Source organism: Triturus cristatus, chromosome 3_1, assembly GCF_964204655.1.
Source record: "Triturus cristatus chromosome 3_1, aTriCri1.1, whole genome shotgun sequence".
In the NCBI taxonomy this organism is placed as follows: Eukaryota; Metazoa; Chordata; class Amphibia; order Caudata; family Salamandridae; genus Triturus; species Triturus cristatus.
This window is the reverse complement of record NC_140583.1, coordinates 465,081,155-465,225,333: the sequence shown is the minus strand read 5'-3', so window position 1 is coordinate 465,225,333 and position 144,179 is coordinate 465,081,155. Positions and strand designations below refer to the sequence as shown.

The 144,179-nt window shown below is 43.7% G+C and overlaps 1 protein-coding gene across 1 annotated transcript; it reads left to right on the top strand.

The window, feature by feature from the left end:
* Positions 1-38,056: 38,056 nt before the first annotated feature.
* On the top strand, positions 38,057-111,362 carry LOC146860416 (phospholipase A2 inhibitor and Ly6/PLAUR domain-containing protein-like). Its single transcript, XM_085646343.1, has 5 exons — positions 38,057-38,132; positions 86,086-86,202; positions 86,722-86,877; positions 108,394-108,543; positions 111,232-111,362. Exons 1-5 carry the CDS (start codon positions 38,081-38,083, stop codon positions 111,360-111,362), a joined length of 606 nt encoding a protein of 201 aa, XP_085502469.1. The 5' UTR covers positions 38,057-38,080.
* The last annotated feature ends 32,817 nt before the right edge of the window (positions 111,363-144,179 follow it).

Here is a 144,179-nt window from a genome sequence, read left to right as displayed (position 1 = left end):
ACTCAACCTTGCTAACTACTGAACGGGAATAATAAAGGTGGCAATTCAAGGTAGCCAAAGAATTGTTACATTAAACCTGATTTTAATCCCAAAATGAAAGAATTATAACTTTTGAGTAAGCGGCACCTTTAGAAAGTTGCCCCTTTGTTGCCCAAGTTTTCCAGTGGCCAGTCACAGTTGCTGGCCACAAGACAGCCTTCTGTGCTCCTGGCAAGAACAGTACCTGTGGTGCCCTGCTAGTTGAAAAGTCATCCCCATGCCCCAGACAGAAGAGGTGAACTCAAAGAGTCAATTGGCTGATTTCCTGATAAAGTCTTAGGACCACAAAATCTGAAGTAGCAACCTTGGAAAAGTCATAGTCACTATAGTCACTATATGCGGATACTTGCTTACTGCCAAAAACACAACCTGAGAGACCAAACCCTGACACTCAAAAACTGCACCCATTTCGTCTGGAGGCAGGAGAGTTATCAAATTGCTGTTTGGCTGCCCGAGATGGACACCAGACACAGTTAAACGGGAAGGTGATTTCACTGGGACCGGAGATCAGTAGATAAGTGGCAACTGGTTTTTGGTAGGACTTCGAGGGACATTGATGCCTGTAGCCAACGTCACCCCACCATGTCCATGGACCAATAGGTGGCCCCAAAAAGATCCTAATTGACCAGATCCACAGTATATTTGACAACTTCAGCATCCTGTATCCCTTGCATCAGTTCACTCCATTGAAGTTTATGACAGTTTGTTCCTAGAGCCTGGAACTGGACTGGAGACTTCTTTTTCTGCAAGGTATCTGTCCTGCTGAGCCTTACTGTCCCTCTTGACTCACCCCCTGTCAGAGGTGGTCATACAAAGCGGGCTAGAGTTGCAGAACACAACTTTATTGTAGCTTTTGTCAATGCTTGTTTACATTTTGAATGAAAAGCAGTGATTTTCAATGTACTTAAAAATTAATATCTCTGGGACCCTCTGATGGGTTTTGTTCATTTTGAAATCTAAAATTGTATACATTTAAGACATTGCATGCAAGGTCGAATATCGGCACAATATATAAGAAACATAAATTATTTGCAGCAGATATACTAACAAGACAGAGATGGTCATCCTACATTTCAGAAAGCGATCTTACATCATGAGGGGCAAGGTGGGCCAGGTTTTTTACGCAGAGATGGAACGTTCTACAAGTGTGACACACCGGGCTTATCCTAGTGAGCTACAATATCACCTCACCCTGTCCCAATCTTCCTGCACAGCATTCTGTAAAACTTTAATATGGAGACTTCCTTGGAGTCCATTCAGGGAGCCTGGGATGAAGAGCGCAGGTCCAGCCTTCCTTCTTGAACAGAAGGGCAGGCCTCCAGCAGCAGAACAGTCTTCTGGAAGTAGGGCAGACCATCGTCTGTGATATCCACAGCTCCAGGAGTGTAATGAAGAGAGGTTCTGAGGGTCCATTTTGTACACCTAGAAGCAGCTGTGGGTTTCCCGAACAAACCTGTCTGAAATGTTCTGCCTCCCTGCCCTAGTCCATGAATGTCTGAAGTCACAAAAAGCCTAGTGTGAAACTCTTGCTGTGTGTTCTTGGAGTGAGGCAGTGCAATTTGGGCTGAGCTTAAAGCTTTCACTAATGAGTCTGGATAAGAAGCTTTTAGCATATCTGAACTTTGCATTCCCTTGTTAGAGTGAAATGAAGTTCCCTTAGTGTACGGCAAGGGACACAAAAAATGCGGAAATTGCATCGCCTGCGCCAACACCATAGAAGGCACAGAATTTGTCCATGACGGTATTAAATGGAAATACAGTGAATTCACTAACTGTAAGACAAAAAACGCAATTTATGCAATAATTTGTCCGTGTGGAAAAATTTATATAGGGAAAACCAACCAACAGGTTAATACAAGAATAACTCAACATCGGTCCAGAATAAAGAAAAAAGTAATGACCGCACCTATGGTCGAACACTTTGTAGACAAATGCCATAATGAAACACAATTCAAATGGACAGTTTTGGCGAGTTTCAAACTCTCAAGAACACTAACAGACATTGAAAACATACTGTTGCGCAAAGAAGCATATTTAATTCTGAAATTTAATAGCGCAACAGTTGGCTTGAACAATATGACAGACTTGGCTAAAATCTAACTACTACAACTCCCATAATGCACTGGCATAATGCATCAAAGCCAGGGAGGTCAGATCGAGTACTGCAAACCATAATACCCATGATTCTAAGCATAAAGCCATCTTTGAGATGTCTCTAAGTGGAAATGTCACTGCCTCACTGAAATGAAGGCGAAAGAGCAGTTATAAATCCAAGTATTTATTCAAATAGAAGAACAGGCGAGCGCCAGGCTACACAGTCTCCTCTCCAGGACATCAGCCAGCATCTGACGTTCTGGATTGGAAACTGTCCAGAACCCACAGGGATTCCATGCCACGCTCCCCGCACACAAACATTAAAAGGAAACAACACCACCTTAAAGGCATACACTACACATCCCCCTCTCTTGGAAAACAACAACAAAAAATGTAAAATCACACCACTATAAGGAACATACACAACAATTAAAAACAAAATAATACTAAACATGGGAAAGGTACTTTTTAAGGAAAACAGGGAAATACCACTATAAGCAAAACAAACATCAAATTGAATATATTACACAACACATTACTTGACATATTCCTTCAGCCATGCAGGTAAAACTCTCTTCCTTTTCCCACTGTCTCCACGTGAGTTCCCACCCTCTTTCACACTTCCCATATTAATACTGGAACTACTAGGACCCACTTCCCCCTAATTCACAATGGGAAAAATTTCCGGAAGAATGGAACTCTCCCCACAGGAATCCGCACTGACTTGGGGCTCCATCAAAGTCCCATCTTGTTCTGCTACCCCTTTATCCATACACTCTTTACTACCCAAATCAGCTTGAACTTCACTGCAATCAAAATAATCCTTCACCCAATCAAAATCAGGTGTATGCTCCAAATTAGGTGTATTCTCAGAATGCACCTGATCAAAATCAAATGCGACATTTTTCATGTTCCACACCCTTCCGTCTTCAAGTTTAACAGCATTGCGGAGAACCTCCACCACTTGCTGTGCTGCTTCAAACCTACTCTCGCCTTTAGGAACTTTAACGGGTCTTTTCATTTTTACCCAGTCACCTACTCTTACAGTTACGTCCTTTGAACCATGTTGTGCATCATAGTATTCCTTACTCTTACTATGTGCTAGTTCTAGATTATTTTTTACTTCCTCTGGCGACCACTGTTCAATCCTGCCTCTCATTAACCAGTTTGGGCAAAACTTAGATCTGGGCCTTCTACCTCTCATCATGATAAAAGGTGATAATCCTGTTGTGGAATGCTTAGTCACTGAATACGCACAAACCGCTTTTTGGAGTTCTAATTTCCAGTCCAAATGGATGCCACATTTCTGGAAATATTCTTTTGCGGTATTTGAAGTAAATTGTACCCCATTGTCACTTAAAACACACACAGGCAGACCTTCCAAAACAAATACTTTATCCAAAAATTTCAAAACCGTTTGTGTGTCTACCTTGTTTACAATTCTGACCACAGGCCATTTAGTGAATAAATCAACCACCACGATGCCATACTCCCTCAAGTCACCTACAGGTCCTAAAATGTCAATTGCAATCACTTCCCAAGGAAGACTGGGAATTAACCCTTCACTCATAGGCGGTCTCAAAGTCTTTAGAGATTTATCTGCAGAGGAACAAATCGGGCATACTCTAACAAACTTCTCCACCTCCATGTCAACTCCCGGCCACCAGAACACACCTTTAACCACAATTTTTGTCCGGACTACTCCAAAATGTCCTTCATGACACAACTCTAAAACTCTCTTCCGCAGACTTCTTGGAGGAATAATTCTATCACCTCTAAGTAATAAACCTTTATCCAAGGACAGTTCTGTTCTCACATCCCAATAATTTTTTTCCTCCGAAGTAATATTTAGTTTCTTTGGCAACCCTTTGCAAATGTAATTAGAAACCGTTACTAAAACATCATCTTTGGACTGTTCCTCGAGCCATTCCGTTTTAGTGATGACTGGGGTGCCTGAGTCTTGGATAAGAGCAATGCTAAAATTGCCCCACGGGTCATCCTCACATTTCTCTAAAGGAGCAGGCAGTCTAGAGAGGCAATCTGCAACTACGTTGTCCTTCCCAGGTACATAAGTGATTCTATAAATGTACTCCTTCATCCTCATGGAAATCCTTGCCAGCCTAGCCGAAGCTCCTACACTGCCCTCACTAGTCAAAATCTTAACCAAAGGTCGTTGGTCAGTACGGATGATAATAGGTTTGCCCCACACAAAAGCTCTAAAATGTTCTAATGCCCAAGCACAGGCTAATGCTTCCCTTTCGATAATAGGATACCTGGTTTCAGCAGGAGATAAAGCTCTTGAAGCAAACAAAATAATACTTTCATGACCATCATTACCCTTCTGTGACAAAACTGCACCCAGTCCCTTGTCGCTTGCGTCCGTTGTCAAAAAACATTCTAAGTTTGGATCGAAACTACTCAAAGCATTCACATTATCCAAATATGTTTTGATCATTGAGAACTCTTTCTCACAGTCCTTTGTCCATTCAAATTTCACATTTTTCTTTAAAAGTGAACGTATGTTGTACAACACGCTAGCAAAATTAGGTATGAATTTTGAACAATATTCACTCATTCCCAGAAATGATCTGACCTCCTCCTTAGTGCAAGGAGCTGGTGATCTCATGATTGCATTGATAAGTGAGGGTTTTGGTTTTACCCCCTCGCCACTAATGATATGTCCTAAATAAGATACTTCCCTCTCGCCAAATTTACATTTGCTGAGCTCTACACTTAACCCAGCATTCTGCAAAATCCCCAAAATCTTATTAAGCAAATCATCATGTTCTCCTTTGCTTGCAGCAGCTACCAGAATGTCATCTTACAAAAAACTTACACCTTTTACGTCCCCCAAGAGTTTGTGCATCAGTTGCTGGAAAACCGCCGCGGCTGAGGCGAGCCCAAAAGGCATACGTTTAAACTGATAACACCCGAAGGGTGTAATAAAAGCAGTGAGCCTCCGAGATTCTGGTGCTAATATAATTTGATGGTAGGCCGCTGATAAATCAATAGTTGAGAACCAACTAGCGCCTCTGAGTGAGGAAACCATTTCATTTATCTTTGGCAGTGGGAATTTATCTATTACAATGTTGTTATTCAAGTGGCGTAAGTGAATGCACAGACGGATTTTTCCGTTGCCTTTCCTCGCGACGACAACCGGAGAAATCCATTCTGAGCTTTCTACCTCCTCAATTATATCTTTAGCTAACAATTCTTGTAGCTCTTTATTTACTTCATCCCTTATCAGAATAGGGACTGGTCTCACCTTATGAACTCTGGGTACATTTGCTTCCTTAAGCACTATTTTATGCTCAAACCCTTTGAGAGCTCCTAATCTCTTCCCCAAAACACCCGGGAATTTTTTAGCCAATGACTCCCCCATTTTGTAGGTTTCATCCATTATCAAAACCTTCTCCTCACTATTGGGGTCCAAAATGATGTGTAAGTTCTTTTGGTCGAACCAACCCAAAACAGATGGTCCATGTTCTGCCACATATAATTTGCCTCTTGCCGATCTTCCTTTGAACCAGAACGTGAGCCATCTAAACCCTAGCATGTTCATTTTTTCCCCCGTAAAACTTACTGGGTTCACATCAGTAGAGTATAATTCTTGCCCCATTTTATCTATGAACTTTTCTTTCCAGATTGACTGATTTACAATAGTATAAGGTGAACCAGAATCTGCATACACGTTAATCTTGATACCCCCCAAGGACACTTCACATATAGGTTTTCCTTTGACTGATTCATCGGAGTCATTTATGACATAGTTCCCCTGTAAGCTTTTGACACAACTGTCATCAATGTCCCTTGTGGTTTCATCGTCCTCATCACCATCACACACATATTTCACAGTCCCTCTCCTACGGCACATTTTGCTAAAATGACCCATCAACCCACAAATGCCACATTTCTTCTTTAACGCTGGGCAATATTTGCTGACAGCTAAATGTTCCTTGCTGTCACACCGGTAACATCTCCTCTCTTCATGTCTCCATTCTTTCTGCGCAGGCTTCTGAACCTGGATAGGCAAACGCAGTCCTGGATTCTTGTTTGCATTCTGTACTTTAAAAACGCCGCCCGGATCTTTTCCTGATTCTTTAACTACAGTGACACATCTTCCAGACATCCCTGATTTCCTTACTATGGCCAACACATCATCTAAGGGTGCATCCCCATTAACCCATAATCTGTCTTGTAATGAAGAATTGTTGTTATGCATGACTAGTTGGTCCCTAATGAGGTCGTCGTGCAAATTACCAAATTTTCAATCTATTGCTAGTCTTTTTAGGTCATCTAACCATTCATCCACAGGTTCCTCTTTATTCTGCTTCCTTTGGAAGAATATATGCCTTACTACACCGATGCACACCTTTGGAGCGAAATACCTATCAAGGTCTTTAAGCGCCGCTGCAAACACATTCCCTTCGCTATCAGCGGTTTTCTGCATTCACAAATAGGTTTTTAAACCCACAGGACCTAAGGAGTGAAGTAGTAGTCTTTTTTTTTGTTCTGGTTTCATCTTACCCTCCTCATCAATGGCCTCAATATAATTCACAAAGTACTCTTTCCATTCCATCCATTTAATAATGGGTTGTGGTCCGCTTACCCAAAATGCATGTGGGGAGCTTATAGAGAAATTTGTTGAGCCATAGCGTGTACTTCTGTTTGGGATGCTTGGTCTCCCTGATCCATACGCAGTATACCGGTATACCCCAAATAAAACTTTTGTAAACTTGTATTGAATGACTCTTTTATCCTCCAATACTGATTTTCCAAAATCCAAAGGTCGCTCCCCTGATTCCTTTCCTTTTTAGAATAAAATAACTCCCCCGACTCTCTCACCTGTTCTTCCTTTCCATACGTTGTCTCTTTACATCCTCCATATTTTGCATTTAATTTACACTATTTACTGCCTATATATTTATTAGCTTGTTGCTTTATAATTGTTATTTTCTTATTGAAATAAATATATGTCCCAAGGTGCCAAGGACTTCCTCCACTTCCTCCTCTTCTTCGCAGCTGCCCCAAGATGGCCGCTACGTTCGCCGAGGTCGCGTTGCGTGACCCTACGCGCTAGTTCTTTGAAGCTCTTCGCGCATGCCCTGCCCACACTCGTCTGACAATGACGGCGAGCCGAGTCCGTGCGAGCAGAATGTGCGCTGGCGTAGAACGTCAGTGGCAGTCGAAAAATGCACACGATGGCCCCCAACTGCTTGCACAAATAGTAAGTAGCGCTCCTTACATAATTTTGGCAGCACTCCACTCCAGCGTTGGCAGGATCACAGCAAGGTTGAAAGAGGGAGCAAAAAAACCGTCCAAATTAACGATCTGTCCCTCGACGGAAGTTCCCTTCGTTCTTTACTTATTTTCCTTTTTTTTTTTTTTTTTTAAACGAAAAGGTGTCAAGGTCTTCGTGGGTTAACCACATCGTCGCCAATTGAAAAGGAGGCGAAAGAGCAGTAATAAATCCAAGTATTTATTCAAATAGAAGAACAGGCAAGCGCCAGGCTACACAGTCTCCTCTCCAGGACAACAGCCAGCATCTGATGTTCTGGATTGGAAACTGTCCAGAACCCACAGGGATTCCATGCCACGCTCCCCACACACAAACATTAAAAGGAAACAACACCACCTTAAAGGCACTTTGAGAAACTAGATTAGAGCGAACAGATGAAAATGTAGGTAAGGCGCCGTTTACCGAGCCCCATTTTCTAATATATACAAGTTGACAAGCAAGAGTCATGCTTGATTGCACACTATACTCTGTTTTTCAGAGAGACAAGGACGAGTGTTTCATTTAAAGGTACGTGTATACTTGTAATGAAACCACGAACATCGTGAGTAAATGTGTTTAGCAAAATGAACGCCTAAGTTAATTGAGCGTCATGCTTGCTTTTCAGGATAATTAAAGTTGCCGTACACTAAGAGAACTTCATTTCACTCTAACAAGGGAATGCAAAGTTCAGGTATGCTAAAAGCTTTTTACCAAGACTCATTAGTGAAAGCTTTAAGCTCCCATTAAACTAATGGCATGTCACTTTTCATATAGATTCGAGGAAAGAAATTCATTGCCAAGCACCAGCTGAAGAAAAAATGTAGGCTGTTAAAAGCCGTTCAGTGCATTTTTGTGTTAGATCATCCTGCATATGTATAAAATGAAAATAACATCCTAAAATTAGGTCTCTTCTTTTACACAGATAGAGAAACTCGACCTGCCAGGAAAACACACTGCATTCCAGGTATAAACACTAGTGTATAGCTAAAAAGAGAAAGGTAATTTTTAAAAAGAAGGGAGCTAAAAATATCTGTTTTTTAAAAATATTTTTTTACACATCCTAATTTCAGAAAAACAACAGTGCTGCCAAACAAAACCAAGAGCCCTGATGAGAGTCCATTTATTCGTTAAGAGAGACTCGAAACGCGGTGGCTTTATCATGATATAGGATAAGAACACGGAAGAATTATAAATTTGGATTTTGTCTATATAGAGGAAAAGTCCCATGTATCACGACATTAGTGTTTTCCCCGTGTTTCCTCATTCTTCCTTAATTGAAATGTTTAAGCATGTAACATCTTTTGAATGTCTACAAAATAATATGTAGATTAGAAATAATATTTGGGTTGTGATGCTAAAGGCCACACAAGGTTATTAAGATAATAGGATGAATTGTTTTTGATTTTTTCACTCATGTTTGTTCATATTGTGTATCACATACTTATTATTTTTGTTTTTTGTTTTGTGAACCACATGCACATTAGTATTGTCTGCATATAGACTTCAATGTCTCTTCTGTTTTGAATATACTATAAAGACTTAAAAAAGATTGAAAGAAAAGGTATAAATAAAGTACCAGATCAAATGAAAATAAATAGTTTGGTCTAGCGGTAATTTAAGACACTAAAAACTACACAGGTCCTGGCCCTTGTCACACACTTTCTAAAAGTGGCATTTCTAGAATAGCAATGTTAAATGCAACTTTACCAGTACAGATAACTTATCACTACCATTCCAAAGGTATAAAATAAGACACAGCTTCTCCTTTCTAATGAGGAATTTTGGCTTAAAAGTGTTTCTCAATGTTAACTTATGAGAAGAATAGGCCTAACAGTAGTGAAAAAGTAATTTAATTGTTCTTCACTACCAGAACATGCAAAACTTAAAAGTATATGTACTACCTTTTACTTACCACCACCCGGTCCTATGGGCTACCTAGGGCCTACCTTAGAGGTGAGTTATGCACAATAAAATGGGCATTTAAGACTTGGCAAAATATTTTTAAATGTAAATTTGAAGTGGCAGTAAAACTGCAACGAAAGGCCCTGAAGTGGCAGACCTGAGACAGCTTTGAACTGCTAATTTTTGTGGGGGAACAATAATTGTTTTAGGCCAACTAGTAGCATTTAAATTACCGGTCCTGTGTATATGGTATACCTCTTTACAAGGGACTTACATGTAAATTAAAGATGAAAAACAAGTGAAAACCACATGTTTAGAGGGGATAGCACATGCACTTTAGCACTGGTTAACAGTGGTAAAGCACTCCTAGTCCTAAAGTCAACAAAAACAAGGGCATAAAAAGAGGAGGAGATAGGCAAAAAGTTTGGGGTGACCATTCAGAGAGGGCCATTTACCAACACACAGGACCTCAACCACCGAGTTGGCATGCTTCATCAGCAATACCCAATGGGCCTCTCAGGTGGGCTCTTTGCCTGAGATCTTTTACTGGGTCAGAAATGAAGCAGAAAGCACCAAAATTACAGGCATGTTCCATTGAGGGATACTCCTAATTTTCTTAGTGAATGCACTTAGGTGTATGAACTTAAGGAATATTATTTCTAGCTAGGACAATAAAATAAATAATACTAATTTTTTGGTGTCCTTAGTTCATTTTAACTAACTTTCCCTTTTGCTCTCCAATTACCACAGCAAAAACTGAAAATATAGCCTACGGCATGTGTATGTCATTTCCCCCATTCTAAATCCGTTTTGTAAAAATGGTTTACTTTAAATTCTCCCAGAATTCGCCACTATAGTGTGTTCATTTTTGCCTTTCGGCGTTCACAGATGTAATTTGGGCTTGACTGCTGTGTGATGGACCTACAGCGATGTAAAATGTAATCCTAAACATAGTTTGCTGTGCAGTAGTGCAGAGCATATATCTATTAATGTTCTGAGGGTTTGCATATAAATAGTGCTCATGCCATGTATTAATATATTGTTGAATACTAATGACGGATAATGATGCTTGGGAATAGCCAGGACCTGACTGGTCATAGCGGGCATCAGGAGTTTTCCCAGAAAGTTGGAAGGGTAGGGGCTGATTATGCAGTGGTTGTGAACGTTTTTGTTATTGGGGGGCCTGTTTTGCAGCGATGCACTTAAATAGGCCCCCAGTAACAAAAGCAGCAGTGGTAGAAGTGGGGAAGGGAGGAGACTGTGCGTCCGTAAAAATTGCTAGGATTGGTTTGGGTTTACAGTCCGGCCCTCTGTCCTAGCAAATCTTTTAATTGGTAATCATCCCTGCTTTTTTAGGTCTCGCCTGAGACAGCGCTCTAGCGCTACTCTCGCGAGAGCTTTTGTAAAAGGGGGATCTGGAAGTGCTTTCAGGCCTCCAAATGCAGTGCATGTGCGCCGGGCGCGCGCACCATTTGGCAGCCTGCACACGATTTGCTTTCACTTTCGCGGCCGCAGGGCCGCTTTGATGTTTAGTCGCGATCACTTTCACTTTTGCGGCCGCACGACCGCTTGTTAGTTAGGCACTCCCTGGTAGAGGATGCGTTTTCTTGCTGCCTCCCTCCTATATGTCTCTCCTGTAGCCCTTGTAATGCTCTGTTGCCCATGTGCTACTGCCTCACTCTCTGTTACGCTCACTTGTACCCCCTCCCCCCCTGCTTTCTCACCAGTGTGCTTCTCACCCGCCCACACCATATTGCTCTTGCTGATTGCTATTTGTTTCCGCCTCCATTCGCTCTGTTTCTTCTGCCCCAGCCGTGCCCTCCTCAGTCACCCGTTGCGTCTCCTCTGCAACCCGGTCTCTGTTTTGCTTATGTCTGCCCCCTCGATCCCTCCCTGAACTTTACTAAACATTACCGATGTAGCACATCTTACTATCATTAGGAACACAAGGTGCTTCAATAAATATTCGTCAAGGACCTTCTATCTCTCAATTAGGAAATCCTACTTTAGCAAATTAAACTACGCATCTCTCATTTCTACTTAAACTTCACTGTCTTCCAGTAGAAAAAAAAATCATAATTACCTTTGGATCCACTGCCCTCTTCAAAGTCTGTTGTCAAGCCCTCCATCAAATAGGATGCAATGAGGGATGAAAGGCTTTGGATCAAAAGCCCCGGGTTTTACTTGAGTGCAGTCTTCCCTCTTCTAATTCCGAATGCATCAGTTTTGAACTAATAATCTCTCTTAATTCATAAAGCGATATTGATCACCCGCTAGGATGGGCCTGCTTTTTCCACCTCCCTTATAAGTGTGCTGCTCTGCTTTCTCTGCAGGGAGTCTAGAGCATTGATAATCTTGTAACCTTTTCAGGTGAGTACGTTTGTTAATGAGCTACTCCAAGTGATGTACAGTGATTTCACCTTTGGATGAAACGCAATGTGAAAAATTATTTTCTTACTATTAAATCAGTCTCAGTAGCCTCTGCTGGTTTGTCGAAGTTACCTGGCAATGCTCATTACATAAAACCTTTGAAAACCTCAAGGTGCTTGACCTTGTACATATAGCTGTAATGTAATAAGGCTGCTCTTTCTTGCACTAGTCTGGATGGCTTAGTGGACATGTACTTTCTTGGTGAGAAAAATAATCTTCTACTTTTAAGAGGAGGATGGTTGTTTGAGTGGTCTGAGTTGCCGTCACAGTGCGAGTACGGAATGTTATCAGCCCGGTACTGCCTCCCCATTGAGCTGCCATGTCTTGAAATGATGATACTCTTTCAATTTATGTTCACTGCTTGTGTTTTTTGTTAAGAATCATCATGTGTAGCCTTTTGATATTTGTGAGACTATGCAAACAGATCCAGAGAGAAAATGACTCTTTAAAGGATTCCCCTTCCTCTACAATGCTCACCTGGCATGACGTCATGCCGTAACTTCTCCACTAGTGAGAAGTGAGCACATCGATGTGCCTGCTGTCACAGCAGACCGATAACAAGCATTGGCATAGCCAATAGGTCTCGCTTTTGGGACCTTATAAGTGTTTAACTATGCAACAGTTGCATAACTAAATACTTATAAGGTCCCAAAAGCGAGACCTATTGGCTATGCCAATGCTTGTTCTTCTTTAAGTGAAAATGGTGAGTCCAAGTTAATTTCCTATTAATATGTATGCCTGGGTACTCAGAGCGATTGACTTTCTCGACTGAATTTCCATGATCGCTGCTTGCAGTATTTTCCAAAGCACATTAGTTTTGGACTGATTTATTGTGGGCACTGAAGATCTTTTGATGTGAATGAACTCATTAGTAAGTCATCTCGTTTAATTAAGTGAGAGATTGCCTGCTATCAGAGCTTCAGAGGGTGACCATTGGTTGCATTTGGGTTGCACATATAAATCTGAGGTGCCTCATTTAATGCGCCTATGGCGTATAGCAGCGCCGCAAGGAATCTTGCTGTGCTGTCCTATGTCAAAGAAAAGGGCAGGAAGGCACCGTATCTATGAGATACAGCACATTCCTGTGCTTTCTCACTGCGCTGGCGCACATTGTAATGCCATGCGCCAACTCAGACACCCTTGCTCCATGGTACAAGGGTGCCTGCGTTATGGGGCTGATTGATTTTGTGCAGGAAGGGACACCTCCCTGCACAAAATCAATCAATTAAGGCTATTTCCTCTCTCTATGTGTGCTTCAGGATGCAGCACATAGAGAAAAAGGAAAAATGGAGGATAAATGAAAACACTTGGGTGGTGTTAAATTGTGTCACATTCCCAGGTTTACGTTTTCTTGTAAATTTGGGAATGGTTTAGATTCCATGGGTGTTGCGTGGGAACACCCACAGGAACGCCCATGGAATGCCCCTTTTACGATATGTTATGCATGAAAGAGGCACATATTTACTATGTCATGAAGAACCACATAAAGTGGCTTTACGTGGCCTGGTAAATATGCCATGGACCATTGCACAACCGGAATATTTAAGTGACATTCCGGCGGTGCTAAAGTGCCTCAAGGGGCCTCAAAAATGAAAAGTGTTGCATTGCTGGGCAAAAACAGCGATGCAACACTTTACATTGCAACATCCTTGCAACACCATGGATGTGCCAGATTTAAACTATGGAGCGCATTGTAAAGAGACAGTGTGGTTCAAGCCACATTGTAAAGGCTATTTCCCAAACCTCAGAGGTGCTATCAAGGTTGTGTAATATATACACATATATATTATATGCATTGATTTGCTGCTAAATTTAGTGCCACTCGACCATAAAGTCTGGCAGAATCCAGCATGTTCAGCTACTTTTTTAAAATAAAATTAGTTCTGATTTATCAGAAATGGCAAAGTTACAGGGGAGGGTATAAAAATTGTCCCAAATCTGCATGAAAATTGGGAAACATTTAGCATGTTTAGATTTATGTTGATATGTCAGGTTTTATGCTAATCAATCAATGAAAGGAGCTTTCAAGAGAGGGGGTCAAACAAGAAATCTCTTAAAGGCTAATAACTGATGCATTTTCACATATCTGCATGAAACTTGTCAGACCCATATCAGCTTCAGCATACTCTTGATATATTGAGGTTCATGCATCCATTAAGGGAGGCCAGACTGAAACTGGGTGGGACAGAAAATTGGACATTTGCTAATAACGTTGGCTCTGGTTAATGAATCAGCATGATATTTGACATTCTCTTAGCAACCCTGGGCAAGAAGCCCCGGTTTTAGTCATATCCGAAAATGGCTCCAAAATTAAAGCAGAGCTACAGTTATTAGCAAATGAATACTCAATTCCCACTCTTGACGCATTACAGGTCAACATACTAAGGGAAAGCTAAACAAGTTATGAGTCTGCAAACTTTCATGCAGGTCCATGATACGTCACAAGAGATATTAAAAAAAAGATGTTTTAAAGACAGTATTGAGGAACTCGGCTCTTAGAGATCCCACATGCTAAAATGTGCAGCTAACTCTACTTCTTTCATGTCTCTTCAACTGCAATGACTGTTCTGAGAGCATGGTCAGTGTGCGTTCATGCCTTGGTCCTTTGATGTCGATCACTATTCATGCTGTGGCTACCTTCACCTCAACTCAAAAAATTAAAAAGAATGTTCCAAATCACTGCTAATCACATGGCATGGGAGCACTTATTTAGTAGAGTAGGTTTTTGGCTTTCCTACCATAGTTAATCCACGGATCGCACTCTCACCCTTCAAAGACTTCTGTCTGCCGGGACGTGCCTGGATTTGAAATTCATCTTTCCTCTATTCTGTTCCTACGCCTGAGCAGCCTTTCTTTCATCGAAGGCCAGATCTGCCTTCTTTTATCCCATGGCTAAAGGAGCCGATTCTAATAAAATTGAAATCCTCCATCCATGTGTTTTTTCTCCATGTCCATCCTCTTGGCTACCATGGGTACTGTCAGCTCACAGGGTTACAGACACTTAACAAGTGCATTGCTTCCAGCTCTAGGGGGCAATGGACAAATGGAGTGATGCAGGTGTCTCACCTTTATGACCTTCTTGATCCACAGAGGTGACCTTGCTTGCTTCTGAGGATGGGAGATGCCTCTACAGTCCAGTGTCCCATGGCTTTCTATTAGGCTCTAGAGCTTTCTCTCAGTGTACTACTATAGAACTGCAATTAACAGCCATGGTAAGGACGTAAAATTGCTTGCAATTTTGGTAAGGAACATATTTGCATTGACTTCTGTGAAGGTTTTATAGCTAATGAAGAAACACAACCAAGGCCACACTTCTGAACAATGTAGGGAATCAGATTGCTGAACAATAGAGGCAAGAGGCCACTGCCTAGCTATCCACTCTCCTTTGGTCACCTTACATCAACATTTACTGTCCTCTGATATTGTGATGGTGCACTGGGTGCTCCACTCTTCATTTCCAAGTGATCACGTGTGCCTTGGCAGGAGTCTAGATGCACATTGAATTAATGGTGTGTATTACATTATCTAGCTCTAATGTGGAGGGAATGCATTACATCACCTGATCCTGGTTGCATGAAGCTCTTTTAAGAATCACAAGAGTGCTTTTTAAAAAAATCTGTTTATTTTGTTGTTCAAAACGGAGAACAACCTTAAGAAAACATAACATCTCATTATTTTTCTGGTGCATAATACAGTCATGGGTAGCATTAAGGTCATATTTAGCAGGCAGTATTTCGGTATGGTTGTCAGTATGGTTTAGTACAACAACATAGGTCAATGTTATTACAGCAGAATGTGTCCCTCTCAGGGCCTTTTCCCCCATCCATCCCCTATCTTCAGATACTTAATACTTTGCAGTTTCTTGATTCCAGCTGTTCCCTCCCCCAGTGGCCTGCACCTCCGCATTCCCCCTCTCCATCCATCCTGTGTGAATGGGTTTCCCTCATTGGCCTCAGACGGTGTTGTCCCATGTAGTTGGGTGTTCTATTAAGTATGTCCGCAAAGGGTATGACATGATGCGTGGCCGGGAGGCAGGTGAAATTAGCTCAGCGTATTTGAGTATTTGCTCTTGGCAGAATATTTGATTGCACAGCCGCTCCTTAAACTTAGAGACCCGTCATCTCCCCCATTTGCAGGCTATTCTGAGTTTGGCTAATAGTAAGCCCAGCAAAATAAGAATGCTTTTTAATCGCACCCAGAAGGGCTGATGTGATGAATTTCCTTGCATGAGAAGAGGCTATTCCGACTTTGTAAATACTGTTCTATAAGGACCATACCTACTGCCATTTGTTTAGGAATAGTTACTTTAAAAGTATACATTGTTTGTGCACTCTGGCACATTATTTTTAACTTGTAAAACCGAACAGATATCCCTGAGGAGAAAGAAACAGAAGACCTTCTCTAAGGGTTAGCGTACTGGGTGAAGTTAGACAATTGCTGTCAGTGATGACTGTGAATGAGAAAATCATGCACTGATGCTACTTTGTGTAGAGTGTTTCATTGTCCATCAAATCTGGTCAGGAATGAACAAGTTCACGCTACATGCGGTTGCATCAGTAATGTGCCCCACTCCGTGAATAGGGGCTTGTTCAGAAATGGTCTCCACCAAGAGTGCGGATGAGAATTTTCATTGTGCTGATTCCTCCCCGAGTGTGGAGAATCCCCCACGACTGTGGGAGCACCCCAGGAGTGCTGGGACCATCTGTCAATCAGGTCAAATGAGTGCTCAAAGCTAAAGTCTGCCCTTGAAAATATGCAGATCCCTCACTTCTTTTGGGACCTCATGGGCGCACCAAGCATGCTCTCTTGACTGACAAAGGACTACTGTCAGTTTTGTGATTTGGCATGTTGAGAAGTAGTAGAGAGTCACTGGAGTGCAGACCTACCAGCCCAGTCAATATAAAGTTCCACTTTTTACCCAGTTGTTTACATTTAGTGTGGTGATGTGCTCAGCCGGCATGGTACATGCACATTGTGAGTGAATCAGACAGAATATTTGAGGCCAATGAGATCAATTTTGGATTCTTGTGGCCTGACTCTACGCAAGAGTTGAGGACTGTGCACAGCATATGTGTTCTCTGATATTCGTGAAGCTGGGAAGAGGAGACATGGCAATTGCATTGAGGGGAGTGAACACAGAGAACCTTTAGATATGCAATTAGGATTTGTGTTAGCAGGGAGCTGTTGATTAGTCTTCCAGAACTCTTCCATTTTTCCATTTGACGGATGGCTGGCGTGAGGATGAAACTGTAGAATCTGGACCTGTAGATGGTGCACCATCAGAGACGATTCAGACAGAGCCACCTTCAAGTCAGCCCTCAACAAATACCACCAGCAACTCAAAGACGTGAAACAGGATGCACTTGCAGACCGCATCGAGGCTAACGCCAACCACACCAAGGAACTCTTCAGCATCATCAGAGAGTTCTGCCCAGCTGCCACTGAGAACATGATCCCTCCCTCACAAGAACTCTGTGATGCTCCAGCTAATCACCTCCACAAAATATATATCTACCATCTACAGGGACTTCAACCAGTAACCATCCAACCTCCATAGCCTCCCCACTTCCCCGGAAGCCTCCCCAGGCTGACTTCCCACCGCATGGGAACAGCTCACCATACCAGACATCAATGCCATAATGAACTCCATACACTCAGGAGCATCCACAGATCCGTGCCCTCTCCACCTCTTCAACCTAGGAAGCTACAAGATCAGTCACCAACTCACCAGCATCATCAATGCATATATCGCCACAGCCACCTTTCCAAACACATGGCACACAGAGGTCAGATGTCTGCTCAAGAAACTCTCTGCAGACCCTAGCGATCTCCAGAACTACCACCCCATCTCGCTTCTCCCTTTTCTTGCCAAACTCCTGGAGAAGGCGATCAACTGTTGGCTCACAGAATACCTGGAGAGAAACAACCTGCTAGACCCCTCCCAATGAGATTCCTGAGCCAATCACTGCACCGAGACCACCCCCACAGATGACATCCACACACTACTCGACTGAGGAGAATCAACCACCCTGACTTTTCTTGACCGGTCCACATCCTTCAACATTGTATCCCACCACACCCTCATCAAAAGACTGCACCAGATCAGAATCAGATGCGATGAACATAATTTCTCATGGGAGGCACGCAGATAATCTGTCTCTCCCTCTTCACCTCCCAACTGAAGAGTTTCATCTGCTGCGTCCCCAAAGGTTCATCCCTTAGCTCCACCCCTTTCAAAATCTACATGACGCAGCTATTTAACATTAACATTGTCAGAACCCATTACATCAATATCATATACTTCACAGAAGACACCCAGCTCATCCTCTTGCTCTCAGAAGACCCCATTACAACAAAGTTGAAATTCCACAACTACATGAATAACGTTGCAGACTCGATGAAGGACAGCTGTCTAAAACTCATCATGGACAAGATCAAAGTGCTGGTCTTCGGCAAGCATAAGTCTCACATTCCCAGCAAGAAGACTAAGTGTCCAGGCTCTCATCCTATCCCGTCTTGATGACAGAAATGTGCTTTACTTTGGCTCCCCTCAATTGTGACCAATAGGCTTCAGATTATACAAGACTTGGCCATTCAGATACTGATGAAATTTCCAAGGAAGCAGTCAACAGTAAGGGCGCTGCATAACCTCCGTTGGCTTCCTGTGAAGCAGCAAATTCAATTCAGGCCCTTACGTATTTTAAATAAATGCCTCCAGTACAGAGGTCCCACTTTGTTAAGATCATTGACCTCTCCCATATTCCTGGAAGACTACTCAGATCCTCCTCTTCTCACCTATTATATGTTCCTAAAGTAAGAAGTTATTGTTGGGGAGCATTCTTTTTTCTATTTAGCCCCTAAACTATGGAAAACTCTTTGTCTTGATCTACGCATTGTACCTTCTGAACTCCTTTTTTCAAGGTCTTGAAAACCTAACTTTGTTCAAGTTACCTCTTCCGGTAAGTTGGTATCCTGTTCTTTTCAAGCACTGGGATGCCTTTGTGTAGCCAAATGCAATATAAAACCCCTAAATTGAATTACATTTACCCACGGAATGACACCTGGTGGCCCACTGATCTCGGACCCTCCCCCACACCCAAAGACCACAGCTGAAACCTCATCATCATCCTGGACAGCAAACCTACTATGATACAATAGATCAATACAGTCTCCTCAGCCTGTTTCTACACTCTCCGCATGCTCCGAAGAATCTTCATATGGCTCTCCACGACCACCAGAAAAACAGTCATGCAAGCCTTCATCATCAGCTGTCTCGACTGACGCAACACAATGTATGCAGGAACCACCATTGAGCTCATGAGAAGGCTCCAGATGATACAGAATTCAGTGGACAGCATGATCTCCACCAGCCCAAATGAACACACATCAGCCAGCAACTAAGGAACCTCCACTGGCTTTCACCTCATAAAAGATGTTAATTTAAACTACTGACACATGCCTAAAAACCCCTCCATGACAAAAGACAAGCATACATGAACCATTGCCTGAACTTCCCCCAACCCTCCAGAAACATCTGCTCTGCCTCCCTCTCCCTGGCACAGACACTATGCATCTGCCGGAACCACAGCAAGGACGCTCCTTCACACCTCACTACCAAGACCTGGAACGCCCTCCTCCTCTGCCTCTGAACAACACCATTGATTATGGACTTCAGGAACAAACCTCAGGACCTTGCTCTTTGACCAAGCCCAGGTGCCCAGCTCCTGGATACCCTGATGTGTGATAAACCATGCTCTACAAATAGTGATTGATTGAATGATTGACTTACAAAGGTAAACTTACAGTTTGATGTAAGTTTGATTTTTTTAGAATTCACAAACTACATTTTTAATTTCAGAAATAGTATTGTTACGACTCATGAAATGCTGCAGTTGGGGCAAAGATCTCGGCACATAAAAGGATAGACAGTCCTATATTTTTATGTTCTGAGTCTCTGCCACGAGTGTGGAGTCTTCGCAGTTGTAAAATTACTATTAGTAAAATTGAACTCAGAGTATGTGCTTATGAAAAATAATAGTAAACTTATTTCAAAAGTGTAATTTTACCTTTGTGAACCTGGTCCACGGTTGTGAGAGTTGAAGAAAATCTTTAGGTAGGCATGTCCTTTTGTTTTTCCCTGACTACACAATAAAAGGCCCAGCTTAAGCTATGGACAGGTTGATGTGCCTACAAGGGATTTATTTATTCCGTTAATTTGGACTGATTCTTGCTTTTTACTTAGATCAAGCTCTTGTCCATTGCTTGCAAATTAATTTCTTTTTGAATGGTTTTATTAAAGCACAAGGGTATTAAGGTGCTGAGAGGGGAATGGGGGCTGCTGATCTGTCTGGGCACTGGGGTCAGTCAAAAGCAAAGAGCTAGGTTTTGAGATCCTCCCTGAATTGAATCAGAGACGTGGCTTGCCTGAGGGGAAAAGGCAGAGTGTTCTAGGTCTTAGCAGCGAGGTAGGAAAAGGATCTTCCTCTGGTCCTGATCTTGTGGATCTGTAGGATAGTGGCCAGGGCCAGTTGGGTGTAGGGAAGCTTTCTGATGAGTTTATGGAAGGATAGATAGTGGTTCAGATATCCTGTTCGTGAGTCATGGAGGGCTTTGTTGGCATGTGTGGGGAGCTTGAAAGTGACCTTTTTTTACTGGGAGCCAGTGGATTTCTCACAGCTGTTTGGTGATGTGGCTGCAGCGGGGGATGTTGAGGAACAGCCTGGCTGCGGCATTTCGAATGTTCTGTAGTTTTCTTAGACTTTTCTGGGTGATGCCAGAGTAGAGTGCATTGTCGTAGTTGATCTTACTGCTGATGAGTGTGTGGGTGACTGTCTTTCTGGAATTCATTCAGAATCAACCAAGGCTTAGTTTACTTACAGCCTAGCTCAATTATAGTGCGATCAGACAGGAGTTGCCACCTTTCCTATCTCATACATGCCAATAGACCAAATTAGGAGACTCCTGGTTTTTGAAGCCAACAATGTCTTTCTCTTGGCTCTCTCCCAACGGAAATTGCCTCTGCTTCAGTACAAGTCAATGGGGAAAATGCATTCTCCTGAATATTTATTTTAATATCTCTCACTTTCCTATTCTAAAATGTTGGCATGTATGCCATCTGTTCACATATTAAGATTCTGCAAAGGCCCAGACCTGATTATTGGGTAGACCTTATATGAAATAATCTCTTTGTGTACTTTAATTTTCATTCAGGGCAGACTAGGACAGCCTGAGAATACATTTTAAGCTATATTCTTCTCATATTTACTGTTTAAAGTAATAAAGGGAACAATTGTGGCTTAAGGTGATTTTTTATCATTTTTGAACCAACATGGACCTTACAATACTGATCATGCTGGTATAAAACCTGCCAGGTGGCCTCCCTAAATCAGACACAGTTCTGAAACATGTCAGTACCAGTTTACATCCACTACAGGCAGATGCATGGACAGATAAGGCACCACTCAGATACAATTCGGACTAATACCAAGACCAGGTCAGGCAAGTCCAAGCTCTGTCCAGGCCCAATCAAGCCACAGTCCAATCAGATGCAGGGACAATCAAGGCACCTCTTAGATACAGTTCAGATATATCTCAGGAGCAGGTCAGGTAAGTCCAAGCTCTGTCCAAGCACATTGAAGACACAGCCCAGGCAGATGCTAGGACAGTCAAGGCACCACTCAGATACAGTTCAGATGCATCCCAGGACCAGGTCAGGCAAATCCAAGCTCTGTATAGGCCCAGTGAAGACGCCGGCCAGGCAGATACTGGGACAGGCAAGGCACCACTCAGATACAGTTCTGATATATCATTTGATTTGATTCAAATGCAACTTAGAAAGTGTGAAACTCATGCCTGAGGGCATCTAGGCACTATCAAATAAGGGTGTAGGTGTAGAACTGTTAGAAAGAAAGCTCTCTTACAGGTCATCCACTGCCTCTTAGCCTTGTGAAAAAAGCCAGGTCTTTAAAGATTTTCTAAAGACGAGTAAGGAAGAGGCAATTTTTAGTGTCAGTGGTAGACTGTTCCAGAGTACCGCAGTGGCACTAAAAAAGCTCTTTCCACATCAGGTCGTCTTCCTAAAACGGGAGACAGTCAGGTTCTTGGCAGAGCCTGAACAAAGAGTCCTCCCTGGGATATACCATGTGAGCTTGTCTTTGAAGCGACCTGGGCCAGGTCCATTCAGTAATTTGTAGGCCACACAAAGGGCCTCAAATTACACCATTTTCTGACTGGTAGCCAGTGAAGTTTACTGATGGCTTGTTGTGCCGATTCATATGTTGGTATTTTGAAATGAAACATGCAACTACGTTCTGCAGAGTCTGTGGCCTCTTCATGGGACCTACTGCGAGATTGAGATAGAGACTGTTACAGTAATCAATCCTCGAGTGTACCAAGGTTATGTTCACAGTTTTTAGGAGATCAGGAGGTAGGAATATTTAATTCTTTCTTACCATTCTCAGGGAGCAGAATGAAAAGGAAGTGAACACTGTTCACCTGCTCTTTAAGCTTCATCTCATTATCTATGAGGAAGCTGAGATTCTTCACTTTATTGTTGGGACCCTGGTATAACCCAGGGCAGGTCAGGCAAGTCCAAGTTATGTTCAGACTCAATGAAGACACAGTTGTGGGTGGTTCAGATACAGGCCAGGAACATTTAAGACACAGTTCCTTGGGAGAGTTTCGATAAGGACCAGGCACATACTAACCATAGCACAAATGCTGTGAGTTGACTGCCATAGCCTGTTTTGAGGGTAATGCACATTATCCTGGAGTCATCTGCTAAGCCTTGATTACAAGTCGGGTGAAGCAGAACCACAATTTGGAATTCCACTCTCCCTGAATCCCCTCCAGGCAGATACTGGGACATTCAACCTACCACTCAGATATATTTTATATATATCCCAGGAGCAGGTCAGACAAGTCCAAGTTATGTTCAGACACAATGAAGACACAGTTCTGGGTGGTTCAGATACAGGCCAGGAACATTTAAGACACAGTTCCTTGGGAGAGTTTCGATAAGGACCAGGCACATACTAACCATAGCACAAATGCTGTGAGTTGACTGCCATAGCCTGTTTTGAGGGTAATGCACATTATTCTGGAGTCATCTGCTAAGCCTTGATTACAAGTCGGGTGAAGCAGAACCACAATTTGGAATTCCACTCTCCCTGAATCCCCCTGGCCCTTTGATACTGCACAAGGCTGCCCAGGTGAAAGAACCTCTGAACACATTTTACTGGCTAGAAACTCCAGCTTGTAATATTGGTAAAATGTCCTGAGGCTTCAACAGCAACAGGAGGCAGGACTGATGTAGCCTTGCCCTTGGAACCCTGCTTCACATAACTTTTTTACTGGCATAGAATTCCCTCCTCTCCTTACCCTCTTCTCTTCACTTCTGCCACTCACAAAAATCCCCTGCACACATTTACGACATGTTCAAAGCCATAGTCAACTTGACAACACTCAAAACATGTAGCGTCACGTGGACAACGTGCATATACATGACCGAACTAGAGAAATAAATTAAAATATAAATTATTTAAGTTTTTTAAGAGTCACATGAATTCTTGCCAGGAATTTTGGATTCAATCTATTTGTGATGTACAAGCCTCTATATTATCCACTCTTAAAATGAGTGATGTTGGGTTACATAATTGTGCCTTTAAAATAGAGTGCCCAACTTGGATGAATGAAATCCCTTTTATTCAAACCATGGTTAGTAGATGGAAAACTGCGAGGAATTCTTCACTTTCTGCATCCGCCTGCCCAGGATTGAAAAAGAGTCAGGAATGCTGGCAAAAGGCTGAGATTTCTTCATTCTGGAAAAAGATCAATTCAAGCAACTAGGGTCTCTTGTACCCCCCGCTCCCAGTGCCCAACACTGTCAGAGGCCAGTCATAGTGACTGTTTTTAACCTGAGAATCAGTACATTGCGTTTATTACTTCATGAGAGCCATCGTTACAGTTCTTTTCAAAGAACTTTCACAGCGGGGGCTTGTGTGCAGCACGAGCCAGCTAGAGCGTTAAGAGTCCCCTGCAAGCATGTATGGCACAAAGATTTATGTACTCCTGAATTTGCTTTGAAGAGCATTGCCAGGTGTCTGGGCCATGACTTCACCATAATGCACAAATATTACACAAAAAAGTCATCACATCCAAGGAATACAACAATATCACCAACTCCAATGTTCATTTTTGTAAAAAGCAGATGATTAATACTAAATTGACCTGTTTTTCTGTCCTTAAATAATGTAGGAGAGTAGGATCTGCTTCACATGGGTACCCCACTTTTTGCTAGTGTTTCACTGTTTTTCGACCTTAGTCTGGCTGTGGCCCTGCTAATCAGGACCACAGCCTAGCTGCATCCTCTCTAAAATGGTTTCCATGTACATTAGGTACATTTCTAATTGGATTCTGGAGTGCCTTATAAGCCCCTAGTATATGGTATACTATGTACCTAGGGCAAAGGTACCTCGGAGGCCTACCAGGGGCTGCAGCATATATTATGCCACCCCTGGGAAGCACTCCAAAATGGCACCACAGGTCTGCTACTGCAGCCTGGGTAAGGGCGTGCTTGCACCTCTTACAGTGGTATAGGCTACCTATATCCACACCTATATACAGACACATATAAACCTATAAGCCACTACTATGGCAGGCCTTGACAATCCTGAGGGCAGAGAGCTTGGTTTTATGTGAGAGGGTACCCAAGCATGAGCTGAGCCCCTCTGCAGCTTTCGGAAATACTTCCTTATGGCTGTTCTGTGATACAGCCATACCATATACTCTTAAGGTCATTATAACCTCGTGGTAAATGCTAACTTTGGGATGGCTGTATCAAAACATGTCATGTTTGGTGTCAAACGCTTTGGAATACTACCACCCCCTGCCAGTTCTGGTGGCGGGGGTAGCATTCCACCCTTCTAGAGGGAAAGACATGTTCGCACTGGCTAAACCCGGTAGGACTTTCCTGAGCCCTGACATCACAAAATGGATGCCTCTGCCACAGACACGGGTCTGGCCTCCTGCTGCTGACCGAAACTCCGGCAGGGGAAGCCTGGACAATAGTTTTCCTGTCGAAGGGAGGTGTGACCACCTCCCCAGACAGGCAGATGTGTATTGGGGCTGGGCGGGAGCACTCTCTGGTGCTTTGAAGTCCTGCACTGGGGGCACGTTTGCTGTCCCTGTGCATAGCCCAGTTCAAACCGGTTGCAGGGGCTACCTGCCCCTGCTCTGGAGTGAAACTGGACAAAGGAAATGGGTGTAACCACCCCTCTTTCCAGGCCCACCCATAGATGAGGCCTTAGAGTTAGTCCATCCCCTAAACTTACTATAAGTATAGGAATCCAGTCCCTAGGACTTTAGATTACCCTGGACAAAACTCTGCTACATATATTCTGGACCTTTGATGTTCTATCCTGACTAGAAGACTGAAGAAATCTCCCTTGGGGTCAAGGAGTGACTCCCCTGCTTGGCAGGCACCAAAGAAGCAACTGACCGGTCTGCATCGCTGAAGCTCCCGCTGGACGCCGAAGTCTTTACATCCCAGAGGTACATTTCCAGACTTCCCCGAGGCTACCCTGAGTCCACAGCAAAGCTGAGGCCCATGGCTGTCGTGGGTGAAGTGGAACCGTGACCCCTGGACACCGTGAATTTTTGCAGCAACACTATCTTCCTGGTCCTCCTTGAAATTGTGCTTTGGGCTCCGAGTAGCCCCAGCCTTGAGCACCTCCTGCACCGAAGATTGTTGGCCTCCACTCCACGACTGACTTCTGGGCCAGTTTAAAGTGCGACTGCTCAAGGCTCCTTCGCGATCACTAGCCCATTGGCTAGCAGGTCCCCATGAAGGCAACTCCTTTTCTGCTTGGGCTTTTCAGGTTGCTCCAGATAGGCCCTGACTTATCTTTGCTGGGTGAGTCCCTCAGACCTTGCTGGTCTGAACCGCAGTCCTTTCTCTGAATTCCAGTGACTTGCCGTTGCCAAAGCTTGTTGGGTCCATTCTGGTCGCCGACACCACAGCACTCGACAGACTTTGTGGGACAGCTCAAATCCGGCTTGTGGACTTCGTTGACACCTCCTGGACCTCGTGGTTGAAGAGTCAAGACACCCATCAACTCACCTGAAGCACCCGACATCTGTGGGCATTGGTCCATCCTGCCCTTGGTCACTGGCTAGTGACCCAGACTCTATCCCCTCTGCTTTCAGGTTCCTTCCATCCCAGATCCAGGCTTGGATCTCTTCGGACACTTCTCCTCTTCACGGCAGCAGCAGTTCTTTGCAGGCTCCCATTGAAACCGATGACGCGACCCGACACCAAAAGACACCTATGCACCCGGCTTCCCTGGGTGAGGTAACTCGAGTACTCCGGTGCTGTCGTGGGTGCTAACCCTAGAACTTCTTAAGTCCAATAGGGTTTGGTCCTGACTCGATTAGAAGTGTCCCTAATCTTTAAATTTCCAACTGCAACATTGCCCATAGAAGATAACGGGAACCCACGGTTGTGTTTACACACTGCATACAGTCCCCGTGGGTCCCCTGTGTCACTACCTTGGGTGGTTCCTTGGGGTCCCTTCTATTCTACAGGCTATAGGCCTAGTGGTTCTTATACCACTTTTTTAGTATATGGTTTGGTACGCCCCTAGGGCCCAAACGTGTATTTGTGCTATTACTGATAATTACTGTTTTGTAAACTAAGTACGTCGAACTCCAGTCTCATAAAGAGACTAGAGGGGTGTGTTTTATCTTAAATACATATATTTTGAATATATTCCTGGTGTGGTTGTCTTTCCATTTGATCATTCAAGAGATTATAGACTGGTAAAACAAGCTGCTTTACATTCCTTCAAGACTTAGCCTGAAGGCTGCTCTCCATAGCTACCACTAGGATAGATTTCAATAAAGGTTGTCTTTGACCATTCACCATAAGGGGTTGTTTGGACTGATACAGGGTGCCCACTATAACTAGTGGACAGCATATATCAGGCCACCTTCTCACAAATAAGATTGGATTGTCAGCATGTATTGTGTATCCAAGGGACAACTGAATAGAAACTCTATGATGAGGATCCTGCATCTATTGCAATTATAGCTTCCTATGTAAAGTCTATTTAGGGTCTTCTAAAATACAACTTAAAACACCTGCTTCTGCAGTAACAGTGCAAGGTCAAGCTCTGGTCAATGGAAGATTGATATGGTAATAAAGTGAGGATGAGCAGATAAGGCATCAAACACAGTCTGCTAAAGAGAATGATGAATGCTGCTACTTGTTTTTCATCTATAAATGGTTAAAGTTTAGAGATGCAATTAGACAAAATATGTTACCAGTCAAAAGGACCAGCAATTCAAGGTATTCCATCTTATCCACACAAACTCAGTGACATTCACTTTGGTCAACACATATTGCTATTTACTATTCAAATTAAAAAGAAATTGAAGGGGGAAAACCTTGAATTAACCTCAAACACTGGTAAATTCTTGGGCTGCATCCAAGTCCATTGTTATTTTCACAACATGACACCTCAGTTTGGACCCAGACCTTTGTAATAACTCTTGGTCAAGATATCATAGGAGCAGTCCAGCCCAACCTTCTAGGCAAGTTTCTCCCTAAACCGGAACACGAGGAACTTAAAACCAGTTATGCCCTGACTGAGGCTCATCAGTGAGGTAGACATTGCTTCTAGTGGCACAGTGGGCACAGTGACCACATTTGGGTAGACCCTGGGCACATTTAGGATGTTACATCCAACTCAGACATGGTGATGGGAGTAATGCTTGCAATGGGTTTAACAACTGGCAATCTTTTGGGGTAGTATTCCAATCCATCGATCCTTAGCCCACAATGCCATCTCAGAATAGAGCCAGCCATACCAAATCAGTATTGATTCAAGTGATCAGACACTCAGACAGAGAAGATGTATGAATCCTGGGGGCTTGCACAAACTACGAACAGGCTCTAGGGCTTTCTTCCGCAGTTTTTTAAAATTAATGAATTATGGTCACATCCTTTTAGTTGGGTCATCTTGTAGTGCATACATTCCCTCCTTAAAAGGTTACAACTGAGGGCATGTGCATCATGGACCATCTGTGGGTGTCAAGATTACCTATAAATGTCCCTTTGCCATTTGACTCCCTCGGCAGTACCACATAGTATTTAGTGTTTGCCCCGAGGACTCTCTAAGAGCACTTAAAGTACCAGTACAAGAAAGCAAACAAAAGAAAAACAACTAAAAGCAACTACCTCTATTGACTGATCCATTATGCATGAAATAGGAATATTATGGGTTAGTCACGGTTGAAGCAGAAAGGGATTCTTATTATGTGAAGTGAGCAAAATATCAGAGGTGGACGGAATTTTTGATTTCACTGGGGGAATTGGAGGAATTTAGTAATCCCACGTTACTCAAGTAACACTAAATTACTAATACATTTTGTTACTCCACCAGCAGAATCAATCAGCTCTGTAGCTGGTATTTAAATAGGGATGGTGGAGGGAGCCATCTCTCTCTGATTAAAAAGCACTGTACATTAAACTTTATTCTGCAGTGATTTAAGCATAGAAGGATTCCCCCCCCCCTCTTTCATCCCTGTTTGAACCAGTTCAATGCAGTACATAAATGTTGGTGATCCCAACCCCTGACAAATACCATTTCGTCTGTCACTAGAGTATTTCATAAAATTCTACCTTTAGAATGTATTCACGCTCTTGAAGAGTGTACCCCCTCTCTCTTGGGTCTAGTGGATGAAGACACCAGCACATTGAAAAGCTGCATTCAAAATGCCTGTTACAAACTAGCTCCAAACTCCTCATGCACCCCCTTCAGAAATAAGCTGTCTAACCCCTTGTTTAATTAAATCTCAGGATCCTGAAAAAACTTTGTAAACTCTAGAGAGGCAATGGCAAAAAAACTACATGACTGATGCCAAAGTCATCTATCTGTAAAGCAGCTCTAAAAAAATACTATGTGGAGGTTAGGACAACATACAGCATACTTTGAGGAGAGGATAGATGAGGTAGTTAATAACTCCAAGGAAATCGTCAGTCATCAAAAAGTTATTGACCCCTGAGGCCTGCACTAGATTGCACCAACCCAATGCAGAATAGTGCTACCAGTTAGTCTCCTATTTTCAAGATAAGATCACAACTATTGAAGCCAGCCTGGCATCAGGAATGTAGTCAGTAGGAGACAGTTTGCTCCAGCTCAGTCTCGCCCACATTGGCCTCACTTTTACATTTTTGGAGGAATCATTGTCTGCCCCCCAACCTATTAGTGATAGGTGCAGCCGCCATTAATACACTGGCCACTAGGGTGATTAATGCATCATTGTTGTCCTCAGCAACAGTTCCTGTATCATGGAGGCAGGCCAAAATGTTGCCCCTGTTAGAAACACCCATAGAGGACCCCACAGAGCAGTTTAGCTATAGGCCAATTACCCTAGTCCCAGCTTTGTCCAAGGTACTGGAAAAAGCTGTTAATCAACAGCTGTCTCAGAATCTTCTAATTAACGTACTGAGACAGCATTGATTGAGGTCACTGAATATATTAGAGCTACCTTGGATGCCGGGGGAAGGCCGTCCTGATAATGTTAGATCTGTCAGCAGTCTTCTGTGTGGTCCCTCATTCTATGCCCCTAGCACACCTCTAATCCATTGGAATAGGTGGATTGGCTTTAGATTGGCTAGCTTCTTTTATGGAGGACAGAGGACAGGAAGTGTGGCTTTCCCATAGTCTTCTGAAGCATTTGAGTTAACAATGGGCCTGCCACAGCGGTCAGCTCTGAGCCCCATGATATTTGATATGTACCTTTCCCTTTTAACACATTTAACAGACACCCAGCAGTTGTTTACATGTGGGAAAGGGGGGAGATTGCTGGAGAGTTCATAAAAACCTGCCTTTCTTCTGTCATTCACTGGGTGACCTCACATTAATTAAAATGTAATGTAGATAAGACCGAAATATTATTCTTCGGCCTCAAAACTCAGCTTTGCAGACTTTGTGGTCCAAAGATTGCCCCATCCTAGGTCCCCAGTGGGGAAGAGCCAAGAACTTGGGCATTAAATATGGCAATGCTTTCTCTTTTGAGCCAAAGATTAAGTCAGTGATCGAAACATGCTTTGAGCTTCTGCTGACATTAACAAAATATGTACACATTCTCTACTTGTCTGCAGGAAAGGTGGTCATCCAGGCACTCATAACATCACAGCTGGACTACGGCAATGCCCTATATCTAGGACTCCTGGACTATCTGCTTAACAAACTGTAAGTGGCCTAAAAGACAGCAGCCCACATTTTACTTAGCCTGCTCCTGAGAACACACCTGTCTCCACACTTGCATGCCCTCCACTGGCTTGTGATAAAATAAATAATTCTCTTCAAACTGTTAGTCCTAGTCCTTAGAGCGCTCTGACATTCTGGTGCAGTTTGTCTTGGGGATAGAATCAGTTTCTAAGCCCCCTCCAGAAACTTGTGGTCAGCCCATTGCCTCCTGGCAAACATCCATAAGGTCCAACGTGTGAGAGCAGGTGGGAGGACTTTCTCCTATCTTGGACCAGTGGTTTGGAGTGAACTGCCATTGGGGCCACTCTTCAGCGGCTAACACCCTGTTAAAAAATGATTAAGACGTGGCTCTTTCTACAAAAACAGATGATCTCACTGCATATCACTGGTTAGAAACGGGGTCTCTAGTTGGCAGAGGTTTACACCCTGTCCAAGTAGGTACCACCACCCGAATCAGGGTAAGTCACATACACACCTTAAATTAACCTATGTTTACCCTCTGGGGTGACTTCAAAGGAGTTTTCTGAAGTGGACAAGAATCCCTTTAAACCCAGTCCTGGCTCAGGACTACCAGTGGTGGGTAAAACAGCACTTTGTGTGAGAGCAGGATACAACCTATTCAGGGGAGAGAATGTGGGCTAACGGCTAGAGCGGATGACCTCAGAGCTAGGGAACCGGTTTGAGTCTTGGCAGTAACGCTCAACATCCTGTAATTCTTGGCAAATCACTTAATCTCCCCATGCATAGCAAAATAAATGTGTCCCTCTGTAATGCAACAGGTTCACATGTAAAGCACTCTGATACCTTAGGGTCAAGTTTTGCAATATATAAAACTCTCAACCCCCAAAGAAAAGTTGTGCGACACCTCTCCACCTTCCTGGCGAGAAAGGCTATCAGTATGCAGATGATACAGATAAATCCTGCCATATCCAGCCCTTCCTCTGTTGTGGCTGTCTAGAGGGAATGCACGAAGTGTAGTTGTCACCATTTCCAGACATCTATTGGAGACAGGGTGCAGGCACAGAGAGCAGAGATGAGAGCAACAAAGTCTCCACTTTCTGAAAATGGCATTTCAAAATGGTAATATCAATCCAAACTTACCATTTAAGAACAGATAACAACGCTATGTCCAAGTTATTAAGCTACTCCTTTCCAATCAGGAATTATGGCTTAAAATGTGCTTTAATGAATCCGTAAATACCACACTAAGGATGAAAGGTTTAACTTAGCTGTTGACTGAAAGCTCAGCGATGTGACACTCCATGAAGTAGCCGTGCACTTTACAAGTCTGATTTCATTCATTCAATCATATCTACCACTTTAAACCAGATCTAGGAGTATTCTAAGAGCAGAGACATGGCTGACCGGTTACAAGTCACAAGTCAAACCAATGGCATCTTCTAAAGTGGACATGGCACCATTCCCATTTCTACCTATAATGCCTATATCAGAGTTATCTTGGGTAAGCAAACACCTCTGAAGGGCAAGAAAACATTTGAAACTTATTGAATTGCAAAACCAATCCCACCAATGCTTTTGTATGATGTCTTCTCTCCCGCTTACCATCTACTACTGACCATTTAGGACTTCCAGTGCTGAGTCGCACCTATGGTGTTAACAAAGCCTATCTTTGAATACTGGCACCACTTGTCTTCTTCACTTAGTTTATTATTTTGACCCCTTTATTCCTTATCAGGTCCATTTATATCTGACCGCCTAGCAGAAAACAATGACAGGCCTTATTCAATTTATTTACAGAGATAGCTGTCCATTTAACTATTACTGCTGCCTTATGCATATAGTCTACTTTTATGGAGCTCTCAATGTGCCTCTTTTCTAGCAGCTTACAACGATCAGTATTACAGTGGGTTATTGTCACACCTGTGTGTTAATCAACTTCATAGAGTTTTTATTGAATTATTAGCTAGAATAAATATATTTAATTGTCGTAATAAATTATTGAGAGCCTTGAAGATGCCACAGACCTGCCCACCGGAGAGGGGTGAAACACGTGTTGGCTATCCACTCCTCCGTGTGGTTGCGAAATTGATAATGCAGACAAGATACCAAAGCACAAAGTAATCTGAAGAGAATATAGAAAATAATAGTTCATATAAGAATGATACAGGTCTGTCTTATGCATGGTGTCTGTATCTTCATTATACGTGTTGAATGGATTAGCAAACTTTAGACTCAGTGTTCAAGTGTTTGTATTCCAGTTGACATATTTCCTTCAAAGTTTATAATGTATGAATGAGATATTGCACAAAAGTCAATTGATATCTGCAACATATCTGACAAAAATAAAAACACATAGGGGTATATTCACAAGAACGAGTGATAACTACCACAAGAGTAGCGTAACGCAACTTTCAATATTGCAGCCCATCGCGGAAAAATAACCCCGTGTCAACGTGGAATTTACAACAAGGCGGTACCATGTGATAGTTCACCAACACCGTGGATAATGTCCGCAATACAACCACCACAACGGAGATAAAAACACAAGCCACAACATCAAAAAACACCCGATGGGCCAAAGCACGATGAGGAAATCAGCGATAAGCAGCGCCAGGCCTGCAACACACACCTGGCAGGCCGAAACAATCACCATAAAAGTAGAAAAAACACCCACACACAAACTGACTTTCACCCAAGCACCATGGAGGCAGCCGGAGCAGGCACAGAGGACGAGCGCAACCCCACAAGCACCCCGGACGACCAGCCAGGGACATTGGGGACAGGGAAGGGCAAGGTCAAGAAGACAAGGAAGATGAAGTTCAGTCCGCAGGCAAACAGGATCATAATCACGGAGGTGATGGAACATCATCAACAACTCTTCGTCACCTCCAATGCGTCATTGGGCACCAAAACTTGAATATGGCGGGACATCGTCGACAAGGTGAAAGCCGTAGGAGAGGCGATGGAATGACATCAAGCGGAAAACAAAGGTGAAACTCTCCACCAATCAGAAGGCAGCAATACAGATCGGAGGTGGGGGCCCAGCGACACAGCTGGAGCTGGATGACATGGAGGAGCTGGTGTCGACAGTCATCAGTGTGGATACTGTGGCTGGAGTCGAGGGACCGGACGGACACTGCTCGACAGGATACAACACAACAACAACAGGGTGAGTGACCACCAGGTACTGGGGGGACGGGTGGAGATGGCCACAATGGCACACATGCACAATCAAGCAGGGCACAGTACACACCCACAATGACCCTGGCTCCTCGCACAGACCCACAGACTGTCACAATGTGCAATGCCATGCTGTCTGAATGTCAACCTGTCCATGCGGCTACATCCATGTGGACACATTGTAATACACCATCTCCCCTTCACATCGCAGGGGCTTCCTCAACACCTCCTGCACAGCAGTCCCGGCGACTCTTCACTGATGACGAGGAGGACGACACCAGCATCGACGCACAAGCCCTCCTAGACATCATTGACCTCACCCGCGACTCACCTCCAGGAGCAGGGCAGCCCAGCTACATCGAGGAGACCCCACCCACCACCCAAACCACCCAGCAGGAGGCACCCACAGCCTGGCACCCTCCCAAGTCCCCCAGGAACAACAAATGGCCTTCCAACATCGTGTGCTGGAGGGCCAGAGGGAGACTGCTGAGCAGGTGCGGGTGGGGTTTGAACTCATGGCTGCCAAACTGGACACCATCGTTGGGTGTCTATGTCCGCCCCATGGTCTCCAACGAGCCCTGACTGACATTGCTGGAGTCATGACGCGGAGAGTGGAACAGCTGTCTGCTCAGAGTGGCTCCAGACATACCAGCCTTGAGCTGGCACACATGCAGAGGCTCATGGAGGACATGGTGCGTATGGAGGTGGGAAGGATGGCAACCACCGCTGCACATCATCGGAATGTAGCTGGGATCTATCATGCCCTGCAGACCTCCATCATGGCATTGCTGCCACAAGGCGTGGCGCTGATGAATGCTGCTAACCCCACATAGTGGGCATATGATGGTCAGGGGGCTGGTTTTGGCTAGACTGGATTACTGTAATGGACTCTATTTGAACGTGCAACAAAGAGCACTGAGTAAATTACAGATTCTGCAGAATGCGGCAGTCCGATTACTTACAGGCTCCTCGAGATTTACCTCGGTTACTTTAGAAAGAAAAACCCTGCACTGGCTCCCTGTCAAAAGCCGTATACGCTTCAAGGCACTGTCTATGGCTTTCAAGGCTCTGCACGGCCTAGGTCCAGAATTTCTAAACGACTGACTACAATGGTATGTCCCGGGAAGAAGTTTGCGGTCAAGAGAGGCTAAATTGGCCCGAGTCCCGCGCATTAGGAAAGCTCGCTGGGGTGGCAGAAGTTTTGTCTATGGTGCCGCCAAGGCTTGGAACGACCTGCCTCTCTATCTGAGGACCATGACATATCTTCTGTCATTCAGAAAGGAACTTAAGACTTGGCTTTTCCTCAATGAGTAATCCCGTCATCTATCTCCTAAGTCGCTCTGACTCAGGAATTCCAGGATATTCTAGACAGCGCCAGGACACCTTCGGGTATTTGTCGCGCTTTACAAATATCAATAACATAACATAACATAACACCATCCACATCCCCGCCCCATGGTGTGTCAGTGCCTCACAGTGCCTCACAGTGCGGCAGACGTATCCACCCATGCCCCTGATGTGTCAGTGGCACACAGTGCCACAGCCGGGACTGGAACACCCACAAGGGGGGGGGGGGCAGGGCACACATCCGGGGATGAGGACATGGATGGGTTTGTGATCAGGAGGCACTAGCATTCATTTCCGCCACCTGGCCTATTTCTGCTTGGTGCCACACATGGCCTCATGACCTTCCACTGACCTCCGATACACTCCAATGCACTCACCTTGGACAGCGACATGGACTGCCACATCCTGTTCGACGACCATTGACACGGGAAACAGACTGCGGACTGTACCCATCCTCTTCCGCAGTACATGCCATCCCCGGTTGGACTCTGGCTGGCCCTCCACGGGCCCATATTTTGTAGTGTGCTGTGCACTGCCCTGTAACGCTCCAACTGCAAACCTACACTGGATGTGCAAATAAACATCCAGTGACACACTGCTGTGTCATGTCTTTCATCATTCATGTGTGAACGTGTGGATGAATGTGGGAAAGTGATTTCCCTTGCGTCAATGATGCTCATCCTGTGGGATGCGAGTCAGAGGGTGCGACATTGCATTTTGTGCATCTGGTCCCGTGAATACTACGATAGGGACACACGCATCAGTCACTTCCATGTCCGGACATGGACTGGACCACACCCGAGCCCACGAATCATTGTGGAAAGTGCTGCGCTGGTCTGGCATATGGCAGGCCAGACCCCCCTGATGACGCACCAAGGGGGTGCGATCATTGCTACCCATCGCAGGCATATGCGCTGGTGGTGTGCAGCTCACTGGTCTAGTCTTCAGCATGTCACAGCCACTCCCTGAGGGCAGGTTTGCACACACACCACACCCATCTGCCACAGGCGTCACTCGCCATGTGACTCTGCCAACATAAGTGGCCGACGATGTCACATTCCCCTCTTCCAGTGGTGACTGGATGACGGCTGCTCCACGCTTTTCATTCATAAAGGGTCCTTGAGTTGTTGCGCACAGGGTTGGTGGCATCTGAGGCCTGGCACACGACCCGGGCCTACCGCCATGTGGTGCAGACTGGGGTTGCACAGGGTTAGTGGCACCCGAGGCCTTACAGCTGGCACGGGCCTGCCACCAGATGGCGCTGACTGGGATTGCACAGGGTTAGTGGTACCCGGAGCATTGCGGCCGGCACAGGCACCCCGTCACGGGACGGTGACTTTGGGTGCACCCAGTGGCACCGTTAGCTGATGAGCAGGTGTGTAGCCTGCGATGATGCCCCGTCCCGGCGGTCCGGACAGCTCAGGTTTGCAGTGGGTGTGCAGCCTGCGATGGTCCCAGGTGCACTGGTATGTCCTCTGCCATGGAGTAATCAAGACCCAGCACCAAACGTGAGACCTGTTGGCCTGCGGAGCGTGGCTGCGTGGTGTGGAGGGTGCCATGTCCGCGGGCCCCATGCTTGTGGCTTGCAGCAGCACGTGGTGGTAACTCCCATCTACGCGCCGGTGGCAGAAGGTGAGCAGTGAGGCATGGGTGGGTATGCTCCGATGGGCGGCGGGAGGGGTTGGAGTGACTCTGCCTGGGTGTGCATGGGTGGGCATGCTCCGATGGGCGGCGGGAGGGGTTGGGGTGCCTCTGCCTGGGGGTGCATGGGCAGGCAGGCACTGATGTCTTGTGCAGGTGTGTGTACTGTGCCAGTCATGTATCTGAACTCTGTTTCAGCTGGCGGCTCTGACTCGGATGTGTGACCTGGTGAACTGCTATACATACCGGCACGTGGTTGGAGACACACCGGTGGCAGCAGGTGAGCAGTGTGGTCTGGGTGCGCAGGGGCGGCACTATCTCTCTCTCCCCCTCTCTTTTTCTCTCTCCCCCCTCTCTTCTTCTCTCTCTCCTCCTATCTTCCTCTTTCTCTCTCTCCCGCTCTCTTCTTCTCTCTCTCTCTCTCCCGCTCTCTTCTTCTCTCTCTCCCCCTCTCCTCTTCTCTCTATCCCCCTCTCTTCTTCTTTCTCTCCCCCTCTCTTCCTCTCTCTCCCCTTTGTTCTCTCTCTATCCTTTGATGTGCGCAGGTCACACCTTCTCATCATCATTTTTGTCTTGCAGGCTGGGACCTATGGATTGTCCCGAAGGGAGCAGCCATGTGTCTTCATTTCATTTCATTTCAGTGTTCATTTTAATAAAGTTTCATTTGTTGCTTCGTAAGTGAATGTGTGCTGCTCTTTTCTGTGTCGACACATGCATGTCACCAGTTGTGATTGTGCAACGTCAGGCGGATTATTTTGTGCATGCTTAGGTGTGGCTGATGTGGCATGTCATTGGTCGGGGGTGCCAGGAAGTGGTGGTTCTGGGGGTGGTGTCGGTGGGTGTTGTGGCCCTCTTGGGTGTCCGGGCCGCGTGATGGGTGGCTCCATGGCTTCTGTTGCCTTTCGGTTGTGGCCCTGGGCTGGTCTTCCTTTTGTGGTGCAGGCTGCCGTTTAACTTTACACCAGGTCAGAGCAGGTGTAGATTTCCTGGTGCTAACGCGCCTTATCGCCTGTTTTGTGTTTTTATTGCCGATGTGGCTGGTCGTTGTGAATGTTGTGGTGTGATGTTGTCACGGATTTTGGCACTGGAACGCCCACTCTGCATCTCATTAGCGATAGCTACACGGGTCCTCTGTGGCGATGTTTTTTCCTCTGCTATCGCTGGCAAACTGGTGCTTTGGGCTGTTTACACCGGCTTGTGAATGGGGAGATATTTTTATTGCAACTTTGGCTGCGATAAAGTGCCGTTGACTCGGTGATAGTTTCTTGTGAATATGTCCCATAGTAGGACGTAGTAGTATGAGGTATTTAGTGCACCCAGTAAACCTCCCTGGGTTATGGTATTTTCTAGGTTGCGTAAATAACTCTCATTCTAGATTTGACCCTGGTAATGTGTGAAAACATGTGGATGCAGTATTTACCACATCAAATTCCTGTTTTGCTTATTCTCTGGGACTTTTCCCTGATAAATGTCAGCATACTTGAAAAACCATAATATGTCGAAGGAAAACTGTCAGTGATGCAGTGATTTTTTTCTATGTAGTCAATACCCTGTACCTGGGTCAATATCCCAGGTGTCCCCATAGTTATGATTCCTGCAAACATTTTTATCTGTGAAGGAACTGGAATTCATCCCTGCACTTATAATTGTGGCTTCCGTACAATTTGGTATGCACTAAATCCACAATATCCCTTATCATAAGATTTATTTCAGTACATCTCTAAGTGCACCCAATCACAAGGCAGTCACAAATGAAAAGTTCAGGCACATCAAGTTCTTTCCTGTGTACAGAGCTCAGGTATCCTGTGCCCCACCTCTTCTGTGACAGTATAAAAGACATGCCTTCACCATGAGATGTACAAAGGACACAGGCAGGTGATCAGGCACAGAGACTTCATCACCCCATCACCCTACTCCTTGCACTCCTAGCACCATGAGGGCCCTCCTTGCAGCTGCCATCATGCTCCAGGCACTGATAACTGGAGGTAAGATTGTCATAACCGTCTATATTCTTGAACTGTGTTAACACGCAAAGGTGAACATTGATATGAAGTAGGTAGTTATAAAGACAGTGCTTAATTTGCTCCAGAAATTTGCTCTAAATCGAACTACTGTCACATTATTGCCATTTCTTATTTCTCACTGAATTTCCCTGTCTTTGCCCTTTCTTTGCTCCGTTTTAATCACCCTTCAATTGCAATGGATGTGCCCAAACCTAAAATGTAGTTTTCTCTAGACTCACGTTTGATGCACTCTAGGATAGGCCATGACTCAACCATGTCTCAATGACTTGTAGTCCTCACCGCATGCCCCACTTTCCCAAGGTTCTGCCTGGTTAGACGTTGCTAAGGTTTAAAGTTGAAGTAACTACTCAGGGACTATTCCTGTATCTCCCTGTGACATCACAGAACCGAGCACTGTTTGCTTTTAATGAATGTAAATCATCATTAACATTGTCTGGATTGTGTTTTCAATAATGATAGGTGCACTCACCTTCAGGGTATACCTGTTGGCATGGTGACAATTAGATGATTCCCAACACAACAGAGAAACAGCAGATTCTGTAGGTTCACAACACCTTCATCCTGCCTTGTGTGTTTTTGTCCCCAGTGTATGGAGGAGGAAAATACACAAGGGTCTCTCTAGATCTACAGTACATTCTTGGAAGCAGAGTAAACATGCTATAATTAGCAGCTCCTCTCGAGAAGGAAAATCTATTCAGGGTAAATTGTTGGATATTTGTACTATTGGAAGGGACCCGAATGGATCAACAAGTGGTCAGAACAGGAGAGATCCTGTCTTCCCACACTGCCATCTTGGAATAAACAACCTTTTTTTCGTTATTTCATTTTATAGGTCTCGCTTTGGCAGCGCATGCGCTGCATGCGCTGTCTGAGCGAGATCTAAAGTAATCTATATGTTGGCTGAAACTTCCTCTAATTTGTTTTTATGCTTGTGATTGGTTTACTTGAGCCATTGCTGTTGTTTTCGTGCTTTCTGTTGGCTGTTGATTGTATAGTTACTTCCGTGTAGTCCCGAAGCAGCGGCGCTTAAGTACAGTTTCCGTGCTCTCTGCTTGCACTTGTTTTAATTGATTGCAGTATGCCATCTGTTTCTCATGCCGCCGCATTTGTTTATTTACTTTGAAGATCACTCCCTGTGTCTGTAACTGGAGACTCTCCTCCCCTTCTTCTGAACCTTTGTAGCGAGAACGCATCCCCTGTTTACATTCTCGACGGGCTCGACATTCTCACTGCTGCTCCTAAGTGTGTCGTTTTTGTGTGTATTGCATGTGTTATGAGAAGCCTCGCTTCTTGGCGCTTATAAGCGTTGCCTCCATAAACTGGGCACCCATTGTATGCTTTCCGGGCCATAATCATTTCAGTAACATTGGTGTCCGGGTGCCAGCCAGCAGCGTGGTTCTTTGCTTGTTTTCTTCTCCTGCCTTTTTTGAGGCCAAACAAAGCTAGAGGGCTCTTTTCAAGGCTGAGCTCAAATTGCTTTTGTTACCTATGTTTCCAAGGCAACCCCGGCAAGTTAAAATGACATGGTCTGTATTTACACAGGGCCAGGAGAATAGTGAAGCGCTGTCTTCAGACTGTGAAGAGCAGTTACCCAGTGCATCGTGGCATGAGACGGCCAAAGCTAAGATTCCATATCCGGCATAAAAAGAGAAGACCTAATAAAATAAGCTTACGTGGAAACAGCAGTCAATGCCGAGCGAAGACATATTTTCCAGACATCGTTTTGTTTCTGCAAGCATTTCATCCTTTTTTTTATGTGAAGAAAGACATGCTTCTAAGGTAGAGTAGGCAGTCAGCTGCTTTAAAAATCAATAGATTGTTATAATGCGGTGCTCACTCGCATCACGAAACACAAAGAGTTTCATCGTTAATGGATTTCTTATTTACCTACAAACAGTGCTTAATTTGGGCCGATGCTTTCCGGCATCGGCACCCTTTTCTGACTCTGCAATTTATTTTTCTTTAAAAGATTTTGAACGGTAACAAAAGAGAGAGGCATAAAAGGAACAGAAACATAGCAACATAGAGATCTAGGTAGAAAGAAGGAATGAAAAAGATGCTTCAAGAGTACGCTATTGAAAAAGGAAGAGTAGGGTGGTGATGAAGCAAGGCTAGGCTGCCTTGGCATTCAATAACCCCAGCATTCAGCAAATCTTTGTGGCCCTGCACTTTTCTACACATTACACACTGCCTGGCAGGCGTGACTGGGCCTGTCCTGATGTTCCAGTCTCACATTACATCATCTAAATGTAAACCCTACTCTGAATGTGAATTCATGTGTAAAACAATGGGAATAACTGTCCCTATAAAAGCGGGTTCCAGGCTCAGCTTTCAGCCTGTGGAAGTGCAGGCCACATAGCTGGGATGACTTTCTTCCCACGTCTGACAGGTATGGTGGGGACGGCAGGGCGCTGTAAGAGAGAGAGAGAGTGTGTGTGTCTGTGTGTGTGCTTGTGGAGGGGGGACATCGGATGTCTAGAGCTCCCCACAGCCCGGTGGCACAGCGCTGCACAGCTCTGATAGGGTGTCTTTATACAGGAGCTGGCTGCGCAGCTCTCTGTCTGCACAGCACTGATGGGGAGTTCCTTCACAGGAGCCTGCGGCACAGCCCGCTACAGCCTGGCAGCACAGCGCACTCTGCACAGCTTTGCGCGGGTGACAGGCGAGGAGAGGGCTGGCACGGGTGAAGATCAGAGAGTGTGGTTTCACCCGTCAGCGGCTGTCTCTGCTCTGCACAGATGACATCCGTGGAAGGGGTTAAGAGAGAGACAGCTCCATGAATCATTCACCCAGAGGCAACAAGAAGCAGGTCCCAGGCTCAGCTTTCAGCCTGTGGCAGTGCAGGCCGCATTGCTGGGATGACTTTCTTGAGAGAGAGAGAGTGTGTGTGTCTGTGTGTCTGTGTGTGTGTGTGGAGAGGCATTGGATGTCTAGAGAAGGTATCAGGCCAGAAGGGCAGTTAGTGCTTCTCTCAAAGTCATGGAAAGTTTATTGCTGATAAGGAAACCTGTTTACATTCCATTACCTGTTAGTTCTTTCACTGCACCCTAATGGCTACCTTTAACCTTCAGAGAGTAGTGGTGTGACTGTAGTGTGACGCTCTACATTGCACTACCTGACCTGGTTGCATGTTGATTACACTCATCCATTCATCCATGCACAGGTGCCCAGGGACAGCGCTCCTCTGCCTTCTCTGGCCAGGGCAGTGGGAGGATGTGCCCCCGTGCTGCGGGGACTTCACCCTCCCATAATGAGAGATCTGCGCGTGCCAGGCGGAGCTCTCTGGGAGACCTTGGCCACAACAGCTTCTCTGAAGGCCCTGAGGCTTAGCTCTGCTGGGCCAAGTACAACGCACCCTTACAGCAACAGTTTTTCAAAAACAAACTCCAAAAGCAGTAGTTTTCTCCCAAACTGTAAAGTGTTTTATTTGTGCTTCTGCTTGGAACTGCCAGGGTTTCCCTGGTAATCCCAGACAAAACAAGCATTTGCAATGCAACAGTTCTCGCATTTGCGAGAGTTTGAGCTATTAGCGTTCCATTATTACTTGCAACACCAATAGTTCAAACCTTCCGTAAGGCACCCCAAACAAAACACAGGGGTAAACGATATTACCATTTACAATGCCAATAGCTCTAACACTCGCAAATGCGAGACCTATTGCATTGCAAATGCTTGTTTATACCTTCCATTAACATTTCCTTTCAAAACAGTGAGCCCAAATGATTAGGAAATTAAACTTTGCTGCATTTGTGCAGATTTCGGATGTATACAAATGTACAAACGTTTTCAAAAATACTGTTATGAACATGTGACATTCTCATGATTCAAAGACATCAGTTTTTACATTGCAATTTGACAGAAGATATACATGCTTACATATGTTCATGAGAAAAAGCATTTATTAAATACATTTTTTGCTTTTCTGCATGAGTAAAACAAAAAAAGTCCAGATTCAACATGGCCTTGAGCTGCTCTAAAGCAGCAGATGCTACCTTTCTTCAGTTGATATTGTGCCCTCCCAGACATAACCAATACATTTCAGATGATCAAGCTAGAGGAGCGTCTACTTTCCACTGGTGAACTAGTTCTCATCTGTTGACCACAGCTTGTTCAAGGACCTTCAGCTATCTCCATCTTGAAAAGACAAGGGTGTAAGCAGGCTTCACTGGCAGGACCGGGACACACATGTTTGAGTGTTAGCACCTGTCTAGTGCAACTAGCCAATGGATAGGATCTCTGTCCCCTTAGGGTCATGACACAGCTGCAAACAACTGTTTCCACAGTCCTCTGTCAGGCATATAGGAGTCAGTAACTTCTTCATCTGTGCTGTCGTGGGTCACATTTTAAGTTGTGTAACGAGTCTGCCTATGCTGATAATGTTGAATGGAGAAGAACTATATTTGTCAGGCTTTTCCTCACAGAACTGGCATCGGTATGACCCAGTTTCTTTATATTGAAATCTATCCTGTCTTATTTAGCCCAGTGGTGAGTTGGTGAAATGGTGTTCCTGAGTTTGGCTCTTCGAATAACAAAGCTACTTGCTATGATGGCCCAGTTTCTCTTGAACCAAAATCTGTACCAATAACCTGAATTATACGTTCTTAGACTGCTTTTATGCTCCCAGCATTGTATCTGGTGCTCTGTGTTTTGTATATTTAGGTTCTAATTTATGAACAGTGTTTCATTGCTGGTGCAAAGGAGCGATGCAACACTTTGCAGGGCACCCTCCTTGCGACTCCAGGGATGCGCCGTCTTTACTGTACAGCGCTCCATGTCCCATGGATTGACAGATGCGTCAGAAATCTTCACAAATCTGTTGGCGTAAAACCCACGCATAGCTGGATTTGTATCGTAAGCATGATGCAACTCCAGCAATCCATGTGGGAGGTCTATATTCATTGCATTCTGTGATGTTTTTTGTGAGGCAGGGGTAATGTTTTGAAGCAGTGCGATTCTGAAAGTAGCGCAGTGAAATCTGATAGATTTCACTGCTCCACTTCTTCGATGCTTTCATGCCCTGGAAAGCCACCCTACATTCATTATACCTGATGCAGGTATAATGTAGCCAGGGGCTTACAAAGTGACGCATCTACTTGAATGCGTGACTTTGCATATATGACACAACGTGCCACATTATTCAAGCCACAGCTGCATCACAAAAAGTAACACAACAGTGGTGCAAAAGTGTTGCAAGGGGCTCATAAATAAGCCTTTTAATTTGTTTATTTCATTAGACTAGTTTTATGAATTTTAATATTGAATGTTTGTATTGAGATCTTTGTAAATTTGATCTATGTAACTCTTTTATGGATAGTTTTGATTCAAATAAAGATTTATCGATTCATTGCAAAAAGTATGATGCATGTGTCCCAACTCAACTTCAAAGTGTATGTGAAGACTATTCAAAGCCTAAGACACTCACACTTTTTCCATCCCGGGCAAATAATTTAGTAAAACCAGACCTTGGCTGAACTGTGACCAGACAAGATAGTGAAATCTGTTTCATGCAGCACTGCAGCTGAGCTTTGGCAGACTATCATTCCTGTTTCAAAATGGTGGCATCGATAGGTAAACTGTGACTAGGGTGCTCTTACTGATTTTACTGAGATCATGGGTAGGTGGACATTTTGCACTTGGAAGTTCCTACAGTACCTGTAACACCCACAATACTTCCTCACACGTTCACTTATTTTAGGTGAACCTCTCCACACTTCCACTACACTATCAGTCTGACCATGTTCTCATAGTGCTGAACATCATTTTGGGCCATAGGCCTGCTCCTGAGCGGTTCTGGAGGATGCAGGGGGACAAGTATTGACTGCCAGATGCAGGGCCAGCTTTAGAGCTGGTGGCACTCAGTGCAACAACTTTTTTGGGGAACCCCCCATGGCCTTCTCCTCCTTTGATTCCCTCACTACCACCTGGTAAAAGTGCCCTTCATCTTTCTATAGCCCCCCCCTCCCATACATTTCGTATTTTTCAAAGAGCTGGCTAGCTTTACTAATCCACTCAGCTATCCACGTAAAATACAGATCTGTTATTTGCAGCAGGCATATTAATCCTCTGCTCCACTTTATGGCCAGTGAAAACTGCCACTAGACCAAACTCCAGTCTCTCTCTCTCTCTCACAGAAAAATTAACACAAGAGTTATCTTGACATTTTTTTTTCTGCTTGAAAGCTGGATGCACAAGGAATTCTGCAGTAGGTGGTTTTAAATCTTAAGTTATTGGTAAACATAGTGCTCCTCCTGAAGTCAGTGCCCCCACTCCAGGTCAGCGCCCAGTGGGCTGGACTGATGACATCGCCCTAAAGCCGGTCCTTGCCAGATGAATGGAGGGCACTGGGGCTGCATGTAGAAAAGTATTGTACTGAAAATAAACACTCCGCCAGATCCCAAATAATGCTGTGGGCTTCAAGCAAAGCCACCTGGTGGGGCTGCCTAATGCCTGATTCAGTGGTAAGAACACATTGAGACATATAAGAGTCTTGAGAATTCAATAGCTGTTCTCGAAAAGTCCTATTATGAAAACCCTGGACTTCATAATTGGCGCTGTAAACATATTAAGCTCTTTGTGTTGGCTGGTGGAAAAGTGCTTGTCAAACTGAAGACAGGATATAATTGAAATGAACGCTATTGTAATGATAAGTTCTCACGATGACAAGGGCCTCTAGGATGCTAAGAGGACAGGGGAGTGATGGGCTTCTCTTCTGAGGTCACTGTGCCACAATTCTATGTATGCCTGATGTGATGGTTGGTGAAGTGGGGGCGATTGGTATCATGGCTGATAATCAAGTGCATTCACACTGTGATTGCAGGAAATTCACTGTGTTTATAACTCTAAGTAGGGGTTTCCAATATGTATTTATGTTACGTTATGTTAAAAATACTTATAAAGCGGATGAACACCACACACTTTCTTGGCGCTGAGAACTAGGATGTCCTGCCGCTAAGTGATTCATTCATAAGCCTGGCAAAATAGCCAAGTTTTTTAACGTTTCATTAATTGAGGATATGATGTCATAGATCTAATGTCCAGAGGAAGAGAGTTCCAGAACTGATGGACCAGGACCGCAAATGTTAGTCCCCCTAATCTCTTTCCTTTAAAGGACGAAGTAGCCAAAAGATTCAGATGGGAAGACCTAAGACCGCGAGTTGGGATATATCTCTGGGCCCGAGTAGATACAAATACTGGGCAGTTGCAATGAAGCGCTTTTAAGATGAGGCATCCCAACTTGAATGCGCTGCGTTTGGCTACCAGGAGCCAATGTAACTTTTTCATAAGAAGGGTGACATGTTGCCATCTTGGCTTCGGATTTATTATTCTAGCAGGCTGGTTTTGCACCAGTTGCAGTCTTTTTGATTGATATTCCGGTATGCCAGTAAAGTCAGTTAGCGTAGTCAATGTGAGAGATGACTAAGGCTAAAACAACTTGGGTGTGAGCTTCAGGAGTTAGAAATCTTCCAGAGCTGAAAGAAGCAGGTAGAGACCACCGTCCCAATCTTGGAATTTATGGACAGATTGCAGTCAATTGAGATACCAAGTCTTTTAGTTGATCTTGAGGGTAGAGGTAGGTTTCCCAACTCAGTCGGCCAAAAATTAGAATTCCAGGGAATTAGGGACCCTCCGATTAAGATCAGTTCAGTTTTAAGCTGTTTGGGCTCACATTGGCAGTGAGACATGCTAGCAGCAAGACGTGACTCTTAAATGACTTGAGGGACCTCAATAATAGTATCATAGTAGAAATGTTTCTACTGATGAGGATAAATTAAATGATTGCCGTGACAATGCAATACATTTTTCTGTTAACTGATTTATCCATGGCTTATAATCAAGTGTATTCACGCTGTGATCGTAGGAAATTCACTGTGCTTATAACTCTAAGCAGGGGTTTCCAATACGTTTCCATGCTGTTTGGGTTTGCATTGGCGGTCTTCCATCTTATTGTGTTTCAGCTATTTAGAGATTTCAATGGAATCGTTTTCTTCCAGTACGGCACCTTAGTTATTGGGCTAGATAAATCCAACACAATGACAGACTAAGAGAGGTAGTGAATATGCTAGGAGAACATAGGGGCATAAGTACAAGCCCCTATCGCCACGTGAACATCACTTTTTTCGATGTTAGATGATTTACAAGGCAATGTTAAGTGACTTAAAGCCTTGTAAATAAGGCCCCCTTTCAAACTGTGCTTAGCGTGAAAGGGGTGGGCAATGGGTGTTGTGGTGGGCGTTCCACCACAACACCCATTTATTCTGACGCTGCCTCCTATTTACAAGGGAGGCTTGAATAGGTGGCAGCGTCAGAATTAAGATCAAGGAAAACCTGGTTTTAACCTGAAAAAGCGAGGAGAAATGTTTAATTTCTCCTCGTATTTACTGTTTTCATGTGTACTGCGTTGGTCCCCCTTCCAGTACATGACAATCTTCCCCAGACGCCCTTGTACTATGGTGTAAGGGTGTCTGCATTGGCGCTAAGCGCTAAATTTAGCATCAGCACTGGGGGAAATGCAGAGCCGCACTATATTCTTGTAAATATGGTGCAGCACTATGTTTCAGAAATGGCAGAGTGCGTCCTTAAGCCAGAACGTCTCCCTTGTACATATGCCCCTTAGTCTGACTGCAGAATATCTGATGTATAGATTTTCACTAGAAAGTCTGAGCTATCTATGGCATTTATTAGCCATGAGGAAGCAAGCCCAAACCACACTTCTAAGGCTATAATAAAGCATCAGTACCTGGGAACTAGGACAATTTAAGGTCTTTCCTTGTGGAAATAGAATGTGTTTCAAAGTTTGTAAATCATTTTTCAGTATGAACATTTTCTTTCATAAGTTTTTTTTAAAACAAGGTCAAGTTCAGCTAGATGCCACAATGCTAATATGAGTTTACTAGGATCACAGAAGATATCTGTACATTGAAAGCTTCACTGTTATGAGAATGGTGTGAGGTGTGAAGATGGGAAGGAGGTTATTACAGTATTCACCTCAAGTTAATGCTACATATGTTATATATTAATGTAATTCCCAAAGAAATTTCTGTGAAGTTTAAACATTGCATTTATAATCACTCATCATAAAACATTGGAGTTATTTCTCTCATAACAATGTTCAGGAGATCGATCTCACTTTGCTGAACACCCTTTGGTTGCTTGAACATGAAATATTTTGAAAAGACAAGAGGCATTTTGCAAAACAGGAACAGTTTGTTTAATTAAATTAAATAGGGTGGCCGGGGGAACAGTTACAGGTGCAGGATCTGAGGGCTATCATAATTTACAGTCGGTCTGTGGCCTCCCAGTTCATCATGGACAATAAAGTATTTCTGTTTGTCCATGTGCAGAAAGCAATGTAAGATGTGCCTTTGGCCTCATCACTTAATTGTCTAATATAAAGTACATATGGGCCTCGACCATGCGTGGAAACAATGCGACCAGTGGGCAACATGTCCAGATGTACAGTAAGCGTGTGCTGTTTCCTGCCTGCCTACATGTTACTAACACATGTGACACCTGACTTTATGATGTTTTAGGAGTGTGCATACCCCTCCGGCCATGTGTGCTCTATTGGGGCCAATCTCCCTGGATCATTGTAGTTTTGCTGCACCTATCCGTGGGATTGATCTAGGGTTTCCTGTTTGTACATTTGTGTGCCGGCTATGTGGCACCCCACCTGTGACCTATCAATCAGTGAAATCTGGTCTGGTTCTCAGAGCCTGCCTGACTACGTATCTGAGAGTCGGTGTTGATGTAGAGTTCACAGCGGATACATTTGTTAATAAAGATGCAATTTTGTTCTTATTCATATATCTAAAGTTTTTCATATTAGCATCAACTTTTTCCATACTAACACTTATATATAATATTGTTTGTTTTAGCTAGTGGTGTTTTGTAAGTCACTACAAAACCAGTTCAACTGGGATTTCTTTTACCCAATATGTTGTGAGACTATTAGTTTGGGAGACATCCCTACTGTGACAGACTACTTTTCAAGAGGAAGAGGGAGCAGAGGAGTGGACACTTTAAAAGAAGCAGCACCCCAACATAAAACCTCAAAGACTCATGCACTATATCAAATTTGGTGCCTAGTAATGGATTATACAAAGGGGAGGTTGGTACCCCAAAAACTGGTCATCTGTAAAGAAGCCAGATGGCCTGTGTGAGTAGTGGATGCTCTGCAAAACTTCTTACTCTGACTAGGGCTAGTGACTAAGGCCTGCTAGTCCTGCTGCTTTGTGAGAGGACATCACCCAGTGAATCCAAGAACACCTATCCGGGAACCTGTACCACCAGCACCCACCTTTCTGCCAAGACCGATGTACCCTGTGAGGAAGATGAGAGCAGTGGAGGGAGAAAGACCCAGTAGAGAGCTGTGCCGGTGGATTCCCAGTATGAGGTGTGAGGAAACCACTGCTACAGCAATTGACTTCTTGCCCATGTGCAGAAACAGTCTGCGACCCCAATTTGTCAGGAGAGGGCCATGTGAAGGACTGCCATGCTGTTAGGGCTCAAGCCTTGGCTGTAGCTCTGTGGCAACCCCATATCCAGTAGGCCACCATGGTAATGATTGCTGTGTGGTTAGGGCAGAAGCCTTGTGTGGCAGCAGTGCAGTGATCCTGTATTCCAGAAGAGGCTACTGTTGATAACTTTACCATGTTGACCATATTGGAGCCCATTGATAGCAAGTAGGGGTGACCCCATATAATGGAGTAGGTCACCTGAAGTACCAAGGACTGCAACTTGTTCTATTCTGTTGGAGAAGTGAGGACACCACAGGAGCTCCGTCACCCAAGCATGTGACCCAGAACAGGATTATTGTTGCCACAATTGGTCACTGCAGGAACGTAACCAGGAGGCAGTGACACTGCGCCTGTCAGGTGCAGCCGCTATGTCCACATGCACCTGGTGCCCTGAATTGGGCTCGAGCAAAGGGGAGGGGTGCGCACAGGGTCTCTGATGCTTCCATCCTGCCGGACTGGGTAAAACTTGTTACAGCTGAGGAGAACTTGCTGCTACATGGAGCGTGTGTGCACTGGAACACTATTGACTTCAAATCAGAGTCATAGCGGACTCAGAAACAAAAGAGGCAAAATGACTGGCAGAAATTGCAGAGAGAGGCAAAAATAGAGGGCAGAATTGGGGAGAAAAACAAGTAGAAAGAGAGCAGACAAGAAAGCAGAACATGAGCAGAGGAGTCAGAGACCTAATGCAGCAGAGGGTAGCATACTTGAAGCAAGTTGAACAGGAGAACTGTTACAGCGGGAGCTGGGGGAAGCTGGCACAAGGACCTGCTCCTTCTGTAAGCCTGTGTTCACTGATCTGTATCGACATCTCCCCTCAAGGGAGATTTGGACTGCTTAGACTGTGCATACCCTGAGAGGAATATGTGACGTTCCAACGCGATGATTTGCATCATGGGAGGTTACATCGAAGTTATTACAACGCAAGTCGTTACAATGACTTGTGCTGGAGGGTGCTGTACTTAGGAATAGTATGACTTACTATTCCAACTCCAGCCTACGTAACAGTAGGGAAGGTGTTGGAATAGTAAATCATACTATTCCTTAGTGTATAGCGCCATCCAGCGCAAGTCGTTGTAACGACTTCCATTGTAATGACCACGATGTAAATGTATCGCGGTGTAATGACTGCGTTGTAAAGCTCGTTCGCCCCTGAGAGTCAAGTGCAGAAGAAGTGCGTGGTCCAGTTTCCAAGGATCCATAGTAAGTCGGTCCCCAGAGAATCAGGGGTAAAAGGACATACCCACAAAACTCGGGCCCAGTAGCTCCAACATGCTCTGGGGCCCTCTGAAATGAGTTCTGACAATAAAAATATTAGAGATGAGGTGAGCACAAGACACCCTTGGGCATTCCATTACTCTTAAGTTTTGGAATTTAACAAAAGCAAGTTCAACTGCTTGGATGCATCCAGAGATCAAAGATGCAGCCATTGTAAAGTTGCTCCGTGAAGTCCAACCACACTGACTTAGTACAGCAAGATACTGTGATGAAATATGTCAAAGGATGCAGACAAATCTAATATTATTTAGACATGTATATGGGACTTCAGATTTCAAGTGTCAAGGATTGACAACATACCTTACTTCTTGAAATATAGTTAACACATTGTTAGCATTCAGAGGAGAGCCTCACATGATTTTCTAAAGTAATTGAACAGAGAGGTAAAAAACAAGTGGGGCAACATCATTTAGGAATAGCTATATCAGTATGTATTTCTTTTTGACTGATAAGAGGAAGAGGGCACCCTGCCTTGGGACAAAAATGAATTAGATAAATGTCATTTGTACGCCAAAAGGTTTTGCATTCCTGCGGCTGTCCCTCAAAGAATGATCTTTGCACCTGTGTACTGTCAACCAAATATTATATCCTATTGATTCTGATTTACATTTTTTAAACTCAGCTTATGATCTTATTGCCATATTTTCTCTGCTGATTGATATCAATTGTCTGTAAATTGCAGCTGTACTGTATTGAATCAGCTGTTCAAAGTCACATGCAGACCTACTTGTGTTGAGATCTTATTATTGCCATCAAACCCAAAACAAAGAGTTCAGTGTACAAAACAGAATCAGACTCACTGCTGCATGGAAGGAAGCCTAAAAGATCCTACTTCCTGTTGGCCTATCCAAGCCTACACTCACACACCAGACACACTGAGCTGTAATTCTGAAACAACAAGCCTGTCAGTGCTGAATATTGTCATCAGACTCACTGCTGCATGGTAGGCAGGCTCAAAGATCCAACTTTGCACTGGCTTATCCAAGCCTGTACCCACAAACCACACACACTGAGCTGTAACACCCAGCCCACAAGCCTGTCAGTGCTGAATATCATAGTCAGACTAACTTCTGCATGGAAGGAAGCCTACAAAATTCCACTTCATGCTGGCCTATCTAAGCATTCACTCAGACACTACAAACACAGAACAGTGACGCCCAACTCACAAGCTAGATTTGATGAATATAATAATCAGACTCACTGCTGCATGGAAGGAAGCCTCAAATGTCCTCCTTCCCACTGGCCTATCCAGGCCTTGTCCCACACACCACACACACTGAGCTGTAATGCCCAACCCACAAGCCTGTCAGTGCTAAATATCATAATCAGACAAACTACAGCATGGACGGAAGGCTCAAAGATCCTACTTCCCACTGGCCTATCTGTGCATGCTCCCACACACCACACACAGTGAGCTGTAACACCCAACCCAAAAGCTTGTCAGTGCTGAATATCATACTCAGATTCACTTCTGCATAGAAGGAAGCCTCAAAGATCCTACTTCACGCTGGCATATCTAAGCATGCACTCTCACACCACACACACTGAGCTGTAACTCCCAACCCTAAGCCTGTCAGTGCTGAATATTATAATCAGACTCACTGCTGCATGAAAGGAAGCCTCAAAGATCCTTCTCCCTACAGGCCTGTCGAAGCCTGCACTCACTCACCACAATTATTGAGCTGGAACACCAAACCCACAAGCCTGTCAGTGCTGAATATCATAATGAGGTTCACTTCTGCATGGAAGGAAGCCTCAAAGATCCTACATCACGCTGGCCTATCTAAGCATGCACTCTCAGACCACACGCACTGAGCTGTAACGTTTAACCCAAAAGCCTGTCAATGCTGAATGTTTTAATCAGACGTACTGCTGCATGAAAGGAAGCCTCAAAGATCTTTCTTCCCAGTGTCCTATTCAAGCATGCACTTGCACCCACACGCACACTGAGCTGTAATGCCCATCCCACCAGCCTGTCAGGGCTGAATACCATAATCAGACTCACTGCTGCATGGAAGGAAGTCTTAAATAAACTACTTTCCACTGGCCTATCCAAGCCTGCACCCACACACCACACACAGAGAGCTGTAACGCACAGCCCACAAGCCTGTCAGTGCTGAATATTATAATGAGACTCACTACTGCATGGAAGGAAGCCTCAAAGATCCTACTTCCCGCTGGCCTATCCAAGCATGCACTCACACACCGCACACACTGACGTATAACGCCCAGTTCATAAGCCTATCAGTGCTGAATATTATAATCAATCACACTGCAGCATGGAAGGAAGCCTCTAAGATCCTACTTCCCACTGACCTATCCAAGCCTGCACTCACACACCACACACACTGAGCTGTAACGCCCAACCCACAAGCCTGTCAGTGATTAATATTATGATCAGACTCACTGCTGCATGGAAGAGAGCCTCAATGATTCTACTTCGCGCTGGCCTGTCTAAGCATGCCCTCACACACCACACACACTGAACTGTGATGCCCAACTCACAAGCCAGATTTGAAGAATATAATATTCAGACTCACTGCTGCATGGAAGAAGCCTCAAAGTTCCTACTTCCCACTGGCCTATCCAAGCCTGTACCCACAAACCACACACACTGAGCTGTAACACTCAGCCCAAACGGGTATCAGTGCTAAATATCATAATCAGACTCACTGCTTCATGGAAGGAAGCCTCAGAGATCCTACTTTGCGATGGCCTATCTAAGCATGCACTCTCAGACCACACACACTGAGGTGTAAAGTCCAACCCAAAAGCCTGTCAGTGCTGAATGTTTTAATCAGAATTACTGCTGCATGAAAGGAAGCCTCAAAGATCTTTCTTCCAAGTGTCCTATTCAAGCATGCACTTGCACCCACACACACACTGAGCTGTAATGCCCATCCCACCAGCCTGTCAGTGATGAATATTATAATCAGACTCACTGCTGCATGGAAGGAAGCCTCTAAGATCCTACTTCTCGCTGGCCTATCCAAGCCTGCACTCACACACCACACACACTGAGCTGTAACGACCAACCCACAAGCCTGTCAGTGATGAATATTATGATCAGACTCACTGCTGCATGGAAGGAAGCCTCAAAGATCCTACCTTCCACTAACCTATCCACAATGCACTCACACACCACACACAGTGAGCTGTAATGACCGATCCACAAGCCTGTCAGTAACGAATATTATAATCAGACTCACTGCTGCATGGAAGGAAGCCTAAATGATCCTACTTCCCGCTGGCCTTTCCAAGCAGGCACTCACTCAACACACACACTGAGCTGTAACGCTTAACCACAAGCCTGTCAGTGCTGTATATCATGACTACCTTCTGCATGGAAGGAAGCCTCAAAGATTCTACTTCGCGCTGGCCTGTCTAAGCATTCACTCACACACCGCACACACTGAACTGTGACACCCAACCTACAAGCCAGATTTGAAGAATATAATAATCAGACTCACTGCTACATGGAAGGAAGCCTCAAAGTTCCTAATTCCCGCTGGTCTATCCAAGTCTGTACCCACACATCACACACACTGAGCTGTAATGACCGATCCACAACCCTGCCAGTAACAAATATTATAATCAGACTCACTGCTGCATGGAAGGTAGCCTAAAAGATCCTACTTCCCGCTGGCCTTTCCAAGCAGGCACTCACTCACCACACACTGAGCTGTAACGTATAACCACAAGCCTGCCAGTGCTGTATATCATAATCAGACTAGCTTTTGCATGGAAGAGAGCCTCAATGATTCTACTTCGCGCTGGCCTGTCTAAGCATTCCCTCACACACCGCACACACTGAACTGTGACACCCAACCTACAAGCCAGATTAAAAGATCTTACTTCTCGCTGGCCTTTCAAAGCAGGCACTCACTCACCACACACTGAGTTGTAACGCTGAACCACAAGCATGTCAGTGCTGTATATCATAATCAATTTAGCTTCTGCATAGAAGAAAGTCTCAAAAATCCTACTTCCCGCTGGCCTATCCAAGCATGCACTCACACACCACACACACTGACGTATAACACCCACTACACAAGCCTGTCAGTGCTGAATATTATAATCAATCACACTGCAGAATGGAAGGAAGCCTCTAAGATCCTACTTCCCACTGACCTATCCACCATACACTCACACACCACACACACTGAGCTGTAATGCCTGATCCACAAGCCTGTCAGTAACTAATATTATAATCAGACTCACTGCTGCATGGAAGGAAGCCTAAAAGATCCTACTTCCCGCTGGCCTTTCAAAGCAGGCACTCACTCACCACACACTGAGTTGTAACGCTTAACCACAAGCATGTCAGTGCTGTATATCATAATCAATTTAGCTTCTGCATGGAAGGAAGCCTCAAAAATGCTACATCACGCTGGCCTATCTAAGCATGCACTCTCAGACCACACACACTGAGCTGAAACGTCTAACCCTAAAGCCTGTCAGTGCCAAATGTTTTAATCAGACTCACTGATGAATGAAAGGAAGCCTCAAAGATCCTTCTTCCCAGTGTCCTATCCAAGCATGAACTTGCACCCACACACACTGAGCTGTAATGCCCATCCCACTAGCCTGTCAGTGCTGAATATCATAATCAGACTCACTGCTGCATGGAAGGAAGCCTGAAAGATACTACTTCCCACTGTCCTATCCAAGCCTGCAGCCACACACCAAACACACGGAGCTGTAACACCCAGCCCACAAGCCTGTCAGTGCTGAATATTATAATCAGACTCGCTGCTGCATGGAAGGAAGCCTCAAAGATCCTACTTCCCGCTGGCCTATCCAAGCATGCACTCACACACCACACACACTGAGGTATAACGCCCAGTCCACAAGCCTGTCAGTGCTGAATATTATAATCAGTCTCACTGCAGCATGGAAGGAAGCCTCAAATTTGCTAATTCCCACTGACCTACCCAAACCTGCACTCACACATCACACACACTGAACTGTAACACCCAACCCACAAGCCTGTCAGTGATGAATATTATGATCAGACTCACTGCTGCATGGAAGGATGCCTCTAAGATCCTGCTTCTCGCTGGCCTATCCAATCCTGCACTCACACACCACACACACTGAGCTGTAACTCTCAACCCACAAGCCTGTCAGTGATGAATATTATAATCAGACTCACTGCTGCAGTAAAGGAAGCCTCAAGGATCCTTCTTCCCAGTGGCCTATCCAAGCATGCACTTGCACACCACACACAGTGAGCTGTAACGCCCAGCCCACAAGCTTGTCAGTGCTGAATATCATAATCAGACTCACTTCTGCATTGAAGGAAGCCTCAAAGATCCTACTTCGCGCTGGCTTTTCTAAGCATGCACTCTCACACCACACACACTGAGCTGTAACACCCAACCCGAAAGCCTGTCAGTGCTGAATATTATAATCAGACTCACTGCTGCATGAAAGGAAGCCTGAAAGATCCTTCTTCCTACAGGCCTGTCGAAGCCTGCACTCACTCACCATACACATTGAGCTGAAACACCAAACCCACAAGCCTGTCAGTGCTGACTATCATAATGAGGTTCACTTCTGCATGGAAAGGAGCCTAAACAATCCTACATCACGCTGGCCTATCTAAGCATGCACTCTCAGACCACACACACTGAGCTGTAACGTCCAACCCAAAAGTCTGTCAATGATGAATGTTTTAATCAGACTCACTGATGCATGAAAGGAAGCCTCAAAGATCCTTCTTCCCAGTGTCCTATCCAAGCATGAACTTGCACCCACACACACAGCTGTAATGCCCATCCCACTAGCCTGTCTGTGCTGAATATCATAATCAGACTCACTGCTGCATGGAAGGAAGCCTGAAAGATACTACTTCCCACTGGCCTATCCAAGCCTGTACCCACACACCACACACAGTGAGCTGTAACGCCCAGCCCACAAGCCTGTCAGTGCTGAATATTATAATCAGACTCACTGCTGCATGGAAGGAAGCCTCAAAGATCCTTCTCCCTACAGGCCTGTCGAAGCCTGCACTCACTCACCACAATCATTGAGCTGGAACACCAAACCCACAAGCCTGTCAGTGCTGAATATCATAATGAGGTTCACTTCTGCATGGAAGGAAGCCTCAAAGATCCTACATCACGCTGGCCTATCTAAGCATGCACTCTCAGACCACACACACTGAGCTGTAACGTTCAACCCAAAAGCCTGTCAGTGCTGAATGTTTTAATCAGACGTACTGCTGCATGAAAGGAAGCCTCAAAGATCTTTCTTCCCAGTGTCCTATTCAAGCATGCACTTGCACCCACACGCACACTGAGCTGTAATGCCCATCCCACCAGCCTGTCAGGGCTGAATACCATAATCAGACTCACTGCTGCATGGAAGGAAGTCTTAAATAAACTACTTTCCACTGGCCTATCCAAGCCTGCACCCACACACCACACACAGAGAGCTGTAACGCACAGCCCACAAGCCTGTCAGTGCTGAATATTATAATGAGACTCACTACTGCATGGAAGGAAGCCTCAAAGATCCTACTTCCCGCTGGCCTATCCAAGCATGCACTCACACACCGCACACACTGAGCTGTAACGCCCAACCCACAAGCCTGTCAGTGATTAATATTATGATCAATCACACTGCAGCATGGAAGGAAGCCTCTAAGATCCTACTTCCCACTGACCTATCCAAGCCTGCACTCACACACCACACACACTGAGCTGTAATGCCTGATCCACAAGCCTGTCAGTAACTAATATTATAATCAGACTCACTGCTGCATGGAAGGAAGCCTAAAAGATCCTACTTCCCGCTGGCCTTTCAAAGCAGGCACTCACTCACCACACACTGAGTTGTAACGCTTAACCACAAGCATGTCAGTGCTGTATATCATAATCAATTTAGCTTCTGCATGGAAGGAAGCCTCAAAAATGCTACATCACGCTGGCCTATCTAAGCATGCACTCTCAGACCACACACACTGAGCTGAAACGTCTAACCCTAAAGCCTGTCAGTGCCAAATGTTTTAATCAGACTCACTGATGAATGAAAGGAAGCCTCAAAGATCCTTCTTCCCAGTGTCCTATCCAAGCATGAACTTGCACCCACACACACTGAGCTGTAATGCCCATCCCACTAGCCTGTCAGTGCTGAATATCATAATCAGACTCACTGCTGCATGGAAGGAAGCCTGAAAGATACTACTTCCCACTGTCCTATCCAAGCCTGCAGCCACACACCAAACACACGGAGCTGTAACACCCAGCCCACAAGCCTGTCAGTGCTGAATATTATAATCAGACTCGCTGCTGCATGGAAGGAAGCCTCAAAGATCCTACTTCCCGCTGGCCTATCCAAGCATGCACTCACACACCACACACACTGAGGTATAACGCCCAGTCCACAAGCCTGTCAGTGCTGAATATTATAATCAGTCTCACTGCAGCATGGAAGGAAGCCTCAAATTTGCTAATTCCCACTGACCTACCCAAACCTGCACTCACACATCACACACACTGAACTGTAACACCCAACCCACAAGCCTGTCAGTGATGAATATTATGATCAGACTCACTGCTGCATGGAAGGATGCCTCTAAGATCCTGCTTCTCGCTGGCCTATCCAATCCTGCACTCACACACCACACACACTGAGCTGTAACTCTCAACCCACAAGCCTGTCAGTGATGAATATTATAATCAGACTCACTGCTGCAGTAAAGGAAGCCTCAAGGATCCTTCTTCCCAGTGGCCTATCCAAGCATGCACTTGCACACCACACACAGTGAGCTGTAACGCCCAGCCCACAAGCTTGTCAGTGCTGAATATCATAATCAGACTCACTTCTGCATTGAAGGAAGCCTCAAAGATCCTACTTCGCGCTGGCTTTTCTAAGCATGCACTCTCACACCACACACACTGAGCTGTAACACCCAACCCGAAAGCCTGTCAGTGCTGAATATTATAATCAGACTCACTGCTGCATGAAAGGAAGCCTGAAAGATCCTTCTTCCTACAGGCCTGTCGAAGCCTGCACTCACTCACCATACACATTGAGCTGAAACACCAAACCCACAAGCCTGTCAGTGCTGACTATCATAATGAGGTTCACTTCTGCATGGAAAGGAGCCTAAACAATCCTACATCACGCTGGCCTATCTAAGCATGCACTCTCAGACCACACACACTGAGCTGTAACGTCCAACCCAAAAGTCTGTCAATGATGAATGTTTTAATCAGACTCACTGATGCATGAAAGGAAGCCTCAAAGATCCTTCTTCCCAGTGTCCTATCCAAGCATGAACTTGCACCCACACACACAGCTGTAATGCCCATCCCACTAGCCTGTCTGTGCTGAATATCATAATCAGACTCACTGCTGCATGGAAGGAAGCCTGAAAGATACTACTTCCCACTGGCCTATCCAAGCCTGTACCCACACACCACACACAGTGAGCTGTAACGCCCAGCCCACAAGCCTGTCAGTGCTGAATATTATAATCAGACTCACTGCTGCATGGAAGGAAGCCTCAAAGATCCTTCTCCCTACAGGCCTGTCGAAGCCTGCACTCACTCACCACAATCATTGAGCTGGAACACCAAACCCACAAGCCTGTCAGTGCTGAATATCATAATGAGGTTCACTTCTGCATGGAAGGAAGCCTCAAAGATCCTACATCACGCTGGCCTATCTAAGCATGCACTCTCAGACCACACACACTGAGCTGTAACGTTCAACCCAAAAGCCTGTCAGTGCTGAATGTTTTAATCAGACGTACTGCTGCATGAAAGGAAGCCTCAAAGATCTTTCTTCCCAGTGTCCTATTCAAGCATGCACTTGCACCCACACGCACACTGAGCTGTAATGCCCATCCCACCAGCCTGTCAGGGCTGAATACCATAATCAGACTCACTGCTGCATGGAAGGAAGTCTTAAATAAACTACTTTCCACTGGCCTATCCAAGCCTGCACCCACACACCACACACAGAGAGCTGTAACGCACAGCCCACAAGCCTGTCAGTGCTGAATATTATAATGAGACTCACTACTGCATGGAAGGAAGCCTCAAAGATCCTACTTCCCGCTGGCCTATCCAAGCATGCACTCACACACCGCACACACTGAGCTGTAACGCCCAACCCACAAGCCTGTCAGTGATTAATATTATGATCAATCACACTGCAGCATGGAAGGAAGCCTCTAAGATCCTACTTCCCACTGACCTATCCAAGCCTGCACTCACACACCACACACACTGAGCTGTAACGCCCAACCCACAAGCCTGTCAGTGATTAATATTATGATCAGACTCACTGCTGCATGGAAGAGAGCCTCAATGATTCTACTTCGCACTGGCCTGTCTAAGCATTCCCTCACACACCACACACACTGAACTGTGATGCCCAACTCACAAGCCAGATTTGAAGAATATAATATTCAGACTCACTGCTGCATGGAAGAAGCCTCAAAGTTCCTACTTCCCACTGGCCTATCCAAGCCTGTACCCACAAACCACACACACTGAGCTGTAACACTCAGCCCACACGGGTATCAGTGCTAAATATCATAATCAGACTCACTGCTTCATGGAAGGAAGCCTCAGAGATCCTACTTTGCGATGGCCTATCTAAGCATGCACTCTCAGACCACACACACTGAGGTGTAAAGTCCAACCCAAAAGCCTGTCAGTGCTGAATGTTTTAATCAGAATTACTGCTGCATGAAAGGAAGCCTCAAAGATCTTTCTTCCAAGTGTCCTATTCAAGCATGCACTTGCACCCACACACACACTGAGCTGTAATGCCCATCCCACCAGCCTGTCAGTGATGAATATTATAATCAGACTCACCGCTGCATGGAAGGAAGCCTCTAAGATCCTACTTCTCGCTGGCCTATCCAAGCCTGCACTCACACACCACACACACTGAGCTGTAACGACCAACCCACAAGCCTGTCAGTGATGAATATTATGATCAGACTCACTGCTGCATGGAAGGAAGCCTCAAAGATCCTACCTTCCACTAACCTATCCACAATGCACTCACACACCACACACAGTGAGCTGTAATGACCGATCCACAAGCCTGTCAGTAACGAATATTATAATCAGACTCACTGCTGCATGGAAGGAAGCCTAAAAGATCCTACTTCCCGCTGGCCTTTCCAAGCAGGCACTCACTCAACACACACACTGAGCTGTAACGCTTAACCACAAGCCTGTCAGTGCTGTATATCATGACTACCTTCTGCATGGAAGGAAGCCTCAAAGATTCTACTTCGCGCTGGCCTGTCTAAGCATTCACTCACACACCGCACACACTGAACTGTGACACCCAACCTACAAGCCAGATTTGAAGAATATAATAATCAGACTCACTGCTACATGGAAGGAAGCCTCAAAGTTCCTAATTCCCGCTGGTCTATCCAAGTCTGTACCCACACATCACACACACTGAGCTGTAATGACCGATCCACAACCCTGCCAGTAACAAATATTATAATCAGACTCACTGCTGCATGGAAGGTAGCCTAAAAGATCCTACTTCCCGCTGGCCTTTCCAAGCAGGCACTCACTCACCACACACTGAGCTGTAACGTATAACCACAAGCCTGCCAGTGCTGTATATCATAATCAGACTAGCTTTTGCATGGAAGAGAGCCTCAATGATTCTACTTCGCGCTGGCCTGTCTAAGCATTCCCTCACACACCGCACACACTGAACTGTGACACCCAACCTACAAGCCAGATTAAAAGATCTTACTTCTCGATGGCCTTTCAAAGCAGGCACTCACTCACCACACACTGAGTTGTAACGCTGAACCACAAGCATGTCAGTGCTGTATATCATAATCAATTTAGCTTCTGCATAGAAGAAAGTCTCAAAAATCCTACTTCCCGCTGGCCTATCCAAGCATGCACTCACACACCACACACACTGACATATAACACCCACTACACAAGCCTGTCAGTGCTGAATATTATAATCAATCACACTGCAGAATGGAAGGAAGCCTCTAAGATCCTACTTCCCACTGACCTATCCACCATACACTCACACACCACACACACTGAGCTGTAATGCCTGATCCACAAGCCTGTCAGTAACTAATATTATAATCAGACTCACTGCTGCATGGAAGGAAGCCTAAAAGATCCTACTTCCCGCTGGCCTTTCAAAGCAGGCACTCACTCACCACACACTGAGTTGTAACGCTTAACCACAAGCATGTCAGTGCTGTATATCATAATCAATTTAGCTTCTGCATGGAAGGAAGCCTCAAAAATCCTACATCACGCTGGCCTATCTAAGCATGCACTCTCAGACCACACACACTGAGCTGAAACGTCCAACCCTAAAGCCTGTCAGTGCCAAATGTTTTAATCAGACTCACTGATGAATGAAAGGAAGCCTCAAAGATCCTTCTTCCCAGTGTCCTATCCAAGCATGAACTTGCACCCACACACACTGAGCTGTAATGCCCATCCCACTAGCCTGTCAGTGCTGAATATCATAATCAGACTCACTGCTGCATGGAAGGAAGCCTGAAAGATACTACTTCCCACTGTCCTATCCAAGCCTGCAGCCACACACCAAACACACGGAGCTGTAACACCCAGCCCACAAGCCTGTCAGTGCTGAATATTATAATCAGACTCGCTGCTGCATGGAAGGAAGCTTCAAAGATCCTACTTCCCGCTGGCCTATCCAAGCATGCACTCACACACCACACACACTGAGGTATAACGCCCAACCCACAAGCCTGTCAGTGATGAATATTATGATCAGACTCACTGCTGCATGGAAGGAAGCCTCTAAGATCCTGCTTCTCGCTGGCCTATCCAATCCTGCACTCACACACCACACACACTGAGCTGTAACTCTCAACCCACAAGCCTGTCAGTGATGAATATTATAATCAGACTCACTGCTGCAGTAAAGGAAGCCTCAAGGATCCTTCTTCCCAGTGGCCTATCCAAGCATGCACTTGCACACCACACACAGTGAGCTGTAACGCCCAGCCCACAAGCTTGTCAGTGCTGAATATCATAATCAGACTCACTTCTGCATTGAAGGAAGCCTCAAAGATCCTACTTCGCGCTGGCTTTTCTAAGCATGCACTCTCACACCACACACACTGAGCTGTAACACCCAACCCAAAAGCCTGTCAGTGCTGAATATTATAATCAGACTCACTGCTGCATGAAAGGAAGCCTGAAAGATCCTTCTTCCTACAGGCCTGTCGAAGCCTGCACTCACTCACCATACACATTGAGCTGAAACACCAAACCCACAAGCCTGTCAGTGCTGACTATCATAATGAGGTTCACTTCTGCATGGAAAGGAGCCTAAACAATCCTACATCACGCTGGCCTATCTAAGCATGCACTCTCAGACCACACACACTGAGCTGTAACGTCCAACCCAAAAGTCTGTCAATGATGAATGTTTTAATCAAACTCACTGATGCATGAAAGGAAGCCTCAAAGATCCTTCTTCCCAGTGTCCTATCCAAGCATGAACTTGCACCCACACACACAGCTGTAATGCCCATCCCACTAGCCTGTCTGTGCTGAATATCATAATCAGACTCACTGCTGCATGGAAGGAAGCCTGAAAGATACTACTTCCCACTGGCCTATCCAAGCCTGTACCCACACACCACACACAGTGAGCTGTAACGCCCAGCCCACAAGCCTGTCAGTGCTGAATATTATAATCAGACTCACTGCTGCATGGAAGGAAGCCTCAAAGATCCTACTTCCCGCTAGCCTATCCAAGCATGCACTCACACACCACACACACTGAGGTATAACGCCCAGTCCACAAGCCTGTCAGTGCTGAATATTATAATCAGTCTCACTCCAGCATGGGAGGAAGCCTCAAAGATCCTAATTCCCACTGACCTACCCAAGCCTGCCCTCACACACCACACACATTGAGCTGTGACACCCAACCCACAAGCCTGTCAGTGATGAATATTATAATCAGACTCACTGCTGCATGGGAGGAAGCCTCTAAGATCCTACTTCTCGCTGGCCTATCCAAGCCTGTACTCACACACCACACACACTGAGCTATAATGCCCAAACCACTAGCCTGTCAGTGATGAATATTATGATCAGACTCACTGCTGCATGGGAGGAAGCCTCTAAGATCCTACTTCTCGCTGGCCTATCCAAGCCTGTACTCACACACCACACACACTGAGCTATAATGCCCAACCCACTAGCCTGTCAGTGATGAATATTATGATCAGACTCACTGCTACATGGAAGGAAGCCTCAAAGATCCTACCTCCCAGTAACCTATCCACCATGCACTCACACACCACACACACTGAGCTGTAATGCCCGATCCACAAGCCTGTCAATAACGAATATTATAATAAGACTCACTGCTGCATGGAAGGAAGCCTAAAAGATCCTACTTCCCGCTGGCCTTTCCAAGCAGGCACTCACTCACCACACAGTGAGCTGTAATGCTTAACCACAAGCCTGTCAGTGCTATCTATCATAATCAGACTAGCGTCTGCATCGAAGGAAGCCTCAAAGATTCTACTTCGCGCTGGCCTGCCTAAGCATTCACTCACACATCGCACACATTGAACTGTGACGTCCAACTCACAAGCCAGATTTGAAGAATATAATATTCAGACTCACTGCTGCATGGAAGGAAGCCTCAAAGTTCCTACTTCCCACTGGCCTATCCAAGTCTGTACCCACACACCACACACATTGAGCTATAAAGCCCAACCCACACGCCTGTCAGTGCTAAATAGATCAAGCAGACTCATGCTGCATGGAAGTAAGCTTCAAAGATACTACTTCCCTCTGGCCTATCCAAGCCTGTACCCACAAACCACACACACTGAGCTGCAACACCCATCCCACATGGCTACCAGTGCTAAATATTATAATCAGACTCACTGCTTCATGGAAGGAAGCCTCAGATATCCTACTTCGTGCTGGCCTATCTAAGCATACACTCACACACCACACACACTGAGCTGTAATGCCCAACCCACAAGCCCGTCAGTGCTGAACATTATAATCAGACTCAATGCAGCACAAAAGGAACCCTCAAATATCCTTCCTCCCTATGTCCTATCCAAGCATGCACTTGCACACCACACACACTAAGTTGTACTGCACATCCCACAAGTAACCCTGGGCGTAGGTTGCGCAACTACGCGCTACGCAAATTGCACATGGCACAGTGCAAAATCGCGTAGCGTAGCGGGCCGTTTTTGCTTGCTCGTGGTCCTCACCATCAAGTTGGTGACCGTGAGCGAGCATAATGACATCCCCGCGAGACTTTTTCCTCGTTCGCGATCAGCAACATCAAGTTGCCGATTGCGAGCGTGGAAAATAAACCTCCCGCCAAGATTCTCAACGTAGTGAGGTCAGGTTTCTCATTGCGAGTGGTCGCGTATGCTCGTGACCACCCGTGATGAGAAACTACCAGTCTGCGTTGAGGAAACTGCCACTCGAGTACAAATCTACTTGAGCGGCAGAAACCGACCGCTTGCACTGTGCAAGATGCCGTTTGCAATGATTGCACAGTGCGGACAAGCATCCGGCACTGTGCAATCGGTGCGAACAGCATTTTCCCTACCGCACTACGCACCTCCCGCAGCTACACGTAGCTTGCATAGTGCGAAGTGCACTTTGCGTAGCTTACCATAGCGCCACTACGCAAACTGTGCCCAGCGTTACCCACAAGCCTGTCAGTGCTGACTATCATAATCAGACTCAGTGCTGCATGGAAGGAAGCCTTAAAGATACTACTTCCCACTGGGCTATCCAAGCCTGTAACCACACACCACACACAGTGAGCTGTAACGCCCAGCCCACAAGCCTGTCAGTGCTGAATATTATAATCAGACGCGCTGCTGCATGGAAGGAAGCCTCAAAGATCCTACTTCCCGCTAGCCTATCCAAGCATGCACTCACACACCACACACACTGAGGTATAACGCCCAGTCCACAAGCCTGTCAGTGCTGAATATTATAATCAGTCTCACTCCAGCATGGGAGGAAGCCTCAAAGATCCTAATTCCCACTGACCTACCCAAGCCTGCCCTCACACACCACACACACTGAGCTGTGACACCCAACCCACAAGCCTGTCAGTGATGAATATTATAATCAGACTCACTGCTGCATGGGAGGAAGCCTCTAAGATTCTACTTCTCGCTGGCCTATCCAAGCCTGTACTCACACACCACACACACTGAGCTATAATGCCCAACCCACTAGCCTGTCAGTGATGAATATTATGATCAGACTCACTGCTACATGGAAGGAAGCCTCAAAGATCCTACCTCCCAGTAACCTATCCACTATGCACTCACACACCACACACACTGAGCTGTAATGCCCGATCCACAAACCTGTCAATAACGAATATTATAATAAGACTCACTGCTGCATGGAAGGAAGCCTAAAAGATCCTACTTCCCGCTGGCCTTTCCAAGCAGGCACTCACTCACCACACACTGAGCTGTAATGCTTAACCACAAGCCTGTCAGTGCTATCTATCATAATCAGACTAGCCTCTGCATCGAAGGAAGCCTCAAAGATTCTACTTCGCGCTGGCCTGCCTAAGCATTCACTCACACACCGCACACATTGAACTGTGACGCCCAACTCACAAGCCAGATTTGAAGAATATAATATTCAGACTCACTGCTGCATGGAAGGAAGCCTCAAAGTTCCTACTTCCCACTGGCCTATCCAAGTCTGTACCCACACACCACACACATTGAGCTATAAAGCCCAACCCACACGCCTGTCAGTGCTAAATAGATCAAGCAGACTCATGCTGCATGGAAGTAAGCTTCAAAGATACTACTTCCCTCTGGCCTATCCAAGCCTGTACCCACAAACCACACACACTGAGCAGCAACACCCATCCCACATGGCTACCAGTGCTAAATATTATAATCAGACTCACTGCTTCATGGAAGGAAGCCTCAGATATCCTACTTCGTGCTGGCCTATCTAAGCATACACTCACACACCACACACACTGAGCTGTAATGCCCAACCCACAAGCCCGTCAGTGCTGAACATTATAATCAGACTCAATGCAGCACAAAAGGAACCCTCAAATATCCTTCCTCCCTATGTCCTATCCAAGCATGCACTTGCACACCACACACACTAAGTTGTACTGCACATCCCACAAGTAACCCTGGGCGTAGGTTGCACAACTACGCGCTACGCGAGTTGCACATAGCACAGTGCAAAATCGCGTAGCGTAGCGGGCCGTTTTTGCTTGCTCGTGGTCCTCACCATCAAGTTGGTGACCGTGAGCGAGCATAATGACATCCCCGCGAGACTTTTTCCTCGTTCGCGATCAGCAACATCAAGTTGCCGATCGCGAGCGTGGAAAATAAACCTCCCGCCAAGATTCTCAACGTGGTGAGGTCAGGTTTCTCATTGCGAGTGGTCGCGTATGCTCGCGACCACCCGTGATGAGAAACTACCAGTCTGCGTTGAGGAAACTGCCACTCGAGTACAAATCTACTTGAGCGGCAGAAACCGAACGCTTGCACTGTGCAAGATGCCGTTTGCAATGATTGCACAGTGCGGACAAGCATCCGGCACTGTGAAATCGGTGCGAACAGCATTTTCCCTACCGCACTATGCAGCTCGCGCAGCTACACGTAGCTTGCATAGCACGAAGTGCACTTTGCGTAGCTTACCATAGCGCCACTACGCAAACTGTGCCCAGCATTACCCACAAGCCTGTCAGTGCTGACTATCATAATCAGACTCAGTGCTGCATGGAAGGAAGCCTCAAAAATCCTATTTCCCACTGGCCTATCCAAGCTTACACCCACACACCACACACAGTGAGCTGTAACGCCCAGCCCACAAGCCTGTCAGTGCTCAATATCATAATCAGACTCACTTCTACATAGAAGGGAGCCTCAAAGATCCTACTTCACGCTGGCCTATCTAAGCATGTTCTCACACACCACACACACTGAGCTGTAAGCCCAATCCACAAGCCTGTCAGTGCTGAATATTATAATCAGACTTACTGCTGCATCAAAGGAAGCTTCAAAGATCCTTCTTCCCAGTGGCCTATCCAAACATGCACTTGCACACCACACACACTGAGCTGTGATGCTCAAACCACAAGCCTGTCCGTGCTGAATATCATAATCAGACTCACTGCTGCATGGAAGGAAGCCTCAAATATTTGACTTCCCAAGGCCTATCCAAGCCTGCACCCACACAGCACACACACTGAGCTGTAACGCCCAACCCAAAAGCCTGTCAGAGCTGAACATTATAATCAGACTCACTGCTGCATAAAAGGAAGCCTCAAATATCCTTCTTCCCATTGTCCTATCCAAGCATGCGCTTTCACACCACACACATTGAGCTGTAACGCCGAGCCCACAAGTCTGTTAGTGACGAATATCATAATCAGACTCACTGCTGCATGGAAGGAAGCCTAAAATATTCTTCTTCTAGCTGGCCCATGCAAGCCTGCACTCACACACCGCACACACTGAGCTGTAACGACCAACCCACAAGTCTGTTAGTGACGAATATCATAATCATACTCACTGATGCATGGAAGGAAGCCTCTAAGATCCTACTTTTTGCTGGCCTATCCAAGCCTGCACTCACTCACCACATACACCGAGCCCACAAGTCTGTTAGTGACGAATATCATAATCATACTCACTGCTGCATGGAAGGAAACCTAGAGAATTCTACTTCCAGCTGGCCTATCCATCCTGCACTCACACACCACACTCACTGAGCTGTAACGGCCAACCCACAAGACTGTCAGTGATGAATATTATAATCAGACTCACTGCTGCATGGAAGGAAGCCTCAAAGATCCTACTTCGCGCTGGCTTTTCTAAGCATGCACTCTCACACCACACACACTGAGCTGTAACACCCAACCCAAAAGCCTGTCAGTGCTGAATATTATAATCAGACTCACTGCTGCATGAACGGAAGCCTGAAAGATCCTTCTTCCTACAGGCCTGTCGAAGCCTGCACTCACTCACCATACACATTGAGCTGGAACACCAAACCCACAAGCCTGTCAGTGCTGAATATCATAATGAGGTTCACTTCTGCATGGAAAGGAGCCTAAACAATCCTACATCACGCTGGCCTATCTAAGCATGCACTCTCAGACCACACACACTGAGCTGTAACGTCCAACCCAAAAGTCTGTCAATGATGAATGTTTTAATCAGACTCACTGATGCATGAAAGGAAGCCTCAAAGATCCTTCTTCCCAGTGTCCTATCAAGCATGAACTTGCACCCACACACACTGAGCTGTAATGCCCATCCCACTAGCCTGTCAGTGCTGAATATCATAATCAGACTCACTGCCGCATGGAAGGAAGCCTGAAAGATACTACTTCCCACTGGCCTATCCAAGCCTGTAACAACACACCACACACAGTGAGCTGTAACGCCCAGCCCACAAGCCTGTCAGTGCTGAATATTATAATCAGACTCGCTGCTGCATGGAAGGAAGCCTCAAAGATCCTACTTCCCGCTAGCCTATCCAAGCATGCACTCACACACCACACACACTGAGGTATAACGCCCAGTCCACAAGCCTGTCAGTGCTGAATATTATAATCAGTCTCACTCCAGCATGGGAGGAAGCCTCAAAGATCCTAATTCCCACTGACCTACCCAAGCCTGCCCTCACACACCACACACACTCAGCTGTGACACCCAACCCACAAGCCTGTTAGTGATGAATATTATAATCAGACTCACTGCTGCATGGGAGGAAGCCTCTAAGATCCTACTTCTCGCTGGCCTATCCAAGCCTGTACTCACACACCACACACACTGAGCTATAATGCCCAACCCACTAGCCTGTCAGTGATGAATATTATGATCAGACTCACTGCTACATGGAAGGAAGCCTCAAAGATCCTACCTCCCAGTAACCTATCCACCATGCACTCACACACCACACACACTGAGCTGTAATGCCCGATCCACAAGCCTGTCAATAACGAATATTATAATAAGACTCACTGCTGCATGGAAGGAAGCCTAAAAGATCCTACTTCCCGCTGGCCTTTCCAAGCAGGCACTCACTCACCACACACTGAGCTGTAATGCTTAACCACAAGCCTGTCAGTGCTATCTATCATAATCAGACTAGCCTCTGCATCGAAGGAAGCCTCAAAGATTCTACTTCGCGCTGGCCTGCCTAAGCATTCACTCACACACTGCACACATTGAACTGTGACGCCCAACTCACAAGCCAGATTTGAAGAATATAATATTCAGACTCACTGCTGCATGGAAGGAAGCCTCAAAGTTCCTACTTCCCACTGGCCTATCCAAGTCTGTACCCACATACCACACACATTGAGCTATAAAGCCCAACCCACACGCCTGTCAGTGCTAAATAGATCAAGCAGACTCATGCTGCATGGAAGTAAGCTTCAAAGATACTACTTCCCTCTGGCCTATCCAAGCCTGTACCCACAAACCACACACACTGAGCAGCAACACCCATCCCACATGGCTACCAGTGCTAAATATTATAATCAGACTCACTGCTTCATGGAAGGAAGCCTCAGATATCCTACTTCGTGCTGGCCTATCTAAGCATACACTCACACACCACACACACTGAGCTGTAACGCCCAACCCACAAGCCTGTCAGTGCTGAACATTATAATCAGATTCAATGCAGCACAAAAGGAAGCCTCAAATATCCTTCTTCCCTATGTCCTATCCAAGCATGCACTTGCACACCACACACACTAAGTTGTACTGCACATCCCACAAGTAACCCTGGGCGTAGGTTGCACAACTACGCGCTACGCGAGTTGCACATAGCACAGTGCAAAATCGCGTAGCGTAGCGGGCCGTTTTTGCTTGCTCGTGGTCCTCACCATCAAGTTGGTGACCGTGAGCGAGCATAATGACATCCCCGTGAGACTTTTTCCTCGTTCGCGATCAGCAACATCAAGTTGCCGATCGCGAGCGTGGAAAATAAACATCCCGCCAAGATTCTCAACGTGGTGAGGTCAGGTTTCTCATTGCGAGTGGTCGCGTATGCTCGCGACCACCCGTGATGAGAAACTACCAGTCTGCGTTGAGGAAACTGCCACTCGAGTACAAATCTACTTGAGCGGCAGAAACCGAACGCTTGCACTGTGCAAGATGCCGTTTGCAATGATTGCACAGTGCGGACAAGCATCCGGCACTGTGCAATCGGTGCGAACAGCATTTTCCCTACCGCACTATGCAGCTCGCGCAGCTACACGTAGCTTGCATAGCACGAAGTGCACTTTGCGTAGCTTACCATAGCGCCACTACGCAAACTGTGCCCAGCATTACCCACAAGCCTGTCAGTGCTGACTATCATAATCAGACTCAGTGCTGCATGGAAGGAAGCCTCAAAAATCCTATTTCCCACTGGCCTATCCAAGCTTACACCCACACACCACACACAGTGAGCTGTAACGCCCAGCCCACAAGCCTGTCAGTGCTCAATATCATAATCAGACTCACTTCTACATAGAAGGAAGCCTCAAAGATCCTACTTCACGCTGGCCTATCTAAGCATGTTCTCACACACCACACACACTGAGCTGTAAGCCCAATCCACAAGCCTGTCAGTGCTGAATATTATAATCAGACTCACTGCTGCATCAAAGGAAGCTTCAAAGATCCTTCTTCCCAGTGGCCTATCCAAACATGCACTTGCACACCACACACACTGAGCTGTGATGCTCAAACTACAAGCCTGTCCGTGCTGAATATCTCAATCAGACTCACTGCTGCATGGAAGGAAGCCTCAAAGATTTGACTTCCCAAGGCCTATCCAAGCCTGCACCCACACAGCACACACACTGAGCTGTAACGCCCAACCCAAAAGCCTGTCGGAGCTGAACATTATAATCAGACTCACTGCTGCATAAAAGGAAGCCTCAAATATCCTTCTTCCCATTGTCCTATCCAAGCATGCGCTTGCACACCACACACATTGAGCTGTAACGCCGAGCCCACAAGTCTGTTAGTGACGAATATCATAATCAGACTCACTGCTGCATGGAAGGAAGCCTAAAATATTCTTCTTCTAGCTGGCCTATCCAAGCCTGCACTCACACACCGCACACACTGAGCTGTAACGACCAACCCACAAGTCTGTTAGTGACGAATATCATAATCATACTCACTGCTGCATGGAAGGAAGCCTCTAAGATCCTACTTTTTGCTGGCCTATCCAAGCCTGCACTCACTCACCACATACACTGAGCTGTAACACCGAGCCCACAAGTCTGTTAGTGACAAATATCATAATCATACTCACTGCTGCATGGAAGGAAACCTAGAGAATTCTACTTCCAGCTGGCCTATCCATCCTGCACTCACACACCACACTCACTGAGCTGTAACGGCCAACCCACAAGACTGTCAGTGATGAATATTATAATCAGACTCACTGCTGCATGGAAGGAAGCCTCTAAGATCCTACTTCTTGCTGGTCTAGCCAAGCCTGTACTCAAACACCACACACACTGAGCTGTAACGCCCAACCCACAAGCCTGTCAGTGATGAACTTTATAATCAGACTCACTGCTCCATGGAAGGAAGCCTCAAAGATCCTACTTCCCAGTGACCTATCAAAGCAGGCACTCCCACACCACACACACTGAGCTGTAACGCCCAGCCCACAAACCTGTCTGTGCTAAATATTATAATCAGACTCACTGCTGCATGGAAGGAAGCCTCAAGATAATATTTCCCACTGACCTTCCCTTCGCACACTATACACACTGACCTGGAACTCCCTATCCACAATCCTGTCAGTGACGAATATAGGATCAGACTCACTGCTGCGTGGAAGGAAGTCTCAAAGATCCTACTTCCCACTGGCCTATCCAAGCCTGCACTCACACACCACACACACTGAGCTGTAACTCTCAACCCACAAGCCTCTCAGTAACAAATAATATAATCCGAGTCAAGGCTGCATGGAAGGAAGCCTCAATGATCCTACATCGCAGTTGCCTGTCCAAGTCTGCACTCACACACCTCACACACTGTGCTGTAACAGCCAACCCACAAACCTGTCAGTGACAAATATTATAATCTGACTCACTGCTTCAAGGAAGGAAGCCTCTAAAATCCTACTTCTTGCTGGCCTATCCAAGCATGCACTCACACAACGCAAACACGGAGCTGTAACTCTCAACCCACAAGCCTGTTAGTGACGAATATTATAAGCAGACTCATTGCTGCATGGAAGGAAGCCTAAAAGATCCTACTTCCAACTGGCCTATCCAAGCCTGCACTCACACACCACACACACTGAGCTGTAACTCTCAACCCACAAGCCTGTCAGTGACAAATATTACGATCTGTTTCTCTGCTGCATGAAAGGAAGCCTCAAAGATCCTACTTTCCACTGACCTATCTACCATGCACTCACACACCACTCACACTGAGCTATAACGCCCAACCCATAAGCCTGTCAGTGATGAATATTATGATCAGACTCACTGCTGCATGGAGGGAAGCCTCAAAGATCCTATTTCCCACTAACCCATCCGAGCCTGCTCTCACACACCTCTCACTGAGCTGTAATTCCTAGCCCACAAGCTTGTCAGTAACAAATATCATAATCAGACTCACTGCTGCTTGAAAGGAAGCCTCAAATATCCTACTTCCCACTGGCCTGTCCAAGTCTGCACTCACACACCACACCCACTGAGCTGTAACGGCAAACCCACAAGCCTGTCAGTGACGAATATTAGAATCAGACTCACTGCTGCATGGAAGAAATCCTCTAAGATCCTATTTGTTGCTGGCCTATCCAAGCCTGCACTCACACACCACACACACACTGAGCTGTAACACCTAACCCACAAGCCTGTCACTGACAAATAATATAATCAGAAGGAAGCCTCAGAGATCCTACTCCCTACTGACCTATCCAAGCATGCACTCACACATCACACTCACGGAGCTGTAACACCCAACCCACAAGCCTGTCCGTGACAAATATTATGATCATGCTCACTGCTGCATGGAAGGAAGCTTCAAATATCCTACTTCTCGCTGGCCTATCCAAGCATGCACTCAAACACCACACACAGAGCTGTAATGCCAAACCCATAAGCCTGGCAGTGACAAATATCATAATCCGATTCACTGATGCATGGAAGTAAGCCTCAAAGATCCTACTTCCTGCTGACCTATCCAAGCATGCACTCACACACCACACACAAAGAGCTGTAACACCCAACCCATAAGCCTGTCAGTGCTGAATATCATAATCAGAGTGTCAACTTTTCAAACTCATTTGCTCTTTTTTAAGGTCCGGACTAAAATTAGCTCTGGCATTTTGGCAGCCTCGTGTTCCCCCAACTAAATATTTATTCATAGATAATCCTATTTAGAATCTATTCTAGTCCCAGTATTTAAAAAAGGCGATCGTACCAACCCCGCCTGTCACTGACCAATATCGTCGCTAGATTCCTTGGTGAAGGTTGGAGGTCATATAGTGCTGAATCGACTCCAGGACTAGATTGAAGAAAATAACCTACTATCCGAATTACAGTTCGGATTTTGACAGGGTCTTGGCACGATTGAGAAAGGGTTAAACCTTAATATTTTAATGGGGAAGTACTCAAGAGCTAAACAGGGAAAACTATTCCTAACCTTTTTAGACCTTACTGCAGCCTTTGGCAGTGTAATCCATGTTAAATCATGGAATATACTATCTGAACTGGGAGTGGAAGCCCCACTAATACATTTCCTGTGACAACTTTAAAGTAAACCAAAAGCTAGGGTCCGTAATGGGGCCAAGGGTGAATGCACAACGTCGTTAAGCAAGGAGAGGGGGTTAGACAGGGCTGTGTCCTGGCGCCACACTTATTTACTCTTTACCCAATTCAATTCAAATAGCTTTTATTCGGTTGATATACATCAACCATATAAGCACAGACATAATAACAGTCAACATATACAAACAGAACTATCCTTGATATAAATACATGGGGATTCATAGTCATATAATAGTCCCAATACTTAAAGTGCAAGTGCATTATTACAGTACAAATAAATATCCTTATACACTGGCAAACAAAAGCAATAGGCAAAAATTGCCTAATACTGGTAGGTTTTGTAGAAGATGTAACTGAACAAGGACAAAAGTGCAAATGGAATAATACAGTACATATGGAAATCCAGGTAGACTCAGTATCAAAAATAAGTGGACATAGATTTCCTAATACCAATGGATTTCAGGATAAAAGTAGCTAAATAAAAACACAATCCTGGATCTTCTAATTTTTAACCGACCTAATGTTATAAAATAAGAAAAAAGGTTTCAAATAAAACTTTCTAAAATTAAGGTAAAAATTGCAAATTAATAAAAAATGGCAGCAGCTTTGGTGGGATATACCATCACATGGGCATCGTTGAACAGTGCTCTGTTTCATAACTGGAAAATGAACAAAGTGATGTAATGTACCCAATCTTAAACGTGTCAGCACATATCGGTGCGATGCTCTAGTCACGACTGACAAGTAAGATTGGAAACCTTCTTTAACTTCCAGTTGCTGGTAGAGCATAAAGGTAGTTTGCTTATTGAGTACACTAAATCGGGCCTTCAATTGCTGTGAAAGGAAGGTTGATTTTATCTCATTTTTAGTAACAGAGGCTATACACCCGGGGTCCAGCCGTATATCATAATTGAATAGAGTTTTGTACCAGTGCGAGATGTATTTAAGCCATGGTATTTTTAAACAATTCTCCATTTTAACGCAGTCCCGTATAATAGATTGGCTGAACCTTGTCTCTTCCTTTGACCAAATTGATTTCCATAATAGGAGGGGTCGTAATGAGACAATATCTGATATATAAGCAGTGCCCACTTCCCGTTGAATAAGTTCCGTAGAGGCAGAGGGGGGGGGGGGCACACAGTTTTAAAAAGGCATTTTCGGCTTGTAAAAGAGAAGTCGCTTGGGTGTGTCCCCAAACGCCAGCTCCATAAAGGGCGTCAGAAACACATCTTGCCTCATAAATTGCCATCATATCTTTTATACGGCGACGGACCAATTTAGCAGTAAATCTAAAAATGCCGTTTATATTTCTCTCCATCTTAGAGCGGGTATTCCCCTGTTCCTGTGCCCATGACCCATTTCCAGCGAATGTAATACCCAAATAACAAAATGATTTTACAGTTAATACTTTAAAGTCCTCTATGTAAAATCGTCTAACTGTTATTGGGTTTTCGCTGCAAGCCATGACAAACGTTTTTGATTTATTAATTAAAAGCTTTCTTTTAGTAATAAATATAATAAAATTGTCGATAAGACGCTGGAGCCCAATAGGGGTCCGGGATAATAGGACCGCGTCGTCAGCGTATAAAAGGACTGGGATAGAGTTTCCTTCAATCCTTGGTGCATCAGCTTCAAATGTTTTCAGGGCGGCATCAACATTATTAATAAATAAAGAAAACAGTAATGGAGCCAGCACACACCCCTGGCGGATACCTCTCTTGATTTTAAAGGGGGGGGTATACTCGCCTGAATATCCATACCGCACCTTACTAGGTAATACTTCATATAATCTTGCTAGAAAGTACACTATATCTTTTGGGGCACCCATTTCTAGCAAAAGGGGCCATAAAATCAAATGGTCAACTAAATCAAAAGCGCTACTCAGGTCGGCAAAGCATAGGTATAGGTTGCCCTCCTTTGCCAGTGTATACTTCCCGATCAGAAGATCTAAATTTACGCACTGCTCTAATGTTCCCAGTCCTTTCCTAAACCCATATTGGGCTTGTGAGAGGATCGTCTTTTCTGTAGCCCAATCTTCTAGTCTAGAAAGCAAGACCCTACTCAAAATCTTTATAGAAGAGTCCAACAATGAGATTGGACGATAGTTACGGGCATCAGTCTTTACTCCCTTCTTATAAATTGAGATTATTATTGACTGTCCCCATGATGCTGGGAATACTGTTTCAGAAGCAACATTAAATACTCTAGTTAAAAGGGGTGACCATAAATCCATATTGTTCTTATAAAGATCTATCGGAACCCCATCTGGGCCGGGCGCCTTACCACCCTTGCTACTAGATATACCATCTAAGACCTCCCCATTTTTACCCAAATGGTCTGAGTCAGGCCTAGGTGGAGCGGTCCAGGACCTGCCTCAAATAGATAAACATCCTATACCCGCCCTTTTATACGCTGACAACGCAGTTCTGATGGGTCGTGCGCAACTAGGACTCCAGAGGGTGCTGACAAATTACAATGCATTCATGGGAAATTTGGCCCTTAAAGTTAATATTTCAAAAACCTTCATTATCAAGTGAGGGAAAGGCAGCTCAAAATGCATGGATATATTTATTAATAATAAAAAGGTAGAGTCGACCAAGATGTTGCCTCACTTGGGCATTTTATTTGACCACAATAGGACGTGGTCGCAGGCAGTTAAAGCAAGGAAGCTATTATTTATTAACACCACGGCTGCAATGGCACATTTTGAAAAGAAATTGGGCAGAGGACCCCCGGAGGAGCTTCTGCACATTTACAAAGCCAAATGCTTCACTGCAGCTGTGTACGAAGCAGGCGTGTGGGGATATTGTGATCCTAAGCCCCTACAGGTGGTTGAGAACGCCTTTTTAAAGTTTGTTCTGGCGCTCCCGGGCAGCTCCTCAACATACATTTGCCACTCTGAATTAGGGCTACCCTATATAACAGACCTAATACAAATTCAACCGGTACTACTGTGGCACAAGATATGGACGTCCACAAATAATTTTCTTAATCACAATATCATAAAAGATAGCCTTAAGTTAGAAAAGGCACTGGGCATCCCATGGTTAATATATATAAAGAATTTCATGAATGATCTTGGTCATCGTGAATATTTTGATGATCCTGCCTCAATAATCCCCCATTAGCAGAAAAGATTTTAAAGTGAATTGCTTGACGCACCTGGTGATAAATACATTTGCAGCTGAGGCATTGAAACCATCAGTACAGTCCAAAGAAATGGTGCTTACCACATATGGTATGCAGCCATATCTAAAATTCACATTGAGCGCGTATGAAAGGCTGGTATTGACTTGCTTTAGACTCAGGATATTCCATTAGTTAGTTAGTTTCCCAGTAGTAAATGATTGGTCTAAAACAATGTGTGGCTGCCCAGGCGACAACAATTATCTGCAGTTGACAATGTATGTAACTTTATTATGTAAATGTTATGTATTACAAAGGAAAGTATGGAAGTTGCCAATTTTAAGGGTGCTGTGCTTGAGACGAGGTCACCCAGCATTTTTACTCTTGCAATTTCTAGAGAATTAATGTTTAATCACACCAATTGCATCCTTTTTAAAGAGTGTAATTAAATGTAGAAAGTTTATTACGGTATGAAGTCACTGAAAAGCTTTGTGCTGTTTTAAATGCAACTTGTTTCATGTAGGGAAATTTATAAATAACGTTGGTTTTATATTTTTCAGGTATGACAAACGTGAAATTCTGTATGTTTGCTTTTATGATTTTTTCTGTAAGAATCCAATAAGGCTTTCTATTGATATTGATTGACAAAACAGGCTTTGGACCAGCCTTCTTTGCCCTTTGGTTAGTTTGATTATCAATTAAAAGTTTGCTCAGCTTTAGATAGCTGTGGGAATGAATCTGCACTCATTAGCCACTGCCTTTCTTGGAGGGATCAGCTTTGTTTCTGTTCTGTTCACAGTACAGCCATTAGACATTTTCCATGTGATTTAATTTGAATGAAGGTACGTACATATGATAGTCGTATTTAATTGGCTGGGAACTAATGACTCTTGCATGTGGGGTCTGGGAAGATTTGTTATTGATTTTCCTGATCTTATATTTTGCCTCCCACTTGTATATTTTGGCTAAACAGTTACTAATGGAAGCATTTTTGAATTTCTGTTTATAAACTGTTCTTTGTTAAGACAGTGCTATCATTTGCCAGAAGGTTAGAGTAACCCTTTTCTTTCTTCTCTCTTTCTTAAATACTTTTATTCAGTAAATATTTCAACCATAAGTGTACAAGAACACATAAAGGTACTACAAAAAAAATTACCTTAAAAGAACATGCGAAAACTCACACAACAAAGCTTGCTACATATTAGCAATTAAAAACAATAAAAGATATATCTAAAAATCACATTTAATTTGGGCTAAAATAAGTAAACCTAACAGTTGTGATATGAAGCAATATGTACAATAGTACAAAATATTAATAAATAGTTATAAAAAGGCCATATAAAATCTGAAGAGACACCAAAATGTAAAAATACGAAGAGGCCTAAGATGCAAGTGCTAGCTCCATTGAAGATATTTGGATACTGCATATATAATCGCCGGATTAGATTCTGTGCGCAATAGTTGCAAGGCATCCTGGATGCTGTCTACATCCCAACTGTTTACAGAAAGGGATAATCCATCTCTTTTTAGGGTGAACATAAAAGGGACAAGAAATAGGAAGTGAGACAAGGATTCCTCAGGCTGCAAACATGTGGGACATACAGAGTCAAGCATCACCGGAAATTCCAGTTTGGTTGGAGCACCAATAGCGGTTGAGTGCCGTATCGGATCTTCAGATAAATCTTCATAGTCTCTGACAGTGATACCCAGTCTAAAAAAACTGAAATCTCACAAGACACGAAAAGTCTAAAAAGTGAGCTGTGAGGGATCCTATAGACACATTCCTGAGCTTCTCAATGTTTTTGAAGTCCTGAAACGCTTTCTTATGTGTAAACTTTGAACAATGCTTGGAGATGGGAGTAGAAGACCAAACGTCACCCAGCCCTATCTGAGATAACATACTTGTTACATTCTCAATAGTTCTTGTGTTTTAAATGTTTTACACTGTGCTCAGTAAATGGTACTGCATTCCAGGCTCTGTCTTGTGGAATGAGGATGGTTGCCTAGATGCAGTGTCACTGGGTTCTATGTTTTGAACGGGCAGAGAGAGCAGTTGGGATCTTGCTGTTGGACATCTATTTTGCTGTCCCTGCTGTGTAGCAAATTTACATTAAACTCAACTCAACGTTCTTCCTGTCTACTCAAGTTATTTTACTACAATTGATTTGGCGATGATTTTGGCTACACAGCTCTTCATTGAACTCAGCGTGCACATCAAACGTTCACCTTTTAAAGCCCTTTCAAGACTTCATGTTCAAGTAAGCGGTAAGACTGTTCCTATTAATACCTTTACTGGCACATTATTACAGCGACACATTGTCTTTACCACTATTTCCTATTTAAGAAGATTTCTTATTGTGAGCCCCTGTCTAGGAAAATAAGCTTAACGGGACTTACTTCTTCAGTGCTGTGCTTTCCAGTCACGTATTCCGCATCGAGTTGCGAATTGTGTGTTCCGTGGTTTCGGCAAGCTTCCTGGTGCCGCGCAAGCCAAGAGTTGGGCCTTCACTTCATTTGCGGCCTACTTCCCGGCGCAAGCGCATACAGCTGCCTGTTTGTCAGACCTCACAGCGGAGAGACGTCTCTCCTCGATTTCAAGTTTTTTTTTTTTAGTGAACCTGGAATAAAGTTGAATTTCTCTAGTGGATCCCAACAGTGATTCACTCACTAAAAGGGGATTTAAAGTAAACAGCATTTCTTCCCACCCGGGTGACCAAAATAGGTGGACCAAACTTACTCTCACCCTTCTTAACATGAATGGAAGATTTAACATGGACAAAATCCCCCACAGATACGGGTACTATTTTTGCCGACTCCTTGTCAAACCAAGACTTTTGTTTCAGTTGAGAACCTAACACATTTTCCTTTACTACCTTCATGAGACTGTTAACATCATGAACAGACTTGATCCACTTATTCATCCACACTGGTTTGAAACTAGTGTTTGCTTTTCTCACTCTCAACAATTCAAACAGAGAAATTTTAGTTGTGGAATGTGTAGTGTTCCTATAGAACCAAAGCATGCTGTTTATGGAATTGACAACATCGCAGCTAGAAGACTTTGCCCATCTAATGCAGTCTCCCACAACCCTATTCGTACGTTCTACAAGCCCATTAGATTGGGGATGATACAAAAAACTTTTAACATGTTTGATGTTGCATGACTGCAAGAACGATTCAAAAACAGACATGGTAAACTGTGTACCATTATCAGTCACTAATATTTCAGAAAAACCTTCCTGCATAAAAACATCCTTTAAGAAAACGATAACACTGGCAGAGGAAACATCTTTTACAAACTTCAACTCAGGCCATTTAGATGTGTAGTCTATCAACACCATGGTAAAGCGAGAACCTCGTGGTAACACTTTTAAAGGCCCAACAATGTTCAACCCCAACTTGGAGCAAGGCAGAGAAAGACATTCAATGGGATGAAGAGATGGAGTTGTAACTTTCAACCCCTTGTCAGCAGACCTGCAAATTGAGCACACATCAACCACATCACAAACATCACTGTCCGTGGAGGGCCACCAAAACAATCATGAACTCTATGCTTAGTAAGCATTGAACCTAAATGACCCTCATGTGCCTTAACCATGATATTTCTTCTAAGGCTCTGTGGAGGAATGAATTTGTCGGCACGTACTAAAACACTGGGGGGACAAGTGGTGGCCCATTGAACTGGGGCCGGTCCCTCTCCCGGTCACTGAACTTAGGAATCTGGGAGTGTGGATGGATCCCGCTCTCAGTTACGAGGGCCACTCGAAGAAAATCGCGGCCGGCTGTCTTGGCATCTTGCGGTCGCTGAGGCCCATTCTTAAGTTCTTTGACCGTGGAACCAGGCAGCTGATAGTCCAGGCCACGGTATTATCTCGCCTGGACTATGCCAGCTCGCTTTTGGTAGGGACCAACGTGGCGGAGACTACCCGCCTTCAACGAGTGCAGAATGCCGCGGCTAGAGCCATTGTAGGCTTACCCCGAAGGAGCTCTGTCTCAGGTGTTTTGAGATCCTTGCATTGGCTCCCCATTAAATCACGCATCCAGTTCAAGGTGTTGTGCTTGGCGTTTAAGATCTTGAGGGGAGTAGGTCCGCCAATTCTTGCTGACCTCCTGTCGTGGTATGTTCCTTCCCGCGCTTTGAGATCGGGAAGCCAAGCGCTCGCGGTGGTCCCCCGATACAGGTTGTGTCGGGCTGGTGGTCGCTCTTTTCGGGTGAGGGCGGCTGAACTCTGGAATTCCCTCCCAGTGGACTTGCGGCTACTGACTGACCTCTTGGCCTTTCGCAAAGCTCTGAAAACGTTTCTTTTTAAATAGATCTTTTATCTGTGTTGTGTCTCTGCTATCTGTTGCACATTGCCTGCCATGCGCCAGGACGCCCCTTAGCTGGGGCAGCTGTGCGCAATACAAAAGTGCATAACATAACATAACATAACACTCCCTTCAATTGAAATCTCTGATTCAACCTTCCAAAAAGGTTGCAAGTAATGTGGCAAAACACGTTCTCTGGGCCACCCAGTCCTCACATACTCACACACTTGTTGCAAAACTTCATCCTTAGACAGTGCCTCCATCCAACTCTCTTCAGTCCCAAGGCTACGCTCAGGTAAATCAATTGTCGCAATGAAACAGTCATCTGAATCTTCTTCACTACAGTCCGCAACATGTGACTCTCTCACATTATCGCACATGGGAAACCTAGAAAAATAATCGTCTCTGATATTTCAGCCACCAGACACATGAACAACATCAAACTGGTACTGCATCAGACGAGAGACCATCCTGACAATTCTCGGAGAACAGCATTTACTGGTTCCCCCACCAAGTATATTTACAAGTGGTTTATGATCAGGCCTTAACAAAAAACGTTTTCCCCAGACATAAGGACGGAACTTTTCAATAGCCGATAAACAAGAAAGTAACTCCTTTTCTATTACAGAGTACTGAAGTTCCCCATTTCTCAGGACTCTAGGTGCAAAGGCAATAGTATTTTCATCACACGGTGAATCTTGGGTCAAAACACCACCCAGTCATACTTGACTTGCATCAACAGTAATACAGGTAGGTAAAGCGGGATCAAACGGCTTAAGAGCATCACTGTTGGCAACATATTTTTTAACAAGATTCAGAGCAGAAGCACAATCATCTGACCAACAAAACATAACACCTTTCCTGAGCAGTGAACTAATAGGACGTACTGTAGACGCGTAGTTTGGAATAAACTTAGAATAATATTCTAGTAAACCAAGTAAAGACTTTACTCCAGTTTTGTCTACAGGAGCAGGGGCACACATAAGAGTATCCATCAACCCTTGTCTAGGTCTAATGCCATCCCCGGAAATGTGGTGACCTTAATATTCAATCTCATCGCAGAGAAACTTGCACTTCTCAGACTTAACTACCACACCACGTTCTTTGAAAATCTCTGAAACCTTCCTTAGACGGGAGTTATGTGAAGCAATGTCTTTGGTGTGTATCAGAACATCGTATTGAAATACAAGAACGTCATCAATTCCACCTGACATGTTCTGCATGACCCGTTGGAAAACGGAAGCTGCCGAAGCAAGTCCGAACGGCATCCGTTTATATTGAAATGTACCTAGAGGAGATATAAATGCAGTAAGGTGACGAGATTCTGACTCTAGCTCAATCTGATGATATGCACTGACTAGGTTCAGTTTTGAAAAGTATCGAGACCCTCTGACACCTGAAAATAGATCACAGATTTTGGGTAGTGGGTGGGAGTCTATCCAAATTTCTTTATATTAGAGACCTCAAGTCCACGCAGACACGCAACTTCCCACATTTATTTCGCGTTTACGACTAAGGGCGAAAGCCACAAGGAAGATTCCGTTGGCTCAATTATCCCTTGATCGCACAGTGACTTTAGTTCAGTTTCAAGATCATCTCGAACGCTGAAAGGTACACCCTTTTGATTTGCGTTTAACTGGTGAGGATCCATCTTTGACAATGATTCTATGCTTAAAACTACGAATGCAAAAGACACACAATGGTCCCAAGCTCACCAGAAAAAAATGATGGAAACTGATCTTCCCACTTGACAATTTCCTGTCCCTCGGAAATCACAAGCACTTGTTCAGCACAACCAGGTTTGAGGATCATGCCAAACAAGCATTGGTGATACCATCCCAGGATGTTCAACCCTTTTACGGAAACATACATTTTCCCTGTGATTCTCCTATCTTTAAAAATAAGTTAATCTTCAGAGTATCCCAGAAGATCAATTTTGCGACCCTCATAAGATACTGGTGAGCAATCAGGAGGTTGAAGAGATCTATTTTCCCATGTTTCCAAAAACAACTCTTTAGTTAACATAGTAATTCTTGCTCCGGAATCTGCAGGCAGATTGAGTGGTTTATTTCCTATAAAAATCTCCACAATAGGATCAATAAACTCAATGAGGTCTTTGACATTAGAAACATGATCAATAATCTCAGTAACAACAGAAACAATTTCAGGGTCAGATTCATAATCAGACTTCAAAACACAGGCAACAGATTTATTTTGGTCGTTGATTTTTTTTTTTAAACACACCTTAGCAAAATGTCCTATTTTTTGCAGTATCTACAAACCACATTGGTACCTGGACATTTAGCACCCTTTTGATGAGGAAAATTACCACACCTGTTACACATTTGTTTAAAATTTTGAACCTCAGATGTACTTTTCCCTGAACTAGAGTTTTTGATTGTAGGGTTTTTACTAGAGGACTTCTGAAATTCGTTTTGTTTGGGTTTAGAGTTGGTTAAAACAACATTGATAGGATCTGCATGCTTTTCTTCTAACTCTTTCAAAGACACTTGGGAAGTCTCAATGCTCTTAGCAATTCTAACTTTCGTAGAGTTGAGATATAAGCATCCACATCTTCATAGTCATTTTGCTGTCTCTTAAAAACTTTGTGTCGCAAAACCATCAAACTTGGTTGTTTGTGAAATCTTGTTTTAAGTTTTGTAATAGTGTCTTGGTAATCATCTATATCCTCCCCAGGAAGATGTACAACTTCAGGGAGATGTTTAAAAATGGACCTGCCTTCGAAACCAAGGGAGTGAAGGAGAAGACATTTTTTTCGTTCAATGAGGGTGGCAACTGGTGGAATGTTGGAAAAATTGTTAAGGTCAAAAATGTTGCTCCATGTTCTTCAAATGTGCCTTGACCTTCCAAAACTGTTGGTCTCCAAGTTCCTGTTAGGAGGAGCACTAGATCGAAAATGATTCCTAAAAGATATCAATTCTGAACTTTGAATAATATACATATGATCTATATGTTCATGTTCTTTTGCTTCTGTTGTTTATTTTTATTTTATTAAGAAGGAAGGATATGTTATATTCTCAATAGTTCTTGTGTTTTAAATGTTTTACACTGTGCTCAGTAAATGGTACTGCATTTCAGGCTCTGTCGTGTGGAATGTAGATGGTTGCCTGGATGCAGTGTCACTGGGTTCTATGTTTTGAACGGGCAGAGAGAGCAGTTGGGATCTTCATGTTGGACATCTATTTTTCTGTCTCTGCTGTGTAGCTAATTTACATTAAACTCAACTCAACGTTCTTCCTGTCTACTCAAGTTATTTTACTACAATACTCTTAACATACAACAGCCATTTAACCTTGCCAGACTTATCACTACAATGCATGTAACCTTCCCTTGCTCGACTAGCTGCTGGAAATGTTGATTTGTATGTTCATCTGTCTCTGTCTTTCTGTCTATCATAATGTATGTCTCAATCTGTCTGTCTATAACTACCTCTTCATTGCCCAGATGGACAAATACTTAGCACCAGAGTTGTGTTACTGTCACATATAGATACACTTTGTGCTGGAAAGTAGCCCTATGTACTGCTTCTTCGCATCGAGGGGGGCCATAATGGGTCACCATGCAAGCAGTCTATTTAAAAAAAAAAAAAGGTAAACATGGCTCTGTGCCAAAAAGTACACCTCCTCAAGGTAGGCGTACATTTATAACCTTTTCAAAATTGCATGTATGCTTCACAGTAAAGCACTCATACAGATGTGGACAATTTGTCTGAGCACATTGTTCTGCACTGGAAAGGAAGCCTTTCAGTGCAAAGCCTATACTAAACATCATGGTGATACATTTGTACTATGGTGAAATTGTGCATGCATGGCACTAGGCAGCCCAATGTACTAAAGTGGGTGGGTGATAGATTATATCTAAGGGTGGGCAAGAATTATCTCCGCCCGCAGAGTTTTGGTATCTCTGCGTTACACTTTTGATTCAGACTTCTGGCAAAATTCTGCCAACCGCTGTGTGGCACAGTTTATTTTCTCACGTGTTTTGCCAATTTTAAGATGCAGAGTGTGAGTCAGACTTTGCTTCCCTTAGCGTGATTTTCAGAGGCTAGAATACCACCTGGCGGGGTTTTCTTAATGTTGGCAGTCTCTGCAGGTTGCAACCATTGGTGTTGAGAAAGCTGCCTTCGAGTAGCAAATTTACTTGAACAGCAGGAAGAAGGGGCACCCTCTGGTTCTCTAGTGTGGTGTCATTCACGAAGTGCTGAATAAGCTTCTGGTTCTAAAAATCAGTGCAAGCAGTGCGATGTGCCAAATTCTGCTTACTCGCTGAACTCTGAGGAAACCTTGCAGAGGTTAAGTTTCTCTGCCCAATTCCAGGCTGAAACTCTGTGTACTCCACCCACTCCAAATCATATCTTAGTAGATATGGCTCGGTTCTGCTCTATCCCTTTGACATAAAGCAGCACATCGATTTTGGTTGCTGCTCTTTGTAGAGTCAAATGTTAGTAATTCTACCCTTCGGTCTTTACTTGTGTCTAAGTCTGTCTGTCTTTAACGTTGTGTATTTATCTGTGTCTCATGCTATCTGCCTCTACTTACTCATGTCTCAGTGTCTGTCTGACTCATTCTAGTTCATGTTTTGCTTGTCTCTAGTCTTCCTCTCTTCCTCATGTGTTGTTTGGGGTTTACGCTCAATCACTCTTCTACGCCCCAAAGATTTGAACTCTCTGCTATATTCAATCCTATCCTCTCATCGCTAGTCATTGGCGCATTGTCCTTATCCCCAAAACATTTCAACTGTGAGTGAAAGATCCCCACTCCAGGCACCCAGGCACATTTTTTACACCTGCATTACTTTTTTAAAATAAAAAACATCATAATATACAGAACTCTTGATTGAATTTCTCTTTCTTTCAGATTGCCTATTATGCAAGCAGTGTTTCGCTCTTCACACCAGCAGCTGCTCCGGTATCTTGACACAGTGCCCTCCTGATGTCACTTACTGTGTCACAGGCCTAGAGAACAGCACACTGGGTGAGTGGAACATGCCACATATCTGTAACAAGTGACCCCAATGATTTACAGAATGCCTCTCCCTTGTGTCCACATGGAAGTAACTTCTCATTGGCTATGTGCTGTCTGGTCTAAATTCCTCAATCTTCCTACCCACTTCTCTTTCTTGCCTGATTTCAAAGTCATAATTTGCAACCAATCTATGGATGAAAACAAGCTAAGGTAGGGCAGAATTGTAGAAATAGATATAAAAAGTCATGACATAAAAGTCAGCAGTAGAATGCCATGGATTAAGCAGCATTGTGGGAGGAGGAAAGTGTGACACCCAATTTATACAATTTTCAGAAATATGTATTGCCTAATTAAAATTGTCATGTGAGGAAAAACACAGATGTAAATTGTGAACTCTTGCTCAGCCTTAATGACGAACAAGTAGTGGCTCTACCTGTTTCACCGGACTCTTTCAAATTAACCATGTCCACGCTGGAACTTATGCTTGGATCTGTTTTTTGTTAAATCAAAATTTGCATTTTCCAACAGGGAGTGATTTTATTCTAACTGCGTTCAAGGACTGTCTGGATCCTTCTGCAAAAGCAGCCTGCGGAAGAGAGTTCTCCTTCAGAGCTTCATTGGCCACTTTATGGACAAGCAGAACGTGTTGTGACTCTGATTCCTGCAATGGCGGGGATGTGCAAGGTACATACAGTTTGTGACTCTGAAAACTGTAACATGGGAGATGGACAGTAGTAGAAATGGGGTTTCTGGCTGGCAAGGATCTAGGCCTAAGTCAGACACAATCCACCACTCTAGTCAGGGCTAGTAAGTAACACACGAAAGATAACCTGTGCTCACCCCTGGTAGCCTGGCAGAGAGTAGTCAGGCTTATCCATAGAGGCAAGTCTAAAGTGTTTGCTCAACACACACACCAGTGACACACTAGGCACACCACAAAAAGAGACTCCACACAAGGTTATACAAAAATACCCTCTGTATTGTACATAAAACACTTTAGACTACAATTACATACATACTGTGCCATTAGGCACTTGTCATGGCGTCAAATAGATCATAAAATCACTTTGTCAACTAGGCAATTGTCATACAACCACCGTTAGTGCAATAAGGTAAAGGCTTATATGTTGCATATTGTATATAAGTACCATCACTGAACATCCTATCATTGGAGCAAGGAATGCAGCAGGTCATGAAAAGAAACAGATAGATCACCAAATACTGTGCATTTTATGCAATTACTAAAAGATAGTACTTGTTTTCCTGATCAATAAAATAATCATCAGTGACAAACAACACCTTTACAGTGGATATTTAGGGTATGAAATTAAACCACTAGAGACTAGGCACACAACGTACGTAATGGCCTCAGGGCATAGAGCAGTAAAGAATGAGAGTCACTATATAAGTCCTCCCATATCACCATAAACACGAGGTTCCTAAGGGGATACTTTCCCCATTATTCTACATGCCCACCGGGCACTGTACTAGGATCAAAGGTACATGGGGGTACAGGAGCCCTGCGCTCCTATTAGTCGTCACGCGGTACTTTCCCCATATTCTACAATGCGATCTGCAACACTTGTGAAGTATGGGAGTTCTTGGAGCCACAGTGCTTCTATCATCAGGAGAACAGTCCTGCTGGAGATATGAACAAACAGGAACAGAAACACAATCCTCCAGGGCTGGACAGGCTGCTCACATGCTTCCCTTGACGATCTCAGGGTGCAAGGAGCGCTTTTCACCCCGTTTTGCACTGCCAGAGGTGTATGTGAGGCTTAGCCCTCACAACCAAATCCCCATAGGAGATAGTGAGACCTTTCGGCTCTCTTGTACACAGTAGCTGGCATCGTGGAGCATCATGGGACAGCGTGTGTGAGACGGGCTTCCTGGGTTACGGTCTCCTTCTCTGGGACCGTGGCTTATCACTGTCCCACAACAGCAGTGCAGGTGAGACCGCCAGTGTGCCGTCCCAGCAGCTGATCCTGCCTGGCCTTCTCCTGAGCAGTGGAGGTATGACGGCAACCCTTTACCCACGATGATGCACTTTACAAGCACTGTCACCGGAAAGCACTCCACATGTTGTCGGGTAGAAGCAATAGCCTTCCCAAGCGGCGATCGTGTGCACAGCGCTGATTTGGACTCTGGACGCTGCTGTCCTTTTGGCCTAATCCTCTCCTGCTGTGCCACGGGGGCACTCGGGTACAGAGGAGGCCAGGCAGTAGGTAAACACACTCAGGGGCACCACCCAGTTTGCAGTCACACAGCCCTTACCAGGCTCTGTTCATAAGGAAATAGCAGAGCGCTCCAAATCCACTGATTGCTTGCACAAGTTAACATTAAATGCTCACTCTGCACTATGATAATGAGAGTCTCTTGGGCACAGGGAAAGATAGCAAGACAACCGGCCAACCTATTGGATAGGTTATCACTATGACGGGCTCTCCTGGCAACAGAGCAATCCCCTGAGAATGTGCAATTTGTGGGACCAACATCAGGGAGCAGCTAGCAACAGGCCAACAGGCAGAAACGTAATCCAGTGAGTTCTTTAGGCCACCTAGCAAGTAGCAGAACAACAACAGAAGAGCAGTCCAGATGAGTCCTTTGTACAGCTCAGCAGTCCATCTGACAGAAGATCAGTCCCAATTCCAAAAATGCTCCCCTCCATGTGCGGTCAGAGACCCTGGACTTAGATTCTGATGCCTTGCTTCTAGAAGGGGCTAGCAGGTTCCAGCAAGATCTGGTCAGGCCATGGAGTTTCAACATTCTTTCACCAGTCACACAAATGTAAGCAAGAGGGAGGTGTAAAGGAGAATGTCCTATATTGTGCATACTACCATGACAGAACCCTACACGTATTGACTGATGCCTCAGCGGTCTACCAGGTTTTGAGGGATTCTGCTCATGAAAGCACAACAAAAGAACAGGACAGTGAAGGTTATTTATTGTTTCCAATGATCTATCCTCAGGCCCGTACTCCTTCCAGTCTACCAGATAATAGATATGTCCCCTCATCTGTTTGGAATCTAAAATCTTTTTCACTTCATATTCTTCCTCACCTTCAATATCTATTGGTGGGGTTTTGAGCATTAATCTAGTGTTATCTAGACAGGGACGCATTAAGGAAACATGGAATACAGGATGTATGCGCCACGAGGCAGGAATGGCCAGCTTCATGGCTACTGGATTCACTACTTTCTCAATGACGTAAGGCCTAATAAACGTAGGTTTTAACCTATTGGTCCCTCTGAACTGCATGTGTTTGGTGGCTAACCATACCCTATCCCCTACTTGATATGGTGGTTCTAAAGAGCATTTTCTGTCTGCAAATTGTTTCCCAGACTCTATGACCTTGGTTAAATGGTTCTTAGCATCTGCTAATACAGCCCAGAAGTAGGCATGTTGTTCCTTTATGAAGGGATATGTCGAATGAGCTGGTTGCTTGAAAGGTAACATAGTCGGGTGAAATCCAAACCAACAGTAGAAAAGAGAACAACTTAAAGACAAATGATCGGTGTCGTTGTAGGTGAATTCCACCATCCAAAATAAAGTACTCTACTCTTCTGTATGTACCAAAGAAAAACAATGTAGATACTGTTCCAAGGTCTGATTTAATCTTTCAGTCTTCCCATCTGTCTGAGGATGAAAACTGGTGGATGGGCGGGCATCCACCCTCATGGTTTTGCACAAGGTACATCAAAACAGAGAGGTGAATTGAGGTCCTCTATTGGTTATCAACACTGCCGGTATACCATGAGCCCATACTATGTGTTGCAAAAAGATTTTAGCCAGGGCTGCTGACGTCGGAAGCTTGGATAGTGGAATGAAAAGCCCCCTTGGATGCAAACTGCACATGTCTTCCACGTCTTTGTGTAGTGATTGCCACCAGAAATGTCTTTCTGTCACCAATATTGTCTTCTGTATTCCCATATGTCCACCCAAAGTGGAGTTGTGAGTCCAGGACAAGACTTGTTGCTGTAAAGTTTTATCTGGTACATCCAAAGACTGATCATGGTATAAGTAGTCGTCTTTTGCATTGCGATGTTCGGGCTCTTCTCTGATCCAAGCGACTTGATCACTAGAGGTAACATGCCCTTTCAATTCTTCCAGGAAGTTATCAGGAGCTGTTAGGGCGATCTCGTTGTCAACAAAGGCTGTCTCCTGAATCGATCTGGGGTATTTGATGGGTCGAACGGGACTATGTTCTGGGGAAAGATCGGGCCTGGAAAGGGCGTCTGCTTTGCTGTTCTGTGGCCCTGGTCAATACTTGATTACAAAGTCATAATCGGAAAAAAACAGACCATCATAGCTGTCGAGGAGTGAGACCACGACAGATTACGGTGATCAATGTAAATATCTACTGTGTATTGTGCCCCAAACAGGTAATGTCTCCACTCTTCGCAAACTCTCTTTATAGCGAGTATTTCTTTATCCATTATACTATAGTTGAGTTTACACGGTGTTAGTTTGCGAGTGAAAAAAGCCACAAGGTGTAGCTGTCCTGTTTCCGGGTGTCTCTGAGACAATACTCCCTCTAATGCGTAATGAGATGCATCCCTTTCCACAATGGAGGTTAAAGTAACATCAGGATGTTGTAGAATCGGGGCTTGTGTAAATCTCATTTTTAGTTCCTGAAAGGCTTCTTCTGCCTCCTTCTTCCACGTAAACAGAGTATTCTTCTTTAAGAGGCTGGTGATGGGTTAAACGATCTTGGAAAAATCCCTTATGAATCTTCTATAAAAGTTGGCGAATCCTAAGAAGCTTTGCAGGGATTTTACACACTTAGGAGATTTCCATTGAGTTATAGCCAAGACCGTCTTATCATCCATCTTCAAGCCTTTCGTGTTGATGATATATCATAAGATCTCGATCTCAGGTACATGGAACAAACATTTCTCTGGTTTATCAAATAAAGAATGTTGTATCAAACGGTCCAATACCGCTTTAACATGGGACACGTGTTCCTGTAAGGTGGGAGGGTAGATGAGTATATCATCTATTTAGACAATGAAAAACACATCCAGTAATCCTCATAGCACCTTATCCATAAAGTATTGTAAGGCGGCTGGTGCGTTGCATGACTCAAATTGCATCACTCGATATTAGAATAATCGGAATTTCATACTAAACGCCGTCTTCCACTCATCTCCCTTCTTAACCCTCACCAAATGGTATGCCCCTCACAAATTGAGATCTTCGCCCCTTTGAGCTGACCCAGTAACACCGGAATAAGAGGTATTGGGCACCTGTTCTTAATGGTCACCCTGTTGGTGGCTCTGAAGTCTATTTACGTTCTTAAACCTCCTTCCTTCTCGGATATTAAAAAAAGAGGCGAAGAAGCCGGAGACAAGGATGAACAAATTAATCCGGTAGCTACATTTTCATGAAGAAATTCACAGAGATGATGGTTTTCTGTCTCCGTCAAGGCATATAATCTGTTACATTGTATGGCTGCACCCTGCACGAGGACAATCCTGCAGTCATATTTCCAATGTGGAGGAAGTTGACTCACCTTTTGTTTATCAAACACAACGTGGTACTGATGGTATACAGGAGGTATCGAAGTGGCATAACACAGCAGTGGTTCGTTGCTACCCATTGCTAAACAGTAAACAGCGAGCCAGGGAGTCACAGGATCATAAGTGTGTTGTTCTTTCTTGTGTACAATGTTCCATGCAGAATGAGGAATCAAAGGTAACAGAGCCGGCTGCCCATTTTACCGCCGGATCGTGTAGGTTCAACCAAGACATTCCTAGAATGAGACAAAACTGGGGTGCATCTATCAGATCAAATTGTATCTTTCCGAAGTGTTTATCTCTGAACTGCATCACCAAAGCTTGTGTGTCCTGAAGTCAAGGCAGTACCATCAACCGCCTTCACAGATTCTGGAGTACTCTTCTTATTGCAAGGTATCCCTAAATTCAAAGCATACTTTCTATTAATAAAGTTACCTGTGGCCCCAGAATCCAACAGGGCCGAAACACGCAGCTGACCTGTATGGGTAACCACAGCGTAGGACACACGTTGAGATGCGCTGCAGACTTTTGATTGGTATTCGCTATATTGGGTGAGGTCTCAATTTTCTCGGTTCCTGTACAAGGGATCTCCTTCTTCTCCAGGTTGCATAGCTTTCTGACGGTTTGTAACCGTGAGCCACAGCTTGGTTCTTTTCTTACAGGGGATCTATCATAGGTCCTCGTCTGAGCCTTACACTCCTTGATGAAATGACCACCCTTTCCACAGTATAAACAAAGTTTCAGTTTATGGCGTTTTTCACATTCTTCCGTACTAAGAGGACCCCGTGTGCCTTTGATCTGCATGGGTTCCACCCAGTCACTCCCACGAGGGTGTTCCTCTGTGGTAGTCTTCTGGCGCTGTAGGAAGTATCTGGGTTCTACTTTTGCCTTGTCCCCTTTCCGGTCTTGCATTCAGTGATCTAATTGTACTATTAATTCAATTAACTCATCGCAAGACTGAGGCAATTGCACTATTTGCGACAGCACATCCTTTAATTCATTGCACAATCCTTGGTAAAAGAGAGAAGTCCATTTTTCCATAGGCCAGTTTGTTTTAACTAAGAGACAGTTGAAAGAGGTCATATAAGACAGTACATTATGTGATCCCTGTCTTAAGGTTAGCAGCTCCTTATCCAAAGAAAGAAGGTGAGACTTCCTGTCAAATAGTTTACTCATCTCCGTACAGAAATCAGAAAAGTTGTATAGTAGGGGGTCATCTCTTACTATTAGGGGAATAAACCAACTGGCTGCATTTCCTCCCAATTACGACATCATAAAGGCAGTCTTAGCTTGTTCGTTATGGAACACCGTTGGTTTACAAAGAAAATGAAGCCTACACTGGTTCAGAAAAATCCAGAATTTTCTTGGATTCGAAAAAAATCTTTCTGGTGGTACTAAGGGAATCTGCAGGGGCTGTATAACTTGCAATGGTTCCTGTCGGGTTTGAGAAAGCGTTATATGAGTGTCCTCCCTCCTTCTTGAGGATGTTGTGTGGGTTCTGAACTGGGCCCATTGGTCTGCATAGGAGGAGGCAGAGTCCACTCCTTAATGTAAAGACTACTGCTCCTCTTGGTTTACCATTCAGACTCATCCCTGCTACTTCTCTTCTAACCGATCCCATTTCTTTTCTTATCTCTTGATTCTCAGTCCGAAAGGCAGTGACCTCACAGTGTAGAGTGGTCACTGTCACTAACAAGGAAGTGAGAATTGTGTTGGTATCCATCGCCCAGGCCAGTTTATAAACTTGGGCTTGACAATCTGTCAGATATGTCAGGTAGTCAATTGGAGTATCACTAACCTGAATCTTTACCCAGCAAGGGAGATGTGTGAAGCTATGTCTCCAATGTACCCTTTGTGATACCTCTCAAGCGCATTTAGCAGAGCTATCCTGAAAAGGCACCACTCAGGGGAAAATGGGAATGGGATAAAACAAGAAAAACCTGCTGAAGCGAGCAAGCATCCTTTCTATCTTGGAATTGGGCTCTCTGGAACGTCTCCCGCTTATGTGTACTCCCTGTAGCAGGATAGAAAAAAGAAAGAACATTAATAAAGAAATAAATATATATTACTGTAGTATCATATCATCTTGAGAGATAGATAGCTAGATTGATAGATAGCTAGATTGATAGATAGATAGGTAGATAGATAGGTAGATAGATAGATAGATAGATAGATAGATAGATAGATAGATAGATAGATAGATAGATAGATAGATAGATAGATAGATAGATAGATAGATAGATAGATAGATAGATAGATAGATAGATAGATAGATAGATAGATAGATAGATAGATAGAAATGAATGAAATGAAATGAAATGAAAATTTGACTTATAAAGCGCTACAGTTGCCCTGAGGCGTCCAGGCGCTGGAACAGATGGGGCCCTCTTGAGGTTACTAGCTAGGCATTAAACAGCAGGGTTTTTAGCTGTTTACGAAAAGTGGTCAGGTTGGGGTTGTTTCTTAGCTGCAAAGGGAGTGAGTTCCAGAGTTTGGAAACGTTATACGAGAAGGAGCGTCCTCCTGCTCTAACTCTGCGAGTTCTGGGGATCTCGGCCAGGAATGCTGTAGAAGAGCGGAGGGATTTGTTCGGCCTATAGGGAGAAATCAGGGGTCGATTGATGTCTGGGCCCGTTTCCCAGAAAGTCTGGTGGGCAATGCAGAGCGATTTGAATCTTACTCTGTCCCTGATAGGTAGCCAGTGCAAGGTCCTCAAGCTGGTTCTCACTGAGGTCCTCCGGGGGATGCCCAACAGTGCTCTGGCAGCACAGTTTTGGGTGCGTTGGAGCTTCTGTAGGGTGTAATCCGGGGCTCCCAGGTATAGGGCGTTATTGAAATCCAAGCGGGATTGGATAAGGCCCTGTATAATTATCTGTTTGGCCTCGAAGCAGAGGAGGGGAAGGACTTTCTTGATCACTCTGAGGAGGCCAAAACAGGTGGCTGAGATCTTAGTGGCCTGTGTGTTAAAGCTCAGAGACTTGTCGAGCCAGACCCCTAAGCTTTTGATGTTATCTCTGGGGGGTGGAGCCACTCCCATGCTTGATGGCCAGCTCGGCTCTATGGAGACGGGGGAGGCTGTGCCCAGGATCATCAGCTCAGTTTTGTCGTCATTCAACTTTAGGCAGGAGCTCATCATCCACTTCTTTACGTCCTCCAGACAAGCCGCTAGGTCTGGTGGTGCCTGGAGGCCGCTCTTCTCTGCCAGGGAGACCACCAGCTGGGTGTCGTCCGCATAGGAAATGATCTTTACACCGTGCGGACGGACAACCTCAGCCAGTGGCCTCATGTAAGCGTTGAAGAGCGTAGGGCTTAAGGAGGAGCCCTGGGGGACTCCACATCCCAAGGGACGAATGGATGAGCGTGATGTGCCATCGAAGACCTGAAAGGTTCTGTTGGACAAAAAAGAATTGAACCATGTCAGGGCATCTCCGGTCACTCCTAAGTTGGCAAGACGAGTTAGCAAGATCTTGTGATGCACCGTGTCAAATGCGGCACTTAGATCGAGGAGGATCACTGCCACTGATCCTCCTCGATCCAGGAGCCGTCTTACCTCCTCAGTCACAGCCAGTAACGCCGTCTCAGTCCCATGTTTGGTACGGAAACCTGTTTGGGAGGAGTCGAGGAGATGGTTTTCTTCAAAAAACATTGTCAGAGTGGTATTGACATGTTTCTCCAGAATTTTCGATGCCCAGGGGAGTAATGAGATCGGACGATAATTGCTAGGATTAGCTGGGTCTAAAGAAGGCTTTTTCAGCAGGGCCCGCACCATAGCATGTTTCCATGTTGGAGGGACTATCCCACTGATTATGGAGGAGTTCGTGAGCTCCAGGAGCGTGGGGAGAATAGCAGTACTGGCAAGATTCAGTGAGCCTGGGGGGGCAGGGTCGCACGGGGAGCCGGATTTTATTTTTTGTGCCAGTGTCTGTGCGGTTTCCAAAGTTATCAAGGGAAAAGACTCTAGGCACTTGGATGAGTTAGAAGTCAGGTGCAGGTTCTGGCCAGGGGAGTCAGAGGGGGGATTGGGGAAGGAAAGATAGATTTTATTAATTTTTTGGAAGAAGAATTCCGCCAGATCATTGCATTTGGTTGGTGAGTTGTTGTTATCTGTGACTGGGGGCGGGGGTTTGATCAGGGAGTTAACTATGCAGTAGATTTCTTTGGATTTAGATTTTGCCGTGGTTATTTTAAGGTTGTAGAAGGCAGCTTGTGAGGATTTAATAGCCAGTTTATAGTTCCTGATCATTTCCCTGTATGTGGCCTTTACTTCAGGGTTGTATGAGATGCGCCACTTTCTCTCCTGTTGTTTGCAGAGACGTTTGTGGTTCCTGAGCTCTTCTGTGTACCAGGGAGCTGTTTTACTATGTCTCTTAGATTTGGGTGCGTATTCTGGGGGGACCTGGTCCAGCGAGGTGGTTATCCATTCTTCATATTTTTTGTTATTAACAATTGGGTCTTGGGAAAGGGAGGGTTTCATGGTGCCTAGAGCTTGTACCCAGTTGTCAATAGGGAGTTTGGACCAGTTACGGGTTTTCCTAATAGTAAATGAGGAGGAGGGTGGTTTGCTTGTGGTCCAGTTGAAGGCTATTAAGAAGTGGTCTGACCAGGGGAGTCTGGTTATATTTCCCACTTCAAGCTGGTCACAGTTGCTGAAAATAGGATCCAGCAGATGTCCTTTTTCATGTGTGGCAGATGGAACTCGTTGCTCGAGTTGATATGCAGCCAGACTTGACTTGGTCTCTTGTGCCGACAGGTCTAGTGAGTTGTCAAAGTGAATATTAAAATCTCCAAGTAGGGAGAAGTTGGACGGGGAGACAACCGACTGAGAGGTCACAGAGAGCAAGGAAGTATTAAATTGTCCTATAGGACCGGGAGGGCGGTAGATGAGAATGCCAGTGAAGCAGGCGTTGGGAGAGAATTCGATGGCAAAAGAGAGGTTTTCGCAGTCCTCAATATCTTCCGATAAGTGACGACAGATGAAGCTTTCTTTGTATATAATTGCGAGGCCGCCACCTCTGCCCTTAGGTCGGTCTGCGCGTGCTATCTGGTACCCTGGGATGATAGCTTGTGCAAGGTCTGGCTGAGAGTCTTGGTTCAGCCAAGTCTCAGTCAGAAACATAGCATCTGGGGAGTATTCCTCTAGTAATAGGGAGATCTCTAGACAATGTTTTACGAGGGACCTACAGTTTAGAAGAAGCATGGAGTAGGTCTTTAGCTCGCCTGATGGTTTGGTGGTTGGAGTGCATAGGTGTAAATTACAGTACTTACAGCGTCGAGGAATCTCCAAAGGGTGTAATGGGATAGCGCATTTAGGAGAGATAGGTGGCCGTAGCTGGCATAAAAGGTCTCGGCTGTATACCAGTCTGTCGCCTCTGGGGAAACCAGAGGACGTGGCCCCTGGGCCCGGCCGGGCGCGGACGAGCGCAGACGAGCTTGCCTTAAGCGCGCCTTCGGCGCGCAATCGGCGCGCCCGCTGCGCTCGTCCGCTGCGCGTCCTATGGTTGCACATATCTATAGAGGAGAGGAGGAGTCGAAGGGGGCGTGGCCTGTAGGGTGGGCGTCCCTCCCTCCGCGACAGCTACCAATCAGCTGTGCGAGGTGCTGGGTCAACGCGAGTGAAGTGCTTTTTAAAAACGAAACACAACACAAGTGAATACAGGTATACAATTATTTTAAAATGTGAAGCGTCTCCCAGCTATTCCGCCTCAGGAGGATTAAGTCTGTCTGAGCGCCGCTTTCAATCAGCGCGTTAGATAGATAGATAGATTGATAGATAGATAGATAGATAGATAGATAGATAGATAGATAGATAGATAGATAGATAGATAGATAGATAGATAGATAGATAGATAGATAGATAGATAGATAGATAGATAGATAGATAGATAGATAGATAGATAGACAGAAAGATAACAGATCATAAAGAAATAAATATATATTACTGTAGTATCATATCATCTTGACAGATAGATAGCTAGATTGATAGATAGATAGATAGATGGATAGATAGATAGATAGATAGATAGATAGATAGATAGATAGATAGATAGATAGATAGATAGATAGATAGATAGATAGATAGATAGATAGATAGATAGATAACAGATGGATATATGTTAGATAGATAGATAGATAGATAGATAGATAGATAGATAGATAGATAGATAGATAGATAGATAGATAGATAGATAGATAGATAGATAGATAGATAGATAGACAGAAAGATAACAGATCAATAGATAGATACCAGACAGATAGATGTTCGATAGATAACAGATGGAGGATAGATATGAGAGATAACAGACAAATAGATTAGACTAGACAGATAGATAGATGACAGATAGAGTTAGTGTGTTCTGCAGCTAATATAGTGCATTACAGTATCTTGTTGCTACAGTGCCATACTATGCTTTCTGTGGTTTTCTGCAGCGTGATGTAGTACAGTACCGCCGATGGTACACTGCCATCAGGCGGAAGAGAAGTATGGGTTGATTTTTGAATTGAGGAATATAAAATCCGTAAGGAATAGTAGCAATGCTTGTGGTGATCGCAGAATAACATTGCATGTACCATATGTTTTCAGCTTAAGGGTTTCTCTTGTCAGAGTTGTTGAGTCTGGTTTTATAAAAAGAAACAAGGTCTGACTCTTCATTGGACCCTTGAGAGTCCCTTGCTCTTCATCCAGTCAGTAGGGGAAATCTGAACGCCTGACCAGAAGCATTAAAGAGGTTAGAAATGAACGGAAAGTTCAAGTCCTCCCCTTCACCGATGGGCTTCTGGACTATGCTGCAATGCACTCCCCTTTTTCACATGCTTCTAAAACAAGAAATAGAAAGCAAGAACGTGGCACTAACCGTAATGGACTGGTGCTTGAAAGTAGAGAGTGGAAAAGGCATGGTAATAATCCGATTAGTGGATTTTAAGGATTTTTAACATTGAAGAACTCCTTAGAAAAACCACACAAGGGTGCTCACGACCAGTTGATGATAGGCACTATTATTGAACCAGCTGGAACAGATTTGTTGCAATTAATCTCCAGTTCATTAACAAATGTGAGTTGTGAGCTGAAAGCTTATTTTTCTGTGCTTTGCTTAAATTTGTAATTTGCTTTCGCGTCGCAGCAAGTGCCTCGAAGGCTGTGCTTCATCGGGTACATTTGTTACAGTTAGAAACAGGGGCCACTGAAGCAGGAGCTGCAATTCGGAGCACTGTCATACACATATTGTTTCTCTTTTGAATTGTATTAACAACAAATGCAAAGTTGACAGAGTTTGGCTGCTCTGCACACCGGTGGAAGCTTGGAATGTTGATCCTGATTAATGCTAAATATTGTCAAGCCAGAAATTAAAACTTTGCTGAGGCGGTCTTGAGGCAATAAAAATCGTTCCATCACAGAAGCAGCTGTACATAGCGATCATTTTCATCAAACACAAATGCAGTAGAAGTAAGCTGGGTTTCTCGATGTGAAGGAAAAAAAGAAAAGGAATGCATGGGAACCTGGACGGCCAGGAGGAACCTGTGAAGGCAATGCCCAAACAGAAGGAGGGGACATCACATGCTGTACAGTGTGATGGCCAACCAAAGTGTTCTCTGAATGAAATCACCTGAAAGAGAGCTATGCACATAAAGGAAAAACACATACAGAAATGCACCAATAACAAGCCAGCATTTCTGAATGCCATATGAAACAACTAATGGCAATTGGTTAGTGGGCCAGAGCCAATAGAAGCAGATACAACAGTTCGATCAAAGCTCTACCTAAAAAGGAGTTCAAAGGGCAAAGAGAGTGGAGACAGAAAAGAGAGCAGGAGACTAAGAGAGAGAAGTGAAGTAGCAGGAGAGAGAGAGAAGGAGGATAAGCTGGGGGGCCTTAAACAGCATAGCAGCTGGGCACAAAAGGGTGATGGTCGCAAGGGCCCAAATGCAAGCCAGGCGGGGGTCAGGTTGCATTGGCTTCATGGCTGGTTTCCTCTGCGGCTGCCAGTAAGTAGAAGTGGGAGAAGGCTTAGAACATGGTGGGAACCACCCTATGGGTGAAGGGAAGACAAACAGAAGAGCAAGACGGCAGAATGGAGAAAGGTTGTAAGAGGACAAAGATGGTGAATACATTTTAAAGAAACGTCAATGTAAATTGAACATTGGATGGGCAAGTACTCATTGGCCTGATTCATAAAGATAAATAGTATTTTTAGTAACTGTACAACTTTTGGCTGTCGCAAGATCTGAGTGAAGGTTACTAGTAAAAAACAAAAAACAAAAACATTAGCAGGTGCATCACCACACAGGGACAACCACTGCTACTGCAACACCACCCATTAGAACATAATGAAGGTAGGGGATTAAAATAAATCCCCATTGAAAATAATGTTGAATACAATTATTGAATATTAAATAGTTAAAAATGCAAATAAATATAAATTAAGCTTATTGTTACCTCAATCTTTAAGTTACAAATTAGTGCATTAAAACATCTTATAATTATTTTTTTATATTTGCTATTTGTATATATTTTTAGAATTAATTTATATTTATGTAGATTTTTAACTATTTTAAATATTTGGATTTAGTAGGTTAAAATACAAGGATGCACTGCAAATTTTCACCTCGTTGATATGTGTGTGCATTGTTTCCCTTACTACTCACATATATGAAGCATGCAATCAGGCTAGTGAGCTACTCAAACCGCACATAATTTTCCAGCACTCACTGGTAACAAATCCGTTTTATAGACATAAATACAGCTTAAAAATCTGGGACTCAACAGACAAATCTAACATTTCTGTAATTGTATACAAAGTGGGGTGTCTATAGTTAATATTGTGAGAATATGGGGATTCTACTCTACTCTCAACTACTCAGATTGAGACAAATATCTTCAAGCGAACAACTATATAAAAACAGCCAAGCTAAGATGATTACCAAATTCAAACAAAGGGGATACCCTGATCACATCATCAACTCTGCCATAAAAAAAGTGGACTCTAAAGAGCAAAAAATCTTGCTTGAAAGTCAAGCCAAACCGAATAACCAGGATGCCAGATCGGTCTTTGTGTCAAAACTTTCTACTTGAAGTCAAAAGATTTAAAAAAATCATTCTAAAGTTCTGGCCAATGTTACAAACAGAGGTTGATTTCAAAGGTATATTTAAAGACCAATCCCTCTTTGCCTACCAAAGAATAAAGATTCTGGGGCAAGCCAGTAAAAACAAAAGACAGACACACAGGGGAACTGTACCTTGCCCTAATTTGCGGGAATTGCAACAACATAATTAAAGGTACAACCATTATGCACCCCACCCAGGGGACGCCGATCAAATTAAAAACCACGGCAACATGTGACACAAGCAATGTCATCTATCTACTCAAATGGCCTTTGCGGACTGGTATACGTGGGCAAGACACAGCGGAAAGTCAAAATCCGATTAACCGAACATAAAAGCAATATACATACCAAAAACACAAAATCTACATATCAGTACATTTTAACACATTCAATCATAACATTAGTCAACTGAGATTGTTAATACTAGAACAAGTATCGGTTAAAGCAGGAAGAGACAACAGCAGATACCTGCTCCTTAGGGAAATCGTCTAGGTGAATCGCCTGGACTCGATCAGTCCCAAAGGATTGAATGAATGGATGCACCTTTTCTTATGATAACCACCTCCTATATAGGAAATATGTAATCGGTCAGCTCTACATTCGTTTGATATTTCTCAATACTTTTCAAAATTAGAGGTTCACAACACTCTTTTATTTCCATTCATTATTTTTGTACACTTTGGGGCCGATTCTGATCCTGGAAAAACCGGGTCCGAATCGTCGGACGGAGCGTTTTCTCCGTCCGACTCGTACCCGGGAAAAATACCTTACAAACATGCAAGTACGATTCGTACGGAAACACCATTTCCGTACGAATTGTAAAAAACACCGACCGGCTAAAATATACCCGCAATTCCAATCTGGGACACCGCGTACGCGACATTCGCACGGAGTCAGGCAGCGTTTTACGGACCAGCAAGTACGATTCGTACCCACAGCACTTGGCACGGCAATATTTTTAAGGGACCCAAAAAGTGCCGGAAAAGCTAAGTACGCCACGATGCACGGCGAAAAGGGGGCCCGGTACGCACCGTACCCCCATCCCTACACGTCCGCACCGTACCCCCAGCCCCCCCATGTCTGCACCGTACCCCAGCACCCCCCCATGTCCGCGCCGTACCCCCACCCCCATAGGTACGGTGCGTACCCCCACCCCGTAGGTGCGGTGCATACCCCCACCCCGTAGGTACGGTGCATACCCCCACCCCGTAGGTACGGAGCGTACCCCCACCCCGTAGGTACGGAGCGTACCCCTACCCCGTAGGTACGGTGCATACCCCCACCCCGTAGGTACGGAGCGTACCCCCACCCCGTAGGTACGGTGCGTACCCCCACCCCGTAGGTACGGTGCGTACCCCCACCCCGTAGGTACTGTGTGTACCCCCACCCCGTGTAGGTACGGAGCGTACCCCCACCCCCGTATGTATGGCGCATACTTGGTGGGGTGGGCTGGGGGGGTGTTCGGCGCGTATGCGGGCTCATGTTTGGATGTCTCCATGGTTGCTATGGGAGTTCGCTGCGTACGGGGTTTTTTCCATACGGTTGTGCATTCGGACGGACGGGACGGTTCGTACTTGCGCGCTCGGACTTCATTTTCCCGATTCGTACGTAAAACTGTCCGGGGACGTGTCGGATACTTTTTCCGACCCGAGGTCGTTTCGGGGAATTTTCCCAATGCGATTCGTATGGATTTTTTAACATACGAATCGTACTTGCCAGTTTGTACGGGACTTGTACGATTCGTACGTAAAAAAAATCCGGATACGATTCGTACGGGGAATATTTTTAACGGATCGGAATCGGCACCTTTAAGTTTCCATTGTTCATCATATATCAACTAAGTATTTCATGCCCCAAAACTCTATTTACGTTTTTACGTTCTGAGCGTAGCCCAACTTTTCATTCCCATCATGCACACTTTTTTTTTTTTTTAAGTTTGAGTTTATTAAACAATAACAAGAAAAAACAAGAAAATGAATAGAATAAATCTCATTTAACATCCAAATTTTGTAAGGAAAGCAAGAATATAGAAGGATAGAACTATCATGCTATATGCAAAAAGAAATATACACAATATTAAACAATAAGGGGAAAGGGTAAGGGAAGGGGAGCAATATGTAATTCATATATAACAATTAAGAGTAAAAGACATAAGACATAAATAATTTAACATTGTAAGCATAATAATAACTAATATTGAATAACGTGATATAAACATAGGGTGTACAAACCTTCTAATCATCTAGGAGTAGAGAGCCTTAAGGGAGAAGTTAAGGTGGTTTCTGTACATCATCTGATACATTCATATTTTTAAAATTAGAAGAGGCAGACAAAGATAAATATGTTGTTAATGGAAGCCATAAAAGATCTCTTTTAATTGTTAGAGGTATAGGGGTAACATAGTTATTGTATAGTTGATGATGAAAACAGACCGCGTACCACCAGGATCTGAAAGTAACTTTATCTGCCTGCTTCAAATTTGAGGTTATTACATGAAAAGCAATAGCTAACAATAAATCTAAAAGTTTATAACTCAGTGGTGACAGGGGCCATTGGGCTGATAGAGTGCCTAGGAATATATTTGTTAAGGGAAAAGGGACCTGAATTTTTAAAATTATCTTAATTTAGGACCAGACCAACTGCCAAAATTGGCGGATGGGGGACACTCAAACAACATATGTTTTAAGTTGGCAGAAGGACAAGGGCAGGACCAACAAGTAGAGGACACTTCTGATGAAAAAGATGCTAGAATCACTGGAGAAAATAGCACCCGTTGATAAATGAAGCAAAGGGTTTGTGCGGTATTCACAGCTCGAGATGTTTTGTGAAGCTTAGACCATAATTTATACCATGTAGTGATTGGCCGACTTTGTGATAAATCCTTTTCCCGAGCCAATTTAATCTTAAATTTTAGTCTGTCTGGTAGCAGTTGTAAACATTTGCATATATTGGATGCAAAGGGGGAAGTCTCCAATAGTGAAGATATGTTTTTGTAATTTGCAGGAAGGTTAGAAGTTCTTGGTAAAGTAAGAAGATATTGATTGAGGGAGGAATGTATAAGATTATGTTGCAATCCAGAGGACGCTGGAATAGAAAATTTAGTTTGGAGATCAGAAAAAGAAAGGGGTTGATCATCAAATAGAAGCTGAGATATTCAACGTAAGCCCTTAGAATACCAAGTGTTCCAGTATATTGAGTGATTATGGATTCGTAATGATTCATTATGCCAAATGGGTTGTTGTTGATAGGAGTTAGTTCAGGGATATGATGATGGTAAGAGAGGTACCAAGAGTTTACAGGAGTGGGAAACGATGGGGGAAAGTAAAGATGAAACATTAGTAGTAAAAGTGAGGACTTCCTGAAAATCGAAAGTTGCAATAAGAAATTTCTCTTTTTTTATCCACAATGGAGGATATATTGGTAGGTCCATAGAGAGCCAACGAGCAGCTTGTTTTAGAGAGAAAGTGGAATGATAAGTTTTAAAATCAGGAAACCTAAGACCTCCATTAGGTCTATCCTTTTTTAAAGAAGACAAAGCTATACGAGGGGGTTTGCCTTTCAATAGAAATTTTGCTAAGGTAGAATCAATTTTCTTAAAGTAATACCCAGAAATGTGTATTGGAATCATGGATATAATATATTATATAAGAGGAGAGAGCATCATTTTAATCGAGTCCAATCAACCCCACCAAGAGAGAAAAAGGGGGGGCCAATGTGTAATAGCGACATTCAATTTTTTGTGATAAAATCAAAGTTTAACTTTAATGGTTTAGGAATTAAAGGGGCAAACCACAAGCCTAACTATTTTATTTTAGATGGTTGCCATGAAAAACCGGAATGGACAAAGAGATGTTTTTCACATAAAACATTTAAAGGTAGGACTTTACATTTATCGGTATTAAGACGGTAGCCTGAAAGCTGAGAAAAGGAGGCTACCAGTTGAATAAAAGGGGGAAGAGAGGTTGCAGGGTTAGAACAGTATAAAAGAATGTTATCGGCGCATACTGACATTTTGACCTGATGTGGACCAAACTGAAATCCAGAAATATGATCATTTTGCCTAATCTTAGTTTAAAAGGGTTCTAACGCTATGACAAATAACAAAGGTGATAAGGGGCACCCTTGTCACACTCCTCTAAGCAATGGAAAGTAATCTGAAGTTTTCCCGTTGACAAATATTGAAGCTTTGTGGCCTGAGTATAACTGAGAAATTAAAGCAATCAACTTAGGAGGAAAGGCAGTCCATTTTAATGCATGAAACTTAAAATTCCAGCCAATCCTATCGAAGGCCTTTTCTGCATCCAAAGCTAAAGTGGCAATAGGGTAATCTAAGGATGAGGCTTTCCTTAGGATATTGAAGAAGACCCGAGAATTGTCAGAGGCTAGTCTTCCCTTAACGAAGCCAGATTGTTCAGGGCCAATCAGATCAGGTAAAACAAGATCAATACGAAGTGCCAAAATCTTTGCAAAGATCATATAGTCAGTATTAACTAGGGAAATGTGCTGAGAATTCTTACAAAGAGAGTGATCTTTATCTTTCTTTGGGACTAAACAGATCAAGACTTCCTGAAACATGCCCTGAGATGAACCATTATCAGAGAAATATTTAAATAAAAGTAAAAGATTAGGCAAACGGAGTTTTGCAAAATGAGCATAAAACTCAATCGTAAAGCCATCTGGTCCGGGCGCTTTCCTGCATCGTATCACCGAGACTGCATGGGATATTTCCGCTAAAGAAATATCTATTCCCAAGGGATCAAAATCAATGTGTTGAGAAGGACGTCAAGCAATGGATTGAAAATAGGTAGAAAGATCAAACTGTTCTGGTAGGGTTTCAGACGTATATAAATCCTTATAAAATGAAACAAATTCATTTAAAATATCATTATATTTAAAAATAGGGGTACCAGTAGGGCCTTATACAGATTCTATTCTAGTTCTTTTCTTTCTTTCTTTTAAAGAGTTAGCCAGCAATTTCCCATTTTGTTTTGACCCCCGTAATAGTGAGCACTACTTTTCATAAGTAATTGGAGGCAGCGTATGTAGATAATCTATTAAAAGTAAATTTAGCGTCAATAAGATTTTTCAAGAAAGACTCATCATTAGATTGATAATAAGTATATTCTAACTGTTTAATTTTATTAAGTAATTGAGTGGATTAGGTCTCTGGTGATTTTTTCTTTTGTGATACAACATTTATAATAAAACCCATGGTGGTCGCCTTAAAGTAATCCCATATCATAACAAAAGGAGATTCTGGGGTTGAGTTCATAGTAAATAATTTGGAGGCAAAGGAATTGAATTGTTGGCAGAAATTAGGATCTAGAAGTAGGGAAATATTAAAGCACCGTCTTCCTAGGTGGGGAGAAAAAGGGATACGGTCTATATATATATATATATATACAGGAGCATGATCTGAGATTAAAATTGATCCAATTTAAGATTGAATGACATGTTGGGCCTAAGATTTACCTAGGAAAAGGTAATCAATACAGAATTGTGAGTGATGTGAGGCTGAATAAAAACTATACTCTTGAAGATCAGGGTGACAAAGTCTCCAAATATCAACCAACGATTTGCGACGTATGGTGGATGTAAATTGTGAATGCATCTTAGAGGGAACAAACTTAACTCTTGAATGTCTGTCTAATATGGGATCATGAATTTGGATACAGTCACCTCCAAATATAATTCAATCATCATCATATAAAAGCAATTTGTCAGAATCATTAGTCCAGGAAACTTTATTGAGCGAAGTATATACATTAAAAATAACTAAAGGAATCTTATCTATGAGGATCTTAACAATAACCCAACGACCTTCAGTTTCAGATTCCTGTTGAACAAGAGAGACATGCAATTTTTTATGGCATAAAATCAAAACCCCATTTTTCTTACCTAAAGCTGGAGAATAAAACACATGACCCACCCAACATCTCTTCAGCTTGGAAGCTTCATCTTCAGAAATATGAGATTCTTGAAGTAAAGCAACATCTGTTTTTAATTTCGCTAGATGAGATAGCATCCGTTGCACTTTAATAGGGTTGCTTAGTCCTTTAATATTTCAGGTAGTAACCCGAAATGTAACTTAATGATGAAAGCATGAACAAACAATATGCTTACAAGAGTGTAAGTAAAGTTAGAATAAGATAGATATAAGGAAGAAAAGTGAAAGAAGCGAAGCATTTGATTTCATGAAAGAAAGCATATGGGGAAGGAGTAAAGCAGATAAAATAAAAATGAAAACGATAGGAAAAAACCATACAAGAGAACACCAATGAAAGAAAGATAAGACAGAGAACAAAAAGACAGTACAAATCATACAAATGACGACTGAAGGACATACCTACAAACAGAAGACAAAACACAATCTTTATTTAACACACATTCGACATAACACACAACATTATGTCTAAGTTCACTCTTTATTTCGCACACTTCTGATGTCCTAACGTGCAAATCGGCAAGGAAGATATTGTGCATTTACTGTATGTTACATAAATTGGTTATATGCTTACACAGAAGGTATGTAAGCTTTATCCGTTTTGAATTTATGAATATAATCAGTTACAAACAGCTTCGAGGTAAACCGTTACACATTTTATTCACTTTGGTGGCGGGGTCTCTTTATTCCACACACACTCAATGTAATATGCTGACATCGCAATTCTTCATACACTGGTATTTAAACCGTCAAGGAAGACGCAGCACGGTCACTGCATTCTACTCTAATCGCCAAACACCTACATGGAAGGTATATGAGATTTATCTTTTTTGACACCACAATGAAAGTTGCAGCTGTGGGGCTTTTTGCTTTAGGTGCTTACAAACATGCACTATGATACACCATTTTTTCTAACTTGTTACACATGGTCTTTTACCACATTCGATTCAGTTATTTTGATTACCTTTTTTTACCCTCTATTCAGTACTGTTCCCAGTTTCTTAATTATGCAAGAAGCTTTTTCTTCCTGTGGTATATGTGTATTTAAAGTCACTCCTTTTTTAACCACATGGCCATTTTTTAGCTGGTCTTAGCATATTTTTTTTAAGTAAGCACTGTTTCATTACTTTCACGTCTTATTTAACTACGCATGATGTTCCCTTATCTCTGTTTGAGCTTGCTTAAGAACATTCTTGAAATAACGAAGCACCGGTTATCATTTGGCCACCAAGTACTAAACATAGAGGTGGTACTCAGTTTCAATGATTAATTCATAATGTTATGTTTTAGAATAATACCCCTGATGAAGGGCCTAGCCTGTAAAGCATTGGCCTTGCTACCAAATGTATGTTCCAAGAATAAAAATTGACAATGATGTAATGTGGCACTAACATTACTTACATTTGGGAAAAGAAATTGCAAACACATTTACAATGAAGTATTAAATTGAAATTCCAACTCTGAATGGATTATAGTTTTATTTACCTTTCAAAAAGAAATTTGATTGGGGGAGTGCAGATTGGTGACATTTTTGCCATTGTGGAAACGCATCTTAATGTTCAATATGGGGATTTAGACATGACTTAGCACTATTATTGTGAACAGAAATATGCTTCTCATTCCTGTACTGGGTTGTTTCAGTGCCCCCTGCAGACAACACTCCCAACGGATACATATGTGAAGATTGTTTCAATGACCAGTCCGTGGACCTCTGCACAGTGTTTGGAGTAGTTCAGTGCACCGGGAAGCAGAACATGTGTAGCACCTTCTCTGGAACTTCCTCCAGGCCTGGTGAGATAAGTTGATTTTTGGCAATTGAGTGTTATGTATTCTGCGCACTACTCTTCATGGTTTCCAACTATTTCTTTATATTATAATTCTGTTCAAGATAATTATTTGCAATTCATAGAAACTCACTGAATGTCTTCAGCAAGCATGTTCATTCTACAAAGCACAAAGCGCACATCAGTTAGATCTACCTTATGTTTGTGTACAGTTATGTATATGACCTAGTATCTGATCAAACGGTCTTCATAAGGTGCCAATGTCCTTTCAAAAAGTGTTGTTTTTTGTGAACCTTAGTGTTTGTGAAGTTAAGTGTATCGCCCCCTGAATGTGTGTGTCTTGTTACATCCATCCTATCCCTTGATAGCCGTTGCTGCACTTCCAACAGGTCTATCAGACTTCTTTATCAGCTTGGCCTTCACTGCATTGTTTGGCGCTCGTCAATGTCTCCCAGTAAAGACTATGTGCATAGCTAATAAAACATTTAATGGACATGGATACGCCTTGCTTAGAATAACATGTAATCTTTGCATTACAGCGGTCAGCTGTGTTCCTCTAACATTTATGCTGCAGGTCTTAATCTGAGTAAGACACCTGTTGTACTGGGATAGCTCAGTTCCGACTGCCAGAAGGCCACCATTGTAACATTCTTGTGTAATATCCAAATTACATTCCATGACGTGTTATAACATACCATGATGTGGCTGAATTGCACAGCACAATAGTTCAATAAGTTATGAGATGCATACAACAACGACTTCTTACTGATAATTAAACCAGGGCATTGAAATTGCCTTTGATGTGATTAAGCAAGTCAATAAAAGCACAGTCAAGTAAGATCATTTCAAATCAAATCTTAGATTATAAATAATTTTGGCCAAGCTGCCTGTTCAGGACACATATTGTGTTAGTTTTCTCAGGACCAGGAGAAAAAAGTGTGTCCAGTACAACCAATTGGAGCGAGTCAAAAACATTTTTAGGATTTCATTAGTACTATTCAAAATCTAAGTGTATCATTCCTATCATGGGTTGTCATTAGTAGAGCTAGGTAAAAAATTAGAGCAAATTTTTAAAAAGCAGAAACCCATTTAAAAAATTTGCCTGAATGTAAAATCACTCCACATGTGAATTTCAAGGCATTTTATATTGTATCATAAGTATTGATATAAAAAAGGTAATGACTAATTATACTGATTGGAAAAATAAATTTACACAGCCATAATCATAATATATTCATCTAATCCCATTACCTGAAGAATTGAATGTGATTGAAAGGGTAAATATGATCAGTGTAGCTGCCAGATACTGTTTACAACCAAGAGAGATTTTTCTTTTGCAGGGTGAAAGGACGTCAAGTCCATGCCAAATTTCGGACTGGAACTCAAATCCTCGTCATGTGAAGAGATCCAGCACTGTGTTTGATATGTCTTATATTTTCCCAAAACTCCAAAATGCTAGTTGACACCCAGCCTAAAAACTATAAAACCTAAGCACAATAAATCAACAAGATTACTTTTCATATGACTTTTGGTTGTCCTGCCTGTTGGGGGAAGAGATGATAGGATGCATACGTAGAGGCCAAACAATACCATCCCCTCATTCTCTGCAATACTTACCTTTCTGCTACGGCTACATACCCATCATACCGCACATCCAAAGAGAGCCCCTCACACAAGGACGATACCCTCTGAAATAATGAGAAGGTATAGAAGACAGTGAGTGACAAGTGAGCAGGAAGGTGATGATCCAGCTTTACTAACAGGTTCCACTCCACCTCTAATACTCACCATGTAAATGTTCAGTAATTCACTGCTGGTGTCAGACCCAGCCATGACACATCTGACATTGTGGCATGTGTGCATGTTTCAGCTATTTGAGAGGAAAAGTTCTCCAAGACCATCTCATAAATGCAGGCCAGACCATGTAACCCCCTAGGATGGAAAAGCCCAGTCAATCTCTTGAAGATTTCATGTTGGAGCTTCAGGAACAATGGGTCTGCGGTATCCCCTATGAAAAGAGAGATGAGTCATATGTATTCTCACTTTGGAACACTGGTAGTCTAGAGGAAAACGGTGTGAAGAAACATAAGGATGAATTGTTTCCTATAAACTCACACTCATTAACACACCACTGAGGTGCAGTGGTATTTTAAGTTGTATGCTGGAATTAAGTCACCATTAGTGTTTCCACAAAGTGGTAATAAATAAAAATAAAACATACTTTCTGCAATGAAGGCGACACACCTCATGGCTTCATTTAATTAACAACAACTAAGTAGTCTTGGTTTTCAGTTGAATGAAATGTGGAAACTGTTCCACAATCATTGCAAAAGAAAAAAGTAATAAAGGGAGTCCAAAAACTGTATAACATAACATAATTTCTTATAAAAGCTCTATCAAATAATATGATGACCATTGTTAACAATAACAACTATAATGTACTAGTCAGGCAGAGAATGTCCTTGTGCTGCACACTGCTCTTATTTCCCACCATGAGGACATGTATGGACCTTCTGTAACACAATTCAGGTGCCCTGGAACCTGGCGCAGGTGACCTCCAACAATTACTGTTGTGGGCCAGCGGCCAACCTGAGACCTTGTGGCACTGGGATGGAAGTGATTTTCTCCCTAAATTCAGAAAATCTTTATCTAACCTCAATGTTAATGACTGATTATTGTTTGTCTTTTTTAATAGGTGAAGCTAGCAGATCATATAGCGGGAAAGGATGCATTACTCGAGACTTCTGCAAAATTGGAGTTTTTAACCTGGTGGGAACGCAAGCCTATGATTATCATTTAATTTGTTCCTCCGCCCTGAAAATGTGAGACCTTTGTTCATACCCCATAGGCACACCTACTCCTTTATTTATTTATTTATTTATTTATTGTTTTATAAAGCGCAAACTTGACCCGTTAGGGTATCAGAGCACTTTACAGGGAATCAAAGCAGTGTACAATAGGCATGAAATCACAAAGTATACAAAGGTAAAGAGGGGGAAGGGGTGCTGGATACATAATGGGTGGCAGACGCGTAAGTACAGTTTACATTTAGGTTACTCAAGATAAGGCCCCAGGCTTATTGATGAGGAAGCTTGGTACTCCGAAGGAAGGCGCTAGTTGTTACTTGGTCAGGGTCTCTGTGTTGGTAGGAGGCAACATTTAGGAGAGGAATTTACCCATAAGGAAGGTTTTGGCCACCTTTTTGAAACGTGACAGAAAAGGGATTCTTCTGATGGCAGACGGGAGAGAGTTCCATATTCTTGGAGCGGCTCCAGAGAAGGGCCGATTGACGTTATTTTTTTTCCACCGGAACCATGCAGTTTGGAGTAAAAGGTCTCTGGCAGACCGGGAGTTTCTGATTCCACCAGATAACACAAGTTTCTGTGCGAGATAAGTAGGGGAGTTTGAGTATAAAGCCTTGTGTGTGATGCAAGCCAGTTTGAGTTTTATTCTGGCCTCGAAGGGAAGCCAGTTCAAAGGTTTCAGGTGTGGAGAGATATGATCGAATTTTTGTGAGCTTGTAAGAAGTCTGGTGGCAGCATTAAAGGCAGGCTTTTAAGGGTGCCAGGGAGATTTTGGGTAGACCTGAGATCGTAGAACAGCCATACTCCAATCTGGAGATTATTAGCGCTTGGACTGCACTTTTTAGGTCGGCAGTGTCGAGGAAGGGTTTCAGTTTCCTAAGGTAGCTCAAGTGGAGTCTAGCTGATTTGGCCATCGAGTTGATGTGGTCTCACATGTTCAAATTGCAGTCAAGGGTTAGTCCCAGAGATTTTGCTGAGTCCACGATGGTCGGTGGGCAATCTAAGGCTGTGATGGCCTTGATCCATATCTGCATCTCGAGATTGGTTTTTGGAGGGGAAATTAGGAGAAATTCTGTTTACTTTGTGTTGAGTTTAAGATGATTGGAGGTGAGCCAATGGACTGTTGATTTCAGGTCCTCATTTAGGGAAAAAATCTCCTCGAGAGAAGAGGCTTTGATGTAGAGCTGAGTGTCATCAGCATACATATGGTAGGAGATATTCGCTGTGTGCAGTACTTCAGCCTGTGGTTCAAGGTAATGGTTGATAAATGTAGGGGACACGGTTGATCCTTGAGGGACACCGATCGTGACTGGAGAGGGAGCAGATAGGTTGCTGTTAATTGGGAATCGCTGTGATCAATTTTGGAGGAAGGATCTAAACCATTCTAGAACAGAGCCATCTAAACCCATCCTGAGTTTGAGACGTTCAAGTAGTTTTTCGTGGTTTACCGTGTCGAAGGCCGAGGATAGATCTAGGAGGATTAGAAGGCACGTTTTTCCTTGGTCCAGGGCTTGGAGGGCATAGTCCACGATGTGGAGCATGGTCGTTTCAGTACTGTGCCCAGGTCTTAATCCAGATTGGAAGTCATCGAGAAGGTGGAAGTTGTTGATGTGCTGACTTAGTTGCTGTTGTACACACTTCTCCAACACTTTAGCTAGGAGGGGGATGTTAGAGATTGGTCTGAAGTTGTCGGGCAGGCTGGATCCAGCGATGGCTTTTTCAAAATTGGGAGGACTTGGCCGGCTTTCAGAGAGTCAGGAATGGAACCCTGCTGGAGCGAGGTGTTAATTATTGCAGTCCAGCTAGGAATAATGGACTGGGCAATGGCCGCTAGGCAGTTGGATGGGAGCGGGTCATTGAAATGGTTATTCGGGTTTAGGGACGATAGAATTTTAGAGACAGAGTCTTCGTCATAGAGACTGAAGTCAGTCCAGAGCGCCTGATTTTTAGGTGAAGTCTGTTGGGGCATCGCAGGAGGAGGAGGCAGGTCAGGAAGGGATAGAGGGTATGTGGCGGCACTAAGTTCATTTCCCAAGGCTGTGGCTTTGTCAGCGAAAAAGTGGAAGAATTCCTCAGATGATATTAACGACTTGGGGGTTTCTTTCAAAGTTTTGGCCAGTTTATTGGATTGGTATTTGACCAGATCGAAGAGCCTGCGGGGTCTGTTCTTGACGTTCTCAAGTTCAGATCTGAAAAAAACAGTTTTAGAGTTGAGGATGTTCTTGTTGTAGGCATTTCTGGCCTGACAGAGAAGTTTTAGATGTGCGGCTAAGGGGTGCTGTCTCCCGATTCTTTCGGATTGCCGGAGGCATCTCCTCTCATTGTTGAGGGATCCAGTTAACCAGGGGTTCCTGTCTTTGATTTGGGTTCTTTTTAGCTTTGGTGGGGCTAGGTTATCCATAATGTTCGAAATAGTTGCAGAGTAGTGATTGTTGAGGTCATTCTCCATAGTGATATGCGGTGGGGGAGGTCAGATTTGCAGCGAGCCTTCAGTTTGTTGTGGTCCAGGTTCTTAGTAATTGTTGGTAGATACATTCCTAAAGCTATACAAGTATGTGGAATGCAGTGTCTGGTCATGTAAAGAGGATAATGAACTCCTGTCAGTCTCTCTGCAATACAGTGTACAAGTGGCCAGTGTGCTTATTGTAATCCATGCGGAATGCTGTTTAACGACCGGCTTCTCTATTCAGCCATCTTAAGCACCTGGGCTTGTCGGAGTGTTATCTTAGATTCACCCATGGATGCTGTCTTATGTTGAAGAAGGAGCTTCTCCTGATGTGCTACTAATCCTGGCTTCATGAGTAGCCATGATCAGCCATTCCTGCTTTTCTTCTTCTTGGTTTTAGAGCTGACTATCTCTCCTAACCTAAAGTAATGGAGAAAATCTGGCACAGTTGTGTTGATGAGGTCAAAGTACACGAACACAGGGTTACTGGTTCATATCTCCAATTTTAATGTGCAGTGTAATCCAGCAATCAGTATGCTTTGTGCCACAGCTATAACCTATAATGGAAAGAAAATATAGACCAGCTTTATACTGCACATTGAAAAAATTATTAAACGTTAGTTTATACCACTGCGTCTATGATGGGTCTGTGTCTTTAATTGTTAGCTAGCGGTTGGGTGCTGAAAGACAGATGTGTGAAAGGAATGAAGGTAAATACACAGCTACATTGACCAGTTACTTCAGTCAGGATGAAGCATCAAAGAAAGACCTTCAATGCAATGCAACAGAATGAAGACCCAGAGTCTTATATTATCAGGTAGACCCTGCCGATACACAAGACCTCTGATGGAACCCTCACTGTCATCATACCATGGTGGATGCCTTGACTAACGTTACGGTGGAGTTCAATAGAGGGCAGGGTGCACCAGACTGAAGTTCAAGACCATGGGCCTGATTAAGTTATCGGCGGACAGGTTCCTCCGTGTCACTGGTGACAGATATCCTATCCTCTGAAATATAAATTCCATTATATCCTATGGGATTATATTTTGACTGATGGGATATTGCAATTGTTGTGATGGAGTAACCTGTCCACCAAGATCTAATTCAGGCCCAATGTCTAGTAAATGGTGGACTTTAGGTTTGCCATGAATTTCACTCCATGAAAGTCCAAGATTAGGGGTTGTGAGAACCAAGTATCAGGTCGGAAAACTGGGTACACTGCTAGCTGATTTTACTCTAATAATTTGTTGATAGTCACTAAATTAAGGGTTTCAGTCACAACTCAAATCTCCTTACCATTTTTATTTTCTTATTTTAAAAGTTTTATATAGTGCTATCTAGACCCGAAGGTATCAGAGCGCTTTACATGATTGTGATAGAATACAGTAAATCAGGAACGCAGTAACATATGATGCGAGACTCAAATAGATAATTGGACACATCAAAGAAAAAACAAAGCAAAAACAAAAGAACATTTTGATAGGATCTAATAGACAGCATGAGCAAACTAACAGCCGATTATGACAGAGGGTCTAGTCCTGTACAAGAGATAATTAACCAAATTCAGTAATATAAGAGCTAAATTATTTGTGAGGAGAAGGAATTTCAGGTCTCTTTTGAAGCAAGGGAAGGAGAGGTTGCATCGAAGATCGATAGGTAGAGAGTTCCACATGCTCGGAGCATTTCCAGAAAAAGAGCAAGACTTGGTTGATTTTTTTTTAGATTGGGAGGTAGCAGCAAAAGAGCTTTGGAGCTTCCCAAAGATCTAGTAATCCCTGCTTTCTTAAGCTTGTTTTCTAAGTAATTAGGTGAATGAGAGCGAAGGAATTTGTGGATGATACATGCAGTCTTGTAGGTGCATCTTCCTTCAATGGGCAGGAGTGATGTGTTCAAACCAGTTACATTCTCAAATGAGCCGGGTGCCATGTTTAGAACTGATCTAAGGGGCGTGTGGTGAGTTTTCGGTGTCCCAATTAGAATGGCATTATCATACTCCAGTTTGGAGAGCACCAGAGATTGCACCATAATATTGAAATCATCGGAGGGAATAAATGGTTTAATTTTCTTTAGGTGTTTTAGTGTGTAAAGTACTCTTTTAGCCATAATTTGTTATGTGCTCTTTCATTTTCATGTTGTTTTCCAGGAAGAAGCCAAGGGAGTTTCCAGAGTTGATTAGGATGAGAGAGCTATTTAAAGCCTTCAGATTACTAGGCCATTTGTGAATTGGTAGGTGGTTGCATTTGGAGGAGAATAGAATTATTTCTGTTTTGTTGGTTTAGCTTTAGGTGATTAGAGTAAAACCAAGATTGTAACTTGTTCAGTGTGTTGTTAAGATGTCGACTGCCACTGGGTGATTTCATTTTGTAGTAAAGTTTAGTGTCATCAGCATAAAGGTGATATTTGATCTCTGCCTGCTTCAAGATGACCATAAGGGGTTCCATTAACAGATTGAAACGGGAGGGGTAGAGAATTGAGCCCTGAGGCACTCCAAGAGTGACCCGTGTGGGTGATTTCATTTTGTAGTAAAGTTTAGTGTCATCAGCATAAAGGTGATATTTGATCTCTGCCTGCTTCAAGATGACCGTAAGGGGTTCCATTAACAGATTGAAACGGGAGGGGTAGAGAATTGAGCCCTGAGGCACTCCAAGAGTGACCCGTGGGGGATTTGATAGACATGATTTGAATTTGATTTGTTGCTAACAGTGTTGAGGATAAGATGTGAACCATTATAGGACAGTACCATTGATACCCAAGCAAAACTTCAGTGATTCAAGTAGGGCTGGGTGATTAACTGTATTGAAAGCCGCTGATAGGTCAAGTAGGATAAGTAGGCAAGCGTCTCCCTCGTCTAAGGATCTGTGGATGTCATCAGATATATTGAGCATGGCAGTTTCAGTACTACAGCCTTTCCTTAACATGGATTGGAAGAGGTCAAGGAGGGTGAATTTTCGTATATGATGATTAAGTTGTTGTAAGACACATTTTTCCAACGTTATGGCTAGGAACGGGAGGTTGGAGATAGGTCTGAAGTTGTTGAGCTCATTAGGATCAGCCCTGGGATTTTTGGGAATGGGTGTGATTTGTCCCAGTTGGGGTGATCTCAGTATACAGCCCGTGTTGAGAGATGTGTTGGTGATAGGAGTCCAGAGTGCGGCAATTATATGGTTGAGAGTTTTTTCCATCGTGGATGGGAGGAGATCCTTAGTGTGGGCCAATTGCTTTAAATTTGTGATTATATTGAAGACTTACATTTCAGTCAAGGGTTTGAAGTCAGACCAGTTGGTGTTGTTTTTCAGTGTGGAGTGACTAAGGTAGCTGTTAGTTCCATTAGGGGTCATTTAGTCAATAATGGTATCTGGAGGTGGAGCTGCCATGGAGAAAGGTGGGTTGGTAAGGGTGGAGAGAAGAGTAGAGATTTGTAAGAAGGATTGCTCAATTTTGGCGACTGTGTCAAAGAAAAAGCTAGCAATTTCTTCACATCATTCATTTGTGGCAATTATATTGAGAGGGGGTGAAGACGTGGTGTGTCATTTGACAATGTTAAAGAGCTCCCTGGGTCTATTCATTGCACTGTCCAACTGGTTGCAGAAGAAGGAGGCTTTTTCTCTAAAGATGTGTTTTTTGTAAGATAGCCTTATGTTTCTAAGTAGCAATAGGTGCTTCGAGGGGTTTTGTCTCCTTGTCCTTTCTGCTTGTCTGAGTTTTCTTCTCTAGCTGTTGAGATCTGAATTGAATCACAATCTTTAATTTAATGATCTCAGTTGTTTTAGTTTAGGTTGTGCCACTTGATTGAGAACATCCAAAATCGAAGTGTTGTTGTGTGTAGTGAGATCTTCAGTGGTGTACGTGAGGGGGAGACGCTATCGTTTTTCAGGAATATTGGATTCAAGTTCGAGAATTGGGACTTGTTTGATATTTATGGTTAACTGCTTAGGTTTCTTAGTAACATCTAGGAGGGTCTGACTGGGGTATTGATATTAAAAAGAATTAGATGGTGGTCTGACCAGTAAATATGTGAGATGAAGCTGAGGGAGATCAGGTAATTTTTAGTGATAATCACATCTGGAGTGGAGCCTGTGATGTGTGTTGGTTCTTTGCAGAGTTGATTTAGGTTGTTAATTTTAAGAAGGTTCATAAGTAGTCAGACTGAGGTGTATTCTGAGTTGTTCCAATGAATGTTGAATTCACCCAGGAACACATCCTTCATGTCAGTTAAGGAGAAGTGACTAATTAGGTCAGATAACTCTTCTGCGAAGCTGGCTCGCGTTGATGTTGTGGAATTTTCATAGGAAGGGAGCCTTTGCTCATAAGTTCCACCCCAAGGTAATTGAACGTTGATTATTCTGTCTCACTTAATGTCGAGAGATGAATTCCTATTTGGTGAATTATGGCTTGACCTCCACCGGATCTTTTAGGCCTGTCTTGTCTAATGATGCTGTACCCAGGAGGGGTTAGCAGGTCAAGTATAGGGGAGGCGTGTTCATTTAGCCAGGATTCCATGAGGAAATTGGTATCTATTTCATCCCTGAGAATAGATTCCGCAATATTAGTGGTGTGTTTGTCTGCTGATCTACAGTTGAGGAGCATGCAAGAGAGAGGGCAGTGCTTTTCTCTAGGGGAAGGTAATGTGTGAATGGTGGTGAATTGAGCTGGCCCTGGGCTTCTTGATTGTTATGGGGATTCTATTAGGGCTCACAATTACTGTGATTGTAGAGGGGGGTTTAGGAAACCTAGTCTGGGACTTTATAAGGTCAAATTTGCTGAGAGCAGTGGCTTCGAGATCAGGTAAGATGCAGAGAGCACAATTGGGTCTGTGGCCAGGGGATGAGTTTAGAGGTTGTAGTAGGTGATCCTGTGTGTAGAGGTAACCTATAACTCTTTGGGGTATGATAGCTGGATAGCTTAGCCTGTCTTGAGATGTCAAGTCTTCGGTGTGTTATGTCATTTAACAGGGCGTCAAGTTTCTGTTCCATTCGTGGTAAGATCTGTGTGAATGTGATATTACAGCTTCCCACAATGCAAGAGGGAAGATGCGAGTTAATTCCTAGGTAGAGTGGAGCATAGCTTGCCTTGATATGGTAGATCTCCTTATCATTGGGACTAGGCTTGTGGACAGTCCGAGTGGATTGAATAGGGTCAGCAATGTTAGGGAGGGGTGCGTCAGTTGAGGGTTCTAGTGAAGCTGGTCTAGCAAAGGGGCCCGAGAAACTAGGCTTGCGGTGATCAACATTGCGATTAGGTACCAAGAGACTGCTTGGTTGGGTGGGCACAGGTGAAGTCCCACCGGTGATCGTTTGTGTGCTGTGTGTGCTGGAGGGGGGTAAGGTTGCTAGTCAGGTCAGAGGGTGACTCCCAGCAGGATGGTGAATTTGAGGGGGAAAAAATGAGTCGGTACTGGGGTGAGTGTCAGGGGATAAAGGCATTTAGGACAGATCATCCTGAAATGTGAGAGGTTTGAAAAATGATAGAAAGTGTTGATCGAATAAGGAGAGGTGAGGTAAGAATTTTTCCTGTCTTGAAAATGGATATATCAATTTCACCTATAAAAGTTGAAGAGCGGGAAATTGTCAGTTTTGTTCCATATGGTATCTTGGTAGTCTTGGTCACTTGTAGGAGGAGAAGGAGGATGTTTTTCCATTTTGAGCAGCGTTTGGAATAGAAGATAACATTTATTTTCTTCATGCCTTGTTCAAATTATGGTAGGAATAAGCAATTAGAGCTTCCGGGTGCTGTTTCAGTAGTTTGTGTTTCAGATTCTTATTTGTATTCTTGGAGACATTAATAAGATAATCGATAGTCCATGAGTTAGGGCCATATTTGACTTGTGCTGTGTTGAGAGGTTTGTGGGAGGAATATTTTAGGTGACATGTTTGTGGCTGGTTAACAGTTGATGGTGCAACGTACTAGAGTGCATCAAAGGACCCAGTGTGGTGAAGGAGTGATGAAGAGTGGAGAGCAATCTGAAATTGTATGATTAGGTCGTCGAAGACGGCTGCACAGGATGTTTGAAAGAGAGGAGATAAAACTAGTAAGCAAGGCGGTCAGTTTGAGGCGTACGTACGTTTTTTAAGAAAGTCACCAACTGTGAGAAGAGTAGGCAAGTAATAGGCCCTTAGTCAAAAACAGGGATAATTAACCAGTAGGGGTGGTGCACAGCAATAATTCATTGAGGATTCAAAAGCTAGGAAGCTCAGCTAAGAACAAATAATCCATCCATCCCATCAAAAGGAATATTGAGCAAAGACTGTATGGTTCCGTAGAAAGGAGAAAGTAAAATGATGTAGTATCGTCATAACAACCAGAAACAAATCAGACAGTGTAGCTCCATGCTTATGTAAAAAAAGACAGCATACTAGGTAACATCAGTTCTTATTGTGGCCACAAGGTGGAGCTCCTGGCGCAGACATGAGTCAGAGTCACCTGACTAGGGTATAGGAGACAACAAGATGAGTAGAGGCAGAGAGTACAGGAAGATGGCTGCCTTGAGGGTGTGGTCTGCACAAAATGGAGGAGCAGGCTGAACAAGAACATGAGTGCACAGAAGATTAACATCCAGCATGGACGGAGAGAGGTAGGGGGGCTCACCTTGGGCTAGGTAGTACCAGGAAGGCCTCACCTTGGGCTAGGTATTTCCAGGAAGGCCCTCATGCCTCCTCCATAACTGTGAATAAAACAAGAAAGTATTAGGTTTGATGGCAACTTATATATCGACAACCTTTGACAATATTGACAGTTTACCTGTTCAGAAACTTCCTTCGAGTTCCAAATATTTTTTTAAATCATGATGGAAGGGACATATGCAGTATCAGAATATCAGTGACTGTGAGGAAATAAGATGTATTGTGTGGTGAGATTGCGTGTCCTCAACGTGTAGTACACTACCAACCCCTTTATGACCACTCAGGTTTGTTAGACCTTAGCTCATCCCTGGGTAGCTGCGGCTCTGAGCTGTCAGGTGTACAAAAAGTGTAAAGCATTTAAAGCAGGTACATATTAGAAGAGGAAAGAAACTTTACACAAATAAATGCACAATTTCTTCTTAAAAATAGAATATATTTTTATGAATTTATGAACAACAAAATGGAAAAGATCACCAGAGGGTTCTACAAGAGATGGAGTTTACAAGAAACGACAAATCAAGACTTTTCATTTAATCTTGAACAAGCATCGACAAATTGAAAACAATTTACACTTTGGAACTTTTTCAAGAAAAACTTTGTTTGAGTGGAATGCAGTTACTTAGAGTTACTCTTGAAGACCAACTCCAGAATGGAGCCAATCGAGGGAATCAGCAAGGCAAGCAGACTTCAGTCTTTAATGTCAGTGACTCCTTGCCATGTACTTCTATGTAGTGGTCCTATTGCAAGGGGTGCAGAATGCAGAATATCCTCAAGGATGCTGATGATGCTGTACAGTCGACGGGGGTCTTCCTGGTCTCATCCTAGAAAGGTGATTCTGGCCACAGGGGTCAACACCCCACAAAGTTTCCTCTGGGTCAGCAAAAGTCCAGTCGCCACTGGGCCTCCAGTTAGCCTGGCTTCTTTTGGCAATACCTCTTCTTCTGGGTGACTAAGCTACACTAGGATGACTTTTTCGCACCTTTCATACACTGGTGGAGCTTTTGATCATCGATTCCCAATCTCTTGGGCTGCACAGCAGCGATGGGGGGTGATCTAGCGATCAATAGATTTTTTCAGATTTTGTGGCCCTGTGCTGTGCACTGGAAATCAGCCAACTGACTCTTTGAGTCTTTCCTTCCAGTTAGGCTTGGGAGACTACATCTTCATGAGCAGGACACTACAGACACAGTCCATTTCTACACTAGCACAAAGAGCAGCAGGTGCAGTCTTGTCACATGGCCCATGGGGACATTGTTGTCTTCTCGAAGTTAGCATGAGCTCGCTGCAGACAGTACGTGGCTCTGCGCATGTTACTACATGGCTTTATTTTTTTTTAAACTTTGTTCATACTTTTTGCATGAGAACCGACCACTGTGTTCTCTCTCTGTCAGTTCCTGGGATTTAGTCTGAACATTGTGAGCAAGGTAGATAAACAATGCCTCATGCTATTTTGTTCTGGGCCAGCCCTAACATCTAGATAAAACATACCAATGCACCTGATATTTGGAAATCGTACTTTGGTTTTATTGGAATACATGCATAGTGGCAGACACGTCATACAGTTTCTGTCTTGTGCACTTTAGGCACCTCTGGCAGGAGATGCTGCTCCAGCACCAGGCCAGGCCAGGCCAGGCCAGTGGACTTGCGATTAGTCTTGTCATGATTAATTTTGTGATGAGTAAAGGTCCTCAAAATTGTGAGGACTTACCGTTTTGCACAGAAAATTGAAAAGCTTGAGGCTGTTTTTCCACGTAAATCTTCTGTAGAGAAACATAGGTACCTTACAATGAGTTTGCTGAGTGGTCTGATTCCTTCTTTAGTGAACTGCACCACCTGGGAAATGGTGTTTGCTTCAGTGTACACACTGTGCTTTGGCACCCCCTCCATGAGTGTTCTGAAGAAGGTGTAGGATGAACACGGCTGGTTCAGCCCTGGATTTAGGGATGAAATTAGTGGGCACATTCCCTATTGTCTCTGATATGATTCTGGTCAACATTAAAGGAGAAGCAGTATGCTGAAAGGTGCGCAAGTGAATCGGGAGCAACAGTTATCGATTATTGTGGAATTGTATACATCATTGGGTCGCAATAGCTTGGGAATTCAACCACATACACTGGCTCAGAGTAAACCCCCTCCTGAGAAGGAGGGTCGTCCGGTCTTTCCTAAAAAGGCTTAGAGTAAAAATGTGCGGCAGCAACAACAGAAGCCTGGTTCTCATGCTGGTTCTGCTCCACCTGATGCTTCTGAACCTAAATATGATTTACATGATCACTCTAAAATTTAGACACCCGAGAGGTTTCAGGTTCCTTATCCTCGACAGGAATCGTTGGATCAAAAATTCGGTGGAAGCGGGTGACAGGATCGAAGACAAGGTGATTCTTCACAGACAAGATGTGACCCGCAGCGCCAGTTTGACGTGAAAATCAAACAGGAGGAACCACCTTAATATCGAGCACCATTTCAGAAGAAAAAAGTTGCCACTTTGACTGCAGAAACTATATGCGTGATTGCCTATTGGAATGTACTGATAGCCCAGGTGTGTTGGCGGCATGCACTGTGAGGAAATAAATCTGCATCTTATGCATGTGGACCGCATGATCTCACTCTTTGCTAACTTAGGTTACAAATTCAATTTTTCTAAGTCGATATAGGTTTTTTGGCTGTCTTTTCCTTGGCTATGAACTTAATAATGAAGGTAGGGAGTTGGCCCCTCACTTTCTGGAGAAATGTGCTCAACCTCCATCTACCCTTAATTCCTGATTATGCCCAGCATATCAAACTGCTTTACGCATTTATATAACCCTCTTTTTTAGCTTCCAGTTAGCTTCCAGAACATACTGCAGTACTTAGGTTTTTGAGGTCAGATTTGCTTGAAACCCAGTTCTTGTTAACAAGGGATAATATCACAAATTTGGTCATACGGATTGTACCAGGGGTGTTTGGTTTCACTTATGTGACTTTCAATGAGGGGGCACAGCCCCATTGCTTATAGATCTCATTTGTATACTTCAGCTGAATTACGTTTTTATTCTACATAACAATTTTTTGACGGCTGTATAGATGGCGATTATTAAGGAATACTCTCTTGCTCAGGGAAAACGCATTCTCATGGTTTCGCCAGGGCCTGCTTTAGAAGCAGTCACGAAGGCGAGCATTCCAAATTCCAAGGCTTTAGTTCCCTGTTGGAAACAACGGGCTGGTTCATTGATGTTGGCTGATATCAATTTTATCTTTGATCTTTCTTTGCAAACGCAGGAGTTTTTACGATAAGAACATGTTCCTCCTCCTCCATTTTCATTGCTTCCCCTTGATCAGTACAAATGCATCATTTATACCAATGGTTCTGCACAGCCTGCCATTGGTTCTAAGCATGATTTTTCTGCAGCCTGCGATAATTTGTCCGACACAATAGTTGATAGTGATTTTAAATCTTCCTTGGTGCACACACAATCTATTGGGGATTGTACGGCACAATTACGTGCTCTGGAATTTGCAGATTCTGAAGTCCCTACACTTGTAGTGTGCAAATTCCTTCTACTGTGTACAATCCTTCAATGACAAGGTGTTCTTTTGGTCACAAAATGATTTTTGGGATTCTAAAGGTAGTGCAATCAAGCATAAAACGCTTTGAATCTGAGAGGCCACTCTTTAGGAACGTTTGTCGCTCACACATGTTATTCATACATTAGGACATCAGCGTGCAGGAACACACGCTGTTGGTAATTCATTGGCTGATGAGGCAGCCAAATATGCAGTAGACACTTGCTCAGTAGCAGCAGTTATTAGGTCTAACACTAAAATTGCTGATGACATTCTGGCGGCTATTACTACGACAAAAGGGGGAATCGCAGTTTTTCCAATGGTTTCCCTTCTTGTTAAACATATCATTTGATGTCCGATCGAATTCCATTTGCAACCAAACTGTCCGTTGGGGATCGGCTGATTCCCAACGACTGTCTTTTATTGTTGCTGCACATGAAGGCATGGCTTCTGCTCATGCCGGCGTTACAGCGACAATTTCACTTTTACAGCAACGTTTTTGGTGGCGTGGCTTATACCAGCAAACGCGGAAATATTTTCTTTCTTGTGAAATTTGTCAACAAATTAAACGTTCTACAGTTTCATGTCCACTTCATACTCAACTTTACTTTTCAAATCAGACTTTTGGTTGTATTTATCTTGATCACTGTGGTCCTTTAACTTCTACCAATGCTTTTAAACATATCCTAGCTGCAGTGGATTCTTGCACTAGATTCCTTTGGCTTTGGCCGCAACGCAGTGCTCACGCTCGAACTGTTATAAAAGATTTGCGTGCCTTTGTGGGGACATTGGCCTGTGGCACCTTCCATTCAGACCAAGGCTTGGCTTTTGCCTCAAAGGCTGATGCGATGACGTTTCTGGGGTTTATGTTCAATTCTCGTCTCCATATCGTCCTGAGGGTAATTCGGATGAACTATGGAATTATTTGGAAAACTATACCTATATGTTACCAAACAAACATTATCACTTTTTAAATATAATAAGTTAACCCAATGTTATCCTAAGGGAGAAGTAGACCTCACAGTGGTAAAAAATGTCCACTGTTTTAAATACACTGCACCCTGTCCTATGGGTTGGTAAGGGTCTACCTTAGGGGTGAGTTAACTGTATTAAAAATGAAGTTTTAGACTCGACAAAAGGTTAATTGTGCCAAGTCAAATTGACTGTTTAAAATTGCCCACAGGCTGCAACAACAAGCGTGAAATATGATTTACAGGTAGGCTTTCCTGTTTTCAGTTTCTATTTTTGGTAAATTCTGGTGGTGTTTTTTCAGTGTTTTCAAGTGATTTTAATAGCTTAAAAAAACAGTGGTTATCAGTGGTTACACATTTGCGCGCCATTAAAAACAACAGAAATAGTGTTTTTTCAGTGTTTATGGAACTTTTTGCTTTTATAATTGTTTGCTTTCTGCACGGATAGTGCTTGGTATTTAGACAGTGTACGTACAGTATATATGAGGTCCAAATACATTAATACAAATCAAACTTTTTGTAGTACACCTTACAATACTTCTTCAGTGAGTCTTTGGTCATGCACGCTCGCTCTTTCCTTCCCATGTAACTTTTATCTGTGAAAAAGCCCTCTCAACATTGGCACTTGAGACATGCAATGCCAAAATAGCCAGTGCACAATTTGCTAACTCCCGCCTCTGACATAGCTTTCCATGCCAATACTGGTGCACCTGAAGATTGTGATTCTCTGTGACAGGTTCTGCAACATATACGTTGAAATGGGCATATATGCCCTCAGTTATTGAAGCGGTCAAAAATGGAGCAGTACTTTTAAAATTCCGGAGAAAATTTCCCTTTACGGAAGGGATCTATAACTTGTGCAGAGTACTACAGTGAGGCTTCATTGACTTCAAATGCCATGGTTGGTGAAGGGCTATTTCTCATATATTGTGGAATAAAAGTTCCTGAATTGCTCCTCAACATTTCTTTGCTTACCAAGTGACAAGCACTCTAACATGGAACATGTTGCAGTGCCAAAGTCACTAAAAGTGTCTCCCAGCCTACTCTCAAGGAGATGTTTCACATCTACACCAAAGAACACTTGGTAGGCAAGGGTGTTTTCAGATTCTAGTTTTTAAATATTTCCACTACAACAGTCATGCTTTCCTGTATAAATCTAAGAATGCAGTAGAGTGTGCATTTTTTCGAATCACTAGCAATATGTGAACAAAGATCCTCACATTTCTTGCCTTTGGCATCAACACTCAGCAAACGTTCTGTAAAAGGTTGCCACATGGATAATATAGCATACATGGCCTCTAGGAGTGAGAATCACTAGCTAAGTGACACAGTTGGGATGAATCTTTCTTTGATGCCACACAAAGCACAAAATGAGAAACATTTGCGTTTTAGTTTCTGCGCATAATAACACAGTGCACCAGGATGGACTAAAAAGTCAACAGCATTCTTCATTAACTCTGAAGATCGTAAAGATACTTTCAGCATACCATTTAACAAGTGGCAAGGATCTCTTACAGAGAAGCACTTCAGCTCAGGTATCGATTTTGACAAGTCAACACAACTTTTTCATATGTGTAGCTGAATCACTGCAAATAGAAACAAGATCACTCCAATCTATGTTGAACTTGGTAAGAACTTTTTGCAGCAGCATTCCAAGTGACACTGCGTTCCATGTTTCCCAAAAGTCTGGTGTCATGTCATGCCAGTATCACAGATGCTTTGTGACTGCACTCTTTTCACATGTACCTGTCACTATACCTTGCATTGAATGTTTAAAGCCTGAGATGTTTGGCAATTCACCTACTATCAAAACTGACTCACTAGAAAAAGGGGGCTGCTGTATCAAGGGTTATTACCCATTATCTGTGGGTAAATGTGATGGTATGTATTAGGAAAGATTCTTATGAAACCTACATTTTTCCTATCAGTGAAAGACTCAAATGTAGCCCAAAAAAATCAAATATGATTTTGATATTTCCTGATTCTCTACAGTTTACAAAATAAATTAAAAAAACACCTAAAACATGCTTATAACCCCTGCATCTTTAGACCAAACACCACAAAACTGAAAAAGGAAGAAGAAACAATATTTTAGTGACATCCCTTAACAAAACTCAAGCAGAAAAATGTTAGCCCCGTCTTTCTTACAGCTACCTTATATAACAAAGTTACATTGTATTGGCCCCTTCAATAATAAATAAAAATCACTTGTTCACTCTCCTTTTCCTTACCTTTGAATTGCATTTACTTTGTGGTTGTGTATGGGTTTTTCAGTGTTTATAAGTGAACACTGGTGAGGGCTATTTCCCTTCTGGGGGGGATATCAGTTATTATAGGTTTAAACCTAAAACTGTACAGCCTATTTACAGTGCTGCTTAGGTGGGTGGTACAAAAAGTGCTGCAGGCCAACTAGTAAAAGACACACAATTGATGGACAGGAATGCAGAACAAATCAAAACATTCACCCCCAGTCAAGAGATCTGGGTTAAATCCATCATTCTTTTGCTCACCGTGCCACCCCAGTTTAGACCTGGCCATATGCAAATTAGTCTTGACCCTGTGCCTCATGGGAACAATCCAGCTCGAACTGCCAAGCCAGGTCCTCCCTGGACCAGAAACAAGCATCATAGGACCGGTTTCGGGGTTTCACCACTCTTCTTAATTTTATGTACAATGTATGTTTTTAATAAAAAGCGATGAATAATGTTTTTAATAACTTGTGCTAAAATATTTTGATGAAATACTATGCTGATTAATAAAATAGATAAATAGAACATTCCTTTTGAACTTGTTTTGTCTTTAAATATGGGGCATTGTGTACAAATCAAAATGTAAATTTGGTAACTTGGTAAGATTAGACCTTGTAAAAGCTTGTTCTTAAAGGTTCCAGGGTGATCCAGATAGAACTGGACTGATATTTAGGGTCAAAGATATTGATCTTTTCCCTCTAGTATTAAAAGTGTATAAGCAATTCTCAATGTTAACTTATGAGAGGAATAGGCCTAACAGTAGTAAAAAACTAATTTAGTTGTTTTTCACAACTAGGACATGCAAAACTTAAACGTACATGTCCTACCTTTTACTTACACAGCACCCTGTCTTATGGGCTACCCAGGGCCTAACTTAGAGGTGACATATGGGCAATAAAAGGGGCATTTAAGACTTGGCAAAGGGGGTTTAAATGCCAATTCAAAGTGGCCCTGAAGTGGCAGGTCTGAGACAGCTTTGAAGGGCTACTTGTGTGGAGGGCACAAGCATTGCTTTAGGCCCCCTGGTAGCATTTAAATGACAGGTCCTGTGTATATGGTATACCACTTTACAAGGGACCTACCTGTAAATTAAAGATGGAAAACATGTGACAAAACACATGTTTAGCAGAGATAGCACAAGCCCTCTAGCATTGGATAGCAGTGGTAAAGCACTCCGAGTCCTAAGAACAAGGCCTTAAAAAGAGGCGGAGGTAGGAAAAAAGTTTGGGGTGACCGTCAGAGAGGGTAATTTACCAACACACAGGCCCTCAACCGCTGAGGTAGCATGCTCCATCAGCAGGCCGTGCTCTTTGCCGGAGATCTTTTTCCGGGTCAGAAATCAAGCTTGATTCTACCTCTTAAGTTTTAACCATAAAAATGACACTAAAATAAATAAAACTCATTTTTTGATGTCCTTAGTTAATTTAACTAACTTTCCCTTCTGCTCCCCAAACTGAAAAAATTGTCTAGGGCATGTGTCTGTGATTTTGGACTTTCTATATACATTTTTCAAAAATTGTTTATTTTTAATTCTCTCAGAATTAGCCACTTTATTGTGTTCATTTTTGCCTTTCTGCGTTCATAGATGTTACATTTTATCACAGACATAGTTTGCTATGGGGTAGTGCAGAGCATATATCTAATAAAGTTCTGAAGGTTTGCGTATAAATAGTGCTCATGCCATGTATTAATTTATTGTTGAATACTAATGACACATAATGAAGCTTGGGAATAAGTTTTAAGTTGAAACATTGATTAACTTACCTGTCGCTCTTCCTTCACAGGTCCTAGCCAGGCCTGGACTGGCCCCAGCATGCATCAGGAGTTTTCCCAGGAAGCTGGAAGTGTGGGTGCTGATTATGCAGCGTGGGGGATGTTTTTGTTACTGGGGACAGTTTTGCAGCGGTGGTTAGAGAGGCCCCCAGTAACAAAAGCAGCAGTGGTAGAGGTGGGGGGGGACTGCACGTCCATAAAAATTGCCAGTTCCGTTTTGGGTTTCCAGTCCAGCCCTGGTCCTAGCAAATTTTTAAATTTTTAATTTTTGCTCCTTTCAGTGAAAACGGTGAGCCCAAGTTAATTTCCTATTCCTGGGTACTGAGCGATTTACTTTCTCGACTGAATATCCATGATCGCTGCTTGCGGTATTTTCCAAAGCACATTAGTTTTAGACCGATTTATTGTGGGTACTGCCACCTTTTGATGTTAATGAACTCATTAGTAAGTCATTTAGTTTAACTAAGTGAGAGATCACCTGCTGTCAAAGCTTCAAAGGGAGACCATTGGTTGCGTTTGGGATGCGCAGATAAATCCGAGGGGCCTCATTTATAGTACCTATAGCATAGGGCAGCACCGCAAGGAATCTTGCAGCGCTGCCCTATGTCAGAACAAAAGGGCAAGAATGCACTATATCAATGATATATAGCACATTACTGTCCTTTCCCCCTTAGCTGGGGCACAATGGGATGCCATGCACCAATGCAAACACCCTTGCTCCATGGTGCAAGGGTCCCTGCATTGCGGGGCTGATTGATTTTGTGCAGGAAGGGACACCTTCCTGCACAAAATCATACAATTCAGGCAATTTCCTCTCTATGTGTGCTGCAAAATGCAGCACATATAGAAAAAGGAAATAGGAAGAGAAATGAAAACACTGTGGTGGCGCATTCCCAGATTCACCATTTCTTGTAGATCTTTGAATGCTTCAGATTCCATGGGTGTTGCGTGGCAACACCCGCATCAATACCCATGGAAAGCCCCTTTCAGGCAGTGTTCTGCATTCAACAGGCACATATTTACAATGTCATGAAGAGCCACTTAAAATGGATTTACATGGCCTTGTAAATATGCCCGGGAACAATGTGCCACCGAAACATCAAAAAAGTGACATTGAGGTGGCTCAAAAGTGCCTCATAGGGCCTCATAAATGATGCCTCTGGTGCCTCATTTATGAAAAAGCGTGTCAAAAACAGCAACTCAACACTTTTCATTTTGCCATCCTTGCAACACCATGGATGTGCCATGTTTAAACTACGGAGTGCATTGTAAAGAGACAGCGTGGTTATATATATGCATTGATTTGCTGGTAAATGTAGTGCCACTCGACCAATCAGTATTAAGTCTGGCAGAATCCAGCATGTTTAGCTCAATCTACTTTTCAAATTTGTGCTGATTCATCAGAAATGGCAAAGATATAGGGGAGGGTGTAAAAATTATTCCTTTACTTATAACTGAAATACTGTTTCACAAATCTGCGTAAAAATTCGGAAACAGCATGTTTAGATTTCTCTTGAAATGTCAGGTTTTCTGCTAATGAATTAAGGGGAGCAACTTTCAAGAGAAGGGATCAAACAAGAAATCTTTGAAAGGCAATAACTAATGCATTTTCACAGGTCTGCGTGAAACTGGTGAGACACATATTAACTCCAGCATACTCTTGATATATTGAGGTTCACGCACATCCATTAAGGAAGGCCAGACTGAAATTGGGTGGGACAGAAAATTGGACATTCGCTAATAACGTTGGCTCTGGTTAATAATTCAGCATGATAGTTGACATTCTTTTAGCAACTCAAGCCCAGTGCAAGCAGCTCTGGTTTTAGTCAGATTGTAAAAAGGCCCCAAAATCAAAGCAGAGCCAAAGTTATTAGCAAATGAATACTCAATTCCCACTCTTGACGCATTACAGGTCAACAAGCTATGGATAAGCTAAAGTCCATAATATGTCACCAGAGATATTAAAAAAACAAAGATGTTTTGAAGACAATACTTAGGAACAGGTCCCACACGCGAAAAAGGTGCAGGTAACTTCACTCCTTTCATGTCTCTTCAACCGCAAATGATTGTCCTGAGAGCATGGTCAGTGTGCATTCATGCCTTGGCCTTTGATGTTGATCACCCAATCACACTGTGGCTACCTTCACCTCAACTCAAAAGATTCAACAGAATGTTCCAAATCACCACTAATCACATGGCATGGGAGCACTCATTTGGTAAAGTAGGCTTTTGGCTTTCGTACCATAGTTTATCCACGGATCACACTCTCACCTTCCCAAGACATCTGTCTGCCTGGACATGCCTGGATTCAAACTTCATCTTCCCTCTAATCTTTTCCTGTGCCAGATCAGCCTTTCTTTCATTGAAGGCCAAATCTGCCTTCTTTTATCCCAGGGTTAGAAGAGCGTATTCCTATAGCACGTGAAATCCTCCTTCCATGTCCTTGTCCTCCATATCCATCCTCTTGGTTAGTGTGGGTACTGGCAGCTCACAGGGATACAGACACCTAACAAGTGCATTGCCTCCAGCTCTAGGGGGCACAGGAGAAATGGAGTGATGCAGGTGTCTCATCTTTATGACCTTCTTGATCCCTAGCTTGCCTCTGAGGCTGTGAGATGTTTCTACAGTCCAGTGTCCAATGGCTTCCTATCAGGCTCTAAAGCTTTCTCTCAGTACACTACTACAGGACTGCACTTGACAGCCCTGGTAAGGATGTAAAATCAATTTTCACTGTCACAATCATAAAATGAAAGATATTACAAGGACATGCTTGCAACTCTAGTAAGGAACATATTTGCATTGAATTCTAGGGAGGTTTTATAGCTGCTGAACAAACACAATCAAGGCCACACTCCTTTGGTCACCTTCCGTCAACATTTTTACCTCACGGTCTGTCCTCTGACATTGTGATGGTGCACTAGGTGCTCCGCTATTCATTTCCAAATGATAATGTGTCCCTGAGCAGTACTCTGAATGCACATTGAGTTAATGGTGCATATTACATTAACTAGCTCTAATGTGGACGGAACATATTACATCACCTGACCTTGATTGCATGAAGCTCTCTTAAGAATCACAAGAGTGCTTTTTAATTGCACCAAGAAGGTCTGGTTTGATTGACTTCCTTGCATGAGAAGAGGTTATTCCGTCTTTGCAAATGCTGTTCTATAAGGACCATGTATTCAGCCATTTGCTTTGAAATAGCTGCTTTAAAACTATACATTGTGGGTGCACTCTGGCACATTATCTTCAACTTGTATAACCAAACAGATATTCCTGCGGAGAAAAGAATGGAAGTCCTTTTCTGAGGGTTACTGGGTTAGTAGGTGTAGCTAGACAATTGTTGTCAGTGCTGACTGTGAATGAGAAAATCATGCACTGATGTTAGCATTGTGTACTGTGTCTCATTTTCTACAAACCTGCGCTGGAGTGTACAAGTCCACACTACATGCAGTTGCATCAGTAATGTGCCCCACATGGTGAACGGATATCACCCCTGCCCTGAGCGTCCAACTGTTTATCTTGTATTATGACTTTATGTTTATTTGTAAGGGTTTTATATAGCACATAGCTGCCCAGGTGCTTCCCAGTGCTGAGGGGCAAGTAATAAAAGGTGGAGCATTGAGTTATCCAGGGAACAACCATGTCTTCAGTTTTTTCCTGAAGCTTATCTCGTTCATGAGTAGTCTTAGTTCTTTAGTCATGGAGTTCCGGGGCTTTGGCACTAGGTGCGAGAATGATCTTCCTCCCTACCTAGATCTCTTTATCCTTGTGGTCTTGATGAGACGATCTGAGGAGGATCTTAGAGCTCTTTCAGGTGTATATGGGGTACAGGCCAGTGAGATCAATTTTGGATTCCCTTGGCCTGGCTATGCACAAGAGTTGAGGAGTGTGCACAGTAGAAGTGTTTTCTGATATTCATGTAGCTAGGAGGAGGAGCCATGAACGTTGATGTGAGGCGAGTGAACATCCTTTATATATGCAATTAGAATTTGTGTTAGAAATGAGGTATTGATTAGGCTTCCAGAGCACTGACATTCGGTGGCTTGCTGACGTGAGGGATGAAACTGCAGATTCTGGGCCTGAATATGGCGCACCACTAGAGATGATACAGACAGAGCCAACTTCATGTCAGCCCACAACAAATACCACCATGGACTCAAAGATGCATCGAGGCTAGCACCAACCACTCCTAGGATTTCTTCAGCATCATCAGAGAGCTCTGCCCAGCTGCCACTGAGAAAATGATCCCTCCCTCACAGGAACTCTGCGATGCTCTAGCTAATTACCTCCACAAAATATATATCTTCCATCTACAAGAACTTCAAACACTATCCCTCCAACCTCCTCAGCCTCCACACTTCTACAGATGCCTCCCCGTACCGACATCTCACTGCATGGGAACAGCTCACCATACCTGACATCACAGCTATAATGAACTTCATACACTCAGGAGCACCCACAGACCCATGCCCACCGCCTCATCAAACTAGGAAGTGCCAAGATCAGCCACCAAGTCACCGCCATCCAAAATGCATCTAGCCCCACAGCCATCTTTCCTGACACTTGGAAACACTCAGAAGTCAGACCTCTTGAGGAGAGGTCAGACCTCTCCTCAAGAAACCCTCTTCACACCCCAGAGATCTCCAGAACTACGCTCCGATCTTACTGCTCCCATTTCTTGCCAATTGCTTGGAGAAGGCCATCAACCATCTGCTCACAGAATACCTGGAGATAAACAACCTTCTAAACCCCTCTCAATGAGATTTCTGAGCCCATCACTGCACAAAGACCGCCACCACAGTTGACATCCACCCTACTCGACTGAGGAGTATCGACCACACTGACACTTCTTGACCTGTCCACAGCCTTTGACATCGTGTTCCACAACACCCTCATCAAAAGACTGAACCCGATCGAGGTTAGAAGACCACCAGTCAAATGGATAGCATCATTCCCCATAGGACGCATGCAGAGAATGCGTTTCCCCCTCTTCACCTCCCAGCCCAGGAGCAACATCTGCGGCGTCCTTGAAGAGTTACCCCTTAGCTCCACACCTTTCAAAGTCTACATGACGCAGCTAGCAAACATTGCCAGGACCAACAACATCAACATCATATCCTGTACAAACGACACCGAGCTCATCCTCTCACTCTCAGCAAACCACACTACAACAAGGTCTCACTTTCACAACTACATGAATAACGTTGCAGCCTGGATAAAGGCAACCGTCTAAAGTCATCATGGATAAGATCAAAGTGATGCTCTTTGGCAAACATGCGTCTCACATTCCCAGCATGAAGTCTTATTGTCCAGGCTCTCATTCTATCCCCTCCCATTACAGAAATGTGCTTTACTTTGGCTCCCCCCAATTGTGACCAATAGACTTCAGATTCTACAAAACATGGCCGTCCAGATACTGATGAAAGTTACCAGACATCAATACACAGAAAAGGTGCTGCATACCTCCGTTGGCTTCCTCTGAAGTAACAAATTCTATTGAAGGGCTTACATATGATGCAAAAATTCCTCCAGAGTAGAGGCCCCACTACTCTGATCCTCCTGTGCTCACCTGTTATATGTTCCTAAAGTAAGAAGTTATTGTTGGGGGCATTCTTTTTTCTATTTAGCCCCTAAACAATGGCACACTCTTCCTCTAGATCTACGCATTGTACCTTCTGAACTCTTTTTTTGCTAGTCCTTAAAAACCTTGCTTTTCAAGTTAGCTCTACTAACTAAGTTGGTATCTTCTGCTATTCTAGTGCTGGGAAGCCTTTTTGTAGCCATGTGCAATATAAACCCCCTGAATTGAATTAAATTTCCCTCTGGAATGACACCTGGTGACCCACCCCCACACCAAAAGACTACACCCGCAGCCTCAACATCATCTTGGACAGCAAACTCACTATGGATCAACAGCTCTACACAATCTCCTCAGCCTGTTTCCACAGTCTTCGCACACTTCGAATAATTGTATATTCCTCCCCACGAGCACCAGAAAAACATCCATGCAATCCATGCAAACCTTCATCATCAGCTGTCTGGACTACTGCAACTCATTCTATGAAGTAACTTCCATCGAGCTCATTAGAAGGCTCCAGATAAGAATAAATGCAAAAACACACCTTAGAAGTCGATTGAGCTAAAAGGTTACTTGATATCGCACTAGACAAGGGTAAATCTAAAAAGTCGGTAGCAATTGTGAGCAGGTTTTTTACAGTTCCAAACAGGTCCCGGTGAAGTTTTACCGTCACAAGCTTAATGAAGAGTTTCTTTTGTGGGGCAGAGGATCGCCGGAGCACAATGAACATCTCTGATGATTGTCTGCTGTGTTCAGTCCTTAACCTTAGCAGGGCAGAGATCAACAGGCGACAGGGCAGCTCAGGAAAGAAGAGAAGCAGTTCCTCAGAAAAACCAGTCAAAGCAGAGTTGGCAATCCTTTAGCACAGCAGCCTTTAATCCAGCAAAGTTCTTCCTTGTCTCAGTAGTGTTCTGATTTGATAGAGCTTGAACCCTTGTATATATACCAAAAAGTGCATTTGATGTAGAGGGTGACTTCAAAGCAGTTTTTGAAGTGCACAAGGATCCCTTTCAACCCAGCCATGGCTCCAGACTACCAGTGGTTGGTAAATCAGTCTTTTGTGTAAGGGTAGGACACCACCTATTCAGGGGAGTGTATGTGGCCTAACGGCTAGAGCGGATGACCTCAGAGCTGGGGAAATGAGTTTCACGTTTCAGTAGGGACGTCGACATCCTGTAATTCTGGGCAAATCACTTAATCTGCCTTATAAAATAAATGTGTCCGTCTGTAATGCAACTGGTGCATATATAAAGCTCTCTGATACCTTCTGGTCGGGTTTTGCACTATATAAAACTCCCCCCTTCCCAAAAAAAAGATTTCAGCCACTGCTCCTCTTTCCTGCCCAGGAAGGCTATCAGTAAGCAGATGAATGTAAATGAATCAACCTTCCTGTGTTGTAGCAGCTAGAGGAATGCACAAAGTGTAGTTTTCTCCCTGCCCAGACAAGTATTGGAGACAGGCTGCAGTCACAGAGAGCAGGGTTAAGGGCAGCAAAATCTCCAATTTCTAAAAGTGGTATTTCTGAAATGATAATGTCAAATCCAACTTTACCATTAAAGAGGATATAACACCACTATGCCAAAGATATTGAGCATGAAGCAGCCACTCCTTTCCAAATAGGAATTACAACTTAAAAGGTGTTCTATTGATACCTCAAAGACCACACTAAGGATCATAGGTCTAACATCATTGTTGACTGAAAGCGCAGAGCTGTGACAAAAGTAGCTGTGCTCTTTACAAGTCCCATTTCATTCATTCATATCTACCACTTCAAACCACATCTAGGAGCATCCTAAAACCAGCTACATGGCTGAACGGTTATAAGTCACAAGTGTAAACCAATGGTATGTTCTGACGTGGACATGGCACCATTCCTAGGCCTGTAATGCCTATATCAGATTTATCTGGGGTAAGCAAACACCTCTGATGGGCCAGCCAACCTCTGCAACTTATTGTACTACCAAACCAATCCCACTAATGTTTTTATATGATTTCTTCTCTCCCACTTACCATCTACCACTGATCGTTTAGGTCTTCCAGTGTTGAGTCATACCTATGGTGTTAACAAAGCCTATCTTTGAATACTGGCACCACTTGTCTTCTTCATTTATTTCCTAATTTCGACCCCCTTCACTCCTTGTCAGGTTCATTCACTTCTGACTGCCTAGCAGAAAATAACAACAGGGCTTCTATATTTTATTTACAGAGATAACATTCCATTTAACTATCAGTGCTGCCCTATGCATTTAGCCAACTTTTCTGGAGCTCTCAATGTGCCACTCTTTTGTAGCAGCTTACAAATATTACTATTTCCGTGGGTTATTGTCACACCTGTATGTTAATCACCTTCATAGAGTTTTTATTGAATTATTAACTGGAATAAATATATTTAATTGTCGTACTAAACTGTTGAGAGCCTTGAAGATGCCACAGACCTGCCCACTGGAGAGGGGTAAAACATATGTTGGCTGTCAACTCCTCAGTGTGGTTGTGAAATTGATAATTCATACAAGATATCCAAAAACAAGGAAAACTGAAGAGAATATAGAAAATAATAGATGTATCATATAAGAGCGACACAGGTCTGTCTTATGAATGGTGTCTGTATCTTCATGATACATGTTGAATTAATTAGCAAGCTTTTGCCTCAGTATTCAAGTGGTTGTATTCCTGTTTACATATTTACTTCAAAGTTAATAATGTATGAATGAGATAATGCACAACAGTCAATGGAAATCTGCAACATATCTGGCAGAAATTAAAACACATAGTAGAACGTAGTGGGTTGAGGTATTTAGAGCACTTGGGGCAAGATCTACGACCCTTACAATTTGTGGTCGCAAATTTCATTGTTTTGCGTCTCGCAAATTGCAATTTACAGCAGTGTCTCAGACACTGATTGCGATTCCTAATGGTTTAAGTTTATGTTTATGGTGCTAATGGACGTCCTTGATAAGGTACCGCTGAGTCTTTTTGCCAATCTACTGGTCAGCTTGGGTCGGTAGACTTTGTAGAGCATTTTCCATTATTTTTGGCATTCTCCGTTCGATCACCATCAGAATTTTACAAATATGCAGTTTAGTTTAGTATTTGACAGGTTTAGGCAGGCCAGCACCGCTTGCCTTCTGGTGCGGATGCCTTTCTGCTTGAATTGATCTTTGAGGAACTGTTGCCAGGCTTGATGCAGCTCTTCACATAGGCAGATTACGTGAAGGGTGTCGCCATTGTTGGAGTTACACAGCCCACAAGTATCTTGTCCGTTTTTTCCTCAGCCATGGTGGTAGGTGCCCAGTGCAAGGAAGAATCCCCAGTCTGTGCTTTAAGAAGTTCAATTTTAAGGCTTTGGGATAGCCCGGATTTAAGTATGTTTGTGGAGTTAGTGATTTGTAGGAGTTGAGAGTCATCCACGCGTGAGATCTTTTTGAGAACATTTTTATTATTATTATTATTCGGATTTATAAAGCGCATAGCTGCCCCAGTGACGGGGCGTCCCACGCTACCTAAGCACAAGCTAGTAAAACCACTCAGGACATACAAAGAAGAAAAGTGTATCCTACGCTAGGAAAAGCCAGGTCTTTAATGTTTTTTCAGAACGTCCAATGGTTCTGAAGTCCTCTGATTGAGGTTGGAATGGAGTTCCAAAGGTACGCTGCCTTAACCCTGAAAGAGCGACCACCAGCTCTAGTTCTCTGAAAACGGGGAATAGAGACCAGACCAGAGGTGGGCGAGCGCAAGGGGCGATTTGGCACATAGTAAGCCAGCAGATCTGCTAGAATTGGAGGTCCTTCTTGTGACAGGATTTTATGGGCCACACAAAGAGACTTAAAATGGATTCTTTTCTCTATCGGCAGCCAATGGAGCTTGGGCAGGAGATTCGCAACTGAGCATGATTTAGGAAGTGCTAGCAAGGCACGAGCTGCTGCATTCTGGATTCTTTGGAGGCGAACAATACAAGATTTATTGGCGCCTAGATATAGCAGGTTGCCGTAATCCAGCCTTGACAGGATTGTGGCCTGGAGGATAGTTTGGCGAATTTTAGGTGCAAAATAGCCAAGTAAAGGTTTTAGCCCTCTAAGGAGGCCAAAACAGGATCCTGCTAAGGCCTTGGATTGAACATCAAATGACAACTCACTATCAAACCAGAACCCTAAATTCTTTACTGCCTTTTTAGGCAGTGGTGCCGGTTTTAATCTGTCAGGCCACCACTGTTCAGACCAGAGGGCCCTATCTTTCCCCAACACGAGAATTTTGACTTCGCAGCATTTAGCTGTAAACAATTTGCTGTCATCCAGTCAGAAATAGCTAACAGGTCCTCTTTAGATTTCAAAAGATTAGCACAAATTTTTTTTGAAAAGGCAATAATTAACTGGGTGTCATCGGCATAAGACACCAAAGACAACCCTCTACTTTTTGCTAGCAGAGCTAAGGGTTGGACATAGATGTTAAAAAGCGCAGGGCTCAATATAGAGCCCTGCGGGACCCCATGTTTAATCCTGTGTGTCTGAAAATGAAACGGGGGCACTACCACTTGAAAGGTTCTATCTTTCAAGAACGACTGAAACCAAGCCAAGGCCAACCCCCGGACCCCTATATCATATAGTCTACCCAAAAGAATGTCGTGCGAGACAGTATCAAAAGCAGTGCTTAAATCTAAAAGAATCAAGGCTGCGGAATCCCCAACACCTAAATTGCGCCGGATGTCCTCCGTTACCGCCAACAGCGCAGATTCAGTGCTGTGACGGGCGCAAAAGCCATTTTGTGAGGGGTCAAGAATTTTGTTAGAGTCTACAAATTCAGTCAGGACTGAATTAACATATAACTCTGTAGCCTTAGCTAGAAAAGGAAGCTGGGAGATGGGAAGAAAATTGCTCAGGTCCGATGGGTCCAAGGATGGCTTCTTTAAAAGGGGAATCACTTTTGCGTGCTTCCAGGTAGCCGGCAATACTGCGGCAGACAATGATAAATTAACCAGTTCCCTAATCACAGGGGAAATTGATTCAAAAACTTGCCGGAGCTGATCTGGTCTAAGAGGGTCCGCCGGAGATCCTGATTCAATTTATAAACATACCGATTCAGTCTCAGAAAGCGAGAGTGCCGAAAAGGAACATAATGTAGAATTAGAAGAGTTTGACCTATCCTCAAGCATGTCTGTTTGGTTAATATTAAAGGGAGCTGAGGAAGAACAAGCCGTTGGAAGATTATTATAGATGGTCTCTACTTTGCGCACAAAGGAGATTGCCAATTCCTCACATTGTGTATTAGAGGAAATAGGGGAATCAACCTTTTCATTAGAGTGAAGCAAATTTTTTAACAGAGAGAAAATCATTTTAGGCGGGTTATTACTTTCCAGAATTTTTGCGGCAATGTATTCCACTCTGGCTTTCCGGATCAGCATATGATAACGTTTAATGGACTTCCGATATTTAGTTTTAGCTTCTATACCGTATGTCCGTCTCCATGATCGTTCCAGTTGTTTGCAAGCCTTCTTAGCCTCCACCAGGGATTCGTTAAACCATGGATTAGAGGGACCTAGTTTTTTTTTTAGGCAACATTTTTCAGGGATACAGATATCTAGGGCTTGCCGCAACCAATCTTGAAAATCGCCTTGTCCTCCAGTAAGGAGAGTGATTTTATATTTTTCCAAACTAATTTTTTGAAGTTGGGGTGACCAAATTGTGCATCCCAAAGATCAAAAAGTTTACTGGCTTCCAAGACTAGCCGAAGATGGTTTCTCGCCTCAGAGAAATCCCTGTGTTCTATATCGCGCCACAACAGATAATTTAGCATGTTTGTAGTGGCGCTTCTTATATTGTGCCAGCAGATGATGTATGCCCCGTACCTGGCTAGAGCTTGTTTTTGCAGGCCAAACTCCAGCCTTATTTGAGCCGGTGATGTGTAAGACGGGAGGGAGAACATGGTTCTATAGACTTTAACCTGCAAACTATCCAGGTCTTTAGCGCCTCTTCCCCGCATTGCCTCACTACCATAGGTGATCGAGGGGAGCTGTTTGGCCTGAACTACCTTCAGTAACGGGGTCAAAGTCGGTCCCATCAGTTGATTTGCCAGATTTTTCATCGTCATGGCGATCAATAAGCCTCTCCTTCTTATTTCCTGTTTCTGACGCACAAAGGACCCGTCTTTATCGAATGTGACTCCCAGATATTTATACTCACAAGCTGGGTCAATTTTTGTACCGCCGAGGAACCAGATCTTCTGTGATTTCTTTTTATTATTTATTGACATTGTCTGTGTTTTGCTAAGATTTATTTTTAGGTTGTTTTCTGTAGCATATTTCTGCATTTCAATCAGTAGTCGTTGAAGGCCGATGTAAGTGTGGCTGAGCAGCACCAGGTCATCTGCATATATAAGATTGGTTGAAGTTTTCCCACCTACCCTTGGTGAGTGGGAGTTGCAGGCATCAAGCACTTTTGGGAGGTCCGCCATGAAAAGGTTGAACAAGGTTGGTGCAAGCACACATCCCTCTTTCAATCCTTTTGGAGTGGGTACTTTTGTGGACAGGTGAGAACCACCGCCTAGTTTCACCTGCACCCAGGTATCCGTGTGTAAAAGCATCAGCATATTTAAAGTGGTCTGTGGAATGCCCCATCACTCCAGTTTCCCCCAAAGTCTACCTCTCTCTACATTGTCAAAGGCAGCGCTAAAGTCAATGTAACACAAATGTAGAGGAATCTTAGATGATTTTGCTGTGTCAATTATTAGTGAGATTGCGAGGATATTTGTTGATGTTCCAATCGTTTACGAAAGCCGGTCTGGTTCAGCGGTATTACCTGGTTTGTCTCAGCCCAAAGTGTTAGCTCCTCTAGTATGATGCCTGCAAAATATTTAGCTTCGTTGTCAATAAGAGCTACTAGGCGGTAGTTGTTTGGGTCAGCCATGTCTCCTTTTTTGTGGATTGGGACTATTGTAGAGCCCCTCCAGGATTCTGGAATTTTGTTTATAAGCCTAATTTCCAGGAATAAGGGTTGCAGGCTATCCGCCCACTCATTGCTCTTTGCTTTACAGAGGGCAGGTGGAATGCCATTCAGTCCCGGGGCACCTTCTTTCCTGCCTTTGGCTATCTGTTTTTTAATTAAGTCTGACAGCTGGCACCTCGATGCCCTCAAAGGATTGATTTTTGTGTCTGGATAGACCTGCTCCCAATTCTCGGAAGCGCTTGTTACCAGTTGTCTCTCTGGAATCCAGCTGGTGACCATTTGGACTCCTGCATTTTCTATATCGTCGTTGAAGTGGCAGGAGAGATATTTTATCCAAATCGCTTCGGAGATGTGAGATCCCATGCCTTTGTGTTGTGGACACATAATCCCATAATCCCGTTAACTGTTTTTCAGAAGCGGGCACTGTTGTTACTGTTTATGTCATATAGGAGTTTTGCCCAGATTTCACCATCTCTCTTGATGTTCCATTTTAATCTTTTGAGCGCTACCCTTTGATGTTTCAGAGATGCTCCTCCGCTAGTGTTTCCTGGGGATCTGCTCAGCTTGCGCAGAGTTAAATTTATTGATCTTTTCAGTTTTGTTAGCTGAACTCTCTGCTCTTTCTTTAAGTTGTTGTTACTGCCCTCTTTCCGAAAGTTGTCTTTAGTGGGGGGAGTGACTGCAATCTTTTTTAGCAGTGTGGCGATAAAATGACCCCAGTAAATAATATGGCCATCTGTAGTCGAGGCTTGCATATTGAAGAGTTGTATTGCAACTTCAGACTGGAGGTTGGAAGTGTCTGTCGTGCATTTGATCCTTTTTTGATTCAATGTGTGGATCATCTCCATGGATGTATCTGGCCTGATTAGGCTTGGCGCAGTTGCTGTTATATAAAATTCCTGGGGGCGATGATCACTATCTCCCCCATTCTGAACCCGAGAATATATGGGAACAGCACGAGACTTGCGAAGGTGTAGTCCAGTATGGAGCCTGTTGTGGTGGAATAAAAAGAATTGACTGGAGGAGAGTCTGCCGGAAATCTTCCGTTTAATTCACGAAGGTTTTGATGTTCTAAGTCTTCAAGAAAGCGACTAATGCAGCATTTTTTTATCCTGTCTAGTGGGACACTTTGTGTAGGTATATTATTGATTCTAGTTAAAGCCAGTACCTCCTCCCCTTCTGCCGAGCCAATGAGATACTGGTTTAGGACCCCTGTCAGGATGAATAGTGAATTTTCCATCTCAGTAGCGTACTCGGCCTGTTGGTTGGTAATTTTGGTTGAATCTTTCGCTTTGCTTTTTGGATGTACATACGAGTTGATTATACAGACCTCCATTTCTTTTCCATCAAGGGCAATACTAATTTTGACTGCTAGTATTGCACTTGTCGTTGAATCCATGAGGGTTGCTGAGGCTATTGTTGTTGTGGAGACATAGGTAGTCAATCCTCCCGAGTGATGGCCAAACCTGTTGGTCCTGGTAGCTGGTGAGGCAAAGCATGTATAACCCTTGATGTGCTGTGGTTCCTTGACCCAAGTTTCTTGCAGCGTTATTATATCAAAGAGGGGGACATAGTTCAGAAACTCCGGATCTTCAATTTTTGTGGCTAGTCCATTAACGTTCCACGAGCATAGGCCTAGGGCTTGTTCCTTTGCCCTGCTGTAATCTCTATCTGGTGGGTAGCGTTAGTCCTCCTTGGAGCGTATAGTAATTGTGCGAGACAATGCTTCCCTTGTTGGGCCTTGGTTTAGATGAGTGACTGCCTTTGACCATCGATTTGGTCGATCCCATTGACTGCTGGTGCTCCTTTTTGGTGATCTAATTCCTAATGGGGTCGCAAATTGCATGCCTCATTAATATTCATGAGGCAGGTGCAATTTGTGACCCTATTGGGTATGGCTAGCACTCGCAGGGATGGTGGATTGCTGGGGTCAGCAGTCCACTGTGACTGCTTTTTTAACAAATTTGATAGAATAATTAACTTTACTACTCGTAAATGCCCTTTGTGAATACCGAAAGTTGTAAAGTTAGACTTCTCAGTTTACCTTTGTGAATCAGTCCCACTGACCGTGCCCCTTTATAATTTTATTATTTCATTTTTTTTATTTATTTGCTTTTTAGGCTTCTTTCTTTTCATTTTAGGCGAAAGTTTGAGGTTTTTAAACACATGCAGGAGTGATTCACAGTCAACAGTTTTATCATCATTCATGGAACTTCTGAGAGTGGTGTCCAGGTCTAAAGACTGTAAGATGCCACATGTCTAGTACATAATAATAATAATAATATGGAAGCTTATAAAGCGCGACAGCTACCCCACACAGGGGTGTCCCGGCGCTGAACACATCAGACAGAAATAAGGCCAAAGAAGACAGTAGACATGATTACACCATATCAAACTGACGTGAAAAGCCATGTTTTTAAGGCTTTTCTAAAACCAGCCTCCGTATTGATCTGTCGTAAGAAGCCTGGAAGGGCATTCCACATTGAGGCCGCACCAACCGAGAAGGCTCTGCCGCCCAACCGAGCCTTTACAAAGCGAGGGGTGCATAGCAAGTTCTGCGAATTTGAACGCAGTGCCCGGTTTTGCTTGTATGGACAGAATCTTTCTTTCAGATAACCAGGGCATTTTCCATTAATGGCCCGGAATGCCAGTGTCAGAGTCTTAAATTTAATTCTTTTCTCCACGGGGAGCCAGTGAAGCTTCTGTAGATGCGGAGAGACA

Coding starts and splice junctions, on each gene's coding strand:
- LOC146860416 (XM_085646343.1), top strand. CDS start 38,081: ATGAGGGCCCTCCTTGCAGCTGCCATCATGCTCCAGGCACTGATAACT. Junction 86,203..86,721: donor CCTAGAGAACAGCACACTGG/GTGAGTGGAACA, acceptor ATTTTCCAACAG/GGAGTGATTTTATTCTAACT. Junction 86,878..108,393: donor CAATGGCGGGGATGTGCAAG/GTACATACAGTT, acceptor GGGTTGTTTCAG/TGCCCCCTGCAGACAACACT.